The following is a 144,179-nucleotide window of genomic DNA, read 5'->3' as shown; positions in this document are numbered from 1 at the left end:
GCGGCCTTTAATGTCTCAGACAGCTCATTATGATGAGGATAACATAACGTCTGATGACGGGGAGATTTTTGACCTCTCAGACCAGGAGCTCCCTCGTACTAAGGAGGTGGAGTCCAAGTCTAAAATATATATACCTGGCCTTATACGGGCAGTCCGTGCGGCCTTGGTTATTACAGATGACGATCTCCCATGGCCAAGTCTAAATATGCCTTCTTTAAGAATATAAAGGCTGATGCCACTGTATTCCCTCTATCTAGTCAGTTAGTGGATCATTTACAGGAGGCGTGGAAAAATCCAGGTAGGCTGTACCAGCCTCAAAAACGTTTGGCTCTTGCATACCCCTTTGCAGATAATAATTTTTTCCAAATGGGAAACCCCTCCACAGGTGGATTCTCATGTCACACACCTAGTGAGGAGTGCTATATTGCCCATGCCCTCCTTAAAGGATGCTATGGATCGCAAGGTGGAAATATGCCTGAAATCCATATATTCCCTTGCGGAGGGGGGGGGCGTCCATACCGGCAATGGCCTTGTGCTGGGTTGCCAGAGCCATGGAGCATTGGGCTGATAGCTTGGAGATGTCTCTAGATGCTGACTCGTCACCTGAGCAGGTGGAGTTAGTGGGTAACCTCAGAGACTCCGCTACGTACATTAATGAGGCAGCCTTAGATATAGGGCTCCTCACTTCCAGAATCTCCTCAGCAGCAGTGACTGTGCGCCGCACTCTCTGGTTGCGTTCTTGGAAAGCAGACGCAGATTTCAAAAAGGTATTGGAATGCTTGCCCTTTAATGGACAGGTCCTGTTTACCCTGATCTGGACAAAATTTTGGCCACTCTGGCAGCAGCTAAGTCTGCGTGTCTGCCATCGGTGACAGTCCCATCAGGGTCTGGTACTTCGTCCTTTCGGCCCTATAGGGCACAGGGTAAGTTCAAAGTGCAGTCCTTTCCTAGACAGGCAGGGGCCAAGAAATCTGCCAAGCCAAAGAAGCAGGCTTGGAGTACAAGACGTCCAACTCCCAAGTTGGACGATAAGCTCTCACCTTGATGGGACGGGCATCCCCTTGGGGGACCCGAAAGAGGGTGGCCGGCTTCTTCAGTTCACCCAGTGCTGGGGTCTCACAACCGTAGACACTTGGGTAAGAGAAGTGGTCTCTCAGGGGTATGCCCTCCTTCCTGCAGAGGCCTCCCAGCCAGTTTTTCACCATGGGCCTTCAGTCAGACCAAAACAAGGCTAAGGAAATTCCGGAAGTTGATCCACTCTATGCTCCAGGCTGGAGTTATATTGCCAGTCCCATTCTCCCAGAGACGATCGGGGTATTACTCCAATATTTTTCTGGTACAGAAACCCAATGGGTCTTATAGACCCATCCTCAACCTCAAATCACTCAACAAATTCTTGAGGGTTCCTCGGTTCAGGATGGAGACCCTGCATTCCATCATTTTGGTGATGGAGTCGGGGGAATTTATGGTGTCGCTAGATATTCAGGATGCTCACCTGCATATTCCCATTGTCTTAGCACACCAGCATTTCCTCAGGTTTGCAGTAGGAGACCAACACTTCCAAATTCAGGCACTGCCCTTTGGTCTGGCCACAGCGCCTCGAGTGTTTACCAAAGTCATGGCAGCTCACCTGCGGATGCAGGGGGTCCGCTTGTTGCCCTATCTGGACAACCTTCTGCTGTTGGCATGGTCTCCAGAGATCCTTCAGCGCCATCTGCAATTGACAGTCTCTGTGTTGCAGGCTCATGGCTGGCTGATAAACTGGAGGAAGTCATCCCTGGTACCATCACAGAGGATGCTCCATCTCAGAGGAACATCAGAGGATCTTTGTAACAGAGGAAAAGATCTCTGCAATACAGGCAAAAGTACACAGTTGCCTGCAGAGTCGCCGGTATATTCACTCGGCGATGAGGTTACTGGGTTCCATGGTGTCGATGTTCGACATGGTGGAGTTTGCCCTGTTTCACTCCAGACCTCTGCAGAAGTTGATCCTCTCCAGATGGAATGGGTTGCCCCACCGGATAAAGACACAGACAATGGTGCTGTCACTGGAGGTACGTCTGTCGTTAGCCTGGTGGCTGCAGACTACTCACCTGAACAGGGGGTGCCCCTTTTGGACTGTGGACTGGGTCCTTCTGACGACGGACGCCAGTCTTCGAGGTTGTGGAGCAGTGTCGGATCCACACTTCTTCCAGGGAAGGTGGATGCCAGCAGAATCTGCGCTTCCAATCAACATCTTGGAACTAGGGGCAGTATTCAAAGCTCTCCAACAAGCAAGACATGTCCTCCACGGAAATCCCATGCAGGTGCAGTCGGACAATGCCACCACGGTGGCTTACATAAACCACCAAGGAGGAACCCGCTGTGTCCCGCATTCTAGCGTGGGCAGAAGGCAATCTCCCTGCCATCTCAGCAGTGTTCATACCAGGAGTCCTCAACTGGGAAGCAGACTTTCTCAGCAGTCAAGACGTGCATCCAGGAGAGTGGTCTCTTCACCAGGAGGTGTTTCAGCTACTGGTGAACAAGTGGGGCCTCATGGCCTCCCGACACAACAACAAGCTTCCTGTGTACGGGTCAAGAACAAAAGACACAGAGGCACTTCTGGTAGACGTTCTGTCGGTCCGGTGGACCTTCCAGTTTGCATACCTCTTCCCTCTGTTCTCCCTTCTTCCTCAAGTGCTTCACAAATTCAAGCAAGAAGGCGGCACGCTCCTGCTGATAGCTCCAGCGTGGCCCAGACGGCACTGGTACTCAGATCTCAGGAGCCTATCCATAGATGCTCCGATGCGTTTGCCCCTTAAGTCTGCACCTGTTGGCTCAAGGTCCTTGCCTGGACCTGGGCCATCTGTCTTTGACGGCATAGCTGTTGAGACTGCCCTCTTGAGTTCCAGGGGTTTTTCCAGCTCAGTTAACACCATGCTCAGAGCTCGGAAGCTGGCTTCTGCAATAATTTACCACCGAGTGTGGCATACTTTCTTTGAATGGTGTCAACCTAGAGGTTATGATCCTCAGGTTTTTAGGATGTCCAGGATTTTGGCTTTCATACAAGTGGGCTTAGATCATGGTCTTCGCCTTGCTTCACTGAAGGTGCAGGTTTCCGCCCTCTGTGTGGTTTCAGCGTAGGATTGCCACACTTCCTGATGTCCACACTTTTATGTAAGGTGTACTTCACATACAGCCTCCCTTTGTTCCACCTGTGGCTCCTTGGGACTTGGCTGTGGTCCTTAGGGCTCTCCAATGACCGCCATTTGAACCACTGGGCTCAGTGGATTTAAATTGGCTCACAGCTAAGACTGTATTTCTTCTGGTCATCGTCTCAGCCAGAAGAGTGTCAGATTTGGGGGCTCTTTCATGTCACTTCCCATTCCTAATGTTTCATAGGGACAGGGCAGTGCTGCGCACTCGCCCTGGGTTCCTACCTAAGGTGGTATCTGGTTTCCACATCAATGAGGAAATCATAGTACCGGCCTTTAATTCCCCAGACCTATCTGCTGGTGAGGCCTCCTTGGATGTGGTACCGGCTCTTAGGATTTATGTTGACCGTACCAGTTCCTTTAGGAAATCGGGCTCTTTGTCCTCTATGGTTTCCATAAGAAGGGTTGGCCTGCCACTAAGCAAACCTTGGCAGGATGGATTCACAAGGCAATTTCTCAGGCTTACATTCATGTGGCCCTTTCTGTACCATCCTCTCTCAATGCTCACTCTACTCGGTCTGTGGGTCCTTCATGGGCAGCTTGCCATGCTGCCGCTGCATTTCAGCTGTACAAGGCAGCCACATGGTCTTCTGTCCATACCTTTGTGATGTATTATGCATTTGATACCTTTGCCTCTCAGGATTCTCCTTCCATCACAGGAGCGTCCCCACCCTTAAAGGATACTGCTTTGGGACATCCCCAAGGTATCCTGTGGATACCCTATGGACCCTGATGTAGAAAATAAGAGATATAGTAAGAACTTACCTTTGTTATCTCTATTTCTACGAAGTCCATAGGGTTCCACAGGACTCCAGCCCTGTCGCACCTGTACTGCAGATGGGCTTTGATCTGGTCACCGGTTTTTCTGTCTCCTTCTGGTTACAATCTGATTCTTGTGTGTTCCAGACTTTCTTCTCTTTTTGTTCTCCTCCGGCCTATGGCTTGTTACGAAACTGAGATGCCTTGGCTCGGGGAAAGGTATAGGAGAGGGACCCCAGTGCATCCTGGGAGGATGAAAGTTTAACTCTGTGGTGTCCAATGCCTGACGTCATCACCAATACCCCAAGGTATCCTGTGGAACCCTATGGACTTCGTAGAAATAGAGATAACAAAGGTAAGTTCTTACCATATCTCTTTATTATCTTATTTTCTTTAGCTTATTATTACACTGTGTAACATTTTTTTGTCCTTGGGTAGTAAGTGCTGTTTCTTAATTGCTTATGTCTCAAAAGTATGGAAAATGGTAGTTATTCCCCTCAAACTTTTTGCTTTTGTGACCAGGACATTTTATACTTTGAAATTTAACTATTTGGATGAGAAAAGGAAGAAATTCCATTCTCTTTTACACAATGTGAGAAAAAATAAATAAAAGTATGTATGTAAATTAACATATAAAGTTGTGTAAACATGACCACAAAAGAATTAGAAGTGAGTAGCTTTTCAAGATTTACAATTATAATTTTTTTTTAGACAATTTTTTATTGAGACATCATAGAACAAATATTAACAAATATAATATAACAAAATATATATAGCAAATACAATAGTCTGAATAAATGAGGTCACATTAGAAAATTTCACACACAAAAATAGATAATATTGATAGTGTGAGAATAAGTCACGTGACATAAACATTGTAACATACAGACTGTCAACATATAAATAAAATAAACGAAAAGAGCAAAAAATATACAATAATCAGGAGCAACTGCAGTCGTCATTCTGAAACACTATAATAGGAGCCTTGGGAATTAATCTATTGAATTACTTATCGATTAAGTTAAGGAAATAGGTGGGTCTTGTTTCACTTACCTGGTAAGATACCACGTGGTATTAAAGCAATAATGGATCTGTTTCCTAGTTGTGAGTGGGAGACTATATACGACTCCCATTCCTAAAAAGAAAAGATCCACGTATTTTTCTTTATATAGAAGTGTTTCCACCCAGTCCATCCTGAATAGAAAAATAAAGTTTAAGGAATAGAGGTATTTGAGGAGGTGTACTGTGTATCCAGCCCTACAAAATTGTTTTCCTGCCAGCAGCACTGATTGCTAATAAGTTTCCTACTTGCCACAGTCATTCATATATTGGAATAAAATATACCTAAGACTGCCCATTCCGGGGTAAAAGGCATAACATTTGCAAGTTTTGCTTCTACATAGCGGCGAATAAGGTGCAAAAAATATTGGATTATGGGGCAGGTCCAGAGGCAATGATATGTATCAGCCCCCTCCTGATGACATTTTGGACAAGCATGACTTTCTGAGGTCCCCATTTGCAAACATCGGAGTGGAGATAGATAGATAGGTATTATGATACAAAAAATACTCCAAAAAGCATATATCAGGCGCACTCTACATAAAAATCATAAACAGCTAATATAGCAACTCTCAAGAGAGGTGTTTGGGAGCACCCCACATAACAAGATAGAACAATAAATATATAGGAACAGAGAGCGCTTGTATATATTTAATATTTAATACAACATTAATAATTGAAACAATATTCATCATTTATAAAAATTACAATACATATGGCCAATACAATATATATAAAAAAGTACTAAAAAGTATATATCATATACCAACTGTGGAGCACAAAAATTCAATAAAAAGGAGGGGGGGGGGATAGAAAATTGTCCAGAACCCCCAATATTCCGATCCAATGGACAAATATATAGTCTCTAATCCTTTTAATCACCAGTAATTATTACAAATGATGAATATTGTTTCAATTATTACATGTTGTATTAAATATTTAATATATACAAGCGCTCTCTGTTCCTATATATTTAAGGTATTATGATATATATATTGAGATTGTTCAGTGTACATGCTGGATGGTAGTGTTTTCCTAGAAAACAAAAAGGCCTTTTCCAGTGTTGACATAGTTAAAATAGGGAAGTGGGTCAACCAACCATCCAGCCAAGCCCCCAGTTATCTTAATATGGTCTAAAATGTCCCTCAAAAATGTATAATGGACAGATATTGCCTTGTGGTTAGGTGCAGGTTGCTTTAAAAAGCTATCCAAAGTACTATCCCAATCCCCATCCGAGAAATGAACAATAACGTGTTACGTTAAAAAGCGTTTGTAGGAAGCTAAAGGGCTAACCATGGCAAATTTTGAAGACATCTGTATAGCTTAGTAAGCATTTGTTTTCTGTGGGTATTGTATATCCCCGCTAGTCTTCACAAAGTGAAAGGGTGAGCAGCCATGCTATCCAGAGAATTAGGCTTTCGGAGTAAGGGTAAGTAAAGGGAGTGGAAAGCATTTAAGCCCGCCTTATGTCTGAGGATATGCCAGACTTTCCTGTTAGTCCACAAAAGAAGATTCAGTTTCAGATTATCTGGTATTTCCTGGTCATGTTGGTGGAGAAAACAAATGAGGTCCATTTCACCCACAAATTCTTGTTCCAATGAAGTGTTAGTGTAAACAGAAGTTTTATGAAGACAGTCACGCAAATGCCTTAAGAGGGCCACGTGATTGTAAGTTACTATGACTGGGAAATTAATGCCTACATTTGATATTGGCTGACAACGTTTTCGTAAGGCAATTCGTGAACTGCCCCCATTCCAAATAAATTTACGAAAACAAGGCATTTATCAATTGTACATCTGCTTTAGTCAAGATTATAGGGAGTGACTGTAGAGGATATAGTAGGCGAGGCACTCCCACCATTTTCAGTAAATTAGCTCTCCCTAGGAAATACAGTGGTAAGCGTTCCCAACCCTTTACATCATTTGTAAGGGTACGTAGAGCCCGACCTATGTTAAGCCTATATAAATCTGCGAGATTGTGGGCAGATCTATTCCTCGATATGGTATATGAGTTTTGGCCCATTGTAAAAAAAAAACCTAGTAGCCAAGGAAGGACATATATTCTTACCGTAGAGTATCATTTTGGTAGTTTTTTATTAACATTGAAACCTGAGATGGCGCCAAATAAATCTCTTATCAAATATTTGAGAGAGAGACTGATCAGGATTAGATATATATAGGATATCATTGGCAAATGCCTACATTTAAATTTCCTTGCGGCCTACCCCTATGCCCCAAAAGACTGCCCAGTTTTGGAATGTTCTCAGTAGGGGTTCTAAAGCTAGATTAAATAGTAAAGGAGAATAGAGGGCAGCCCTGGCTGGAACCCCTCTCCAGAAAAAAACGAGGTCCTATAATCCCATTAAGTAGTAAAGAGGTGGAGGGGTTGTTGTAAAAATAGCGTACCAAATCTATGAACCCCAAAGCAACGCCCTCCAATACCTTAAATAAATGTGGCCACAGCACCATGTCAAAAGCCTTGTGAGCAATCTAGGCTTAATAGCCTATTCAGCTGCGTGGGAGAAACATGACAAGCCATTATTGCTGCTACAGCTGTCCGTATGGTCTTTTTTGCGTGTCTACCTTGTATAAAGCCTAATTGGTGTTCACTTAAAATAGAAGGAAGTACGCCAGGATGCCGACTACATCCCCTCTTGAGGCATAGGCAATTAGGAAATAACACTTCAAACACAAGGACAAACATTAAAAAAAAATCACATTTATTACTTAGTGTTATTATCCTTTATATGGCACTACACTGGTTGGGTGGCACCTTACAAAGTACATGAACAAATGAGTGAACAAGAAAACAGTTACTTATAGTATGAAACCATGCAGGACATGGTTTATAAACATTGTTGCATTAGTGATCATAAAACTCAACAAGCAGCAGGGTGTAAGAAACTAAGTGTTATGTGCCCTTGTAGGGAGTTAGGAGTAGATGATAGTATGAGTAAGGAAAGGAGAAGCACATGATGGAAAAGGACACAACTCATGAGACCGTACATTCTAAAGGGGGGGGCAGACATGGTTGATACAGATGGGGTAGACCGTTAGGCAGGAGTATGGAGCAGCGGGTTAGCATGAGAGCTGGAAGGCTATGATGAAGTAGTGGGTCTTGAGAGCCCACTTGAAGATTTGTGAAGTGTCTGATAGGAAAAGGGAGTTCCAGAGGTAGGGAGCAGCACGGGCAAAATCTTGGAGGTGGGAGTGAGAGAAAGTAATCAGATGGCAGGAGAGGTGATGTGCATTTGTTGAGTTAAGTGGGTAGGTAAAAGTGTGAAAGGAGATGAGGTCTGAGATGTAAATGGGGGAGAATTGGGTGAGGGCTTTGTGAGTGGAAGAACCTTGAATTGAGTTCAGAAGGGGAGGCAGATATAGAACGTTTGGAGAGAGATATGAGCTAAACAGCAGCAGTGAGAATGGATTGGAGTTCGCGAGAGGTGATAATCAGGGAGGCCAGATAGGAGGGAGGTTACAGTGGATGAAGGTCTTAGTAGCATCCAAGGTGAGAGCAGGTCTGATCCTGGAAATATTTTTTAGATTGAAATGGCAGGACTGCGAGAGATACTGAATGTGTGGTTGAAGGAGAGGGTGGAGTCTAGGATAACTCCCAAGACAGCGCACTTGGGGGCTAGAAAAGATGGTTGTGCTGTCAATAGATAATGAAATTGTGGTTAGTGAGGTTATGTGGGAGGGCTGGAAGATGATCAGCTCAGACTTAAGCATGTTAACTTTAAATTAACTTTAGTTTAAGAAAATGCTGGGACATCCAGGAAGTGATAGCAGAAAGACAGTTGGAGATATGAGAGAGGAGGAGAGGTAGATCTGAATATCATGAGCATAGAGATGATAATGGAGGCCAAAAGAGCTGATTAGTTCACCTAAAGAACATGGATAGAGAAAGAATAGGAGATGTCCAAGAACAGAACCTTGGGGAACACCTACCTTTAGTGTAAGTGGAGGAGAAAGAGAAGGAACAGTAAGGGAGGTAGGAGGGCAGTATCACATAGACCAAGGGAGTGAAGGATTTGCAGGAGAGGGTGGTCCACAGTGTCAAAAGCAGCAAAGAGTAATGGCCCTTGGATTTGGCAGCAATGAGGTCATTGCTGACTTTTGTGAGGGCAGTTTCAGTGGAGTGGAGAGAATGGAAGCCAGACTAAAATGGATCAAGCAAGGAGTAGGAGGAGTCAGTAAAGCGGTTTCACACAATATGCTCAAGGAATTTAGAGGCAGAAGGGAGGAGGTGGGTCAGTAGTTGGAGAGAGTGTAAGGATCAAGGGTAGGATTTTTAAGATGGGGGAATATTGAAATCACCTAAGATACTGGAGAGAAGATCTGAAATTAGGAAGCTTAGAAGCAATATTGTCAAGGAATTTGGAGGAAGAGCCAGGGAGATGGTAAATGACAGTTACTTGAAAGTGAACAGGTTGGAAGTGCCGTATAGCATGAACCTCACATGTAGAGAATGTAAGGGATGGTTCAGAGGGAATTAGTTTTTTAGGAGTTACCGAAGGTTAGAAAACTCCCAACACCATTACCATGGCAACCCTTTGGGCCGTGTGTGAGAATATTGGGCCCCCAGAGGAGAGAGCAGTGAGAGAAGTGGTGTCAGAGGGGGAAATCCAGGTTTCAGATATGGCTAGGAGATTCACAGTTTTGAAGATGAAAAGGTCATGGGTGGGGACCAGTTTATTACAGACAGATTAGGCATTCCAGAGGACACAGGAGGGAGGGACAGTTAGTAGGAGAGATACGAATCAGATTATCAGTGATGCTGTAACATTGTAGTGAGATAAATTTAGGGGACAGAGATGAAGAGTGTAGTGATGGTGCGGGCTCCTGAGTTAGGAAGGGTGACTGAAGGAGGTAGACGGGAAGAGAGTTTTAGTGTGATGCGGAAGCTGGTAAGGTGACAGGAGGGAGGGAGCCAGGCTTAGTTGTGGAGTGGAGGACTGTGGTTGGGGAAAAATGAATGAAAGTGGACTAGCAGAATAAAGGATTAAATAGATACTGAGTGATGGGGGTGTTGAAAAACACATGGTCATGGTGTGGATGAAGTAAATTAGAGAAAACTGGAAGAAGGTATTGAGGGAGAGAGAGACAGTGTATGAGAGAGACAGCGTGGTAGATTTGTAGAAATGCAGGTGAAATACTGTGTTGGTAAATGAGTATGCACGTTGGCAAGATTTTATTATTAAGTGGAATAAATGTAGACCTTTTATAGGTGCAGAAATTGAATCTTAAAGTAGAGTGTGTTAGAATATGGAGGAGGTGAGGGGGGTGGGGGACACAATTCTGATTCAGACAGGAATTTCAAGTAGTGACATTGGTGCAGATATGCAGTCATTTGTTTGCGAAACCCATAAGGCCTACGCACAAAGTTGCAAGTGAAGTGGTAAGTTCATGCCTTCTCCCCTGTATCTGGAGAGGAAGTCATGTCCCTCATCCGATCCCCCTCTTTCATCTCCCCCTTGACCCTATCCCTTCCTGCCTCCTCTGCTACCTTTCTCTCCTTGCCTGTTGCCATCTTGCCCACCTCCTCAATCTCTCTCTGTCATCTGGCACTGTCCCTTCTGCATTCAACATGCCCTTGTCTCCCCCATTGTTAAAAAAAAATTACCCTCGATCCTAACACTCTCTCCAACTACCAACCCATCTCTCTCCTCCCCTTTGTCTACAAACTCCTAGAGCGTGTTGTCTACAACCACTTTACCACCTTTCTTTCCTCCCACTCCCTGCTTGACCCATTTCAGTCTGGCTTCCGTTCTCTCCAGTCCACTGAAACTGCCCTTACAAGAGTCAGCAATTACCTCCTTGCCACCAAATCTAAGGGCCACTACTCTCTGCTCATTCTCCTTGACCTCGCTGCTGCTTTTCACACTGTGGACCACCCTCTCCTCATGCAGATCCTTCACCTCTCTGACCGTTCCTTCCCTGTCTCTTCTCATGTCTCCTCTTCCCTCCTGTTTCCACTAATGGTAGGTGTTCCCCAATGTTCTGTTCTTGGCCCTCTCCTTTTCTCCCTCTATACATTTTCTTTAGGTGAACTAATCAGCTCTGTTGGACTACAATATCTCTATGCTGATGATACTCAGATCTGCCTTTCTTCCCCTGACCTCTCCCCCTCTCTCCTCACTCATATCTCCAACTGCCTCTCTGCTACCTCTTCATGGATGTCCCAGTGCTTTCTTAAACTTAACATGTCTAAGTCTCAGCTGATCATCTTCCCACCCTCCTGCATAAACTCACTTCCCACAATTTCATTATCTATTAACGGCACAAGTATCTCCTCTAGCCCCACAAGTGTGCAGTATTGGAGTTCTCCTTGACTCCTCTCTCTCCTTCAGACCACACATTCAGTATCTCTCACAGTCCTGCCACTTCCATCTCAAACTTTTTTCCAGGCTCAGACCGTTTCTCCACTGTAATCTGTTCTCAATGCTGCTGCTTGGCTCATCTTCCTCTCCAAACGTTCTACATCTGCCTCCCCTCTCCTACAAGCCCTACATTGGCTCCGCTAGAGAACCCAATTCAAGGTTCTTAAACTCACTTACAAAGCCCTCACCCAATCCTCTCCCATTTGCATCTCCTTTCACACTCCTGCCCGCCCACTTCGCTCAACAAATGCATGTTGTCTCTCTTGCCAACTGATTACTACTTCCCACTCCTACCTCCAAGATTCTGCCAGTGCTGCTCCCTTCCTCTGGAACTCTCTACCTATCAGACTATCCACCTCTCTACAAAGCTTCAAACGAGCTCTCAAGACTCACTACTTCATCAAAGTCTTCCAGCTCTCATCCTAACTTGCTGCTCCATGCTTCATCCGCACAGTCTACCCATTCTGTGATGACCTCTGTCTGTCTGCCTCTCCCTGTTAGAATGTAAACTATCACAAGCAGGGCCCTCTTCCTTCATGTGCTTTTCCTTCCCTTACTCATATGATAATTTATTCCAAACTCCCCACAAGGGCACCTAACACTTGGTTGCTGATGACCTGCTGCTTTTGAGTGGTATGATCGCTATTGCAGCAATGTTTATAAACTGTACTTGGGCTTGATTCAGCAGTGCACACAAGGGCACTGCTGAATGCAGATTCCCGATAATCGGGGATCTGCGCGTGCGCAGGACCCATTATGCGAGTGTGCAGAATGGGTCCTGCTCAATCGCATGCAAGCCCTTGAATGCCTCTGCCTGATAGGCAGAGGCATTTAAGGGGAGGCCGCTATTACCGGACACAGAGGCATGTCCGCTCCGTTTTCCGGAAGTGGCCAGCCCAGAGACTGCATGGATCTACGCAGTCTTCCGGGCTCACAAGCCAGCCAGCCTGAGTAAGCTAAGGCTTACTCAGCTGTCTGGCCGCCCAACATCACGACCATCGACCACCAATGGTCGTGATGGTGATCCTAGCTTGCGACCTCCATCGAAGTGCTGGGATCGCAAATGCAGCAGGGGGTGTCATACACCTCCTGCTGCGTTTGCATTTTCTTATTAGGGTTCCATAGGGTCCACAGGAATTGCCGTGGGATATATAGTTGGATGGCGTCCATTGCACCAAACTGCAAAGCTTTGGAGCTCCCAGCATGCACTGGTCCTCCTCCCTATATAGCCCGCCCCCAGCCACAGGCATTCAGTTTTTTTGTTTGGTGCATGGCAAGAGCACCTGTTATAACAGCATCACTGCTAGGCTTTTTTCTTTTATGTTTTACCTTAAGTTTATGAATCTTCAGAGTTTAGTGGTACTAGCGCTGGTAATGATGATCTACTGCGGTTCCATCTACCTCTGCCGACGACCGATACACCAGACCTCTTTGTTGCCCTGAGTGTTTTTGGCCGGCCTCAGCGTGGCTTAGCTGGCGGGCGGAAGACACTGGGGTCCGGAACTGCGGTCGGAAAAACGAAGATCTCAGATAAGTATTCCCTTTGGGGAATCATGCGTGAGCAGTCCCTAGCCTCTGGTGGTGAGATGCATCAGAGGCCGCTGCATGTGAAGGACGTTCTGAAAAAATTATTCCTCACTACGGCGGTCGGGGCCATATTGTCTGTTGCTGGGGATGGGTGGCAAGACACACTAGTCGGCGTCTTGCCACTTTGTAGTGCAGCATACCCGGCCGTCAATAGACTGTGCTCCCCTGGCCGCTCCTCCCCCAAGACGCTAACTTCCGGCTAAAGGATTCCAGCGTCTGGTATAAATGACCTCGTGCATGAGAAGCGCGCAGTTTAGCATTTGCTCAGCGGCTGCAACAGAGTTCTCAGAGGTTTGGGTCAGTCTCTCTGTATACCTCTCCCTTGGGTTTGGTATATAGCGTACTCTATATCATACCTTCCCCCTCCGGCGGTTGGTTTAGTTGATTGAGTACACATTGCTGGTGCAATTGTGCATTTTCTAACACACTATAGCCTATCAATCCTTCCGGTGCTGGTTAATTGATTCAGAGTCCATAATGCCGTAGCAAAAGTGCGTATCTATGCATTGTATGTGACTATAAATGCTAGCTACTGTATGTACACTGCCTGTTTGCAAAACTGTCAGGTTTATTATCACTGTGTGTCTCTTCATCATCTTGAAGGTGTGTGGGGTGTTTTCATGAAAGTCGCATTGCATTTATACTGTATACAGTACCTTATACCATTTATACATGTGTAAAGTAAGAAGCATGTAAGCCCTGTGTTGTAGGCTTGTCTGAGCAGGTGATTAACTAGGATGGATGGTGTAAGTACTGTTCTAACAGCTACTTTATGTCTCTGGTACACCTGCACCAGCACTAGAGCCACCTGTCTGGCGCCTTGCTTTCAGATGTTGTTGCACGTAGTGGACAAAAGCCGCAGGAGCACAGGCTCTGGCTGCAGTGCATCATGCCATGAGGTGTTCACGACACTTTTGTCCTGTGTATATGCCCCATATGGGGTTATTCTACTGCTCACTCTAAATCAGAATTATGCCGCTGTCTATAAGCCTCTCCGAAGGCAGTTAGATGGGGAGCAGGGGCATAGGATTCATTACCCAGGACTCTGCCTCCTCATCAGACTCCGGTACGGGGAGTAATAGGTCTGTCTCTGTTAAAGAAGACCGGTAGTCCTAGTGGATGTCTCCTCTCGGAAAGAGCTGAGACTGTCCTCAAATGAGGAGGAAGAGGAGGTTTCTTGGATGTCTAGGGAGCCAATCTTTAAACGTCAGGAGGTGAATAAGAATTATTGTTTTCAATCTGGGTGCTGACGAATCTCCGGTATAAACCTTTCGATACCCATGTTGTTTCACCAGGGTAACAAGTGAGAGTTCTCCAAAGATGCTCTTGTAACAGCAGGAGCACTATACTATCCATTCCTGCAGTATCCTCTTTAAGAGGTTACAGATAGAAGACTTAAGGGTGTTCTTTGGCTAGAGCCACTTCGAGGCCAGCTGCGGCGGTGGCCGGAGCTAGGGAGGATTGGATAGGGTATCTGGATTGGATAGAGTAACCAGAGAATAGCAGTTTATCTCAGTGGATGAGAGAATGACTGTGTATATGGGCCACTAGGGCTAGAGGATCTGACAGCAGACGAGCCCAAGATATCTGGGTTGTCTAGGCGCCCTTCTTTCAAGACAGATAGACTACTGTCCAGGGCCAGATTGGGACTAAAAATAGGCCCTGGCATTTAAAGAACACACAGGCCCACCTTGGCGTCAGCATCTGGCCCCAGGCGTAGACTCCTCTCCTTACTATATCTGACTCCTACTTCTTAGTCTATACTTTTATAAATAAATATAATTAATAACATCATTAATAATTAACAACATACAAGTATATATCATTCTCTGTGTTAAAATACATACAACAGAGCTCACCCTGCAGGGGATTTATACATGTGCCATAGTCAGACATTTGGTATTTGGTTCTGTTAGGTAAAGCTGGCACTTCATTGGTGTAGGTCACTCACAAGGATAAGGAAAGGCATTTTCCCAATTGACCAAGCCCTAGTTTAGCAGTTGTAGAGGATTAGATGGTGATCATTGTAGGATTTTTTTTAGGGCAGGGGAGCTAAACAAAGTAGAGCCGAAAGTACATATTTTGCTGATCTGTATACATAAAGAGCATTGGTACCCACCTCCACACCTCAAGGAGGAAAAGAGCGCGTCGTAGGCACACTTTGAAAAAAAAAAAAAAGGGGTGTAGTCTCGCTGGGAAAGGGCGTGACCTCACAATAGTACCCCAATTCAAATGATTCCACACAGTAATGCCCCTCAAGGCACACATCCACTAGACTATTAAATTGAGCGATTTAATGATAACGATATCATTATCGTTCAATAATCATTTGAAAATCGTTTGCACATCGTTTAAAATATGTCTAAAACGACCATCGATGTGCGCTAACGCTAGTCATTTAGACATCTATCATCTGCATATATGTTGTACAACCTGACAATAACGTCAGGTTCAACATGTTTGCAGATGATTGATGTGCCTACGCTGAACAATTGCTCGTTCGGAGTAGGCACATCACAGACTGACAAACGACTGCACGATTACAATGTCGTAATCGTGCAGTCGTTTTCATGTCTTTAAGTTAATGTGTGCTTTTAGTCATATTACACCGCACAGTAGTGTCCCATACACTAATATTATGCCACACACCGTAATGGCCCTTACACATTATGCCATACACCATAATGGCCATTACACACACAGGGTGGTCCCAGCAGGGCTGCCAAGACACTCAGCGGGCCCAGGTATGGTGGGAGTGCATGATTACATGGGAGGGCATGGCAACTCCCTTTCATTTACAGCATGATTATAGTGTGAGATGCTGTGAGGCAGAGGTGTGAGTTGTGTGTGGTTGCTGCATATTGGAGATATTGGTTACACCACTCCTGTACTCCCATGCCCCTAAAGAGACTTGGGTACTTTTACCCATCCTCCTGGGTCCCAGTACCAACCCATCGCCAGAACTTTTGTTACCTTGACAGTTTGCCACCTTGTCTCATGACCATTACGTAGGTAGGACGACTGAGGGTAAAATATCGACTGGTCGGGCATGCCAGATCGTCCAGCCTGCCCGTCCGATGCAATATTCTGTCATTTATTTATTGTATTATATCACATAGAGATAATCAGTGACTTCACATCAACATTTCAGTCCGGTACGTGGACATTTGTCAAGATAACAACATAAGTGGACCAAACACACTATATACCCCCATATAACCACTTATGTAATCAAGGAAAAAAAATCTCCAGGACACTTAGATAGGGTTGAGGTTTCAGGGCACAAGCCCTGAAAAACGTTGACCCTAATGTCCTGGAGATTTTTTTTTCCTTGAAGTTATTAGATCTAGAGTGCCATCCAATGCACAATAGATACATATCCATATAGGAGAGGCACCGGGTGCGTTGTATTGGAGAACAGGCAGGGCCAGATTGAGTACCACATGGGCCTGGAGCTGAAAATGAACAAGGGCCTATTATGAGAAGCAGAGGAGGTATGACCAGTGCTGTTTGGGTGTGGCCAGTGCCATGTGGGCATGTACACCCCTATACTCTCAGCGCCAATGTCTCCCTAAATATGTAAAAGAAAAAAATGCTTCATTTTGTGAGGTAAATAGAAATACAATTTTACTACTTATGATCTATGGCTGAGCGTGTGGAGAGTAGATGGCCAGTCAACATCATGTTGTCAGTACAATGGGCCTATTTTGTATGTGGAGGCCTGGAGCTGGAGCTCCATCCGCCCCATTGTTAATCTGGCCCTGAGAACAGGTGGATTGTATGGGCAGGAAACCACATTTGCACCTCACTGCACATCACTTCCAGGTACAGAAACAGAAGGGGATTTATACACAACCATTCCCTTAATGTCTCATGTCTTCCCTGCTCCTCTTTCTCCTTCCCTTACTTACCCCCTGCACCACTCAAACTTTATCTCTCTTTAACCCTGCACTTTTTTGGTGAGACACACAGGGGTGGACAGGTACATAGAGGTGGTGAGGCACACCGAGGTAATGTAGTACACAGAGGAGGTGAGGGAGACAGGGGTGATGGTGTACACACAGGGGGACAGCGAGGGAGGACAGCGCACACACGGGGTCAGTGAGGGAGGACAGCACACACGTGGACAGGGGGGGAAGGTCAGCACACACTTGGAGGCAGTGAGGATATACAGTGCATACAAGGGAACAGTGAAGGGGGACAGTGCACACAGGGGGACAGGGAGGGAGGTCAGCGAACACAGGTGGACAGGGAGGCAGGTCAGCACACACTCGGAGGCAGTGAGGATGGACAGTGCACACAAGGGAACAGGGAGGGAGGTCAGTGCACACAGGGGGGGCAGAGAGAGAGGACAACGCACACAGGGGGGCAGAGAGGAAGAACAGCACACCCAGGGGGACAGGGAGGGAGGTCAGTGCACGTACTGTAGGGGGCAGTGAGGGAGGACAGCGCACACAGGGGAATAGGGAGAGGGAGGTCAGCGCACACGGGTATAGGAAGGGAGGGCAGCACTCACAAGGGGACAGGGAGGGAGGACATTACACATAGGGAAACAGGGAGGGAGGACTGTATGTGATGTGTACAGTAAGCAATAGTTTATATGTATATATACAAGTCCAAATTCAGCCCGGCACTCCCCTCCAATATCCGCAGACAGCTTGCACCTGGTGCCCTCCACTGGGGTACGAATCCCCCACAATAAAGAAATAAAGAACTGGCGGCACTCAGGAGACTTTTGTAGAAATAGTGCAAAACTGATTAAAAGCACAAAGTTTTGCACTATTTCTACAAAAGTCTCCTGAGTGCCGCCAGTTCTTTATTTATATATATATATATATATATATATATATATATAAATAAATAAAAATAACTCACCTTTTTCCTCCTCGATATCGACCAGGTTAGCATGATTTCTATAGCGACCCGCGAGTCGTTTGGGAAATGCTGCATGTGCTAGATGTTCGATAACGATAATCCAGCACATGCTGGTCGATCAGACAACGATATCTGATCGTTGTTTGACCGACCCGTGTACGGGCCATAAGACATGAATAATCGAACAACTGCACTAAAGTTCAAACTCCAATAGACAGTCAGCTCTAATGCTGGTTCCTTTCCCTAAGCTCAATATAAATATTGGGGGGGGCTATTGTGAATGCCGGTGGAGGGGCGCTGTTTTGATCATGGGCGGGTACCCGTGGGAGGGGAGGCGCTGTTGTGATCATGGGGAGAAACCCGCGGGGGTGGGGAGGTGGCTGTTGTGATCGCAAGGGGGGGACCCACTGGGGGGGCTGTTATTGCTGGTGGGGGGAGGGTGTGGTTGTGAGTGTGTGCCCTCGGGGGTGGTTGTCGTGATTGTGGAGGAGGTGTTGGCACTCTAGTGATCGCGGGGGGGTGCACTGTGATGTGCAGCACCCAGGGAAGCAATAGCTCCGCCTCCAGATGAGAATGTGCTGCCCTAACGGACACTAGAGCCCACCTCTCCCTCAGGCCATTACATTGCGGCCAATTTGGTAGGGATTTTCGGCCGGGCATCTCAGCCGGACCGGCCCCTCTTGGCATCGGTCCATCTTGGCATTTGCCAGAACTGCCAGATGGCCAGTTCGGCCCTGCTACTGGCTGATGAGGTGTTAGTCCTGTGCTGCAGGTTGTTAAGTAGGGTGGAGTGTGTAGTACTATGGTAACAGTTACTTCATGTCTCCGGTGTACCTGCACCAGCACTAGAGCCACCTGTGTGACCGCTTGGTCTGAGATTTGTTGCACTTAGTGGACACAAGCCACAGAAGCACGGGCTCTGGCTGCAGTGCCTCATGCGAGGTGTTCACAGCATTGATGTCCTTCTATGTAGATGCCCTGCATGAACTCCTTGCAGTTCACTCAGGGCTCGTATCACAGATGCCTGGGTGTGAGAGCTGGCTCTCTGGGTTATGCCATCTTGTTCCAGAGGCATCCTCCATCAGAGGTTGGGGACATGACCTTCACTGCAGACCCGGTCAGAGCCTCGGCCTACCGGGAGTCTATTGGGGCCTTCTTGGGATACAGGAGTTATAGTCCCGGTGACGCAACAGGGAAGGGGTTATTTTCTGTATTTGTTTTGAAAAAAAAAAAAAAAAGGTCGCACCACCCTATACTGGATCTAAGGTGATGGATTCATCCAGGTGTCCAGATTCCACTTTATGGCAATTAGGCTGGCAATGGATCCTGGAGAATTCATAGTCTCATTGGATATACAGGATGCATATCGGCATCTCCTAATTGCAAAATCCCACCAAGCCTTTTTCAGGTTGGTAGTAGATCAGCATCATTACCAAGTTCAGGCTCTACCCTTCGGTCTAGCCACAGCCCTTCGGGTGTTTACCAAGCAATCGTGACTGCTCATCTCAGTGGAGTCAGGATACTGCCATATCTAGACAACCTCCTGATATTGGCAATCTCAAGAGAGGTTACAGTGGCATCTACGGATGACTGTTGCCTGTTTACAGGAGCACAGCTGGATAATCAATTGGAAAAATAGGTCGTCACTTTTCCCAACTCAGCAGAGGGTGCACTTGGGCGCACTGCGGGACTCTCTGGGACAGGGGTTTTGTCTACCAGAAGACAAGATTGTAACACTACAGACTTGTGGCCACAATCTAGTGTCAGTTCACTTAGTTATGCAGATGCTGGGCTCTATGGTAGCCACGTTGAACATGGTGACTTATGCCCAGTTCAACTCCAGGTCCCTGCAGCTGTTAATCTTGTATCAGTGGGATGGTCTGTATCATCAAACAAAATCCCAGATGGGTTGCATCTCACCAGAGGTTCACCTCTTCCTAGCCTGGTGGCTGGAGACAACTAATTTTTGAACAAGGGTTGTTCACTATGGGTCCCGGAGTGGATACTCTTCACAGTGACCTTTCAAGGAAGTGGGTCGATACCGGAAAGTCACCTACAAATAAATATATTGGAGCTTCGGGCAGTACTCGAGGTACTCATACTGGCACATGGCAGGCCTGTCCAGATTCAGTCCGACAGTGCGACAGCAGTGGCCTATATGATCAAGGAGGCACATGAAGTCCGGCAGCCATGGAAGAAGTGGCAAAGATTCTGCTATGGGCAGAATGCCATCGTCCAGCGGTCTCGGCAATAGTTTTTCCAGGAGTTCTCAACTGGGAAGCAGACTTCCTAGGTCGCCAGGACATACACACCGGAGAATGGGCTCTTCATCCGGAGGTGTTTTAACTCCAGGGGACGGGGGGGGGATGCCAGATAGACCTCATGGCATTACCTCACAACCACAGGGTCCCCAGGTATGGGTCCAGGGACCTCTCAGCCACCTTTGTGGACACTCTGGTGGTGAGATGGAACTTCAGGTTGACATACCTGTTTCCTCTAATCTCCCTCCTCTCAAGAGTTGTCACAAAATCCAAGCAGGAGGGGGGCAGGATCATACTAATGGCTCCTGCCTGGGCCAGGTGGCATTGGTTCTCAGATCCAACTTGTCTATCCGTAGACAGTCCATTTTCTCTGCCTCTATGACAGATTCTGTTAATCCAGGGTCCCTGCCTAGACCAGAGTTTACCTCGGCTGGCTTTGACGGCATGGCCTTTAAATCTTCTGTATTAAAGGTCAAGGGTTTTTTCCTTCAGTGATAAAGATGATGCTAAGAGCAAGGAAGCTGGCTTCTGATCACATCTATCACAGGGTTTGGCAGTAATTTTTTCTTTGGTGTTCCCTTAGGAAATAGGACCCTAAGAGGTTCAGGGTATCAAGGATACGCGTTTTTTTTTCCAGGTTGAATTAGACTTAGGTCTTTGCCTGGCTACCCTGAGAGTCCAAGTTTCGGCTTTAACGGGTTTGATTTCAGCGCAAGATGCTCCGCTGCCGGATGTTAGAACATTCTTACAGGGGGTTCTGCAACTGCAACCTCCATTTCTCCTAACGGTGGCACTGTGGGATTTGTCTTTGGTTCTTAGGGCACTACAGTCACATCCCTTTGAACCCTTGGATAAGGTGGACTGGTTCTGGTTCTCTCTCTGTTTATATGGTTCACAAAAGAGGTTGGCCAGCGAACCAACAGACTTGGTTCACAGGTTCTGTATGGCCATTTCTCAGGCCTATACACAGGCTGATCCCCCTGTTCCTAAACAAGGGGACAGCACATTCCACTCAGTACATGGGACCATTGTGGGCGGTAAGACGGAGCGCCTCGGCTGAATGGCTCTGCAAGGCAGCCACTTGGTCTTCCGTAAAAAATGTTATCAAATTTATGCTTTTGATATGTATGCCTCCCAGGATGCTTCCTTTGGGCGGTGGATTCTCTTTCAGGAGCCTCCCCACCCCTAAGGACTGCTTTAGGACGTCCCAAGGTAATTCCTGTGGACCCTATGGAACCCAAAGAAGAAATACAGAAAATTATGGTATGAACATACCTGTTGATAATTCTTTTTCTTCGAGGTCCACAGGGCACCCACCCTGACACAACTGACCTCAGAGGGCGGTTCCTAAGCTGTTTTTGTCACAGATTCCCTCTTGGCTTATTGAGTGTTTCCTGTGTACATGACACTTCCTTCTCTACTCTCTCTTGCCACAGGGCTTGGTTACGAACTGAATGCCTGTGGCTGGGGGTGGGCTATACAGGGAGGAGGACCAGTGCATGCTGGGAGCTCCAAAGCTTTGCTGTTTGGTGCAATGGATGCTGTCCAATTATATATCCCAAGGTAATTCCTGTGGACCCCATGGACCTCGAAGAAAAAGAATTATCAACAGGTGTGTTCATACCATAATTCTGTATATTGCAAGGATCGCAACTGCAAAGCTGCCTGCGTGCAGCTTTGCAATTGCGATCCTTGCTGAATCAGGCCCTAATTCCTGCAGTGTTTTGTGTTCTGTAAGGCACTGTTTCTTGTTTGCTCATTTGTCATGTACTTTGTGAGGCGCTGCAGAACCCTTGTGGCGCCATATAATAAAGGATAATAATGCAGTGTCCAAACATGAAGTTCAGGTTATGCAAACTGCTTCAGTTGTTGCCTCAAGGCTGCCCTTCTGTAGTAGGGTTTGATTGTTGTCTTTCAGTTTTCCGCCGGTATAACCCTGAAATTATGTTTAAAATGTAAATTGCACTTTTAAATTATGCACCTGCAGCCTAACAATGACCCTTAAGTAGTGATAGCTGACGTGTATGTAAAGAGTACAATCAACCCCCAATACAAAGCCCATAATGTTTTAGTGGTTTCCAAACGCAGTCCTCAATGCTCCCCAACAGTTCATGTTTTAGAGATATCCATGGTTTAGCTCAGGTGAAATTAGAACCTCAGTCAAAGTCCTATTTCTTTTTTTTTTAATATATATTTTTATTGAAACAATGCGCAATAAACAAAAACATAACTTTCAATGCAAATTTACATGTGCGAGGTCTAAGACAGTTGGACCGGGAAGCAATCGGGAAGCCGACTGTCTTATCCCGGCATGGGTGAAATTCTGGGCGTCTAGATGTAGACGCCCGCATTTCCCCGACGCCGGGAGACCGGCACCCGGCATCACGATCGTAGTGATGCCGGGCGCCGCGAGCGGACAGCCGCGGGGGGGAGGGTTAGGTTTAGGGCTCCCGGGGGGGACTTAGGGTTAGGCAACCCCCCCAGGAGGGTTAGGGTTAGGCAACCCCCCGGGAGGGTTAGGGTTAGGCAACCCCCCCGGGAGGGTTAGGGTTAGGCAACCCCCCCGGGGACTTAGGGTTAGGCACCCCCCCAGGGGACTTAGGTTTAGGCAGCGGGGAAGGGGGTGGTTAGGGTTAGGCACTTGGGGAGGAAGTTAGGGTTAGGCACCCCTAAGGAGGGTTAGGGGCGTTAGGTTAGGTTAGTAGATACTTACCTATCCACGATCGGGATTTCCAGCGCTGTCGGGCTTCCGCTGCTCCTAACTCTGCTCCTGTCGGGCTGCCGCTGGACCCAGTAAATAATTATAACATAAGACAATGATTAAGTCAGTACTGGTGACAATTAAACAATATCCTTTCATTTTCAAATTACATCTTACAACAAATAGGTTTGCTGAAATATTAAAGTACATACATAATACTTTGTTGATTTTTTTTTTAACTCAAAGTCTTATTTCTGACTTTCCATTCTATTCCCATTTAGTGAGATTGCAAAAATAAAAATCTAGATTGCTATTTAGATCATACTTGCCAACTTTCCCTCATTGTCAGAGAGACTCCCTGAAATAGCAGCAATCTCCCTCTCTCCTTGAGAAATCTAGTAATCTCCCTGATTGCACCTTACCCCCGTTATGTAGCTGTTATATAAATATAAAAGAACAAAAACAAACAGCATATACATTCAAACTGGATCATTAGTATCGTTTCCATGCATTGGTTATAAGGCACAATGATCCCTATGGCTACTGTACATGCATTTTCTGAAAAGTATCAGTGTGTTTTCATCAACAAATAGATCTTACTAACTGCTTTGGGGCTCATTTACATTTGGATATGTCAGTTTTATGACACGCCTCTCAGATGTAGTACACGCCCACTTTACCGCGTGCTCATAGGTGCTGCTTTCACAGTCTCCCTGAAATGCTTTTTCAGAAGTAGGCAAGTATGGTTTAGATTGAAGCATTAGCACAGCAGTAGCGGTCACTAGCTGAGCAAGTATATGCTATAAAGAGTATGAATTGGCAGTGTGGCTTAACAAGGTATAGGTTCCTGGGCTGTGTACTATGTAGTATTTCAGTCTCTGGCACAAAGAGGGTGGCCAGTGACCACTAGTAGCAACCAAAGTTGCATTATAATCTAGACAAATATTGATACCTGATTTAAACCTCTATGCAATCCTAGCTATACCTTCTAAAATCCTGCCTATACCTTCTAAAATTGTAGCAAATTAGCGTATTGAGTCGCACAGTAAATAAATGCCTTCAGACTTTGAATGTGGTTCCAAAGCACAAAGTTATTATTCACTATAAACAAACAGATAGTTACACGCTGTGATCTAAAGACAATTAGCGCAAATAAATAATACAGACCCAAGGTACAGTTGTTTTATACGCACGCGCTCTGGGCCCAGATACCGGCATCAGCACAGCAAGAAGACTCAAGACTGGGGTCACTATAGCGCACATATATACTCTTTCAGGAATTGGCAATACAATGGACATGAGCTGGTATTGTATCTTCTTTGGTCTTCTGTTACGACATAGTTCATTGGTCTGTTTGTACTTGAGAAGTTCAGCCTCCCAGTGGCTCTTTGTGTACTTTTTCCTACCGCATAACTAAGCAATGAACACTTCATACATTGTACATTCTATCACCTAATTCCCTATAGTTCATAACTTGCAGATGCTTGTAGCGATTTCCCCACCGATAGAACCGGAGATCTGCAAATACACAACGGATCAGAATGGCACCAAACATGATCTACTTATTATGTACTAAACCATAGATATCATATAACATGCACTTCACATCATTGCAAATATAAATAACACTTTGGGTAATAACCTTTATTACTGCGGAACCTTTTTATGTAATTTGTGTATGTGTAAGAGAATATTGCATAAAGTTGCTAATATGCGCGGTGCGTTTATTTGTAGAGTGCTTATGATAAACAGCGCAACTGTACGTAATGTGCGGTGTTTATGCATGTGAGTCTGTGTGTGTTTTATGCATGCAAGTCTATGTATGATGGATTTAATATATATATATATATATTATCCCTTACTAACATATTTTTAAAACTATAATGCAAGGTGTTACAAGCAGCTAGGTTCACTTTCAAGCAGGGTGGGGACCCCCAGCTGATTGTCATTGCCAATGCGTCTGGTAAGTGAAACCTCTGCCCATTGTTAATTCAGACAAATTCAATTGTGCATATTAATGTCTGGGTTATATTTCGATTGCCACAGCCACACTTGTCTATATGCGGGGCTTCCCAATTTATATGTAAAACACTCACAGTATCCTGGTATATTGTGTTTTAATTACTTTTCTCAGACATGTATACAGAAGCTGTTTCTTGTTACTAACTAAACCCTGCATGAATATTGTGTTTGTCAGTGTGAGAGTGTATATTATTCACTATTTAGTGTTGTGCGAATGTGTGGATGCGTGCGCATGCAATGTTACATCATGGATTGTACCAACATAAATCGGGCAGCGGACGACCAAATCGTGCGATAACAGTTGAATTGCGGTCGCATGCAATTATTCGACTTCGACACAGATGATGTTATATGCAGGTTTTTTGGTATATCTGTTAGTAGTAGGTTGAGAATTCCCTTGGCTCACCATTTGCAGCCATGGCACTATAACTATGGAGAACATTATGGGGATTCAATAACAAGCCCCAAATCGGAGTCAGAGCACCATCTAGTGGTCACACCCCAGGGTTGTGGAGGGAAAACTGAAAGGCCCAAGAGCCTGAAAGTCTCTTCTTGAACTGCGTATGATTGTCTATGCTGTAGAAGGAGGCCCTGAGCGTGTGGCCTGTAATCATGTCAACAATTGGTCTCTTCCTGCACAAATATGCATGGATGGAGTTAGGAGGTGCACCAAAACTCAGATGTTCATGTTCTCTCAGTCTAAAATTATAATAGGCTCACACGTCCTGCGATGGAGGCTTGGTCAGTGGCGTAACTACAGAGGGTGCAGGGGGTGTGCTTGCTATGGGGCCTGGCGGGTTAGGGGACCCACCAGCCCCTCTGTAGCTGGTGCACCCTCTGTAGCTGGTGCAACTGGGAACATTGGTCTCTGAAGCGATCAGAAACTAAAGACACCTCTGATCGCATTGATTGAGTACTGTCTTTTACAACCGGCTCCAAGCCACACCATCGGCTACCAAAGCCGCATCAATTGAGTATTGTCTTCTACAACCTCCAAGCCGCACCATCGGTTCATCAGCCACATCATCGGCTCTCAAAGCTACATCATCTGTACCTCCAGCTCTGCCATCAGTTCAGGTTGCACAATATGTTCCTAAACCACACCATCTGCACACCAAATTGTATCCTCGAGTCTCAAGTCTTCTTGATACCGGTTTCTGTTCCTGTCATTTCCTCTCTCCATTGAATCTCATTGTATTTCCGTGTGAACCTCTATTACCCCGAGTTATAAGACCAGGCAGCTGCCTAAGTACCGGTGAACGTCTCATAGTTCTAAGGGAGCAACGGGCGGTTGTTATTGGTGGAAGACCTCGCTAGCCTGGGTTTTAGGGGGTTCACACAGAGCAGGCTTTGGGACTCATAACATTGGCATTACTGGATGCACAACATAAGGGGCATTACAGGGGGAACTGCATTATGGGTATTGTAAAAGGGGCACTACATAAGGGGCTTTAATACAGGGGGCATTGTATAAGTGGCTCTAATACAGGGGGTATTGCATAATGGGCACAACTACAGGGGGTATTGCATAATGAGCAAAACTACAGGGGCACTGTATAGGTAGACCTATGGGGGCCCAAGGAAATTTTGCTATGGGGCCCCCTTCCCTATGGTTACACCCCTGGGCTTGGTTTTGGTAGTCTCATTCAATTGGAGAATGGTGGGCTCTTGTGAGTATTGGAGAGCAGTGACATATCTATAATGGGTGCAGGGTGTATCACACCACCCTATACCCTCATCTATTGACAACTCTTTTTGAGCATGGTAATGGGAATCAGACCAGTCAGTGTCACTAACCGCTTCTGAGAAGTGAGCCGGAAGCAATAAATAGCAAAGATTCTGGTACAATATCAGGCACTAGTGCCACAATTCTGTGAATGAGGTACACTGGCCCATCAATTCTTAATCTGCCATGCAAAGGACAGTACATCTCAAGCTTTTAAAAAGGCAAACAAATGCCTTTAATAACTTCTAGCATAGGGAAGCTTTGTGCAACTGCCATCTTCCTGTCTAGGGAATGAAAAGAGCTCAAATGCAAACTTCCCAACTGTCCTGTGGGTGTGGGGAAGTTGGGGAGGAGACCCTCACACCGCTGTGCATAGCTGAGCAGTGGTGACTGGCACGCATCATCCATCTATACTTTACGGGCTTTGGAAGAGGCTGGGAGACTGTCCAGCAGCTCCCAGAGTGCACAATGGGACATGTCTCGTGGGGTTGGCATCTCCCGTAAGGCATACTTGCCTACTCTCCTGGGAATCGCGGGAGGCTCCCGATTTTTCGGGTAACCCCCCGCACCCCTGGAATAGTAGGCAGATCTCCCGCCCACTTCCTAGTGAAGTGGGCAGGATGGGGAGATTCTCCATGAAATTTGCAGGTCCGTAGGGAGGGGGCGGGGCTAAGTGATGCGAATCGAGTCATTTAGCCCCACCCCCTCCACGCGGACCCGTGAATCGCGGGTGAATCACTCGACCCGGCAATCCAACCCTTTACCCTTTTACACCAAGGAGCTACCCGGGTTAACCCTGCAATAGTACTGGGTTTTACCTCTGGTGTAAAAGGGGTATAATTGTTTATGCAGTACTCACAGTATCAGTAATTGTTTATGCGGTACTCTCAATATCAGTAATTGTTTATGCAGTACTTTCAATATCTAATTGTTTATGCAGTACTCACAATATCAATATCAATAATTGTTTATGCAGTACTCACAATATCAGTATCAGTAATTGTTTATGCAGTACTCTCAATATCTGTAATTGTTTATGCAGTACTCTCAATATCAGTATCAGTAATTGTTTATGCAGTACTCGCAATATCAGTAATTGTTTATGCAGTACTCGCAATATCTGTAATTGTTTATGCAGTACTCACAATATCAGTATCAGTAATTGTTTATGCAGTACTCTCAATATCTGTAATTGTTTATGCAGTACTCTCAATATCAGTATCAGTAATTGTTTATGCAGTACTCGCAATATCAGTAATTGTTTATGCAGTACTCGCAATATCTGTAATTGTTTATGCAGTACTCACAATATCAATATCAGTAATTGTTTATGCAGTACTCGCAATATCTGTAATTGTTTATGCAGTACTCACAATATCAATATCAGTAATTGTTTATGCAGTACTCTCAATATCTGTAATTGTTTATGCAGTACTCTCAATATCTGTAATTGTTTATGCAGTACTCACAATATCAGTAATTGTTTATGCAGTACTCACAATATCAATATTAGTAATTGTTTATGCAGTACTCACAATATCTGTAATTGTTTATGCAGTACTCACAATATCAATATCAGTAATTGTTTATGAAGTACTCACAATATCATCAATATCAGTAATTGTTTATGAAGTACGCACAATATCAGTAATTGTTTATACAGTACTCTCAGTATCAGTAATTGTTTATGCAGTACTCGCAATATCTGTAATTGTTTATGCAGTACTCACAATATCAATATCAGTAATTGTTTATGCAGTACTCTCAATATCTGTAATTGTTTATGCAGTACTCGCAATATCTGTAATTGTTTATGCAGTACTCACAATATCAATATCAGTAATTGTTTATGCAGTACTCGCAATATCTGTAATTGTTTATGCAGTACTCACAATATCAATATCAGTAATTGTTTATGCAGTACTCTCAATATCTGTAATTGTTTATGCAATACTCACAATATCAGTAATTGTTTATGAAGTACTCACAATATCATCAATATCAGTAATTGTTTATGCAGTACTCTCAATATGTGTAATTGTTTATGCAGTACTCTCAATATCTGTAATTGTTTATGCAGTACTCACAATATCAGTAATTGTTTATGCAGTACTCACAATATCAATATTAGTAATTGTTTATGCAGTACTCACAATATCTGTAATTGTTTATGCAGTACTCGCAATATCTGTAATTGTTTATACAGTACTCTCAGTATCAGTAATTGTTTATGCAGTACTCGCAATATCTGTAATTGTTTATACAGTACTCTCAGTATCAGTAATTGTTTATGCAGTACTCGCAATATCTGTAATTGTTTATACAGTACTCTCAGTATCAGTAATTGTTTATAAAGTACTCTCAGTATCAGTAATTGTTTATGCAGTACTCACAATATCAATATCAGTAATTGTTTATGCAGTACTCACAATATCAATATCAGTAATTGTTTATGCAGTACTCACAATATCAGTAATTGTTTATGCAGTACTCTCAGTATCAGTAATTGTTTATGCAGTACTCTCAGTATCAGTAATTGTTTATACAGTACTCTCAGTATCAGTAATTGTTTATGCAGTACTCACAATATCAATATCAGTAATTGTTTATACAGTACTCTCAGTATCAGTAATTGTTTATGCAGTACTCACAATATCAGTAATTGTTTATGCAGTACTCTCAGTATCAGTAATTGTTTATGCAGTACTCACAATATCAGTAATTGTTTATGCAGTACTCTCAGTATCAGTAATTGTTTATACAGTACTCTCAGTATCAGTAATTGTTTATGCAGTACTCACAATATCAATATCAGTAATTGTTTATACAGTACTCTCAGTATCAGTAATTGTTTATGCAGTACTCGCAATATCTGTAATTGTTTATGCAGTACTCTCAGTATCAGTAATTGTTTATACAGTACTCGCAATATCTGTAATTGTTTATGCAGTACTCTCAATATCAGTAATTGTTTATGCAGTACTCGCAATATCTGTAATTGTTTATGCAGTACTCTCAGTATCAGTAATTGTTTATGCAGTACTCGCAATATCTGTAATTGTTTATGCAGTACTCTCAGTATCAGTAATTGTTTATACAGTACTCTCAATATCAGTAATTGTTTATGCAGTACTCGCAATATCTGTAATTGTTTATGCAGTACTCTCAATATCAGTAATTGTTTATACAGTACTCTCAGTATCAGTAATTGTTTATGCAGTACTCTCAATATCAGTAATTGTTTATGCAGTACTCTCAATATCAGTAATTGTTTATACAGTACTCTCAGTATCAGTAATTGTTTATGCAGTACTCACAATATCAATATCAGTAATTGTTTATACAGTACTCTCAGTATCAGTAATTGTTTATGCAGTACTCGCAATATCTGTAATTGTTTATGCAGTACTCTCAGTATCAGTAATTGTTTATGCAGTACTCTCAGTATCAGTAATTGTTTATGCAGTACTCTCAATATCAGTAATTGTTTATGCAGTACTCTCAGTATCAGTAATTGTTTATGCAGTACTCTCAATATCAGTAATTGTTTATGCAGTACTCTCAGTATCAGTAATTGTTTATGCAGTACTCGCAATATCAGTAATTGTTTATGCAGTACTCGCAATATCAGTAATTGTTTATGCAGTACTCTCAGTATCAGTAATTGTTTATGCAGTACTCTCAATATCAGTAATTGTTTATGCAGTACTCTCAGTATCAGTAATTGTTTATGCAGTACTCGCAATATCTGTAATTGTTTATGCAGTACTCTCAATATCAGTAATTGTTTATACAGTACTCTCAGTATCAGTAATTGTTTATGCAGTACTCTCAGTATCAGTAATTGTTTATGCAGTACTCACAGTATCAGTAATTGTTTATACAGTACTCTCAGTATCAGTAATTGTTTCCAGTTGTTCCCAAAATGTGCACCACGGGACACTTGCAGGGGTGCCTCAGATTGGTGGTCCAGCACCAAATTAAATTCTTTATGGTCAATGTAATGTAATATGTGGACAAACATAAGGGCAAACCTGTCCACCACCACTGAGCCTAAGGATGACAGGTAAGCACAATTTACTTCACTTTACTACTTCACTACATTTTTTTTCTGAATTTCTCAATAACAAACTTTTGGCTTAGGGGTGCTGTGAAAACAATACTGATACACTAGGCGCCGTGATTCAAAAAAGTTTGGGAACCTCTGGTTTATGCAGTACTCTCAGTATCAGTAATTGTTTATGCAGTACTCACAGTATCAGTAATTGTTTATGCAGTACTCACAGTATCAGTAATTGTTTATGCAGTACTCTCAATTAGAAATGAGCGGGTTCGGATCTCTGAGATCCGAACCCACCCGAATTTCGGGGATCCAGGGCGATCCGAGCCAAGCTCTGATCTCCCTGCCTGCCACAGATCCCTCACCCGAGGCAAAACCTTGCGATCCCACTGTCGGGTCGCAAGGGTTTGTATTGAGAGGGCTTAACGCTGATTGGCTGAGAGAGCCGTCTGTCACGGCTCTCAGCCAATCAGCGTTAAGCCCATTTAATACCGACACCGCCGGCACCCCCACTGGCAGCATCCCCCGCAGCCGACACCACCGCCACCCCTGCACTGCTACCCCATGTGCTGACGACACCATCAGCGACCCCTAACACTGCCGACACTCCCACACTGAGGACACCACCAGCACCCCTGCACTGCCGACACATGCACACATGCACTGGGGAAACACATGCACTGAGGAAACCGCTTGCACCCCAGCTCTGCCGACACCACCGGCACCCTGCACTGCCGACACATGCACTGGGGAAACACATGCACTGAGGAAACCGCTTGCACCCCAGCTCTGCCGACACCACTGGCACCCTGCATTGAGAACACCCCTGCACTGCCGACAGTCAGCAAACCTGCACTAAAGACACCACTGGCACTGCCGACATCGCTGGTACCCTTCACTGAGGACACTGCCAGCACTGCCATTCCATGTACTGATGTCACTGTCAGCAACCCATGCACTTGAAGACACTGCTGGCACCTCCGCTCTGCTGACACCGCCGATACCCTGCACTGAGGACACTGCCAGCACCGTAGCACTGCCATTCCATGTACTGAGGACACCGTCAGCAATCCCGCTCTGCCGACACTGCTGTCACAGTAAGTGCACTATTGGTGTATCCAACCCACACTGTATCTGTTGGAAATTGGAAGCTGAACTGCCCCATGTTAGTGCCGCCCACTGTCACTTAGCTTAGCCAGCCAGCTAGCTGGATGCAACCTTTTCGCCTTAACTAGATGAAAAAAATAATATTGTGAGGTGGTAAAAATTGATTGGAAATAAATGCTATTGAGGTTATTAATACTGTAGGAACTAAAAAAGGCCCATTTTATGTGATTGTAGCTGTTTTTTTTTATTTTTTTTAGAGAAAAATCCAGGTCCAAAAACAAAACATGGAGTTGAGGTTTTGGCAAAACCAATCCAGATCAAAAACCAGGTGAGATCCAGATCCAAAATCAAAACATGGGGGTCGGCATACATCCCTACTCTCAATATCAGTAATTGTTCATGCAGTACTCTCAATATCAGTAATTGTTTATGCAATACTCACAATATCAGTAATTTTGTATGCAGTACTCACACATATTATACCTTGGGGGTTTTTTTTCTCACAAGACTTCCAAAGGTTTTTTTTCTAACCACCACCATGAAATACATTGTGGTTCGTGCTTTGTCAATAAGCCAACATGCCAAAACACCAGAATTTCAGATTCTATGGGCTCGATACAATTAGATGCGAAGGAGGCAAACTGCATAGAAAAACGCCGGCAACCGCACAGCAATTCACTCCCCTTCCTTGCAGCCCAATCTCACCCCAGACTCAAACAAAAATATGCGAGTCTGAAGCCGCACTTGCGGGTGCAAGTAATTTGCACCTGATTAGATCGAGCCCTATATGTAGCTTCTCATAATAAAACAAGTCTACACTTAAAAAGGATAATGTATTTAGTTTTATGTTTTCATTTTTTTTTGTTTAATTGAAACATATAAAATGTATGAATGAATAGTATGATAGCCCAGCAAGGCATACCATGTTGGAGAATTGACACCCTACAGCAGTGGGCGTAGGGAGGGAGGTTCCACCAGAGAGCAAGCTCCGGGCGCAGAAGTTGCCAGAGGGCACTGAGGTTGGGGATAGATCCCCTTCAGTAAATGTACTCTGACATCAGATACTATCCACGTGGACATCGATCGGGAATAGTAACTTGTGGCAAGCGAGCCACCATGCCCAAAGCGTGGCGACGAAGCAAGCCTGCAAGGGTACAAGTTTCTAAAGTAACAGTGCTTTAAAGGCATGGGACTGCACTTCCGCCCTCACTCCACAGCAGGAGGTGACATTGGGCACCAGTCTAGTTGAATCTCTAAAAATCAAGATATGAGCGCTAATAATCATAAAAATAAGAGAGAGTATAAAAACATGCAAAAAATTATAAATGCAATAAGAATGTCTATAGCCCTTTTGGGCAACAATTGGGAGCTAGTGGGGATCGATGTTTAGTTCGTCTGCAGGTAATGCACACTATGGTCCATGAGGTGTGGGCTGGTTGCTAATGCTAGCCCTATTAAACCCTACCTCGAAGGACTGCAGTCCACCATAGATCCCCGTCAGCCGGTGACTGTGTTGCCGCGTCACCCGCCGCTGACGTCAGGTGTCCGGACCGTGTGTAGCAAACACGGATGGCTGGGTACAAGGCACTGCTCCCCTTAGCTCCATCTCTCCAACGCGTTTCACGCTGCTGCTGGCACTTTTTCAAGGATAAGTGGAATTACCTGCAGACGGACTAAACATTGATCCCCACTAGCTCCCAATTGTTGCCCAAAAGGGCTATAAACATTATTCTTATTGCATTTATAATTTTTTGCATGTTTTTATACTTTCTCTTATTGTTATGATTATTAGCACTCGTTTATCTTGATTTTTATTGTATTCTCTTTTTGAGCTGCTCCTCCTTCATACACACAGTGCAGAATACTGAAAAAAAAAATATTAGTTGAATCTCTGTTGTATGATGATGACATTAGTTACATTCCTACACATTCAGGCATCTTCCAGACCATGTGATTTCCTACATGAAGAGTGAGTACCGACTGAAGACACTGTCTGCACAGGGAGGATCAATTCCTTGAGGTCCCCTATTGCAGAAAACACACAACTGGATATTATTAGTGGAATTACTTAGTGGGTTGGAATATATCTAGCCATCTATGCCCCAGTTCAATGCTGCCCCTAATGTTTTCTTTTATATCCCTTTAATTTAACCCCACTAGCTGGACACGCCTTCTCCCTGGGGAATGCTTGCTTTCAAATGAGGGTGATCCAGAATGTGTAGATGTCAGGTAGAGAAAGGTTGTGCACGTTAAGCACCAATCCCCAGCTGCCGGCTCTTCTAGTACACTTGCAGTGCTGGTTGATAATGTCTGGTGATTAACAGACAATAACTAACTTACTGCATCATTTGAAAGGACTGCTCCCTTTGAAATAAGGGTGCCCATAAGTTTATTAAAGTCAGAATGGGGGATATATTCCCCCATCCATGGATTTCATAATGATTTCTGCAGTACAGGGGTATAGCCTGGTAGTTATGATAACCATAGAATAATTTCTCAGAGGTTACAACATTTGAAAGAGGGGACACCAGTCTACAAAGGGATGTACGCATGAGCCTGTGGGTGCCGGATCAGGAGCGGAACTACCGGCAGTGCAGCCGGTGCACTGCATCAGGGCCTGCCGCAATATAGGGGTCCATACTGCCTGTATGGCAGGTGCAGTGCAGCTGCTTGCCGGGCAGTCAACAAGGCTGCGACTGACCCGGCCGGCTGCTACACGCAGGGGACCAGAGCACAGTGCAGTCAGGCTCAGCACTGTAGTGCACTACTGGGTAATAAATTCCAGTAGTCTCTGCAGTGGGGTCAGAGGAGCATGTGCTGAGCTCTCATTGGAGGAGCCCATCACATGCTCCTCTGACCCAGCAGCAGCAGCGCAGCCTCATGGGTGTGACTTTGAGAGGCTGTGACTGCTGCTTTGCCGTCTGCCTTTGGATGCTGCTGAGAGCACACTGTGTGGGCACTACAGGTGGCATAATGTGTGGGGACTAGAGTGTAGCACAATGAGTGGGCACTACAGTGTGACATAATGTGGGGGGGTACTACAGTGTGGTATAATGTGTCGGGCACCCACTTCATCTGTCATCCACTGCCTCTCCCTCTCACCCACTGCTTTTCCCTGTCACCTCTACCTATCACTCTCTCCCTGTCACCCACTGCCTATTCCCTCTCCCTTTCACTCATTGCTCGTCAACTATCCCTGTCACCCTCTCCCCCTCCGTCACCCACTGCTTCTCCCTGTCACCTCTTCCCTCTCCCTGTCACCCACTGCTTCTCCCTGTAATCCTCGGCCTGTCACCTCTCCCTGTCACCCACTGCCTGTTATCTCTCCTTGGAGCCTATTCATTAACACACAAAATTCGATGGAGGTAATTAGGTTTAGAACTCGCATGGAGTTCTACCTAATTACAGGAGGAATTAATCATTCCTCCTCTCCATAACTATCTATTCCGAAAAGCTGCCATTTCTGCGATGACAGTTTTTCGGGAAATAAATAGTTTTCCCTCACTAAACTGCATTACCGCAGCTGGAATCCGTGCTGCGCATGCGCTGTTACATTCGTAAACACAGCGCATGCGCAGCACTACTTAGAACTGCGGTAATTTTGTGTACCCCCCTCCGCATACCTCCCACCCGTCCCGCACTTACCTGTCCGCACAGCAGCCTCCAGCTCCGTCCTGCTGGTCTGTCATGTGGTCACCCAGCAGACCACAGTACAGATTAGAAAAAAAAACAATCTTTATTGTGTTCTGCTGGGAGAACACAGTGTCCAACCAGCCTCCGGAGCCAGAGGACGCATCGGAGGGAGACGTCGGGGGGACCTGTCCAGCTGTAAGCAGGTAAGTTTCACCTGCTATTCGCCACCTCACAGTGGCGGATAGTACCTCCATCAAATTCCGAAAATACATAATTTTCGGAATTTGATGAATACCATAATTTCCATATCCCCATACTAATGTATGGGGAGTGTGGAAATTAACGCAGGGGAACTTAACCAGGAGATATCAGTGATTTCTCCTGCGTTAAGATACTTCATGAATATTAAAATAATGTTATTTAAGAAAAATGTCCTTAAAAATGTTAAGTTAGTGTTGATGAATAGGCCCCCTTGTCGCCTTCTTGCCTCTCTCTCACCCACTGCACTTTGAACTTGGAGGAGGGGAGCCCAAAGCAAATTTTTGCACCTGGGTCCACCACTCACAAGTTCCGCAACTGTGCCGGATGGGAGATATAAAGCACTTTAAATGCTCTCCCATTTTCTGGCTTTTACAAATCTCTGCAATTAACCCCCAACCCATTTGAACCCTTGCATGGCTTAGGACAAGCCAAAGTGAGATAAAGACCAGGTTTTCTTTATTATACAATATATGGCTGAACTGCTATACTTTTGGAATAAAATTTAAGACTGGACAGGTGAAAGTGAATGACTTGGGTTCACTTGACATGAGATGTAATGAAACTAGATTATCCATGGTAGGGAAAGAGGTCAATAGTGACAGGATAGCTCTTAAATCATCTTTTTATGTATCTTATGCTGGGCATACACTGTCAGATAAAATGTGTCAGACTCAAATATTGTGGCCAAACACAGATATTTCACAGTGTGTGGCCAACAATATCTGCTTTCCTCTCCTGAGGAAGAGACATTTCCCTGTTCCTACCCTTTGAAGGAGCAGGGGAAATGTTGGACGGTCGTCCACGCCGGTATTCTGAGTGCGAGCATCCCGACCGCCAGGATGCTAACTACATCCCCTTTAAAAAATCTGAAGTCTTCAATTATTATTATTATCCTTTATAAGGTGCCACAAGGGTTCAGCAGCGCCTTGCAAAGTACATAAATAAATGAGCAAACGAGAAAACAGCGACTTGCAGTACAAAACAATGCAGGAAAAGGACATCGTTTCTAAACATTGCTGCAATAGCCATTATAACACTCAAAAAAGCAGCAGGGTGTCAGCTACCAAGTGATAGGTGCCCTTGTGGGGAGTTTGGTGTAGACTATCGTATGAGTGAGGGAAGAGGACCCTGCTCATTAGAGTTTACATTCTAAAGGGGAAGGGCAGGCAGACAGCGGTGACACAGATAGGGTAGACAGTGAGGAAGAAGCATGGAGCATTAAAGAGCCATTACTGTTAAGGTTCTCTTAAGAATTCAGCAGTTGAATAAATAGTTTTTGTGTCAATGGTTCTGCATGTGGAAGTGAGGCTTAGACATATTCTGCCCCCTTGCCTCCTTGTATGATGGCAGCAATAAATACATCAACCACATTTTCGTTGTGAGCTGGGTTGATGGAAAGAAAGCTGGGCTGACATGGCAATGTTTTTGTAAAAGTATAGCAGAACAACAAAAACATTCTGGTAAAAATAAAAGCTGTAATAAAAAAATTGTAATTGAAACAACTTGATCCTAATCCCTCACAAGATATAAGAGAGCTTCTTTAAGCACGTTTTGTTTTCAGTACCAGTCAAAAATTTTGAACGCAGCTACTCCTACCAGGGTTTTTCTTTGTGTACAATTATCTACATTTTAGAATAATGTTATTTTCCTTAAATTGATGAAACAGCACAAATGGAGTTAAATCAAAACTTTCTTACACTTTAGGTTCTCTAAAGTATCCACCATTTGGCCTGATAACATATGTATTCTAGTATTTCCCTAAACCAACTATATAAGACAACCACCTGGGATCCTTCTCCAACGGTGTAGCACATCCTAAATCACCTCAATGGGGTTCAGCTCAGGTGGCTGTGGAGGCCTGATCACCTAAGGCAGCACTCCATCACTCTCCTCCTTTGCCAAACGGTTCCCACAAAGTCTGGGGATGGGTTTTGGCACACGGGCCATCAGTTTTTGAATAGGACAAACTAAGAGCAAACCAGATGGTATGTCGTTTCCCTGCAGAATGTTATGGTAGCCAGGCCAGTTAAGTGGCCTTCAATTCTAAATAAATCGTCAACAGTGTCACCAGCAAAGCACACCAACACAAGCCCCTCCTCCCCCATGCTTCACGAGGGAACCACACATTGATACTCCTTTCACACTGCCAGCAATAACCCAGGTTATTTCACGTGAACAAGCCGCAACCTGGGTTACTGTGCAGTGTGAAGGGGCCAGGTCGAAATTATCCGGGTCGAGCGACCAGGCATTTCAACCCTGGTCACAAGAAGGGTTGAGCACGGGTTTAACCTGGCTCACGGTGTAGTGTGAATGGATAAACCCGAGTCTATGTGACTCAGAACCCGTTCACAGCATAGGAAGAGCCAGTGCTTGGAGATGATCTCATTTCCAGACGCTGGCTCGGCACGTGCCTTTGGTGATGTCATCGACCTAGCAATAAGCCGGGTCAGGCCACCAGTCTGAAAGGGGTCGCACCCGGGATGGACCCGTGTACATAATCCCAGGTACGACCCGGCATTGCAGTGTGAAAGGGGTATAAGGCATCTTATGCTCCCCTTCTCTGCTTCTCACAAATAAATTCATACATATGCCTCAACTGCACTTTTATACTACAATTTATATTTGTCTGAGAAAATAATTTCAACCACTTAAGCATAAGCCTTTATAGCAAAACATCAATCTTGTATTAAGTTTATTTATAGCACACACACATTCCGCAGGGCTTTATAGTGATAATTTGCCCATTCACATCAGTCCCTGCCTCAGATGAGTTTACAATCTATATTCCCTAGCACATGTACACACAAATACACACTTGATTGAATTTTTTTACTGTAGTACCTAGTGAAAACCCACGCAAGTATGGTGAGAATATATAAACTCCCCACAGTTAGGGCTGTGGTGGGAATTAAATCCAAGACTTCAGTGATGTGAGGCAGTAATACTAACCATTACACCAACCATGCTGCCCATGATCATGAGAAACATACTTTCAATCAGGTGTTCCCAAACTTTTGATTGGAAGTGTACATCACATAATCAAACTAAAACGGACTGTGGTATGATACCCAATTATACTGGCAGGTAACTTATTCCACTTGATGGTTCTTTTCATAACCAGTGACAACATAATCCCTTTTAATAGGATGACAGTTTACAGTTTGGTAGGAAACAGTATTATCAACTTGATGAATGGATACCTTATAGCAGGGGTCTTCAACCCAGTGGTGTAAGTTCATCCCAGACGCCCGGAGGCAAGTTATAATGTGGTGCCCCCCCATCACAGCCGTTGACACTGTAATGTAGCAAGGGTGGCAGCTGATGGTCTGACATGGAGCTCTCCACTAGTGTATGGTGGCTTCTCAGATGCCAGGAAGGAGTGCCGAGTATTGGGTGGCCGTGACGGTACACTCCTGGTACATGGTTACAGCCATAAGTGGGGTGAATGTGTTGTGGACAATGGAGGAGGTGCCCCTTCAGTGCTGGAGCCCGGCGGCAGGCGCCTTCATTGTCTCCCATAATTCTGCCCCTGCTTCAACCTTTGGCCCGCCAGCTGCTGTGGAACTACACATCCCAGCATGCCCTGCCACCATTTTAATATAACAGCATACTAAAACTGTGGCAGGGCATCCTGGGATCTGTAGTTCCACAGCAGCTGGAGGGCCAAAGGTTGAAGACCCCTGCCTTAAAGGAACCACCTCTGTAGCAATGCTCTGACCACTTGCCTGGTGTTGTTGAATCAGATGCGACCATGCCAGGTTGGGCTTTCCCTGACATGGTCGCATCTAATGCAACCAGTCAGAAACGCCCACTGAGTGGCAGCCGTAAAATAATCTTCCAGCAGCCGTCAATCTTAGAGGGATCTCCTGGCCCCTCTGCACTTTTAGATTTTTCTTCTGTGTGTGTATGCCTGATCACTGTGGTCGGGCAGCCGGTCAGACGGGGGTGCATGTAAGCCAAGCAGCACACTGCCCCAAGTGTATTCCTGGAGGCTGCAGAGATGAGCTTCCGCCGGGTGTATGTACTCAGCAGCGTGCTGCCCACAGTGTGTACCCGGCGGCTGCAGAGGTGAGCAGCCGCCAGGTACATATAAACACAGCAGAGCCCCGGCCCCCCAAGTGTGTGCTGATAATCAGAGAGTATCTATTCTCCAATGTACTGGTGAAAATCAAAGTTATTTTTCCAATTAAAAAAAAAAAAAATATATATATATATATATATATATATATATATATATACAGTATTTATATTTTTTTATTTATTTCTGTACTACTGTACAAGCTAATTTAATGCATAATTTAGCTTTTTATTATCGCTGGCAGGCACTGATTCTGCACCATTGATAGCAGCCCCAAATGTTAAGTAAACATCGGCAGCTGTGGTCTGTGCAGAACTCGACCATCGGTTATCGATGGTATAGTCGTTGATAGCCATCAATCACTACAGTATGCCATAAAAATTGCTATTTTTATGATATACGTACTGTTAAAAATGTAAATATATATATATATATATATATATATATAGTATACAATCGTGTTGAATAAGTATTAAAATATGAGTTATGGTAAAACTTACCTTTGTTAACTTTCTTCAAAGTCCATAGGGTCCACAGGGATACCTTGGGGTGTAGGTGGTAGTTAGGACCGGACACCATACAGTTAAAGCTTTCAGCTTCCAGGATGCTCCGGTCCTCTACCCTATACCCCGAGCCTAAGGCAAATCAGTCTGTTAGCAAGCCCGAGGCTGGAGGAGGATAGGAGAGAAGGAAGCATGGCACACAGAAGAATCACACTCTCACAGATGGGAGACAGGAAACCGATGACCAGAAGCACAACCCATAGCAGCCAGGTGCGTCATGGTGGGCGCCCTGTGGATCATATGGACTTTGAAGAAAGAGCGTTAACATAGGTAAGTTTTACCATAACTCTCATTTCTTCTTCAGGGTCCATAAGGATCCACAGAGATACCATGGGGATGTCCCAAAGCAGTATTCAAGGGCGGGGACTCTCCTGAGCTGAGGAGAATCCTGCGCCCAAAGGAAGCATCCTGAGAGGCAAAGGTACTAAAGGCATAGAACCTGAGAAAGGTGTGGACAGAAGACCATGTGACCGCCCTACAAAGCTGTTCAACTGAGGCGCCTGTCACGGCTGCCGACACTTGAGACTCCTGGGAGGAGGCAGGCCTACTAGGCACAATAAACTGGCGTGGCTTTAGGAATGACCTTTTCATCAAGTCTCGATAGCACAGAATAAAAGTCAATAGAATTTATTCACAGGAGAAATATAATGGCAACGTCTCACATAAAGTCTCAACAACACTGAGGTTCACATAAGCAATAATGAGTATAGGAGAAAACCCCCATATAGTCTTTAACACAGAAAAGTTAATATGGTAGGAAACCCTGAGTCCAGTATGAGGCTAACACCTCAGGATGGTATAGAGGGGCTTCACCTGGGTGGAACCCTGTAGTGATGGAGATCCGGAGCAGAGTGAGCCCTGTGATGTGGTGAAAGACTGAGCAGGGTTGAGCCCTGTGATGCGGTGAGGTCGGAGCAGGGTTGAGCCCTGTGATGCGGTGAGGTCAGAGCAGGGTTGAGCCCTGTGATGCTGTAAGGTTGAAGCAGGGTTGAGCCCTGTGATGCGATGAAGTCGGAGCAGGGTTGGGCCCTGTGATGCAGTGAGGTGTAACTAGAATCTGGAGCAGGGATGAGCCCCGCGATGTGGTGATATCTGTAACGGTGCAGTTGACAACTGTAACGAAGATGGGTTCGATGTCCACAGGAGTGAGAGGCAACAGGCAAAGTAAATAGTTCAGCAAAAGGTGAAACCACAGCAGTGGAGCAAAAAGCAATACTTAGGCAATGGCTATGCTGAGCTCTGTAGTGCGGCTGGTAACTGGCATCAGAAGTTTAGCTGGAACATGAGTGGAGATATAGCAAAGTCCACAGCAACCCACAGGCACAGCAGGGATCTGGCAGGAGTCCAAGAAAGACCTGAAAGTAATGTTGCACAGACACTGATACACTGTTAGTAACAGACTTTATACTAGAGGTCTGTGATCCATAGGAAGTTGTGACCCAAATGGAATCAGGTTTGAAATAATGAGCAATCTAGGAATCCCACAACCTGACAACACCTTGGAAACAGATGATCACTTTAACTCTCTATTCCCTGTATGTGAAGAACGCCAGCAAGCAGGATAGCTCCTCCAATGACCACAAAAGAACTTTGGAAAAAGTAATCTATCTTTATGTACTGAAATAGTCGCAGTCCTGACAGGACCACATCGTGCTGCCCACGAGGGAACCACAGAGTGAGTGGAATGAGCAGTGACAGAGGTCAGCACAGGAAGGTCTGCCTGGGTATAGGCCTGTGAGATAGTCATGCAAATCCACCTGGCCAGAGTCTGTTTTTTGGCAGGCCAGCCCTTCTTGTGAAAACCATATAGGACAAAGAGAGAGTCCGATTTCCTGACAGAAGCAGTACGGGCTACATATATCTTTAGAGCACGGACCACATCCAAGGAGGCCTCACCTGCCGAAAGGTCAGGAAACTGGAAGGCCGGAACCACAATTCCCTCATTAAGATGGAAACTGGATATCACCTTGGGAAGAAATACAGGGTGAGTCCGAAGAACAGCCCTGTCCTGATGGAAAATCAGAAATGGGGAGCGTCAGGAAAGCGCCCCTAAATCTGACACCCTTCTGGCTGATGCTATAGCCAGAAGAAACAGAGTCTTAGCCGTGAGCCAGTTGAAGTCCACAGAATCCAAAAGCTCAAACGGAGGACCTTGAAGGGCCTGGAGAACCACTAACAAATCCCATGGAGCCACTGGAGGAACAAAGGGAGGTTGTATGCGGAGAACACCCTATAAGAAGGTGTGAACATCCATCATGGCAGCAATTTTTTGCTGAAACCATATGGACAAGGCAGAGACCTGCACTTTCAATGAACTAAGATGGTGTCCTTGGTCCAATCCGTCTTGAAGGAAGGCCAGGACTCTAGAGACCCTAAACGCCTGAGGGTCATAACTCTTAGTGGTGCACCATTGAAAATAGGTATGTCACACTCTGCGATAAATACGCACAGAGGTCGGCTTATTGGTCCTGACTATAGTCTGAGCCTCAGAGCGAGAGAAACCCTTGGATCTTAGGAGGTATGTCTCAAGAGCCACTCTGTCAAAGACAGTCGACCCAGGTCTTGGTGGAGGCAGGGACCCTGAGATAACAGGTCCGGCCACTGAGGAAGCAGATATGGTTCGTCTATGGAGAGGCTCAGAAGATCTTAGTACCAATGCTGTCTGGGCCAAGCTGGTGCCACCAGTAGGAGCATGCCTCCGTCTTGCTTGAACTTCCGAAGAACTTGTGGAAGCAGGGAGACCAGAGGAAAGTGATATGCCAGATGGACGGGCCACTGTACTGACAATGTGTCTACGAAGGCTGCTTCAGCATCCCTTGTTTTGGGCCCGTACACCAGTAGCTTGCGATTGGTGTCGGAAGGCAATGAGGTCCACCTCTGGTAGGCCCCATTTGTCCAGTAGAGTTGAAAGACTTCTGGGTAGAAAGACCATTGCCCTGCATGCACGTCTTGACAGCTGAGGAAGTGCACTTCCCAATTTAGTACTCCCAGAATGAACACCACAGAGATGGCCAGGATCTGTCTCTCAGCACATGCGAGAATGCGTGCCACTTCTGCCATAGCCGCCCAACTGCAAGTGCCTCCCTTGTGATTTAAGGAAGCCACCGCCATGGAGTTGTTGGACTGTACCTGTACAGGTTCGCCCTGGAGAATATCCTGAGCCTGAATGAGGGCTCTGTAGATGGCTCTGAGTTCCAATACATTGATTGGAAAGATGACTCCACTAACGACCCTGAAAGGAGTGTTGACCGGTCACTGCGCCCCATCCTCGTAGACTGTCATCTGTTGTGAGGAGAATCCAATCCGGAATCCAAAAGGGGCGCCCTTTGGCCAGGTGGGACGTCTGTAACCACCAAGAAAGGGACAGCAAAATCTCTGGAGAGAGAATCATTGACTGGGATCTGATCCTCTGAGGCAACCTGTTCCTTCTGGATAGAATCAGGCGTTGTAGTGGCCTGGAGTAGAACTGGGCATATTCCACCTTGTCGAAGGTGGATACCATGGATCCCAGAATCTGCATAGACGCATGAATAGACACTCGGCAGTTGTGGAGGAACCTGTGAAGGCGTGTTGGAAGTGTAGCAATCTTGTTCTCCGTCAGGAAGATTCTCTGTGTTTGAGAATACAGCACAGCTCCCAGATGAACCATCCACAGAGACTGATTTAGGGAGGACTTCTTCCAATTTATCAACCAACCGTGCTTTTGTAGACAGGTAATGGTTATCTGCAGATTTCATTGGGGAATCTCTGGAGACCTTGCCAGGAGCAGCAGGTCATCCAGGTGTGGTAGTAATCTGACTCCCTGACCCCGCAGGTGGGCAGCCATAATAGCCATAACTTTGATAAATACCTTGACAAAGTCCAGCTATTGGATGAAACGCATTGGGCCACGCCCCCTCAGTGATAGGAACCAGCAGGAGATTATATGTGCTAGCAGCACAATTTGGTACTTTTTTTAGACTATCTATATCCTGTAATAGGATGTTGTTTTAAACTACCCAGATTATTTTGAGTCATAGTGTTCAGTGCATTGCAGTAATAAAAGCTTATTAGACTACAATTGGAGTATATTCCATTTATGACACCGCAGCACCACCTTGCCACACATTCATCACCAAACCTTTCTCACCATCTGTACAAGCACCGGGACTGGGAGAACCAGCAGGATCTGCACACCGCATGGGGTAAGTAACAGTTTTCCTTACCTACCTGCAACATAGTGTTCACCAAGTCCCTGATACTGTGCCCATGTGTTGTATTTGAGGTGGAGAGGAGAGCAAGGAGGTGCGTATTACGGTCAAGTAACGCCATAAAGAACACCCATCCTACAGATAATATGGGGTTAACCCATTAGGACGATAAAAACTTTTGGGACCATTAACACGATTCTTTACATACAAGAAACGTATGCGTTTGTGGACATTGGACATTTAAGAACACCCGACCTACAGATTCAAAGTCGGGACATTTTTTATCCATTTGGAACATTAGGAACATATAGGTTTTTCATAATTATATGGTCACATCCCTTAGTTAGCACACACTAAGATTGCCCCAAAGCAGCAATCTTAGTGTGTGCTGACTAAGGGATGCCCCAAAGTGCACCACTACTATCTCTACTCATAACTTTGGTAAATACCTGTGGACCAGTAGCCAGTCCAAAGGGAAGAGCCTGGAACTGAAAATGTTTCTGTAGAACAGCAAAACGCAGGTATTTTTGATGAGATGGTGCTATAGGCACATGTAGGTATGCGTCCTGAATGTCCATGGAAACCATAAAATCCCCAGAACAATTGACCGTAAAGTTTCCATCCGAAACCTTCACAAACTTGTTCATGGACTTGAGATTCAGAATAGATTTATAAGACCCGTTTGGTTTCTTCACCAGGAACAGGGTAGAATAGTAACCGTTCCCCCGATGAGAGGGTGGAACTGGCACTATTACCCCCGCTCAGGGCCGTTTCTAGGGGCAGGTGACCCGTGCAATCGCACGGGGCGCTCAGCCCTGACCCATAGGCGAAACTAACGGGTGGTCTGGCGGTGCACCGGACCACTCATTAGCCAGTCTGCAGCACGTCTGGTAAGTAAAAGCCGGGAGGTCTAACGTACTACTTGTTAGAACCTCCCGAGCCACGCCTCCCCTGCTGCATCTAAGTTTTACTCCTACCCCGGCCTCGCGCGATGTGATGACATCACAGTGCGCGCTCAGTCTCGGCTCTGCGCAGAGGAAAGGACTGGCCTGGGGCTGGGAGCTAGCAGGCGCAGCAATGCAGAAGGAGACGCCGTCGCTGAGAAACAAGCAGCAGCAGGAAGGAGGTAAGTGTGCACTGCGCTAGGCTGGTGGCTGCGGACACATAAGAGAAACAGGAGGGGTCTGGCTGATTGACAAATGGGGGGAGGGTCTGGCTTATTGACAAATGGAGGGTGGAGGGTCTTGCTGATTGACAAATGGGGGGAGGGTCTGGCTTATTGACAAATGGAGGGGGGAGGGTCTTGCTGATTGACAAATGGGGGGAGGGTCTGGCTGATTGACAAAAAGGGGGAGGGTCTGGCTGAATGACACAGTGGGGGTCTGGCTGATTGACAAGCAGGGAAAGGTCTGGCTGATTGTCGAACGAGGTCTGTCTGATTGACACACGGGGTAGATTGAGGGACACAAGAGGAGTTGAAGCTGAAAGACACGGGCAGGAGGCTGTAAAGGCTGGAGAGATGGGGCAGGAGGCTGTAAAGGCTGGAGAGACGGGGCATGAGGCTGTAAAAAAGGAAGTTGGAGAGACCAACCCTCAAAAGTGACAAATTGGGGAAATGTCTCTGGGACACGCCCTCTCCTAGTTTGCCACACCCCCTTTCCAGGTGCACGCGGCTACGCCGCACGCAGCAATCCCCTTTCCACACCTCAGTGAGCTGCACGTAAAATATGATTTCATTATTAGTAATGTCACTGATTACATGGCTCAGAGAAGTAAATATTATAATGGGGGGGGCGCATTTTGAATTCTCGCACTGGGAGCCAGATTGGCTAGAAACTGCCCTGCCCCCGCTAGCAGCAAGGACTAAATGGCTTTTTGTAGAAGCCTTGCCTTGTCTGGGTCTGTTGGGGGCCCTTTGTAAAAGAATTGGAGGGGAGGCCGCCTTAGGAATGAGGGGACGTATGTCACAACCCCGGGTCTGTTTCCCTAGCCGCCAGATGACTTACCGATTTCTGCCAGCATTCTCGATCACATACCAGAGACAGGCTTCAGTGTTTCTCAGCCTGCTAGGCCTCCAGCAAGATCTAAGCCTGCTACAGAGTACTGCAGTGACAAGTTCCGATCACCTGTCTGCAACAGCCAATCAAGTGATAGCCTGAGCCTCACCTTACCACCTGTCTCTGCTGAGCCTATCCCAAGTAACCCAGGGGTAAATATCCCAGCTGCTGACTTTACCTAATTGCCAGTACAATGTCTAATCTCGATTCCTACTGAGTGAGCAATACTGAGCTCCTGTTGCTTACTTGTATACTGTTTGTGCAGTTTTGCTTCCTTCTGCTACACGGACTCCTGCAAGTGATCTACACCTGGTGCAGCTATTCCACTGGCTGCACGGAGAATCTCAGCCTGTTCCTGATATCCAAACCTGCCACTCGCTTGTGTATACCATTCTCATTGCATGGTGAGCGTACCTGGTTCCTGCACCATTGATGCCGTCCCTGGTATCATCATCCACTATCCATTCCAGTGTCCGGTCTGAATCCAGTTCTGTCTATGCCTAAGGCCGCTATCCCACTACTTGCACAGTGAATACCTACCTGATCCTGTTATCCGAACCTACAACTCGCCTGTGTATACCATTCTCACTACATGGTGAGTGTTCCTGGTTCCTGCTACATTTAATGCCGTTCCTGGTATCATCACCTACTACCCATTCCGGTGTTTTTCCTGCATCCGGTCCTGCTACCATCTGATTGCTCCTGGATCCTGAACTACAGCGACAACCCAGTATCAGCCTGCTCAATACGTTGCCAAGATCTACCACTCCAGCATTCCGGTTACAGTAAAAAGAATGTTTTTATTATCTACAGTACTAATCCAGTATCAGCCTGTTCAATCTACTGCCACACTCTCCTCTAATTGCACATAACAACTTGTCTTCAACACCGATGTCCCTGGTGGTCTAGTGAGTACGATCCGGCATCTCTCTGGCGAGACCCAGGTTCGATTCCCGGTCAGGGAAGTGTTCTCCATAACATGCCAGGAGGTCTCCTTAGGCCTGCCAGCTTTCTGTACATGCCTCCAGACACCAACACAGATGAATATCAGACACCGGGTTCACAAACAAATACTAGTGTGACAACGTACCAGTGAGGAAGCCGTATGAATAGGCAACATAGAGGATTTAACCAATTTGGTAATATGGGAGTCCACTGCTGGAGGGGTTTCCCACTTAGTACAATGAGCGGTAGGAAAAGGGGTAATACTTAAGCAACCGCTTATGTGGCTGAAACTTCTTACCCAGTGTTTGCCAAGCTGCCGCCATGTGTTCAGCTAACTGATCCGAGAGAGGGAACTCAGACACAACCACCTTTTGTCATTTAAACACTGGGTGTTTGGATTCAGGGGCAGGTTCGTCATCTTCATATTTGAAGAACAGACCTGACCGCCCACACCAAGGCTGGTATGTCCATATTGGATTGAAGCACATCCTTTCTAGTGAGGGACTCATCAGTAGAGCAGTCATCCTCATCTGCCTCTGAAGATACCTCTGTATCCTTGAGGTTGCGTAGACTGTGAGGATAACACAGGACGCTTGGCAGATCTACCAGATATGGGGATATCCCCTTGTAGCATAGTCTGAAAGGCCGTAGCCGTAACTGCCAGACTCCGCACAGAGGAGGATAAGGGTATCAACCCACGGAGGTGGAATAGGAGGTACCTGCAATGTCTGTACCTGCCGCGGCAATCCCATAGGGGGAATTACAGCAGGGACAGCTAGGCGTCTGCAATGGAGGCCAGCGTCTGTGAAAAGGAAGCCCAGGGTAGGCTTCTGTGCAGGGGTTAATGGAGCTGATTAACCTGGTGCTGAATAACAGCACAAAAGACATCCTGAACCAAATACTCCAGAGTCAAGCCAGCAGCACAAGATATGCATGTGAGCGCAATCGGTGCAGCTGATTTTGTACTCCTTGTTAGACATAACTGTAGAGTACAGAAACATACAATATGGTAATGAGCAATATTACAGTTCAAGTATGCAACAGTATACACCAATTATATGTAACACACGCTATGGCATTGGGCAATAGGCAACTGAATGCATGCACAGTGAACCAAATATGAGTGTGTGAGCAGTATAGAGATCCTGCCAGCATTTTTAGAAAAACTGCAGGATATGACAGCTCAGGTTAATGGCACAGCTTAGTGCACCTAAGCAGTATGTGACTGTCTTCACCGCTGATTACCTCAAAGTGAAGTACATAAAGCCCCAATACACCGGTATGCCAGTTAACGTTTGGGGGGCTGTCCCAAGGGTGCTGAGTGGTTTTCCCACCTTTGCACCCCAAAATAGCGATTTTGCACTTTTTTTCTCCATCTATTCAGAGGCAAATCTTTTTCGCCTATTACATTGTGTTTTCGCGTACGCGAAGTGTGTTCGCAATTGAATATGGAGATAAGTTTCCGTCTGGCGAAAAGTCACAGTCGGCTAAACTTTTTGCGGATTCTGACTTTTTGCTGCTAATTGAATAAGGGCCTGTGTTTGAAAAATAACAGGAGCTAATTGGTTGGTACTTTTTCACTGTCCAATTTATCACTTTCCAGAGCTTAGTACATCATGAGAGCTTCCAGCAGAGTCTTAAGTCGGCCGTACACTGAACAAATATCATTCAGATATGGCTGATGCACCACAGTTTTGAACGATTAATGTTCAGTGTATGTACATGAACTATAATCAGCAGGTCGGGGTCAACTGATTTGATTATCAAACATGTTCGACTGGATCATCGTTCTGCACTTCCATGCAGTGAAGATTGTGCTCATACATTGTGCAGTGTATGGAGGCATGGAGAGATGATAGCATTGTTCCCCTGTTGGTCGCATTGTGGCCCTGATTCAGCAGTGGAAGCTAATGCAATTGCAGCTGTGATTCTGCAAAGACTGCAGCTGCAAAAATATGCTTATGCTTTCAAAGCTTACTCAATCATAGGGACGCCCACTGCTGCCTTCTCATATCTGTCCGATGATGTGTAGCAGCACAAACATCGGTGCCACTGAAACACATCGGGCAGTCACGCAGCATAAGTCTGACCAGCCGCAGACACTGCAACTCTGTTGACACTCAGAGAGCTCTCATGCTGCGAAGGAGATCTCAATGGCTAATTTATGCACGCCCATGTAACAGCATTTAAACAGTCAGACATGCTTGCATTTTTCTAACCACCCCGTTACCACCCCTAAATGTTGGCTACCTCTCCCTCAGTTTGTGAATAGTTCCTCTCTGCGAACGTAATCTCAATGCAATCCTGCTCGGCGTTCGCAAACGATCAATCTGCAAAACTATCAGCATTGCATTCTGCTCCTGAATCAGGCCCTGTGTGCTTTTATTAGGTAATGTATGGCCAGCATTGCAGTTAGAGACAGGATACTTGGAAGACATTCATTTCAGAGTTCCAGGAGTAGGATGAGAGGGGTTGTAGTACAAAGGAAGGATGCATGAGCAGATAGTTTGGATGCAGTCAAATTACAAATTTAAAAAAATGTTAGAATCCAAAATAAAATGGATCAGAGAGCATTAAACACCTTTGTAATAGCATTATATATTGTGAAGACAATGAGACTTCAGTAGGAGTTATTGTAGCAGCTATTTTGAAGGGGACAAAGATTATAATAAAGCAGTCTGGACAGAATGTACTAAATCATTATTAGACAGAAAAAATGTGTGGTGTGGAAAAAAAAATACAAATGGGGCCTAAAATTCTTGTAAATTACTTTTAAGAATGAAAAAAACCAAAGTATTGCTATAATAGTCATTGTATTATTGTCCCCAGCATATCACTAGGGCTCTTCTCTTTCTAACAAGGATGACTGTTTATTTATTTTGAAGCCACAAAATGGTCGGGACTATGGCAGCAGGGGTGTGTGAGAGGAAAAACAGGTGGGCATGTGAGGGAAAGCGGTCATGCAAGACAGAGTGGTGGGTATATAAGGGACATCTAAGAGGCTTCTTCCCTACATAGCCGCTCCCCAGTACCCACCAATACCCTTGTGCTCACCAGATTCTCCCTTGCATGCTACCCCTGCCCTCCAGCCATTCCCTCGCAGGTTCAATGTCACATGCTCTTACTCTGCAGATTTTCTTATTCATGCCCGAGCTCTCCCTGTTTTCTCATACATGCTTTCTGCTCTGCAAGTATTCTCAAACATGCCTGCCTGCCCACCAGCTTTTGCTCCTGTACATACCAGCTCTTGTCAAATATGCAACCCTCCTCACTAGCTATTTTTACACATGCCAATGTACCTACTGGCTTCTATCAAACATGCTCCCCTTCAAAACACGTTCTTCGGGGTCCATAGGCTACACAGGGAGACCTTGGGGTGTAGAAGAAGGGAAACAATCTGGGCACCACACAGTTAAAGCTTGCATTGGGTCCACTCTCCCTATACGCCTCCCCTGAGCCAGAGGCACCTCAGTTTTGTTGGTGCCTGGCTGGAGTCGGGTCACCATTTTGCAGGGGGGCTGTTCAACAGCCCCATAAGCTTGTTTTGTTTATTGTACTTTTACAAAGACTAGAGCGCGCAGCAGCAGACTGTTTGTGGGATGCCTGCGCTGCCACTCAATCACCCCACTGGTGCATCAACGTCAGTACTGATCTGGGGATCTCGGCAGGCGTTCCAGGGGTCAGTGCTAGCCAGGGCCCTCGTAGAGGACCCATACTGCACCCGGACATCAGGGGACAGGTAAGGCGGGTTGCCGCTCATGGTGACCCACGTGTTATGGCAGTCGATACCGCCGGTCTCAAAGGAGTGTGGACGCAGGCTCCGGCCATCGCGCTCCACTGGACCACCAGGGACCAATTTGTGTGGGAAACCAGTGTCCCAGGGGTTAATAATCGGCCAGGGGAGACAGCTTCCCTGTTTAAGCGGCTTCTCCCCTCCTTCTCTGGACACGCCCCCTCTGAGGTCTCTGGCGGACATTTTCTCCAAGGCACAGTTGCAGTTCGCCAGGACAACGCGTCTTTCCTGCATTGTATGTGACTTGTGCTAGCGCTATCTCTGTCAGCTCATGGCTATACCCTTTCTCTCATTCTGCCCTAATACAGGTGTTGTTAGGGTGGTTCATACCTGACTATATATATATATATATATATATATATATATATATATATATACACATACATACATACATACATGTCCAAGGTGAAAGGCCACCGTATGTGGCAATGCACAGAGCGTCACTCCAGGATTAGCAAATAAAATAATTTATTTTCTTTGCTAATCCTGGAGTGACGCTCTGTGCATTGCCACATACAGTAGCCTTTCACTTTGGACTTGTACATTGAATATTTGAGCGTGCACCCAGGTATCTAATCGTTTGGAGAAGAGCGAGAGTGCCAGACCTATTGGACTATATATATATATATATAGATATAGATATATATATATATATATATATATATATATATATATATATGGGATGTGCAGGCTCGGATAGGTTCGAGTTTGCACGCCGAGTTCGGATTTTTCCCTCCAAAAAAACGGAACTCAGAAAGAGGCAAAACGTCCAGGAATGATGTTTGTCCCTGCAAGATGACGTTTTGCCTCTTTCTGAGTTAGTTTTTTTTATACAATATTAGTGAGGTCTGTTACATACTGTTGTGTACTGCACTGTGCCATATTTAGGCTAGGCAACAGGTTCCTGCAGCGTACCTAAGCATAAGAGAGGACCAGTATATTGCTCGCTGTTAGTGTGTGTTGCTTTGAACTCAGTAACATATTGTGTGTCATTTTACCCTGCAGACATATCTGACAAGGGTAAAGAACACATTGCTTTACCCATGCCGCAATTTTGTAGATTATGTATTACAGTTTTCAGTGAGGAGGATGTGGTTTGGGATAGGTTTTGTGTGAGGGGTTAAAAACCCACCAGGTTTTTCGAACCCCCCGACATTAGTACAGGAGCCACCTTGGGCGACTTTTTCGCAGATGCTGGTCTCCATTGTGGACTGCCTGGTGGTCCAGGCTGTTTTTCCTCCTATGGGGGTAACACAGCAGCTTGTCCCTCCCCCACAGGGACTACCACTGATTATGCAGACCCCTCCTGCACCACAGCAGACGGTCATTCTTTCAATGGGATTACCACAGGGTGGACCTCCTCCATGGGTGTATGTTTTCTCAATTTCAGTACAGAGTCTGGCAGCGACCTCTACTGTTCTTCAGACTATGTTGCAGAGTGAGAAGCCTGTTAGACCAGCTAAGCGTACTATGTTGTCATCTCAATCCACACAGCTATCAGAGACTGAGATGTCATCTGAAGGAGAGGTGGCCGATGCCTCTAACCCTGACTCCCCTCGGCAAGAGGCGGAGCCTAACTCAAGGATTAATATTTCTGCCTTGGTGCGTGCGCTCAGATCCATATTGGTTATAGAGGATGACGAGCCAGACCCTAAATCCAAACACCCCCTGTTTAAACAGTTGAAGGTAACTTCGGCAGTATTCCCTCTGTCAGATCAGCTGGTGGATCACATGGCTGATGCCTGGCAATCGCCTGGTAAGAGGTATCAACCTCAGAACGTCTGACCTCCCTGTTACCCGTTATCAGAGGCACATTGTAAGAAGTGGGAATCTCTCCCTGCAGTGGATTCACACGTTACACGGTTAATTAAAAGTGCAACGTTAACCTATGCCTTCCATTTCTTCCTTAAACGGTCCTATGAATAGGAAGGTGGAAACTTGCATTAGGTCTATATACTCTCTTTCGGGAGCTGTTGCCCGCCCACTCATGGCTATCTCCTGGGTAGCTAAGGCTATAGAAAGTTGGGCCAATACACTTGAGGATTCCTTGGAAGTTCCAGAGGATCAGGTGTCACTGGTCGGCCATATTAGGGATGCGGCTGTGTATATATGTATATGTGAGACCGCTCTGGATGCTAGTTTATTGACAACCAGGGTCTCGGCCGCGTCTGCTCACCGTTCTGTGGTTATGCTATTGGAGCGCGATGCCAATTATAAGAAAGGCCTTGAGGCCTTACCCTATAATGGGGATATTTTGTTTGGACCAGACCTGGACAAGATTGTTGACATGTCAGCCAAATCAAAATCTGCATTTCTGCCCTCAGCATTTACTCCTGCAAAGTCTAAAAACTCCTCCTTTAGGTCCTTTCGTCCTCAAGGAAAAGCCAAAGGGCAGTCCTTTCCTAGGCAGTCCGCTGCCAAGAAAACTATCAAGCCTAAAAAGCAGGCCTGGAGCACAAGACGCCTGGCCTCCAAACAAGATGATAAACCCGCAGCCTGATGGGGCGGGCCTCCATCTGGGGGACCCCAGAGTGGGAGGCCGACTTCTTCAGTTCGCCCAGTGCTCGTGTCAAACCACCAAGGATGCTTGGGTAAGAGAAGTGGTCTCTCAGAGGTATGCCCTCTCATTCCTGTACCAATGTTTTCATAAACTTCCAGGTGATTATGTGGGGCAGTGGGTGTCTCTGCATACGCTAAGGGGAGTCTGCATACACAAAGTGAATGCTCGTACAGGTATGATGGGCATGCTTATGCCTTGGCGAGCGATCGCTCCCCGCCACATCACTTTCAAATATTTGCATATGCATCATACAAGCGTACGCTGATAGCGACTGGGTCTGAATCAGGCCCTGAGTACGGAAATTGCTGCACCAGCTCACAGTTCAAGCAACCTATAAACACCAATGTAATTTATAACATCAGACTGCGCTGGCAACACAGCAAACAGGAACTTTGGAAAGAAGTTCCAGCTTGAGGTAAGCACCACAAAGTATACAGTCAGTGCTGAGAATAAGTGTGGCTCAAAAGGAGTACCTTGCTCTGAAGTATACAGCCATGGCCAAAAGTTTTGAGAATGACACAAGTATTGGTTTTCACAAAGTTTGCTGCTTCTGTGTTTTTAGACCTTTTTGTCAGATGTTACTAAGTGTCAAAGGCTTTTATTGACAAATACATTAAGTTTATGCAAAGTGCCAATATTTGCAGTGTTGACCCTTCTTTTTCAAGACCTCTGCAATTCGCCCTTGCATGCTGTCAATCAAATTCTGGGCCACATACTGACTGATAGCCGCCCATTCTTGCCTAATCAATGCTTGGAGTTTGTCAGAATTTGTGAGTTTTTGTTTGTCCACCCCCCTCTTGAGGATTGACCACAAATTCTCAATGGGATTAAGGTCTCTGGAGTTTTCTGGCCATGGATCCAAAATGTCAATATTTTGTTCCCCGAGCCACTTAGTTATCACTTTTGCCTTATGGCAAGGTGCTCCATCATGCTGGAAAAGGTATTGTTCGTCACCAAATTGTTCTTGGATGGTTGGAAGAAGTTGCTCTTGGAGGATGTTTTGGTACTATTCTTTATTCATGGCTGTGCAAAATTGTGAGTGACCCCACTCCCTTGGCTGAGAAGCAACCCCACACATGAATGGTCGCAGGATACTTTACTGTTGGCATGACACATGACTGATGGTAGCACTCACCTCTCCTCCGAACAAGCATTTTTCCAGATGCCTTAATTTGAAAGGGGATTCATCAGAGAAAATAACTTTACCCCAGTCCTCAGCAGTTCAATCCCTGTACCTTTTGCAGAATATCAGTCTGTCCCTGATGTTTTTCCTGGAGAGAAGTGGCTTCTTTGCTTCCCTTCTTGACACCAGGACATCCAAAAGTCTTCGCCTCACTATACGTGAAGATGCACTCACACCTGCCAGCTGCCATTCCTGAGCAAGCTCTGCACTGGTGGTGCCCTGATCCCGCAGCTGAATCAACTTTATGAGATGGTCCTGGCGCTTGCTGGACGTTCTTGGGCACCCTGAAGCCTTCTTCACAACTATTGAACCTCTCCTTGAAGTTCTTGATGATCCGATAAATGGTTGACTTAGGTGCAATCTTGCTAGCAGCAATATCCTTGCCTGTGAAGCCCTATTTCTGCAAAGATATGATGACTGCATGTGGTTCCTTGCAGGTAACCATGGTTGACAGAGGAAGAACAATGATTTCAAGCTCCACCCTCCTTTTAAAGCTTTCAGTGTCTTATTCTAACTCAATCAGCCTGACAAACTGATCTCCAGCCTTGTCCTCATCAACACACACCTCTGTGTTAACGAGAGCATCACTGACGTGTCAGCTGGTCCTTTTGTGGCAGGGCTGAAATGCAGTGGAAATGTTGTTTTTGGGATTCAGTTCATTGCCATGGCAAAGAGGGACTTTGCAATTAATTACAATTCATCTGATCATTCTTTATGACATTCTGGAGCATATGCAAATTGCCATCATAAAAACTGAAGCAGCAGACTTTGAACACCAATACTTGTGTCATTCTCAACTTTTGGATATGGCTGTATATGAGTATCTGCAGTCTGGACAAATTAACTTGATTACATGTTAATTTCTTAACCCAAACGCGGTCCTCAAGGCTCCCCAACAGTTCAGGTTTTAGATATATCCATTGATAAGTACAGGTGAAATAATTAGTGCCTCAGTCAATCTGATTTAACCACCTGTGCTTAATCATGGATGCATCTAAAACCTGAACTGCTGGGGAGCCTTGAGGACTGCGTTTGGGAACCTCTGTCTTAACCACCTCCCTGTGATGCTACCACGCCAAGCTGGGCTTTCTCTGACAAAGGCACATCAGTTGCGACGTGTTAGAAATGCGCACCATGATGTGCACACCTGGCCAGCCCCTCTGTTACTGCATCAACCTCCCCTCCAAGCCAGGATACAGAAAAGTCATCCTAAAGAGATCGCCCACCAGAGGCTGCAGAAAGACTGATCTTGATAGAATCGTCCAACAGTCTGGTCTGACTGCACTGCACCAGCCCCACCTCCCCCTAGTTTCTTCCTCTCTCCCAGGCAGCAGTGATGGACGACCCACAGGCCCACCCCCTGCTGCTGGCTGCTCTTCTTGCGGGACTGAAGAAGCGTAATGAAAATTGTTTCTTCTTCAGGGTCCATAGGGCCCCACAGGGGAGACAATGGGGTGTAGGTGGGACCTGGAGGACCAGACACCAACAGCAAAGCTTTTCAATCCCAGGATGCTCAGGTCTTTCCCCCTATTCCCTGCCCACAGCCTGAGGGCAACTCGGTTATGTTAACAAGCCAAAGACAGGATAGGAGAGAAGGTAGACTGATACACTGAAGAATCAGTCTCACACAGAGAAGGAAACAAGTGACCAAGAGGAGAAACCCACAGAAGCCAAGTGCGTCAGGGCGGGTGCCCTGTGGACCCTATGAACTTAGAAGAAGCAGTTAACTAGGGTAAGTTTTACCATAACTCCTTTTCTTCAGGGTCCATAGGGCTCCAAAAGGGAGAGGCAATGGGGAAGTCGAAAAGCAGTTGTTCAAGGGCAGGAACGCTCCTGAGCTGAGAGAACCCTAAGCCCGAAGGAAGCATCCTGAGAGGCAAATGTATCAAAGGCATAGGACCCCACAGTTGAGGCAATGGGGTGTAGGTGGGACCTGTAGGACCAGACACCAACAGCAAAGCTTTTCAATCCCAGGATGCTCAGGTCTTTCCCCCTATACCCCGCCCCCCACAGCCTGAAGGCAACTCAGTTTCGTTGGTGTCCGGCAGGAGCTGGATCACCAGTTTTAACAGTGGGGCTGCTTTAAGCAGCCAAAGCCTATTTTATTTATTTCTAGTATTTTTACTACTGAGCAGCTGCGTGAGACAGTCCCTTGGATGTCTGCACTGCTGCTCCATCGCTCCACCGGCGCTGTGGCACCAGCCCTCGGCTAGGTACTCCCGTCGGGGCTCTGTGAGGGACTAGCTTGCAGGCTCCCCAGACTGCAGCCCGGAATCCAGGGGACAGGTAAGGCGGATCCTAGCTTGCGGGGACCCGCGTCTTTGCGCATTCTTACCCTGGTCTCGGGAGTCAGACCAGAGGCACTGATGTGGACACTGGTCACCCACGACTCCACTAGACCACCAGTGCATATATATTACTGGCGTATGGCATATTTTACAGGCCAGGGGACCTGGTGGTTAATGTCAGCAAGGGGAGAAGGCGCTCTCCCTGCAGCCCCTCCCCCAGCTCAGGGTGCCATTCCACTGCAGTCTTGCTGTTCCTTGAGCTGGTCCTCCCTCACCCTCCGCCCCCTCAGAGACACGCAGCAGACATTTTCTGCAAGCAGGTCTCTGGGAACGCTGGGTCCAGTCTCCCTGTATACATCTCCCAAGGACCAGGTTATACAGCGCTATATCCTACCAGCCACTGCGGTTTATGTAGTTGCTTTTAGTGCCCACTGCAGCTATATAGTTTTTTTCTGTTTGTATGTGACTTGTGCTAGTGCTAATCTCTACTTTCTATACTGTCCAGCTTATACCTTTCCCTTTATTCTACTATACCCTGACATGCTAAGGTATGGGGGGTTCATTGTACCTCACATCTCCCATATATTTGAGGGCTATCACATACTATTTAGCGCGGTTGCACACTACACTGTGCCATATTAAACATACTTCTGGGTTGCTCACTGCACTGTGTCAGATTGTGTATTTTATTATTCTTGTGGCTATGTCTGGCAGAGGAAAGAATAACAAGCAGGCAGATGCCACTGCTCCTACTCTGGTGTCTTGTAAGTGCTGCTCAGCGGGCTTAGCTCCAGAGGACCTCAGTCAAGAAGGTCTTTGTACAAATTGTTATACCGCCCCGGGCCCATCAGCCCTGTTATCCTCTCCTCAGGACCCACCCTGGGCTACCGTTTCACAGGTGCTGGCAAAAATTGCGGACCATCCTGCGGTTCCCCATGGTAGCCTATGGTATGGCCAAAGCAGGTGCTCCCTGGAAATCCCTTGCCTCCCCCATGGGTAGACGTTCTTTCTACCTCAGTACAGAGTTTGGTGAATACCTCTACAGTTTTTCAGCAAATACTGCAAAAAGAGAAGCTTTTACCTAGTAAACCTACTAAGCATGCTGTGTTATCTTCCCAGTCCACCCAGTTATCAGATTCTGATGTATCCTCTGTGGAGGCAGAAGACGCAACCTCTCTCACTCTGACTCCTTGGGAGATGAGGAGCCACCCTCTAAATTAAATATTCCTGCACTGGTAAGAGCTGTAAAATCTATTCTACAAATAGAAAAGAGGCAGAACCCACTCCTAAGTCAAAACAGACACTTTTTAAATAGTAAAAGGTAGTTTTACCAGAGTTCCCTCACTCAGACCAGCTATCTGATCACATGAGTGAGGCATGGAATATGCCCAGTAAAAGGTTTCAGTTAAATCAACATTTAGATTCCCTTTACCCTCTTCCCTCTACTGATTGCACTAAATGGGAAGTTTCCCCAGCAGTAGATTCTCATGTAACATGTCTGGTCAAGAATGGATCCATACTGCAACCTCCTTGAAGGAAACTACAGATAGAAGGATAGACGCTTGTCATAAATCTAGGGCTATAGCCTGGGTAGCAAAAGCTATTGAGATTTGAGCAGAGGCCCTATAAGAGAAATTTCTCTCTGATGCTTCGAGGGAACAGCTGTCCTACATATCTCATATTAGAGATGCAGCCTCATATTTAGGTGAAGCAGCTATGGATACGGCTCTCCTAGCTTCCAGGGCATCTGTCACTTCGGTAGTGGCCCGCCGTATTGTTTGGCTCCGCTCCTGGAAGGCAGATTCGGACTCTGGAGTGTCTGCCTTATTCTGGAGATATCCAGTTTGACCCAGAATTGGATAAAATTGTGACTAAGTTGGCAGCTTCCAGGACGGCATTCCTGCCATCTGAATGTAATGCAAAGCCTCGGATGTCATCCTTTCGTCCTCAAGGAAAGCTAAAGGTCAGTCCTTTCCAAGGCATCAACTAACGCCTCCAAGCCTAGGACCAAGCAGACTTGGGCTACTAGACGTCCACCTACCAAATCTGAGGACAAGCCTGCAACCTGACGGGGCGGGTCTCTCCCTGGGGGCTCCCAGGGTGGGAAGCTGACTTCTTCAATTTGCCAAGTTTTGGCGTCAGACCACATCAGACTCCTGGGTAAGAGAAGTGGTCTCCCACAGATATGCCCTATCCTTCCTGAGGCGACCCCCCCAAACAGTTCTTTTTCACAGGACCTCCATTGCATCAAAGCAAGGCCCTGCTGCTCCAAAGAGCCATTCCATACTTACTGAATTCAGGAGTAATAATTCCAGTCCCCTCATCACAACGAGGCAAGGGTTGCTATTCTACCCTTTTCTTAGTTCAGAAGCCCGAGTCTCATCTGCCTATACTCAACCTCAAATCTCTGAACAAGTTTATCAGGGTGCCCACTTTTCGGATGGAAACCCTCTGCTCTATTATCCTAGCTATGGAGCCTGGAGATTTTATGGTGTCTCTGGACATTCAAGACGCTTACCTACATGTACCTATAGCGCCTTCTCATCAACAATATCTCTGGTTTGCTATACTACAGCAACATCAGTCTCTGCCGTTTGGCCACTCAACAGCCCCTCAGGTCTTTACCAAGATCATGGCAGTTATGGCGGCTTATCTTCGTCATCAAGGGATCAGACTACTCCCATACTTGGACAATCTCTTGCTGTTGGCCAGCTCCCCAGAGATTCTTCACTGCCATCTGCAGGTAACCATTGCCTTTCTACAAATGCACGATTGGCTGATCAACTGGAAAAGTCTTCCCTGACACCGTCTCAAAGAATGGTACATTTGGGAGCCCTCCTGGACACTCAGGTTCAGAGAATCTTCCTAACAGCAGACAAGATCTCAATAATACAGCCTGATTCAGAGCCGGACGCTATTTGCGCTCACTCATTTAGAAAAAGGGGCCGGCTATTTAAATTGCGCGCTCGCTCTTTGCGGTCTGTTGACGCCTCTATGTCTGAGCGAGCGAACGAAATATGCGCTCGCTATTTTGTAAAGACGCCCCCTGGCCGCTCGCATCCTACGTCATCTCCGCTATTTATTTGATTAATCGAGTACATCGAAAGGCATCTGAACTGCTCGCAGTGCTTGTGGTAGGATTTTCCTACCGCAATCATGCGACCAGTTCAGGCTAAGAAACAACCAAGTGACGTGGTCGATGACGCTGCTTTGTTAATTATGCACACCCTTAAAACGCCCGTTTTGACCTTTTGGCACGCCTGCGTTCAGATCTCCACTCCCCGTTTTCAAGCACCTTCCCCTGTTACCACCCACAAACGCCTCATCCTGTCACTCAAATTAGCAGACATTCGCTATTTTGCGAGCACACAATTTCCGACCGCAATGACTGGTTCGCGCATGCATATTACAACCCATACGCATGCGCAGTTGTGCGAACATCGCTCGGAGCGAACGAGCGGCCGCTTACGAGCGGCTCTGAATCAGGCCCTGAGTGCACAGATTGCTCTGCAGTCGCCGAGTGTCAATTCACTCTGCAATGCAGACCTTGAGATCAATGGTATCCACCTTCGACATGGCGAAGTTTGCTCAGTTTCAATCCATTCCCCTACAACACCTGATCCTCTCTAGGTGGAATGGGCTATCCCATCTACTCAGCTCCCCCCGGAGGTTCGCCTGTCTGTAGCCTGGTGGCTAAAGACATCCCATTTAGACAAGGGTCACCCCTTTTGGATCCCGGACTGGGCTCTCCTCACCATGAACACAAGCCTCCGAGGGTGGGGCGCAGTGACAGGTAAGCACTTTTTCCAGGGCCTCTGGACTCCGGTAGAGGCAGTGTTACCAATCAACGTCCTGGAACTTCAAGCAATCTACAGAGCTCTCACTCTGGCTCAGGATATTCTTCAGGGCAGACCAGTACAAGTATAGTCCGACAACACCTAAGTCGGGCAACTATGGCAGAAGTGTCCCACATTCTCACATGGACCGAACGCTATCTCCGCGGTATTCATCCCAGGAGTTCTCAATTGGGAAGAGGATTTCCTCAGCCAACACAACGTACATACAGGGGAGTGGTCTCTACATTTAGAAGTTTTTCAGCTCCTTGTAGACAAATGGGGTCTACCGGATGTGGATCTCATGGCCTCAAGACACAACAAGAAACTTCCAGTGTATGGAGCCAGAACAAGGGACGCTGATGTAGCCTTTGTGGATGCATTGACAGTGGACCTTCCATTTGGCATATCTCTTCTCCCCCCTAATATCTCCTTCCTCAAGTTCTTCCAAAATTTAAGCAGGAAGGGGACACAGTCCTGTTAATACCTCCGGCTTGGCTCAGACACCATTGGTACTCCATAGGTAATCCTCTTCAACTTCCTCTACGAGTAGACCTGTAGTCTCAGGGTCCATGTCTACATCTGGACCTAGCCCATCTGTCTTTAATGGCTTGGCTCTTGAGACTTGGATTTTCCAGCTCTGTGTTCCAAACCATGCTCAGAGCATGTAAACCGGCATTATCCAGAATTTATCACAGAATATGGCATACATATTTCCAATGGTGTACTCCGAGAAACTATGACCCTCAATTTTTTTAAGTTTCTAGAATTCTTGCCTTTCTTCAGGCTGGATTGGATCTAGGCCTCCGCCTAGCATCTCTCAAAGTGCAGGTCTCTGCTTCGTCCATCTTGTTCCAGCACAGAATGCTCCTATACCGGATGTACACACCTTCCTGCAAGGTGTTCTATGTAGACAACCTCCCTTTGTCCCTCCTGTGGCTCCATGGGATTTGTCAGTGGTGCTCCAACCACTTTAGGAACCTCCATTCAAACCCCTGGAATCAGTGGATATCAAGTGGCTCACTGCGAAGACTGTTTCTTCTGGCTATAGTATCTGCCTATAGGGTATCTGATTTAGGGGCGCTTTCATGTTGCTCCCCCTTTTCAATCTTTCATCAGGACAGGGCTGAACTTAGAACGCACCCGGGCTTACTTCAGAAGGTGGTTTATTGGTTCCACCTAAATGAGGAAATTGTGGTTCCAGCCTTTCAATCACCAGATCTCTTGGCAGGTGATGCCTCTTTGGATGTGGTCCGTACTCTGAAGATCTACGCGGACTATACTACTTCCATCAGGAAATTGGACTCCCTCTTTGGCCTATATGATTCCACAAGGGATGGCCAGCTAACACTCTGTCCAGATGGATTTGCATGACTATCTCACAGGCTTACACGCAGACTGGCCTTCCTGTGTCTCGTGGGCAACCCGGTGTGGTGCCTCAGCTGAACAGCTATGCAAGGCAGCCACATGGTCTTCTGTCCACACCTTTCTTAGGTTTTATGCCTTTGATACATTTGCCTCTCAGGATGCTTCCTTCGGGCTTAGGGTTCTCCTCTCAGCTCAGGAGCGTTCCTGCCCTTGAACAACTGCTTTGGGACATCCCCATTGCATCCCCTTTTTGGAGCCCTATGGACTCTTAAGAAAAGGAGTTATGGTAAAAATTACCCTAGTTAACTGTTTCTTCTAAGTAAATAGGGTCCACAGGACACTCGCCCTGACGCACCTAGTTTCTGTGGGTTTCTTCTCTTGGTCACTTGTTTCCTTCTCTGTGTGAGAGTGATTCTTCAGTGTATCAGTATTCCTTCTCTCCTATCCTGCCTTGGGCTTAACAAAACTGAGTTGCCCTCAGGCTGTGGGCAGGGTATAGGGGGAAGGACCAGAGCATCCTGGTATTGAAAAGCTTTGCTGTTGGTGTCCAGTCCTCCAGGTCCAACCCACACCCCATTGTCTTCCCTGTGGACTTTGAAGAAAAAGAGTTAACAAGGGTAAGTTTTACCATAACTCTCCTTTTCATATAATTAAAATTAAAGATGATATGGTGTGCGTGTGTATGTATATGTGTATATATATATATATATATATATATATATATATACACACACACACACACTACCAGTCAAAAGTTTGGACACCTTCTCATTCAATGGTTTTCGTTTACATTATATTCAACATAGTAGATTAATACTGAAGACATCAAAACTATGAAAGAACATTAATGGATTTATGTTGTAGACAAGAGTATTAAACAAATCAAAATATGTTTTATATTTTAGATTCCTCAAAGTAGCCCCCTTTTGCTTGGATGACAGCTTTGCACACTCTTGGCATTCTCTCAATCAGCTTCATGAGGTAGTCTCCTGGAATGGTTTTGAATTAACAGGTGTGCCTTGTCAAGAGTCGATCTGTATAATTATTTGCCTTCTTAATGTGTTTGAGACCACCAGTTGTGTATGGTTAGTACACAGTGGACACCACTATTTGACTACTGTTGTAATCCATATTATGGCACCAAACACTCAACTCAGTAAAGAGAAACGACAGCATCATTACTTTAAGACATGAACATCAGTTGATACGAAAAATTTCAAGAATTTTGAATGTATCCTCAAGTGCAGTTGCAAAAACCGTCAAACGCTATGATGAAACTGGCTCTCATGAGGACCGACCCAGGAAAGGAAGACTAAGAGTTACCTCTGCTGCAGAGGATAAGTTCATTAGAGTTACGAGCCTCAGAAACCGCTACTTAACAGCACCTTATGATTAGAGACCACATAAAGTCTTCACAGAGTTCAAGTAGCAAACAAATCTCAACATCAACTGTTCAGAGGAGACTGCGTGAATCAGGCCTTCATGGTGGTATTGCTGCGAAGAAGCCACTACTGAGGATGAACAAGAAGAAGAGAATTGTTTGGGCCAAGAAACACAAGGAATGGACATTAGACCAGTGGAAATCTTTACTTTGGTCTGATGAGTCCAAATTTGATATTTTTGGTTCCAACCGTTGTGTCATTGTGAGATGCAGAAAAGGTGTGCGGATAGTTTCTGCATGTGTGGTTCCCACTGTGAAGCATGGAGGAGGGGGAGGTGTGATGGTATGTGTGTGCTTTGCTGGTGACACTGTTGGTGATTTATTCAAAATTCAAGGCACACTTAACCAGCATGGATACCACAGCATTCTGCAGCGCCATGCCATCTGGTTTGCGCTTACTGGGACCATCATTTGTTTTTCAACAAGACAATGACCCCAAACACACCTCCAGGCTAGGTCAGGGCTACTTGACCAAGGAGGAAAGTGATGGAGTGCTGCGTCAGATGACCTGGCCTCCACAATCACCCAACTGGGAAGGAAAAGCAGCCAACAAGTGCTCAGCACCTCTGGGAACTCCTTCAAGACTGTTGGAAAACCATTCCAGGAAAACTACCTCCCGAAGCTGATTGAGAGAATGCCAAGAGTGTGCAAAGTTGCCATCAAAGCAAAAGTGGGCTACTTTGAGGAATATAAAACATATTTTGATTTGTTTAACACTTTTTTGTTCACAACATAATTCCATATATGTTCTTTCATAGTTTTGATGTTTTCAGTATTAATCTACTATGTTGAAAATCATTTAAATAAACAAAAACCATTGCATGAGGTGTCCAAACTTTTGACTGGTACTGTATATAACACTACCGTTGTTTTTTTTTTTTTTAACTGTATAAAATAAATTTTACCAAAAATGTCCCCAAACTTGTGGATTTTTTTAAATGATCAAAATATGAAAATAACTATTTAACCCTGATTCAGTATTCTTTTGCGAATTTTTTGGAAAATAGTGGTTAAACCAGATTTTAAGGACATTTTTTGCAGCGATTGAGTGCGTGTGTAATGCTGGAGATATTGTTCATATAGCCAACAAATGATATACTGCATCATTCAGTGCATCTCACACGATATATCTATGAATGACGTCTTTCACAGCTGTATCACATTAGCTATGCAGCACGGCCCATATGCTGGCCACAGGAACCAGCAACAATTACATCACAGTATATGCTTACCAGAATCGGTTGGTTGGTCTGGCCATCGGCCAAGTGTGTAGCCCTCATAAGATATAAGTTGTTTTATTAGTACTATTTTTAATAAGGTATTTACATGTACCCAGGGCCGTAGCTAGGGTAGTGCGGCCAGTGCCATCGCACAGGGCACCACAGTTCAGGGGGGTGCTGTGTGGGCCTGTCAAATTTCTGTTATCATTCTTGCTTGTAGGTTCCTCTTATTTCATCCCCAGCTTCTCCTGGCTTCCCCTATCTCTTCCCTGGCCCTTCCCCATGAGGCCATGGCCCTTTTTTGGGTGCATTATGTCCCTTTGAAAAATTAGGGGGGCGCCAATGTTCTTTCTGGCACAGGGCACCAAAAAGTCTAGTTACGGCTCTGCATATACCTACTTCAATTTGGTTTTATGGTTTCATCCTACTAAACTTTACTCAAGCTCAATTGTTTGGTTTTCTAAACAAGTACTGAAAGCATATTTTTACCTGTCAAACATTATTAATAATGTGTACTGAATGACTGTATATTTAAACTAGGGGTGAGTGGGTTCGGTTTTACTCGGTTCTTATCGCCACTTTACCGCAAATTCGGCTCGATTTTATTCGCTATCCAAAACACGTGTTTGGCGATAGCCAATAAAAAGATCCGAGTAAAACCGAACCCGCTCACCCCTAATTTAAACATAGAAGAGTAGAATATAATGACTAACGACAATTTAAAACATTACATCTTAAATATAAAATTCATTGGTCCGTTTGTCCGGTTATGCATTCGAACACCCCTGCACCAATTGGGGTGAAATCAATGTGAGGTGGTCCAGTTGGATCCTGGCCAGGTTTTAGGGGGGTTAGGGTCATGGTCGGACATCTCGTTGGTGTACGCTGGGCAGAACTTTGACCCGGTGATTCTGTTCTAGGCCTTCCACTGGATGGATTTGGACTACCTCTCATAATTTGGACGAAAACATCAGAGTGGTAACATTGGATCCCATACTAGGGGGTTGACGTCCTGGTTGGACTTCCCATTGGTGTACGCTGGGCTGAACTTTGACCTGGGGAGCCTATTCTGGGCCTTCCACTGGATGGATTTGGATGAAAACAGAGGGGATGGCAACTGGTCTGGGATGCCTAATGAAGTGGTTGGGGTCCTGGTTGGACCTACCGTTGGTGTACGCTGGGCCGAACTTTGACCTGGGTACGCTGGGCAGAACTTTGTCCTGGGGAGCCTATTTTGGGCCTTCCACTGGATGGATTTGGATGAAAACAACACAGAGGGGGTGGCAACTGGTCTGGGATGCCTAATGGAGTGGTTGGGGTCCCGGTTGGACCTCACGGCATAATGGGCCAGACAGAACTTTGACACAGGAATCCTGTTCTGGGCTGTCCACTGGATGGATTTGAACAATATCACATAATAAACCTTAACTTGAAGATTTAAACCCAAGCAAAGCTGGATACTTGAGCTAGTATGTACTAAATTAATCTGAGAGGGACTAGTCCACCTGGGTACAACAAACTAGGAGATGTATCAAACCTTCTAAAGAGTGAAGTTGCCCATGGCAACCAAATAATTAAGAGTTACGGTAAGAACTTATCTTTGTTAACTCTTTCTTCGAAGTCCATAGAGTCCACAGGGAGCCCTTGGGGGTGTAATTGATGAAATTGAATCCGGGCACCACGCAGTTAAAACTTTCAGCTCCCAGGATGCACTGGGTCCACTCTCCCTATACCCGCCAAAGGCCGGAGGAGGATAAGAGAGAAGGAAGTCTGGAACACTCAAGAATCAAATGCTCACAGGAGACGGAAAACCGGTGACCAGCAACAAAGCCCATATGAAGCCAGGTGCATCAGGGCGGTTGCCCTGTGGACCCTATGGACTTCAAAGAAAGAGCGTTACCATAACTCTCATTTTCTTCTTCAGGGTCCATAGGCTCCACAGGGAGACCTTGGATGTCCCAAAGCAGTCATTTTAAGGGTGGGGACGCTCCTGCACTGAGAGGAGAATTCAGCGCCCAAAGGAAGTATCCTGAGAGGCAAAGGTATCAAAGGCATAGAACCTTAGAAAGGTATGGACAGAAGACCACGCGGCCGCCTTACACAACTGAACTGCCGAGGCGCCATGGCGAGCTGCCCACGAAGGACCCACAGACCGAGTAGAATGAGCATTAACAGTAGCCAGAACAGGCAGGCCATCCTGCGTGTAAGCCTTTGAGAGTCATACGAAGCCATCTAGCCAATGTTTGTTTATTGGCTGGCCACCCTTCTTGTGAAATCCATAGAGCACGAACAAGGAGTCTGATTTCCAAAGGGAACTGGTACAGTCCACATAAATCCTGACAGTGCGTACCTCATCCAAGGAGGCCTCACCACCTGAGAGGTCTGGTGACTGAAAGGCCGGGACTATAATTTCCTCATTAATGTGGAAACTAAAAACAACTTTAGGAAGGAACTAAGAGCAAGTACGAAGCACAGCCTTGTCCTGGTGAAATATCAGGAAGGGGGAGTGACAGGAGAGCACTCCCAACTCTGACACTCTCCTGGCAAATGCTATGCTATTGCCAAAGAGAAGAGTTTTAGCTGTTAACCACCGAAGGTCTATTGAAGATAGTGGTTCAAATGGAGGGCCCTAAGAACTGCCAAATCCCAAGGAGTCACTGGGTGGACAAAGGGAGGTTGAATCCAGATGACACCCTGGAGGAATGTGCGAATATCCGGAACTGGCACAATTCTACTTTGGAACCATACAGTCAGTGCACACATATGCACTTTCAGTGAGGCCAAGTGAAGTCCGAGGTCCAATCCAGCTTGAAGGAAGTCCAGGACCTTGGAGATTTCAAACACCTGGGAGTCGTAATTCCTAGGATGATACCACTGGAAATACGTATGCCACACTCTGTGATAGATCCTAGCAGAAGCCGGCTTACGCACTCTAAGCATCGTGTTGACAACAGAGCGAGAAAATCCTTTGGCTCTTTGGAGGGATTTTGTCAAGAACCACGCCGTCAAAGACAGACGATCCAGGTCCTGGTAAAGGCAATGACCCTGAGACAACAGGTCCGGATTTTGAGGGATGGAATGGAGTGTCAATGGAGAGACTCCGAAGATCTGAGTACCAATGACATCTGGGCCAAGCTGGAGCTACCAGCAGGACAGTTCCTCGGTCTTGCTTGAACTTCCGAAGAACCCGAGAAAGAAGGCAGACTGGAGGAAACGGGTACGCAAACTGGAAGGACCACTTCACTGACAGAGCGTCCACCAAGGTTGCCTCGGCATCTCTTGTTCTGGACCCTTACACTGGTAAGTTGTGATTGTGTTGAGGCCATGAGGTCCACCTCTGGGAGGCCCCATTTATCCACTAGGAGTTGAAACACCTCTTGGTGAAGAGACCATTCCCCTGGATGCATGTCGTGACGGCTGAGGAAGTTCGCTTCCCAATTGAGAACTCCCGGAATGAACACTGCCGAAATGGCCAGGAGGTGACGCTCTGCCCATGTCAGAATGCGTGACACATCTGTCATTGCTGCCTGACTTCGAGTGCCTCCTTGATGGTTGATGTAAGCTTCTGTGGTGGCGTTGTTGGACTGAATCTGCACTGGTTTTACAAAAAACATGTGTTTGGCCATCTCGAGGGCCCTGTACACGGCCCGAAATTCCAATATGTTGATTGGAAGTGTTGCTTCGACTGCTGTCAAACGACCCTGAAAAGAGTGCGGATCGGTCACTGCATCCCAGCCCCAAAAACTGGCGTCCGTTGTTAGGAGTACCCAGTCCGGGATCCAAAAGAGGCAACTCTTTGTTAGATGAGACGTTCGTAGCCACAAGACAGACTCACCTCCGGGGAGAGCACTATTGTCTGAGCTTTGATCTGTTGGGGCAATCTATTCCATCTGGAGAGGATCAGCTCCTGCAGAGGTGTCACGGCTGCCGACACTTGAGACTCCTGGAGGGAGGCAGGCCTACTAGGCACAATAAACTGGGGTGGTCTTAGGAATGACCTCTCCATAAAACTCAGTAGCACAGGATAAAAGTAAAATAGAATTTATTCATAAAAGAATGATAATCAGCAAGGTCTCAAACAGCACAGAGGTTTACATATGCAATAATAAATATAGGAGAGAATTCCATATATATATATATGCAGTCTTTAACATATAAGAACTAATGTGGTAGGGAACCCCGAGTCCAGAATGAGGCCAACACCTCAGGATGACACAGAGGACCTTTGCCAGGGTAGAACCCTGTAGAAATGGAAATCCGGAGCAGAGCGGGCCCTGCAGAATAATATAGTTCCGGGACAGGGCCGAGACCAACGGTGCACTGAGATGAAGCAAACTTGAGCCTTGTGGTATAATGAACACGGAGCAGGGTTAAGCCCTGTAACATGGCTAGAGTATGGAGCGGGGTTGAGTCCCGTGATGCAGAGTTGAGCCCTGTGGTGTGGCTAGGGTTCGGAGAGGGATTGAGCCCCGTGATGCAGAGAAGATTGTAGCAGGTTTGAGCCCTGTGGTGTAGCTAGGGTTCGGAGCGGGGTTGAGCCCCGTGATGCGGAGAAGATTGTAGCAGGGTTGAGCCCTGTAATGTAGCTAGGGTTCAGAGCGGGGTTGAGCCCTGTAATGCAGAGATGACACTGTAACAGTGCAGTTGACAACTGTAACAAGGATGAGTTCAATATCCACAGGAACTGAAAAACACGCAAAGTAAATAGTGCAGCAAAATGGTGAAACTGCAGTGATGGAGCAATAAGTAATACTTAGGCAATAGGAATGATGGGCCCTGTAGTGCAGTGGATGACTTACATCAGAAGTTCATCTGGAATATAACAAAATCCACAGGCACAGCGGGGATCTGGCAGGAGTCCAAGAAAATACCTGAAAGCAACGTTGCACAGACACTGAGACACAGTTAGTAACAGGCTTTATACTAGAGGTCTGTCCATAGGAAGTTTAAGAACATGTGAGCCAAATGGAATCAGGTTTGAAATAATGAGCAATCTAGAAATCCCACAACCTGACAACACCTGGGAAACAGATCATCACTTTAACACTCTATCCCCTGAATGAGAAGCATGCCAGCAAGCAGGATAGCTCCTCCAACAACCACAATGGAACTTTGGCAAAAGTAGTCTCTCTTTATGTACTGAAACAATCGCAGTCCTGACAAGAGGCCTGGAGTGAAATTGAGCATATTCTACCATGATGAAGGTGGACACCATGGATCCTAGAGCCTGCATCGCTGAGTGTACTGACACTGACTGTGGAGGCATCTGCGTATCTGTAGTTGTCATGCTGAAATCTTGTCTGAAGTTAGAAAAATTCTCTGCAGTTGAGAATCCAGGAGGGCCCCAGATGAATCATCCTCGTCGAGGGACTCAGGGAAGACTTCTTCCAATTGATCAACCACCGATGCGCCTGTAGAAAGGCAATTGTCAGTTTCAGGTGGTAGCAAAGCACTTTTTAGAGATATTGCCAACAGGTGGAGGTTGTCCAGGTATGGTAGTAAGCGAACACCCTGATTCCACAAATGGGCCACCATGATGGCCATAATTTTGGTAAACACCCTTGGAGCAGTGGATAGGCCAAAGGGGGGTAGCGCCCTGAACTGAAAATGCTGCTGCAGTATAGCAAACCAGAGAAAACGCTGATGAGAAGGCGTTATAGGGACATGTAGGTATGCGTACTGAATATCCAGTGATACCATAAAATCCCCAGGTTCCATCGCCAGCATGATGGAGCGTAAGGTTTCCATCCTGTACCAGAAAGAGAGTAGAAAAGCAATCATTCCATCGCTGGGCTAGTGGAACTGGCACAATTACCCCTGCTGCAGCAAGGACTGTATAGCTTTCTGGATCTGTTAGGGCTTTTTCTTTTCTGAAGAAGGGCCTGTGCAGAAAAACTGGTGAGGAGGTCTTCGAAGGAATGAGAGGGTGTATCTGTGAGAGACCACTTCTCTTACCCAAACGTCCTTGGTGGTTTGACACCAGCACTGGGCGAACTGAAGAAGTCTGCCTCCCACTCTGGGGTCCGGGCTCGTCCTGTCAGGCTGAGGATCTATCCTCTGGCTTGGAGGCTGGACGTCTTGTGCTCCAGGACTTTTTCTGAGGTTTGGCAGCCTTCTTGGCAGTGGACTGTCTTGGAAAAGACTTCCCTTTAAAATTACCTTGGGGACGAGAGGACCTAAAGGAGGAGGTTCGAGACCTTGAAGGAGCAGATGCGGAAGGCAGAAATGCAGATACTGATTTTGCTAACGTGTCCACAATCTTGTGCAGGTCTGGACCAAACAAAATCTCCCCATTATAGAGTAAGGCCTCTCTTAGAATCGGCGTCCGCACTCCAAGAGCTCAGCCACAGGGAATGGCGAGCAGACGCGGTCGAGACCCTGGAGGTCAGTAGACTAGTATCTAGAGCGGCCTCACCGATATTTGCAGCCGCATCCCTGATGTGGCCGACCAGCGATACCTGATTCTCCGGAGCGTCCGAGGGGAAGGAATTCTCAAGTGCATCAGCCCAACACTCTATGGCCTTAGATACCCAGGAGATAGCCATGGACGGGTGGGCAACAGCTCCTGAAAGAGAGTATTTTGTACCGTGGGAATCCACTGCAGGGAATGTTTCCAACTTTTTAAAATGAGCCTCAGGAAATGGGTAACATAAGGCCAAAAGTTTTTGAGGTTGAAACCTCTTAGCTGGCGATTGTAAGGCAGCAGCCATGTGGGTCCACTAGCTGATCTGACAGAGGGAACACTGCCAAAGTCACCTTTGTTTAAATAGAGGGTGTTTGGATTTAGGGGCTGGCTCGTCATCCTTTATAACCAATATGGATCTGACCGCACGCACCAAGGCAGAGATATTAATCCAAGACTTAGTCTCCTCCTCTTGCAAAAGGAGAATTTGGGTTATGGTGCATACACACGGTCAGATTTTCCTTCAGATTTGTACAATAACTATTTTAAATATCGTTCAATCATTCATATCTAAAAGAAAATCTGACGTGTCCCTGCAAAGATGAACGATGCGCGTTCCCGTTTGTCAGATAACGATATCTGACATCTGATGTGTTTGCAGTCAGATTTGGACGATTTTCATTCATTTTAATACTGTCAAAAATCGTTTGTAGTTCATGAAATCGTTGGTAAAATCGTTCATAGGTCATCGTTCGTCTGACAGATCTGACCGTGTGTATGCACCATAAGAGGTGTCAGCTACTTCTCCATCATCAGATGACATCTCAGGTCTCTCATTCTGCAACATGGTCTGAATGGCTGTAGAGGAAGCTGCCAGACTCTGCATGGACGTAGAGAAAACATCCATCCATGGTTGAGGTATACCCTGTGGTAATCCCGGTGTGTTAATGACAGCCTGTTGTGACACAGGAGGGGTCTGCATAATGAGCGGTAGTCCCTGTGACGGATTTACAAGCTGCTGTGGTAGCCCCATAGGAGAAAAAGCAGACGGTCCCACTAAGCGTCTATTGCAGGCCAGCATCTGTGAAAAGAGAGCCTAAGGGTTTGCGCTACCCGGTGGGTTATAACACCTAACACATAACCCATCCCGAATCAAATCCTCCTCACTGAAAACTGAATTACATATTCTGCATTGCAAAATAGGTGCAGAAATGTGTTCATTACCCTTGTCGGACATCTTTGCAGGGTAAAACACACAATATGGCACTGGGTACAATGCAACCACGAGTATGTACAAATACGAGCAAGGAAGCAATATACTGGTCCTGTCTTATGCTTGGGCAGGCTGCAGGGACCTGCTGCCTAAATATGGCACAGTGCAGCACGCAACAGTATGTGCTCAACCTTACACATATTGTTTATATGATATATGAACCACCCTAACAACACCTGTATTTAGGGCATGAAATAGAAAAAGGATATAGCCATATGCTGACAGTAGAGAAAAGAGACACAGACAGCGCTAGCACAAGTCACATACCTTGTCTGGTAGGAAATAGTGCTACATACTGTATGCTGACCCTGGGAAAAGGTATGTAGGAGGGACCGGACCATACGTTGTCCTGGGAGAGCTGGTACTGCACAATGAAGAAAATGGCTGCCGCCGACCTCAGAGAGGGCTTGGCCAGAGGAGGAGAGCAGCTCAGAAAAGCCAGACCTCAGAAGAAGGCGTCCTGAGCTGAGGAGCCGCTTAAACAGGGAAGCTGTCTCCCCTGGCCGATTATTGACCCCTGGGACACTGGTTTCCAGCACCAAAATGTCCCTGGTAGTTTAGTAGATCACGATGGCTGGTGCCTGTCCACACTCAGCATCTCCGATCTGTCCCCTCAGAACGGAGGTATCAACTGACATAACACGCGGGTCACCGCAAGTGGTGACCCGCCTTACCTGTCCCCTAAAGTCCGGTTGCAGTCTGGGTCCTCTCCGGGAGCCCTGGCTAGCGTTGACCCCCAGGATGCCTGCCGAGATCCCCAGATCGGTACTGGCATCGTGGCCCGGAGGGGTGACGGAGCGACAGCGCAGACGTCCCTCGTACAGTCTGCTACTGCACGCTCAAGATTAAGTAAAATTAAACTAGAATAATAAGCTTAAGGGCTGCCTAAGCAGCCCCCAGCGTAAAAGGTGACCCAACACTGGCAGGGCACCAACGAAACTGAGGTGCCTCTGGCTCGGGGAAAAGGGAGAGTGGACCCAGTGCATCCTGGGAGCTGAAAGTTTTAACTATGTGGTGCCTGGATTCAGTTCCATCAACTACACTCTCAAGGTCTCCATGTGGAGCCTATGGACCCTGAAGAAGAAAGCTCATATGGCCATATTCAATTAGAGGCGAAAAGCCTCTTTTCCCTGTTTTATTGAGAAAATTTTGCCTAAAAAAAATTCGCCAAATTCAATTCCAGGACAATTTCGCCTAAGTGGAAACAATTCTCCAAAAAAGATTCTCCAATCAATAGCTGGTGGAAATGCTAAATCTTTATTTTTGGGTGCAAACATGGGGAAACGACTCGGAACCCTTAGGAGAGCCCCCAAAAGGACAAATCTGCAAAAAAAATAGAAACAAAAACCTAAGAACACCCCAAAAAAGACGTCATTTTTGGGGTGAAAATTTAAAAAGTGGGGGGATAAACAAAAAGTAGCGAAATAGACTTCTTGGGGGTCCCCAAGTATGGGTCAGGTGTTTTGGGAGATTGCAGGTGCATGTAGCAGGTGGATTTTTCACATTTTTTAAAAGTTCACTTTAGAGACATAAATATATGCTAGCACCCATTTTCAAGTACCCCAAATTTGACAGGACTACTTATTTTCACCAAAAAATACTGTTTTATGCCATTCTTCACTACTTTTACAAAGACGCTAATAGCAAGCAATTTACACAACTTAAGTACCCAAAATAGTGTTATCAGGGCTATTAGTACACACATATATTGATTCCCTATGTTAATGTATCTTTTTCTGGGGTACAGACTGATTTCCCCAATTCTTTCAGTACTTTTTGCCTGTTCCGCATTCGCCTGTTTTGCAATTGAATTAGGCGAAAAGCGGGGACGCGCATGGAATAAATTCGCCTCTGAGACAGGTGAATGAAGCGAAAGGTCAGACAGGCGAAAACTTCGCCTCTAATTGAATTCTCCTCATACTGTATAAATGCTGTATAAATGCTACCTCGAAGCTGATTGGTTGCTATTGGCAACTATTCCAGTTGTCCACTTTTACACACTTTAGGTGTAATACATTTCCTACAGTACCTCATACACATCCGACTGTTCCAGAGCTTTTCCCCCACATGATAGTCTATGCCCAGCAGTGTTGCCAAGCATGCCCTGGTGCTCACCAGTGTTTCTCACATGCCCATGTTTTATCAAACACTTCACACCAGTTTCTCATCCATGCCCCCTCCCCCTGCTGCTCTCACCCATGTCCTCTCCTGCACACACAGATTAGTGGCCACGTTACACCTGATTCCCTGCAATCAGAGCTGCCAGCTATACAGGAGGTGCAGAGAACACGTACAGCACTCAGCAGCAGCCAGACCTGCACTGTGCACCGTGTGACTGCAGCAGTCACCTGACCGGTGATGTCAGGAGGCAGGCTTTAGCGAAGGGGAACTAGCCCCTGCCCCTTTGCTTTGTGACAGAGCTGAGCCGCTGAGCTGCAGTGCTGCTCCCACAGAACAATCAGCCCTCACAGTGCCTGAGAGCGACGGGGACATGAGATTCCGGCAATCTGCAGCTCCCTCTGCTCTGACATCCTGCCTGCAGCTCCCTCTGTCCCATCCGTGTCACTGACTGCCCAGCCTCGCCTCCCAATGCACCAGCCATCCGCCTCACAGGCAGCAGCAGCCCCATTACCTATCTGCTCTCAAGGCTCTGCGCTCCCCCACACACTCCGCTCAGCCCGGACCGTCACCCACAGCAGCTGAAACATCCCCACCACCACCACCACCAGCTCTGCTCCCTCCTCCTCTGCCAGGGCTCTCCCTTCTGAAAGGAGAAAAACCAGATCACCGGGCAGATTGGGGATTACCGGACAGCACCGTACGAGAGAGCTCGCCTTACATAGTACGTATTGTGCATGGAGAGTGCTGCTCCCCCGGTGTGAGAGCTCCCGGGGAGAGGGGACTGTGAATGCCCGCTCTGGAATGCTGTCTCCCTCCTTCCGTCTCATCCCCCTTCTCCTTTCACGTATTGTACCTGGCATCACTGTATACGCGGATGGCAATGTGTGATATGTGTGTGTATATTATACGGAGGAGGTGGTCAGTGATTTAGAAGAGGACAGCTCGGGTTTTCCCTCTGCCCTTTAATCATGCAGCTCTCCTACTTCCTCTGTAATGGGCACATGCTGTGCTGCTGCTCGGTGACTTTGGGACATTTAAATGTTGTAATTCAGAGTTTAATGCTGCTCCTATGTGTCTAGAGAGCTCAGGGGCAGCCTTGGTTACTGGTGAGATGAACTGTACAAGGGGTTTGGAATAAGCTGTAAGCTGCTGCAGAACTTCTTCAGTGGCCCTGCTATTTTAGATGAATGGGGTGGGAATGGATCACATTAAAGGCTCTGCAGTGCCCATCTCTTACACATCATGGTGTGCCAAGTAATCAGAATGGCATTAGCCTGAGGAGTTGCTGCTACCATCTTTCCTCTGATTTAAGTATAGGTTCCACCCCCTACCTTTTTTATTATTGTTCAGTGTAAAGAGCTACATTACAGGCTGCGACCTGAGAATGTGTAACCACATTTCAGGATTATGTCTAGCACTGTGTGTGACCTGGATCACTAGGGGTAATGTTTAATTGTTGAACTGTCAGTGACGTACAGGATGTTGGGGGAGGGGGTGGCACTGAAGCTTCCTAGAAATGTCTAAAACTCCTTTATATTGTTGACACACCTAATGACTTAATGTATCTGCTCCTCATATAATTACCTGCTAAATGGTAGTGAGACAAATCCATTCTCGTTTTATGACACTTCAAGGAGCCTTGTAGCTTTATGTGAATATGACTTGAGTAGGCGATCCATACATATGGTTGAGCTATTATTTTCCTTGGGTATGAAAGTGTGCGGGTAGCTATCTCTTTTATCCACAAGGCCACAGTACAAATAAGCATTCGACATGGCGTGCAGTCTGTATTTTAATTTTAACCTTTGTGCTGTGCAGTATTGAATTTCTTCATGTGTTTGACAATGAGCTTTCACCATCCATTTCTGCTTGCTCTGGTGTAAGAATTCTGTTCATGTGTAAGGTGTGGTTTTGGGTCGAAATCTATATATGTATTTTTTATGTTAGAAAAAAAATCTATTTAAACCATTTCTATTGCGCATATAAACCTTTTTTGTAGCCCATAATTGGGAAATACTCCAATGAAAATATCTTTTCTTGTCCCCGAACATTGACTGTTATTTGAAGGATTTTTGCTTTGTAAGGGCAGGAGGCCTAGTATATCTGTTGCAAAATGGTTTCATTCGTGGCCCACACATAAAGCATTTAAAGAAAAAATAAATAAATAATTCTCTCTGTATCTGAATCTAGTTTCTGGACTGAACCTTGTTATAATCTTATTTCACTGTTAGTGTTACAGCACTTTTAGTCTATTTAAATCGCCTCTCCTTGTCCCCTTCAGTATTCATTGCAGCAATTGTTACCAGTGTATGCATGACCAGTGGCCCTTATAAAATGTGGCCTTAAATCATATTACTGTGGAATTTACGATATTTCTGGGATGCTTGCCAAGGCTTAAATCTATAGGATGTGAGAGGACATTTTCATTCATTGTCACTATGTAAAATGACTTGCAACACACAGCATATGTATTGTGCTAGAAGTCCTTCATTTTCTTCTCTGTACTTTTACATGCATATGGTTTAAGAGCAAATGGCTATTTTGCTTCTTTGCTCTGTCGTTATATTGTTTAATATACTATAACTATATAGTACACATTTTTAGGGTGGGGCAGAGGGGGGTATGGGCTATGTATGACCACTCTGCGCCTTTCCGAAAACAGCATAACTCTGCGGCCTGTGTGCTCCCTCCTCAATTCCGCAACAGCTTTACACTCCTGCTCATACCCCCCCCCCCCACTACTCCATAAACGCATAATGGCGCCCAGGCCTGTATGCCCAGCTACCCCCAAAGGCAAAAGCCACAGGCTTGTGTGCCATCAGAATTTACCTCACCCATATGCACCTGTCAGGAATCATTTTGAAATGGCTTCTGGCGTTAGTGCTTCAAGTTGGTGTTCATCATTGTTAACCGGCTATACCATAGTCTCTCACTCCTCAGAACTTGGAGTGCAGCTCTGACTGTGCTAATAGCATGTATCTCTGAATTCGCACGCACAGCACAGTCATTCAGAGCCCACCTCCAGCGCAGAAGAGGAAAGCGGGCAGAGTCGTGTTTTTTTTTTTTTTTATTATATAAATCCATTCAAAATCTTACAAAATGTAAGATCCAGGCCAAGGGTAGTGTGTAACTGGAGAGGGATGAAGAACATGGAAATAAATATATGTATATAAATTGGAAAATCAGTGTGAAGAAATCCCTAGTACACACAAACTACATTATTATTAATAATATCATTTATATGGCGCCACAAGTGTTCCGCAGCGCCTTACAAAGTATAGAGTCATTCATTATGGGAGAGGCCCAACTGCACTCAATGTGCAGTAGATTCTTCCTCTGAGCCCAGCGCCCCCTCACAATCTCCATCTATAGTTTTCACATGTCATTCTTTCTATAGGTTGTTTGTCAGATTGATATTACTGTACCCGCCAATGCACTACCGATATATAGTGTTCGCTGGTAGAACGATACATCGACAAGTATGTACCCAGCTGGGTAGCTTAATATTGCCCAGACTCCTTCCTTGGTCCATTGCCCATGGTTCTAGTGTGGGCATAACTTTAAGTAAGGAATATAAAAGAATTACATTTTGCTTTTCATTAACCGAAGGTCGTCAACTTCAATGTGCACTTACATAATTGACAGCTCCGTCCTCAGCCAACAGGATTTTGTAGCAGGGATTTAATAAGTGAATATGAGAGGGGGGGGGAGATGGGTTTCTTGTGAAGTGCCACCAGGAGACTCAACTATAGCCCAATATTCCTAATCAAAATCTCAGTTATTCCTCAAAGTTATTTTACATATCTCTAATCACAATAAATATGCTTCATTGAACTGATTTTCAAAAAACCCTTGAAGTACTAAGGGGAGGAGATTTCATGAATTATTTTTTTTCTGTTGCTATTTGAGGTGCTAATTCCCCACTCACCATCATTTTACTAAGTATAATGTGTAATAATATGCTTTATTTATAAAAAATAAAATATAGAGCAAATAATTATCTGTTGTGCAATCTGTGTATATAATAAGCAGATCTTACCCTACTCCACTGTCTGATGCACTGAGCATGTGTTAATATACTGAACATTGCAGCAAAAAGTGGGTATGAGCACTCTGCTGACTTCCTGCGGGAGGGAGATCGTCGCTGGAGGGCTAAGTAATAATGAATACCAGCGGCATAATCATTAGTATCACCACTCTACTTATCTAAATATGCTGCTGGTATTCAGATTTTTTGATAAATTGGGCCCTGTGTACTGTGCCTATGAACCAGTCAGATGTGAAGAGTGTTACTATATCTAGTGTTCATTCTAACACCCTTCACTTGTCACAACCTGTGCAATTTCCTTTTTCCTGCCTGGGGTGTCTTCCTGCTGTGGCGCTTCTAGCACACTCTGGTCTGTATCTCAGCAGTTTGTTGCATCATTTGAGTGTGCTAGAAGCACCAGAGTGACACTCCAGGCAGGAAAGAGCAACTGCACAGGTTGTGACAGGTGCAGGGTGCTAGAATGAACACTAAAATTATCCACAATCATGCTGAATCCCGCAGTCTGCATCTGTTTGTAACAATTTGAAGTGGAAGGTTTTTACTATGCAGTATGTAACCTTTGAATCAAATGAAGACCCCGCATCCTTTGAAATTACTGTAAGTGTAAAATCCAATGGTTGTGAAGCTCTCATCTTGTAAACGATAGGAACCAAAGCTAATGATGGCTCCAGAGCTTTAAATTAGTTTTTTGTTTTTACTTTATTTGAGGTTTACTAAATACTGTCCTTTCCCAAAACCAGCACCTTAGTACCCCCTATTATTTGCTGTATTTAATAGGGTCCCAGCACTCGCATTTAAGGGGTCCCCACACCTTCCACACTACACTCTTTATAGCAGGCAATGTCACCACACAGCAGCTCTAGGTGAGAGCCTTAAAGCCATTGCGTTGGATGACCATGTTACAGAGAGAGCTAAGCTGCACGGCAGATGATTGGTAGAGGTGCCTGCACTGAGTTCTAGAGCACTTCAGTGCCTTTGGAAAGCCAGACAGCACCATTATCCCCCAGCTTTCTACTCTGCTCCCTGCCTCACTGGCACTTATACTTTATAGTATGGCTCCTCTCACATGCTGTACCCCACCATGCCATGGAGCCTCCACACAGCCTTGTGGTTGGTGCCGGTAGTAACGGGCAGTTGTGCTTCCTCTCTGGCTTTGTATCCTGGGTGGCAGAATCTGTTGCTCTGCCCTCAGTATGATCCTCCTATAGTGAATGATTGGGCTCTCAAAGTGCTATTAATGGTAGTGGGGGATTGCGTAACCATATTAGAGTGAAAAACCCCTTACAATGAGCATCTGGTTTCCACACAGGGACAGAACGAGTCAAATGGTTTCTGGAATGTTTGTTTTTATTAGGGGATTTGTCACTACCGAGACACATCTTTTTAAGACTATATAACATTAATGATATATATAACCAGTATCTACTATATATTATCTTCAGAAAGCCATATACCAATGCCTATCTTTCATTTTGCCTGAAATACAGTGCTGGACATGATCACTGATTTCCTAATGTGTGTGGAGCGCATTGCTCTGTGAGCAGATATGCTGCGTATCCTATAGCAACCAGTGACATCCAAACTGTCATTTTTCCTTTGCATTTTTTAGAATATGAAAACAATATCTGGGTAATGTGGATTAAGCAGTTTTGGACACAGAGGGCGATTCAAATGTATTAGCTCATCCAATCGACCGTCACTTTAGACAGACGGAATTCAATTGTTTGTTCCGGCGCTGTGCGCCTATTGCTTCTCCCGCATGTCGCTCCCAAACAGACCAGGTTGATGGGTCTATGTACTAAGCCAGTGTTGGCTAACCTTGACACTCTAGCTGTTATGGAACTACATAACCCAGCATGCACTGCTACAGTTTTGCTATTAGGGCATGCTAAAACTGTGGCAGGGCATGCTGGGATATATAGTTCCACAACAGCTGGAGTGTCAAGGTTAGCCAACACTGTACTAAGCAGTGTTAGGAGACAGAGTGAAAAGTGATAAGGTGCCAGCCAATCAGCTCCCAACTGTCATTTTTCAAACACAGCATGTGAGATGGCAGTTAGGAGCTGATTAGCTGGCACCTTATCACTTTTCACTCTGTCTCCTAACACTGCTTAGTAAATAGACCCCCATGTCTGCTATGCTGCCGGGAGTCATTTCCCAGCAGTGTCGCGTACATGATGTAGTATGTCACTTAAAGCGGCTAAATGCATCTAAATTATTGGGCATGACAAGGAACATGTGCAAAAAGCGGTACTTTTCGGCAGGAGGCAAACCGAAAAAGAATGGGTGCCCGAGGTATTTGCGCCAAATGGAGCAAAAACAATTGATTCTCCACACCCCCCCCCATGGCACCATGTGAAAAATAAGCGCCAATAATCCGTTTTCCTAACTGAAATTAAGTATAGGTAAAATGCATGCGGGTTTGAGGTTCACCTTACATTAATATTTACAGCTATTTGGTGACTTAAATTTATTTGCGATTATCTCAACATCTAGGCCACAGGTTCTCAAACTCTGTCCTCAGGACCCCACTGTGCATGTTTTCCAGGTCTCCTTACAGAATCACAAGTGAAATAATTAACTTTACCAGTGGAACTTTTTAACATGTACTGAATACACCTGCACATGCTGGGTGACCTGGAAAATGTGAACTGTGTGGGGTCCTGAGGACCAAGTTTGAGAACCTCTGATCTAGGGGTGTAGTTGTGTCTAATATAACTTGCTCTCCATCTTTCTGCAGATGTCTATGATTGCATCTTCTGTATGACTCGGGAAATGCAAAACGCTGATTATGTGGGCAGAGTATAGGATTCGTGAGACAGGCGCAGACAGAACATACTGTACAGGGACTGCTTTTTCTTAAGGATGTGTGTGTGTGTGTGTGTGTGTGTGTTCAGTATATTTGTAATAGCAGAGTCCTAGGGAATTTCAGGGTTGTGGCTCCTCTGAGTCCTTGACACCTACACGTTTGCAGTCATCTAATGACTGATGCTCATGTATATGATCGTTTTAAGTCATTCTTTTTATATGTGTGTATATATCTATTAGAGAAGAAAGGCGGCACTCAGTAGACTTGATGATGACAATAAAACCGTCCTTTAATGATCCAACGTTGGATCTTTAAAGGACGGTTTTATTGTCATCATCAAGTCTACTGAGTGCCGCCTTTCTTCTCTATTGTATTTGGAGTGTCACATACGCTCCTGGATGGCACCTTAGCAAGTATAATATGATCCATGCGGTGAGAGCCGGGCTTTCTCTGGTGATATAAATATTTATGCAATGGGTTACAGGGCCGTAACTATGGGTGTGCCAGGATGCAATGTGTCTCATGTGGGCCCATCTCTAGCCCCGGTGGCACCTGTATTTGACTTGCATGGTGTGTATAAAGGGATGCTGAAGAGCTGCCTGACGCTCAGCTTCCTGATCCTCGCCCCCTCTTTGTGACATCACAGGTGCAACTGGGACGGCCCAGGGTGCATTAGTTCTGCTACCGCACTGGTAATATGGATGATGGGCAAGCACAGTTATATAAAACTTCCATTTAGTATTAATGAGCCAAATTCAATTCAATGCAATGTTGAATAGCCGTGGGAGGGAGCTACTGCAGCTATTCAATTCAACGCGCTGTTAGCGTTGTCGGGAATCGGTTAAGTCTGCGAATGCCGGTTATCACGACTTAACCTGGTTGTTAAGGCACGGTAACCAGCATTTTCTGTCTAAAGTGCCGGGCACGCGGCTCTTAGCGCCGCGCTAAGCTGGCAAACAGCTGCGCGCCCGACACGTTTGTCGGATTTCTCCTCGCATCCCTAGGGGGGGATACAAAGTGTTACTATGAAGAGGCTGCGGGTTTTTACACACCCAAGGTCTGTTGTGCTTTGTATACAGACTCGGTTGCACACCGATATATCAATTATAGCAGTGCAGTCTTATTGCTTTATCAATAGATCAACTGTTTATTAATAAAGCAATAATAATTTGATAAATATTAATAAAACTGGATAGTGGTAAACAAAGGATGGCCAGGAATCAGTCCAGCCCTTCAATGTAGCACTAAACACCAACAAACGTTCATTGCAGATGGAGACCCCTCCACCCTGGGTGCATTTATTAACTCAAACTAAGGTATCCAACTCCGCCTTCTAACATGACTAACCCACCAGGTAGGTTGGTGTTACTGCCCCCTTTAGATTGTGGAAGCCCGTAGATCCAGTCAACAAAGTGAGTGCTCCCCAAAGAACAACAAACTTCCACGTGGTTTAAACCACATCAGTCTTAAGAGTTTTCAGATTTTGAAAATGTAATAAATTTTATCTGCATATCGCAAAACAGCCTATTAGTAAAGATGCAATAAACAAATGTTTTTAATGAAAGTTCAACATGAGTGGGTTTAATTTTTTATTTAAATATGGAGCTGATGGTGAGTATATCAAGGCAGTCTAAGGTCCCCTGTACTTGCTCCTCACTGTGTCTGCATTATACAGGTGTTCCTTATACAGGTCTTCCAAAATACAGAATTTTTTGAGCATGACTCAGATAGTGACACCTTTGCTTACTGATGGATCAATGTACACAAACTTTGTTTAAAGCACAAAATTATCTTCTGACTGTGTGTATATGACACATAAATTAATTTCATGTATGTACGCAAACTTTGCACAAAATTATATAACAATATTGTATAAAATAACTTTCAGGCTATGTGTATATGAAACATGCATTCTGTGTTTAGACTAGGGTCCCATTCGCAAAATATCTTTATATGGTAATTATGATTATTATTTATATTTGCTATGCACATATTCCAAAGTACAGAAAAATCCGATATCCAAAATACCTCTGGCCCTAAGCATTTTGGATATGGGAGACTCAACCTCTATCTGTTTTGCCTACACACTTAAACGGTACCCCAAACCTTGAATAAGCTACAAAACTCTGCCATGGTACATTGGGAACATCATATGTTGTAAAATAAACACTGTACTACGTTATCGAATAAGTAAAAATAATTAAAAATCAACGGTTAACTAATTACAGTTCTTCAAAGTTGAGATCCATTTTCTCAAAATTGACTCTCATGGACTTGGTTCCCTCACTCTGAGCCCTGAATATGTAAAAGGTGACAGAACTTGAGCTGTTTCAAATAGTATTAACATGATCGTACACAGCCTGCGGCACAAGGCTGCATGCAGCCCTTTCCCTCATATGTGGCCCTCTGGTGGGAGCCCAAGATAGGGCCAGCACCTTGGTGGTGGTGGTGGTGGTTTTAGTTATTTTCTATTCCTATTTAAATTACCTGATAGCAACAAATGTCTGGTTTGTGCTGCATTTAGATATTTTTTTGTGGTAATTTGGTCTCATTGCCATAGTGAGAGCCAGACTGGGACTTTAAAGCAAACATTTGCATGCAAAGCACACAAGCTCACATTTATTATTTACATGTCTTAAGCAAAACAAAAATAAATTTTCCTAATGTTAATGTCACGGAGAGCACAATCCTTCTCTAAGAGCCTCAGGCTTGTATTTCTTTGATGTCACCACGACTGACCCTAAAGTAGTGGGAGCCACATGGAGAGTACAGTGGCTGTGCAGGGGGATGTATGGGGTAGTGCTAGTGTTCCTGCAGAGTGGAGGAAATTTGGTCAAAAAGGGAATTTGATGGTACATGGGATGGCCACACTCCTGGTGCCGGCACATACAGCATTGCACACACTTCTGTGTCCATAGGGACCTTTGAAGAATGCTGCAAGGCCTTTTCCACTTTTGTATGTATTTATTTTTAAGCAAGTACGTTTTTATTACGGCCCCTTTAATCAGTGCAATCTCCCAATGCGGCCCCCGGACTTGAAAAGGTTGTGCACCCTTGTACTAACATTTGCTGTGTAGCAGCTTGCAAGTTATTCTATGTTTCAGACATTTCATCTTAGAGCGGCCGGTTACCGTACCAACTTCTGTAAACTTTTGATTAGCTTCTGTAATGTTACAATTATACCACTTTTACACCAAAGTCCCGTATCTGACCCGGGATATGGACACTTTTCCAACTCGGGACTGACCCCTTTTACACCGCAGCACCGGGTCGGCACCATTCACACTGTAGCTGGGTCTGCAGTGACCCAGCTCTTCCTGCGCAGGTAAGCATCAGTTCTTCCTAGCGTCCCTCTCAAAGGCTGGGAGGGCTGGTGGGGAGCGCTGCTCCGTGCTGGTTGGGCTGGCCCTGGTTGCAGTGGACGCTTGGAGATGACCCCTGCAAGCGCCACTGAAGCCGGCCAATCGGGCAGCATGCGGCACGTTCCGGGTCATCGTTACCTGGTTTGCGCCATGTACACTGCAGGGTGACATGAGAAAGACTTGTGGCTAACCCTGCAAGCTTACCAGAGTTGGATCTCCTGGACCATTTACACTGACAAAAATCCCGGGCTGATGCGCTTCCGCATGCATCAGCCTGGGATTTTCAAGTCTGTGTAAAAGGGTTATTAGTCATGTGTGAAAGAACGTAAACCCTCTATCAAATCTGTGTCTCTATAATCCAGGGGTTCCCAACCACGGTCCTCAAGGCACACTAACAGTCCAGGTTTTAGGCATAGCCATACTTGAGCACAGGTGACTTTATTAGTACCACAGTTATATTGATTTAACCTTCTGTGCACAAGCCTGGTTATCACTAAAACCAGGACTGTTAGTGTGCCTTGAGGACCGAGGTTGGGAATCACTGCTATAATCGCTGCAATTGTCTTTTCTCCTTACCAGCAATCTGATTGCTGAAGACCTATTTGTCAAAGGCCCTGGTCTTGTACATTATATAGGTTGTAGCACTTCCTGTTGATCAGAAAATTAAGTGTTCTAGATTAGCTGAACTTGAATAAATTGTCTTTTTTTCCTATGGTAAAGATTAACTTATTTTTTTTTTTTTTACTGTCTTTCTGCTGCCGTTTTATAAAATATAAAATGTTATGTAACAATTTTTATTATTAATCAATTTATAGGACTTTGTGAGGACTGATTTATTTATTAGTATGGAGTTGGGCCACCACCTGCCTGTAATACAGCTTGTATCTTTCTTGGAATAGACTCAAATAAGCTTTGAATAGTATCTGGTGGAATGTTGTACCACTCGCCATGTGTAATATCTTCTACTCGCCATGTGTAATATCTTCTAATTGCTTGAGCGAAGATGGAGGGATTCTGCTTCTCACTCTGTTCTCTAAGATTGACCCCATTGCTTTGATGGTACTGACGTCTGATGATTGTGTCGGCCAGGGAAGATGCTGACGTTTCTTTATCTATCTGAAACAAGCCTGCACACTTCTGGCTGCCTGAATGAGGGGCATTTGTCCTCTTTATTTATGTAATAATTATTGTGAAACAACTTCTGGCCCAGGAGATTCATCTGGTTGCTTAAAATATCCATGTAGACACTGCCAGTAATCCAGCCTTTGGGAATACCAAGATATTGCTCACCAAACCATCACAATTATATCTCCATTTTTCACAATGGGAATCGAGCATTCAGGATTCTAGGCTTCTTTTGGTGTTCTCCACACACAAACCCAATGTGATGTAGGTTATAGCATCGGACCTGATCATCAGACCATATTATGTGTTTCCAAACATTATAATACGTCCATCTTTTATAATCCTGACACCTTTTAGCAGCATTGTCCCTAATCAACGTTTTGGCCATTTCAGCTCTACCATGGATGTTGTATTGGTGAAGCTCTCGTCAGAGTGTTTTTGTGGAAAAGGGTCTTCAAGAAGAATATAGAGTTCTGCTTTCATGTTTGAATATAGAGTTCTTTAATGCACAATCATTTTCACTGCTTGGCTCTCTTTGTAATTTTTTTAAGTTTTTGGTTTGCATTCGCTATTCATTTTAGCTGTCTATGCTCTGTGTATGCCGTCATAGCCTATGGCTCTCGTTACACCAACTGAAGAATCTGTTATGTCACAGATGTTCCTGCTAACCATGTACCCAGAGTCTGCTCTCTCTAAAACGAAAATGAAGACTCTGTATGAGTGACATTATGTCACTCATTCAATTTATTTATTTTTTTCTAAATACCCCCTAATATTCTGGCACCCTAGGCAACCGCCTGCACTGTATGCATCCTTTACTTACATATCGCTACCAATCTATATAGTAGAAATAGTATTTCCTGTCCAGGAGAGCTTATATCTCAAATGTTAAATTGATAGAATATTCAGACACTCTAGGTGGAATGAATGGTAGCATTTTATAGTTGTGCTTCTTTCTGGGGATAAGCCTACAGCCCAAACTGGAAGCAGGTAATGGAATTTGAGCACATGGTAGCAGCAGTACTAGATTAGAAAGCGAAAGACATTCTGTTAAGAAAATAACAAAAAAATTAAATACCAGCCACCAGGGGCGGATTGGGAATTTAAAATGGCCCTGGAAAATCCACCTAAGTGGCCCTATGTGCATGCGCCGAAAAAGGGGGCGTGGTTTTGTGACAAGGGGTGTGGCTTTGTGTTTGCGAGCCATTCTTCCCCCGTTTTGTCATGCTGGGGGCATGCCCACTGCACTGGGAGCTGATGGGCATGCCCCCAGTCCCCCTCTCCAGTGAAAAAATAGACCACGCATGTGAATGAGCATTTTCTTACCTGTATGATTTCTCTGCAATGGGGAACCTCTGAAAAAATTGATCCTTTCTGGACAGGCAGCATCTTAAGTCGGTATTCACTATTCATGCAGGAGATCACATGGTCTGGAAGCCGCCTGTTTATGTAGGAATAAAGCCAATGTCATCAACCTGTAGTGGCTATAAAGTCAATGTTGAATTAAGGAAGAGGCGGGTACCATGAGATGCTGGAGGTCTGGAAGGTGAGTATGGAGAGAGATGGGGAGAAAAGAAAGAGACAAGGGGTGGGGTGTATTAGCATTGCATCTGCGATGCGGCACATCCCGTACATACCTTGGTTGATTGCCGCAGTATGTACCTAGAGTATCGCAAAGGACAGCTCTCCTGATAAGAGCTGTCCTTTGAGATGGTTCCGGACAAAGGGACTTCCGGGTTTAACACCCAGAATTCCCTCTGCCTTCCTTCTGCGCATGTGCGGAAGGACGCGGACTGTGGGGGGTGATGGGAGGGATCAGATTGGATCCCTCCCAAGGTGAAACATCTCGATAAGAAGCCCCTAGGCTTCTATTGGGTAACGCCGCCTGAAGATGGCGTTACCCATCGGGACAAAGCTTTAGAATGCACCGCATTCCTATGCTTTGTACATATGGGGAATGCGGTAAAACTCCCGAAAACCGCATTTTCTGGGGTTTTACCAGATTTCCCCTTATAGTACATCAGTGTAGAGCAGTGTGAGAGAGAGAGAGACAGGGAGCAGTGTGTGTGTGTGAGAGAGAGAGACAGGGAGCAGTGTGTGTGTGTGAGAGAGAGAGACAGGGAGCAGTGTGTGTGTGAGAGAGAGAGACAGGGAGCAGTGTGTGTGTGAGAGAGAGAGACAGGGAGCAGTGTGTGAGAGAGAGAGAGACAGGGAGCAGTGTGTGAGAGAGAGAGAGACAGGGAGCAGTGTGTGAGAGAGAGAGAGACAGGGAGCAGTGTGTGAGAGAGAGAGAGACAGGGAGCAGTGTGTGAGAGAGAGAGAGACAGGGAGCAGTGTGTGAGAGAGAGAGAGACAGGGAGCAGTGTGTGAGAGAGAGAGAGAGACAGGGAGCAGTGTGTGAGAGAGAGAGAGAGACAGGGAGCAGTGTGTGAGAGAGAGAGAGAGACAGGGAGCAGTGTGTGAGAGAGAGAGAGAGACAGGGAGCAGTGTGTGAGAGAGAGAGAGAGACAGGGAGCAGTGTGTGAGAGAGAGAGAGAGACAGGGAGCAGTGTGTGAGAGAGAGAGAGAGACAGGGAGCAGTGTGTGAGAGAGAGAGAGAGACAGGGAGCAGTGTGTGTGAGAGAGAGAGAGACAGGGAGCAGTGTGTGTGTGTGAGAGAGAGAGAGACAGGGAGCAGTGTGTGTGTGAGAGAGAGAGAGAGACAGGGAGCAGTGTGTGTGTGAGAGAGAGAGACAGGGAGCAGTGTGTGTGTGAGAGAGAGAGACAGGGAGCAGTGTGTGAGAGAGAGAGACAGGGAGCAGTGTGTGAGAGAGAGAGACAGGGAGCAGTGTGTGAGAGAGAGAGACAGGGAGCAGTGTGTGAGAGAGAGAGAGAGAGACAGGGAGCAGTGTGTGTGTGAGAGAGAGAGACAGGGAGCAGTGTGTGAGAGAGAGAGAGAGACAGGGAGCAGTGTGTGAGAGAGAGAGAGAGACAGGGAGCAGTGTGAGAGAGAGAGAGAGAGAGAGACAGGGAGCAGTGTGTGTGAGAGAGAGAGAGAGAGAGAGACAGGGAGCAGTGTGTGTGTGAGAGAGAGAGAGAGACAGGGAGCAGTGTGTGAGAGAGAGAGAGAGACAGGGAGCAGTGTGTGAGAGAGAGAGAGAGACAGGGAGCAGTGTGTGAGAGAGAGAGAGAGACAGGGAGCAGTGTGTGAGAGAGAGAGAGAGACGGAGCAGTGTGTGAGAGAGAGAGAGAGACGGAGCAGTGTGTGAGAGAGAGAGAGAGAGAGACAGGGAGCAGTGTGAGAGAGAGAGAGAGAGAGAGACAGGGAGCAGTGTGAGAGAGAGAGAGAGACAGGGAGCAGTGTGTGTGAGAGAGAGAGAGAGAGAGTCAGGGAGCAGTGTGTGAGAGAGAGAGAGAGAGACAGGGAGCAGTGTGTGAGAGAGAGAGACAGGGAGCAGTGTGTGTGAGAGAGAGAGAGAGAGATAGGGAGCAGTGTGTGAGAGAGAGAGAGAGAGAGAGAGAGAGAGAGACAGGGAGCAGTGTGTGAGAGAGAGAGACAGGGAGCAGTGTGTGAGAGAGAGAGAGACAGGGAGCAGTGTGAGAGAGAGAGAGAGAGACAGGGAGCAGTGTGTGAGAGAGAGAGAGAGACAGGGAGCAGTGTGTGTGTGTGAGAGAGAGAGAGACAGGGAGCAGTGTGTGAGAGAGAGAGAGAGACAGGGAGCAGTGTGTGAGAGAGAGAGAGAGACAGGGAGCAGTGTGTGAGAGAGAGAGAGACAGGGAGCAGTGTGTGTGAGAGAGAGAGAGAGACAGGGAGCAGTGTGTGTGAGAGAGAGAGAGACAGGGAGCAGTGTGAGAGAGAGAGAGTCAGGGAGCAGTGTGTGAGAGAGAGAGACAGGGAGCAGTGTGTGAGAGAGAGAGAGAGAGAGAGACAGGGAGCAGTGTGTGAGAGAGAGAGAGAGAGACAGGGAGCAGTGTGTGAGAGAGAGAGAGAGAGAGAGAGAGAGAGAGAGACAGGGAGCAGTGTGTGAGAGAGAGAGAGAGAGACAGGGAGCAGTGTGTGAGAGAGAGAGAGAGACAGGGAGCAGTGTGTGAGAGAGAGAGAGAGACAGGGAGCAGTGTGTGAGAGAGAGAGAGAGACAGGGAGCAGTGTGTGAGAGAGAGAGAGAGACAGGGAGCAGTGTGTGAGAGAGAGAGAGAGACAGGGAGCAGTGTGTGTGTGAGAGAGAGAGAGAGAGAGAGAGAGAGACAGGGAGCAGTGTGTGTGAGAGAGAGAGAGACAGGGAGCAGTGTGTGTGAGAGAGAGAGAGACAGGGAGCAGTGTGTGTGAGAGAGAGAGAGACAGGGAGCAGTGTGTGTGAGAGAGAGAGAGACAGGGAGCAGTGTGTGTGAGAGAGAGAGAGACAGGGAGCAGTGTGTGTGAGAGAGAGAGAGACAGGGAGCAGTGTGAGAGAGAGAGAGACAGGGAGCAGTGTGAGAGAGAGAGAGACAGGGAGCAGTGTGAGAGAGAGAGAGACAGGGAGCAGTGTGAGAGAGAGAGAGACAGGGAGCAGTGTGAGAGAGACAGGGAGACAGGGAGCAGTGTGAGAGAGAGAGAGTCAGGGAGCAGTGTGTGTGAGAGAGAGAGAGAGAGAGACAGGGAACAGTGAGAGAGAGAGAGACAGGGAGCAGTGTGTGAGAGAGACAGGGAGCAGTGTGTGTGTGTGTGTGAGAGACAGGGAGCAGTGTGTGTGTGTGAGAGAGAGAGAGAGACAGGGAGCAGTGTGTGTGAGAGAGACAGGGAGCAGTGTGTGAGAGGGAATGCTGTGAGTGACTCACCCAGTCACTGATCCTGTTGTGATTGGTAACAGCACAGCAGGCCAGGTTCCTCCCATCTCTTCGGGTGTTCGCCGCCTTCTGGCTGGTCACTGGATTGTGACGTCAAAGCCCCGGCATCAAGCAGAGAGGAGGAGGTAAGGGAGGGAGAGAGGCGGGGCGGGGGCCAACCTAACCCTCCTTCTGTACTCTGGCCGGACCGCCTCCCCCTGCTCTGTTATGGCCAGCCCCGCGGCTGCCGGTGTACCCGGAAGTGCCAATCAGGGCCGGTGAAAAAAGGGTAATGTCTGAATCCCCTTCACGGAGAGGACCATGACATCATCAGCCAGTGTTCAGCGTCATTCCCTACCATCCAAGTGGGCATAGAGGGGGACGTGGCGAGCGCACAGCGAACTTGTTTAAGTGGGGACAAAGCACTTATTTAGCTGTCTGTCATGGGCAGGAACTGCACTTCCGCCCGCACTCACGTCACTTCCAGTTCCCTAGCACGAAGGGGAAATACAGCAAACCGCGAAAAAAGTTCAATATAGATATGTATAAAAAAAACTAAGGGGGTCATTCAGACCATCAGAGCAGAAAGCTCCCTGGGGCTTGCGAGTGCCCAGACCCAACCTTAGGGTCTGGTCGCAAGCCCTGATGGTCGCGATGGTGATCACCATCGCGACCATCACCCTGGTCGCTAGCCAAGCTATGGGTGGTAACCCACAGCTTAGCTTGCGACCAGGAGGCCGCACCAAAAAAAAAAAAGAAGCACCCGCCCTCATTCAGAGAGAGCGATCGCTTCTTGCGACCGCCTCTGAATGAGCTAAATGTGCAGCCAGCAGCCCCCTGAGCCGTCGGCCCACCGGGAAAGCTCCCGCTGAAGTTTACGGCCAATCCGCCCCTGCCAGCCACACATGCTGCAATTATATATAAATGCCCCATACTGTAACAGTGTTGTTTGTGTGCCTTCTTGCAGAGTGGAGCCACATCACCTGTTTGAGAGCGATTATTCTTAAAATGAATGCCCAGTCATTTACTATTTTCATATTTCAGCTTCTGCTAGATACAGTTTTTAGTTTCACCTTTTATAGATCCAAGAATATGGCAAGGTGCTGTCCTTATTTCCCAAATATCTGGGGAGGGAGTGTTGACAGCATTGGAGGGTTGTTTTGCTCCACTGTTACTTTTAGAAGACCACTCATTGCTATCATGTTTGTACTTGTCTTTTGACCTACAAACAGTGGGCACATTGCAGGCAAGGAGTTGGGAAAGCAGGAGAAAAGGACAAGTGATGTGTGCCATGGAGGCCGTTAAAGGGATGGAAAGACAGGATGTTATTAAGTCCGTAGTGAAACTAGATACTTGGCTGTTGAGTACAGGAGAATATTTCTAAAGGAGGTTATTGCGCACGTGTCCTTATTTAACCTTTCTTCCTTAAAGCTCCCTGTGCTCTAGTTGTACAATAGGTCACATAGGCAAGTGTGGGCTGCAGCCTGTAATGGCCGGTATGCCGACTGTCTAATCCCTGCAAGTGTCTAACGACAGGCGTCTGTCATTAGACCTACGCCAGGAGCCCGACACCCGGCTTACCGATCGAAGGTAATTAAGCCTGGGCGGACACCCGCGGGGGGGGGGGGGGGTTACCGGCTCCCGGGGGGGGACTTAAGGTTAGGCACCCCCCCAGGAGGTTAAGGTTAGGTACCCCCCTTTACGATTTAGTAAATTAACTATTTTAGTAAACTATTTTCGTTCATTTTTTCAAGGGAAACATTAACAAATATTTTACTAAAATCGTTCATTTACTAAATGTAATGAATGATTTTTTTGAACTAGAAATTATTTTTGCATATTCCCTTACTGAAAATCGTTGAGTTGGTCAGTCTGACTAAACTACAAACGTGAACGCGCATGAACGATAATCGTTCATCGTTTTAACTCAGAAAGTGAACGATAAATTATATCATCGATAATCCTTTCAAAAAATCGTTGTGTGTGTATGCACCTTTAGTGTTAGGCTGCGGGGAAGGGGGAGTTAGGTTTAGGCTCTTGGGGGGGGGGGGGGGGGAGGGAAGGGAAGGTGAGGGTTAGGGAGGGAGGTTAGGTTAGTACATAGAAAAAATACTCACCTGTCGGGATCTTCACTGCCGGGCTTCCGCTGTCGGGATTTAAACCGCCGGCCATATGGCCGGTGGTAAATCATACTGATTCCTAATGGCCTCAGTGCAGGTGTTGCACAGTCCGCCAAGTGTACAGATATGTCTGAGCAGGTAGTAACTAAGTTAATTTTGTTAAACATTCCATGTTCTTATACTGCAGTATTCCCAAAATCCTAACACAATGGGAACCTTTTGATGTGAGAATTTTATAAATGCAGCTTTTTTTGTGATTTTTATTCAAGAAAACTAATCAAATAATGCCCATATAATGCAGCAACCATGTGCTCCCATTAGTGATCAAAGTAGGAAACACTAAACCATAACGCTGGAAATCACAATCATCTGACATCTAAACTGTGTATGGTAGGTTGGGGCTACTGCTGACTGCCCATTGGCTATAAGGGAACAGTGCAGTCTTCTCCAAAAGCATGTGAGGAGAGAGTGTATTCTCCTAAATATCAGGTGAGGGCAGTACAGTAACATAAGTGCACACAATGAACATTGGACGAATAGGCAAGTGCCAATAAGTCATTTGTTATAACTCGCTGTGAAGAGTAGTCACCAGAGGATTTGTTAATGTTATCTTGCCATGCCATAGAGGGACACCGTAAAATTAGCACATTTTGCTCCTGTAATAGACTGTAATATGCACAGTGATATTCTGTGGCACATCGCATTGAAATATAATTACCCCCTTAATTTTAAGATGCATGGAAAAAAAAAAAATCTCAATAGAACAGTGCAGAGTATTTTCATTTATCTCTTGGTCCTGCCTGCTGATGTCATACTTTGCACTAGGGACAGATGAGCAGGTCAGACAGAAGCACACTCTCAGCACTGCAGAGTCATCTCTTTGGCAGAACATTTCCTGGTCACAATGGGTATCCCGATCAGAGTTAGATAGACTAGCTTTGAATAGTAGAGGAGATGGGTAATTAAATGAAAATTGTCAGAGAGGAAGCGGTTTGTCTTCACAAGCCAACACTATGCAAAGTAGTTAGTTTTTGAATGATACTCTGGACGTTTCATCAAGTTATCATTCTGTCTTGTTTGAATTTACAGTAATAGATACGTAGAAACCACATTTAGAGAAGTATTACAATAGTAACATAATTTTTTTTTTTCTTTTTCTAAAAACCAACAAATTGGAGCTGAGTTCTTTAGGAGTGACTAGAAGAGCTGCCTCCTATGGCCCTGGGTTTTCATGATAATTGGACAGCCCTGATATACACTTTTTTATGTAATATCAGGTAAGCTTTCTTCCTTCTGCCGTGCCTCTATTTTTGCAGCTGATATTGGCTTTTAGTTTCCTTTTTGTGCCATTTGTTTTCCCCTCCTTTTTAACCAGTCAGGTTTTTCACTGATTGCTACAAAATAAACTTTGTGTAGGGGTTCTGTTCTGGAACCCAGGTGGATGCAGCATGTCCTGCAAGGCTATAAATGTTGTTTTATTGATCATGGAATAATTGGTTTAGATAAATCTTAGATTAAATGTATCCAAAAACGGAATTACGGCGATTTAGCCTGTAGGTTTAAAGGGGCAATAATTTAAAAGAAGACTCCAACCTGGAGATTAGGTTGATCAATTTTTAATGCAAATTGATTTTTTTTTATTGATTAGTTTGCATAAAATAGATAAACAGAACATAGAAATTACATAAAAACAGTTTTCATATAAATAAAGTATAATACAAAAAAAAGAAAATAAAAATAAGAAAAAACAGAAACCTGGCATTACTTATAAATAAAATGAATAAATAATATTAATACAGCTCCGGGTCCAACAAAAGTAAACAGAAGGGAAATGGACTCCACTCTATCAAATACAAAAGGCCGTTCTAATTAAACAAAATCCCAATCGGTGACTTAACCAGGAGGCCATGGACCCCAAGGGTACTGGAGACCATTAAGAGGCTGCAGAGGTATGGGATGCAATAATATCCTTAAAAGTTGTCGAGTCCTTTTGAATTCCAACCAACAGAATCATGTATAGGTTGATCAACTTTTAAAAGTCAAAACGTGAGCGATCAGGCTAGACTGCAATAAAACTTTCACCTATGGTTTATTTTCTAGGTTTTCTGTACACATTTCCTTGGAAAGATGCAGTAGCATTGTGTAATCACTGTTGTAGCTAGTATAGCTAGAGCAAACTTTCACAGCATCATTATAGGGAATGTCTACCCTCATAGGCTTGGTTCACCCTGGGACTGCTTCACCCCCTTTCCCCCAAGTTTGAAGCTCATACACACCTGACCAACACAGCGCCTGACATACCGTCCCCCCGAGAGAGCGACCAATTTGGTAAGCATACACACTTAACAATTGGCTGCTCGCGATATGTCTAGCCAGACATCACAACTGGGAGGACATTTACATTTTCCACCCCAGTTGTGATGTCATTGTCACTTATTGCTGTAGCCAGCGTAATGGTTCGGTTGCCCAGACACACAGGCAGATGTGCACGATATCTTTCAGATATATTACATCTGCTGTGCTGCATGGCCAACACATAAGATCTGTGAACGACGTCCTTCAGATATATCTTGTGTGTATGTATACACCTGCAAATGCACTCGCTGAAGATCTATCGTACAGTGTGTACCCAGCATTGAAATATCGTGGTAAGGTGGTACACTAAATATTTGGAAAAGACTTTATAGTACGGAATTTGGAAGTCAGCCTTTTCTAGATTTATCTCTGAGAGTTGTTCTGATGACCTCTATTATTTCTTCTTTGGGCTATTGAGAGTAATATTTTCTGGTGGAAGTGTATATGATAAAGGTAAGTTGGTCTTCTCTGGTGAGGTTTAAGGGGTGCCCTCAACTTTTTGTAAATTTATATAGGTCCACAAAGAAATTGGCAAACTCGTCTGCTATTTTAGTGTGATTAGTTTGGATTCCAACCACAGATATGGAGATATATTGAGTACTGAATTTGTACTCCCCATGTAGAGTGATTTAAATGTAGTATATCTACTTCATTTTGCTATGAAGAGCCACTTGCTAGTTTATTTGGTAAGATCCCAGGGTATCATTTGGTAGGAAATGTCTCCTGTCTTGCTACAGTAGAAGCTTTAGGTTCCTTAAAAAAAATATTCACAAAGTTTTAGTGTTAGCTTTTGTTTGCTGGGCAAATTTAGTCCTACTGTATGTTGTGTCCTAGTCTAGGTAATTTAGGGGGACATGTATCAAAGGAAGCAGTATGATTAACCCGACACCAGCAGGCCGGCACCAGTGGAATTCCCGATCGTCCAAAGGTAAGTACTAACGTAATTCCCTCCCTTTGGGGTACCTAACCCCCCTCCCCTTCCCCGCTGCCTAAACCTAAGTTCCCCGGGGGGGTGCCTAACCCTAAGTCCCCCCCCCCCCCTGGGGTGCCTAACAATAACCCTCCCTCCCCCTAGCCTAACCCTAACCTCCCGGGGGGCTGCCTAACCCTAAGTTCCCCCCCCCCCCCCCGGGGAGCCCTAAACCTAACCCTCCCCCCCCATGCCGCGCACGGCATCACTTCGAGAGGGATGCTGGGCGCCGGTATCCCGGCATCGGTAAAATGACAGGCGTCTAGATTTAGGTGCCTGTCATTTAACCCTCACCGGGATAAAGCAGTCGGGATGCCGGCTGTGGGGATTCGGTCCGCCGGCTTCCCAACTGCATACCGTATCATATCTAACCTAAAGATTGGTTGCCGTAAGAAACTTCTCCAGTCAGATTTTATCTATCATTTTATACTTGCTTACAGTACTATGGGCAACATTGTCTACACTGTTTAGAAGGTTTAATATCATGCTTGCCTACCCTCCCGATTTCTGCGGGAGCCTCCCGAATTAAGATGGGAGCTCCCGCTACCCCGAAATGTATATGCAATCCCCCGCTTTCCCCACTGCCCTGCTGGAAATCCTACCTGCGCATGCGCGATGGGACCCAGGCTTGTATACAGGAAGACGCAGGGGCAGGGAGTCTGTCTCCTATGGAGCCCGGAGATGCCTCCCAGGTCCGCCCCCTGCACAGCTGACAGTCACATGGGCCACACACTGACTCCTGGGAGAGACTGATGCTCCCAGCATTCCCTGGCCAGCCCAGACTTCCCAGCCATAGCGGAGGACAGACAGCTGGGGGAGGAGCCTACGCTGAACTGACTGAGGAGCTGTGTGACTGATCAGAGCTCACTGTAGCTCGAGCAAGAACCATGAATGTCAGTGGTGCTGCAGGAGAGGACAGGTGAGGGGATGAGAGAGAGAGAGAGAGTGTGGGTGTCTATTACTGTGTGTGTGTGTCAGTGGGGGGACCATTAATGTGAGTCTGTGTGGGGGGGTCCTATTACTGTGTGTGTGTGGGGGGGGTTGTCCTATTACTGTGTGTGTGTCTGTGGGCGCGTGGTAATAGATACACCAATAGATGGATCTAGACATGCCTTTTGGGCAGTGCTGGCCACGCCCTCCAACACCGCGCGTGTCGTTTGCCACTTCCGTAAATGATCTCCCTCAAACTACTTTTCAAAAGTAGGCAAGTATGTTTAATATATTTCCTCTGAAGAAAGCTAAATATGCCCTTAATTTAATGTAGAGCGCATACTGCTTTTTGGGAAAATGCAATGAACACCAATTAGTCAAAATCACCAATATTTAAAGTAGCAGGATTTATTTGATATATAAGGAAGGTTTAAATCATTGCTTTAAATGCTGCAGCAAATATCAGCAAACATCAATGATTTGGACAAATTACTTTACATAGCTTTTCCCCCTCTGAGTTGTTCTGATGTTAAGCTGGTAACTATGGTAAGGGCAGGAGAGAAAACGGAAACTAGCCTAATTATCTATCCTCAATTGAGAGCTTATTAAACCCTTGGCATTACATCATTAGGTTTGAAGTAGTATGGTAAGTGTTAAGCTGGGCATACACGTCCAGATAAAATGCCTGTGAGACCGACAGACATTTTATCTGGCAGCCTGCCAGCCCGCAGATGTCCACGGCATACACTGTGAGATTTCTCTCACAGTGTATTAGCCCGACATCTGCGTTCCGCCCCCGGGGGAGGAGACATTTCCCTGTTCCTTCCATGGGAAGGAACACAGGAAATATCTGTCTGTTGGCCGCGGCTGGGCATACACAGCCCGATGCGGCTCACATTTTACCTGTTAAATATCGAATCGGACGGGCATGCTGGACAATCCGGTATGCCAGACCGTGCAATATTTAACCCTCGGTCGCCCACACACGCTACAATTATCGGGGCAATCCTCTGATATCGGGCGGATTGCCCCGATAATTGTAGCGTGTATGGCCAGCTTAAGAAATACAACTAAGATTTAGAAAGTGTTAAACACGCAGTGACATCTGGATCTACCAATGTGATGTCTGGGAGCAGTGGAAAGGCCCCCATACACGGGGCGATTTGTATCAGATACAATCTGTCATACGATTACCTTGAAAATTCTTCCCTTGACATTCTGTACGATTGGTATTTACAAAAGGTACGATTGTACAAACGACAATACGATCCGATGTATTTAAGATGTGTCACATCATACTGTTTGGTCGAAATCTTTCTGCAAAACCATTTGATCTACAATGCCGATACACGACAGCAGGGATGCATCGGCATCGTAATTGTCTAGAAAATGCAATTTTTTTACACGATTGGACGTTATGATCAGTCGAAAACGGCCATATCGTGTGAAAAATCGCCCTGTGTATGAGGACCTGAAGAATTGATGAGACTGGATTTGTTCACTATGAGATGTCTGCTGTACTTTATGGAATGACCTAATTGGACTGCGGTCCACTTGGTAAGGAGAAACCTTTTGGTGTTTGCCCAAAGAGAGAAAGCAGCACCAGGAAGTATAGCACTGTACAGGCTGCCTGCATTTCAAACCAGGGCCCTGTGCACTGGGTGACTGCTCCATTCGCACACTCCTAGTTACGGCCCCTGTGATGCGCAATGTTAGACTTGTGCCGAAAACACCACCAAAGCCATTACATTTAATCTGTATCTCATCAGACCATATAATCTTCGTCCACTTGGTATGTGGGTCTCCTAAAATCATTCTGGCAAATTCTAGGTGAGATTTCCACTAAAATTCTTGTTTCGACTTTCCCTTATGACGCAGATCTATGAAGGGCCTGGGTTTTTGTTGTTTGTTGTCCATTGGATACATTTGTCAGGATGCAGCGTGGGATCAGCCATTACTCACTTCTGCGATGGTGTCGTCGGCTCCTAAAGAGTCCAGACGTCAGCCGTAGAGACAAGTGATGGCTGAGTATTCTACCCAGGGTCTGCTAGAGCCTTCTGGTGTGCATCCTAGTTGCCGCATTGCGGTCCTGGGTGCTGCCATGTTTCTCGCCATCTGATCAGTATTCTCCTATGGTACTTCTGCGGTCGGTCAGCTGCTGTCTGTGGCCAATGACCAGTTACCAAGGGGGTATATCAGGGAACTTCCTGCAGCAAGAAGTTGCCTGTACAACTTCGCTCCTATAGTGGTTTTCTCCTGTTTTTGCATCCCAGGCCCCACAGTGTACCTCTCCTGTGTACTCTCTCGTATATACTGTTTTCATCGTTACTCAGCGTCTCACATCAAGTACTGGTTATTACCGCTACTCAGCATCTCACATCAAGTACTGGTTATCGTCACTACTAGCATATCAATTTCCAAAGTACCTTTCTCCGCTCATTGGTTTTGGGATCTATTATAACTATTCTTCCAACATTGTCAGTGCTTATATAGTCCTCCCATATCTATCTCCGTGCTTTCTCCAGGTACCTATCCCAGGGGCCACAACCTGTTCACCTGGTGCAGCGAAACCCACATTCCAATTGGAGGGGGTCAATGGTGAAGACCATCAAGTGGCCTAGACTCCGCGCCTTGGGTTAGGTCTCGCCAACCCCTGGGAGAGACGTATGAAGAGGACTTATATATTGCCTTCCCGTTTCCTATCACCCGCTGCCCTTGGTCCCCCCAGTCCGTGTTCCAACTACAGAAGACCTTCAACTCCAGGTCTACTGACCTCCAGGGTCTCGGCTGCGGCAGTGTCTGCTCGCCGTTTCCTGTGGCTGAGCTCTTGGTGCGCGGATGCCGATTCTAAGAAAGGCCTGGAGGCCTTACCCTATAATGGGGAGATTTTGTTTGGTCCAGACCTGGAGAAGATTGTGGACACGTTGGCAAACTCAAAATCTGTGTTTCTGCCTCAGCATCTGCTCCTTCAAAGTCTCAAACCTCCTCCTTTAGGTCCTTTCGTCCCCAAGGAAAATTCAAAGGGCAGTACTTTCCTAGACAGTCCACTGCCAAGAAGGCCACCAAGCCTAAGAAACAGGCCTGGAGCACAAGACGTCCTGCCTCCAAACCAGAGAATAAACCCTCAGCCTGACTGGGCAGGCCTCCCCCTGGGGGACCTCAGAGTGCGAGGCCGACTTCTTCAGTTCGCCCAGTGCTGGTGTCAAACCACCAAGGACGCTTTGGTAAGAGAAGTGGTCTCTCACGGGTTCGCCCTCTCATTTCTTTGAAGACCTCCCCACCAGTTTTTCTGCACAGGTCCTCCTTCGCAACAAGAGCAAGACCTTGCAGATACAGAAAGCCATACGGGTATTGCTGCAGGCAGGGGTAATTGTACCAGTTCCACTGTCTTAACGAGGGTCTAGTTATAATTCTACTCTTTCTGGTTCAGAAACCGAAATGGGTCTCCTCGGCCTATCCTCAACCTCAGATCTCTGAACAAATTCCTCAGGGTGCCCAGGTGCAGGATGGAAACCTTATGCTCCATCATACTGGCTATGGAACCTGGGGATTATATGGTCTCACTGGACATTCATGACACATACTTACAAGTTCCCATAACGAAAAAATACAGATGCACAGCTCCAAATTAACTGATTATATATAAATAAATACATTTTGCAGTAAATACAATAGAGGTTTTTGGCATAATCTTGGCCAAGCTTATGGGCCTGCCCACCATATCCGGGTAACCTCTTGTCGGGCAGGTCCCTAACATACTAAGGTTCAAATCCAGAGCGCAGGACACCCCGCTCTAATAAGAAAAGTGAAGTGTTAAGAGCAGCCACCGGCCGCATATAAAGCATAAAAATAAAAAAGTGAAATACATATATATATATATATAAAGGAAACAGACAGTGAAGTATTAAAATGTGTTAAAGGAAAATGTGTTATAGTGCGGTGCCCTGAAGCAGATCAGCAAAGCAATCTAGGGGGACCCACACCCCAAAAATGAACCAAAGCTGCACTACACAGTCTAAATATTAGCAGGACTTACCTATATTGTGCCTTGACTGGTGTGCATATTACATTGCCAGACTCCATGCTGTAACCAATGTAATAGAAGTGCTAGTCTGAGTGGGAAGTGGCTCAAGCTTCCCAGGTGTGCAAATCAATGCACTAATTGGTTTACAAAGAAAAGAGATCTCAGACTGCACAATCTGGACATATATATATAATTGGAGGTGCTACCTGTGGAGACCATTGATATATACACAAAGAAAAAATACAGATGCACAGCTCCAAATTAACTGATTATATATAAATAAATACATTTTGCAGTAAATACAATAGAGGTTTTTGGCATAATCTTGGCCAAGCTTATGGGCCTGCCCACCATATCCGGGTAACCTCTTGTCGGGCAGGTCCCTAACATACTAAGGTTCAAATCCAGAGCGCAGGACACCCCCAAACTAGCCCAGCCAATCCACCCCAAAGCACCGCTCTAATAAGAAAAGTGAAGTGTTAAGAGCAGCCACCGGCCGCATATGTCTCACTGGACATTCATGACACATACTTACAAGTTCCCATAACGCCTTCTCACCAGTGTTATCTATGGTTTGCTATACTGCAGCAACACTTCCAGTTTTGGGTGCTGCCCTTTGGCCTATCCACGGCTCCAAGGGTATTTACCAAAATTATGGCTGTCATGGCGGCCCATCTGCGGAGTCAGGGTATCCGGCTACTACCATATCTGGACGACCTCCTCTTGTTGGTGAGTTCTCCAGAAGTACTTCGCCACCACTTGCAAAATACGATTGATTTTCTACTGGTTAATCAATTGGAAAAAGTCCTCCCTAATTCCCTCACAGCAGAGGATGGTTCATTTTGGGGGCCCTTCTGGATTCTCACCAGCAGAGAATCTGACTCCAGAAAAGATCTCCACGCTACAGCAACGAGTACGCAGATGCCTCCGCGGTTGCCGGGTGTCAGTCCACTCGGAAATGCAGGTTCTAGGATTCATGCTGTCCATCTTCGACATGGTGGAATATGCTCAGTTCCATTCCAGGCCCCTGCAGGGGCTGATCCTCTCCAGGTGGAACGGATGACCCCACCAGATCAGGGCTCAGACGATGGTGCTCTCTCCAGAGGTGCGCCTGTCTTTGTCCTGGTGGCTACTGACATATCATCTAACCAAGGGTCGCCCCTTTTGGATCCCAGACTGGACACTCCTAACAACGGACGCCAGTCTCCGGGGCTGGGGCGCAGTGACTGGTTCACACTCCTTTCAGGGCCAGTGGGCAATGGTCGAGGCATCCCTGCCTATCAACATATTGGAACTTCGGCTGTGTACAGGGCACTCATGATGGCAATGCACAAAGCATTCTTAACAGAAAACCCGTGCAGGTTCAGTCAATGCCACCACAATGGCTTATATCAACCATCAAAGAGGCACTCGAAGTCGGGCAGCAATGACAGAAGTGTCACGCACTCTGACATGGGCAGAATCTCATCTCCCGGCCATTTCGGCAGTGTTCATTTCGGGAGTTCTCAATGGTGAAGCGGACTTTCACGATGTGTATCCTGCCTGTTCTAACTTCTGTTAATGCTCATTCTACTCGGTCTGTGGGTCCCTCGTGGGCAGCTCGCCATTGCGCCTCAGCTGTTCAGCTTTGTAAGGCGGCCATGTAGTCTTCTGTTCAGACCTTTCTAAGGTTCCATGCCGTTGATACCTTTGCCTCTCAGGATGCTTCCTTTGGGCGCCGGATTCTCCTCTCCGCGCAGGAGCGTCCCCACCCTTAAAAGGACTGCTTTGGGACATCTCCAAGGACTCCCTGTGGAACCTATGGACCCTGAAGAAGAAAATTAGTTATGGTAAAAACGTACCTTTTTGTTAACTTCGAAGTCCATAGGGTCCACAGGGCACCCGCCCTGACACACCTGGCTTCATATGGGGTATCTTGCTGGTCACCAGTGTCCCCTCTCCTTCTCTGTGAGAGTGTTTCTTGAGTGTACCAGTCTTCCTTCTCTCTTATCCTCCTCTGGACTTTGGCTTTTTACCAACTGAGGTGCCTCTGGCTCGGGGGCGGGGTATAGGGAGAGTGGACCATTGCATCATGGGAGCTGAAAGCTTTTAACTGCGTGGTGCCTGGATTCAGTTCCGTCAGCTACACCCCAAGGTCTCCCTGTGGACCCTATGGACTTCGAAGGAAGAGAGTTAACAAAGGTAAGTTCTTACCATAACTCTCATTTGTTTGCATTTTCTTTCTAGAACCTCCACAGTTGGTTCTCTTGGACCTGCAGCAAATGGAATATTGATTTTATTTATCGTGCTATTTCATTAAGGTTTGAAAGCGCCTTATTTATTGGTATTGTGTTTTGCCAAGATGAAATGAGGCTGCTGCCTGGGTGCAGGTCAGAATAGGAGCAACAAAAATGTGCAAGAACATAATGGAAATTGAATATCAAATTATGTGAAAAATGGATGTCACCCCCAAAAGTCTGTGGAGGCAGATTGATGTATGGGTTCACACCGTTTTTTGAGTCGCTGCAGCAATACAGATTGAACCCAGTGGGGCCCTTTCTCAAAATGATTTCTCTGTAATAGGTGCAAATGCTGATTAAATTTCATTGGAGTGCGGTCAATATCTCGACCTTCGGGATCCCGAAGGTAAGTACTGGGGTTAAAGGGAGGGTTAGTGTTAGGCGCTAAGGGGTAGAGTTAGGTTTAAGGTGCGGGGAGGGGCATTTAGGTTAGGTTCAGGCACTAGGGGGGAGGTTAGGTTCAGGCACTGGGGAGGGTTAGGGTAGGGACAAGGGGGGGGTTAGGATACCGACCAACAAAGTGTCGGTATTCTAACCCTGTTGGGATGCCGGCGTCGGAATTCTGACCGTTCCCATTTCAGGAGAGAGTACTTTCTTTTGGTAAAATTGGGTTACAGGTTAATAAAGAAATGATATCTTACATTGTGTGCTGGCATATTACCTTGTCAGCAGTTTCATGTTTGATATTAATTCCTTGCCGTGCACCAGGAGTGCTGCGGTCTTTGTATATTAGCTGTATTATATTTATAGACATATAGGGGGGAATTACATTTTTTGTTAGTCATGGGCACCTGACGGAACAGTTAAATTGTTGCTCCGATCGGCGCAAGTGCCTCGGGCATCCAGATTGCTGCTTGCAACCTGCTGGGGTGGCGAGCAGAAATCTGCAAAAAGTCGGTTGTTTGGGCACCCAAACTGCATTTATGTAAGCGTTCTCATTAGTTTAGTCGCTTTTCCCCTCTAAGGGGCATATTCAATTAGACGCGAAAAGTCGGGCGCTTTCTACTGCAGGGTCCATAGGGGGTCCACAGGGTTGACCTTGGGATATAGCTGGATCTGGATCCATGGGCACCATGCAGTTAAGGCTTTGCTGCTTCCAGGATGCACTGGGTCCATCATCCTATATACCCCGCCCCAGCCACAGGCACCTCAGTTTTAGTTGGTGCCCGGGTGGAGTCGGGTCACCTTTAGCGCAGTTTTTTTTAAATAAAATTTTTTTGTTTTTAAATGACTCTTCAGAGCGGCAGCATCAGACTGTCCATTGGACATCCAAGCTGCCACTCCCACACCCCGCTGGCACTGCGACGCCAGTACAGATCTGGGGATCGCGGCGGGACCCCAGAGTCTGTACTAGCACGGGCTCTTGGCACTCCCACGACTGCTGCTGGAGCACCGGGGATAAGGTAAGACGCAGGTCACTGCTTGCGGTGACCCGCGTGTCTATGCAGTAGCATGCCTCCGGTCTCTGGGGACAGACCGGAGGCGGCGGGCTCCCCCCTCCAGAGGAATTCCCCTGCGGGACCGCTAGACCACCAGGGAATTATGCGGCAGCGATAGCCAGCGTCCCTGGGGTTAATTGCTAGCCAGGGGAAGCAGCCTTCCCTGTCTAGCGGCTCCTCCCCTCAGCTCAGCGCGCCTTTCCGCTCTGGTCTGGCGACGCTGAGCTGCATTCCTCCTGCGGCTACGCCTCCTCTGAGGTCTCCCTGTCAGCATCGCAGATCTCCCAGGCAGCGCGTGGACCGGTCCCCCTGTGTACACCTCTCCCCTGCTAAAGGACAGCGTACACAGCACTATAGCCCTCCTAGACACTGAATCTGGGCGGTTGATTGTAGTGAGTTTTAACTTTCTGCATTGTATGTAACTTTTGCTAGTGCTGACTGTCTGTGCTTTATTTCTACTTATTGTCAGTCTATAACTATCCCTTTCCTTTTCCTACAGCCCTGACAACAGGTGTGTGTGGGTAGGGCTTTTGTTAGATCTCACTTACATAAATTAATGTATTTGTGAGGTCGGTCACATACAATTGTGTGCTACACGGTGCCATATTTGTGGGCTTGTGTGCTGCATACTTGTGGGTGCGCCAAGAGTAAACACTGAGCTTCCCTGTTGTGTTGCGCTATATGTGTGTGTGTGTGTGTGTGTGTGTGTGTGTATGTATGTAATATTTCATCATGTCTGATGAGGAAGTTGAGCGCTCTGCGGCTCCCACTCTGCTCTCCTGCAGATGCTGCGCTGTAAATATGGAGGATTTATCACAGGATAGGCTGTGTGTGAGGTGCCGTCAGTAACCTGGCCCCTTTAACCCCCAAACTTTGGGACAGGATCCTCCTTGGGCGGTGTTTTCTCAGGTGCTGGCTTCCATAGCGGACCATCTGGCTGTCCCGACTGCTCTCCCCCATAGGGGGTTACCCCAAACAGCCATCCCCCCTTCTCCGGGTATACCGCAATTATTGCAGTCTTCCCCTGGGGCTCAGACTGTTAATCCATATACGGGGTTCCCTATGTATATTCAGTCTCCTCCGGTGACTGAATATACATAGGGAGTCCCTTCCAGGGTCTCCCGCAGGCGGGTCAACCGCCATGGGTGGATGCGTTCTCCAGTTCAGTCCAGAGTTTGGCGGCCTCATCTTCAGGCTTTCAAACTATGTTGCATAGAGACAAGCCTCAGAAGGCGTCACAACGCACTGTGATGTCATCCAAGTCTGCGCAGCTATCAGACTCAGATGCGTCCTCGGATGAGGGGGAATTGCCTGAGGACTCTGATTCCCCTGCCCGGGAAGTGGAGACAAAATCTTCCATTAATGTGCCGGCATTGGTGCGGGCGGTGCGGTCCATTCTGGATATAGAGGATGACGCGCCGGCCCCCAAAGTCCAAGTATCCAAATTTTAAGCAGGCAAAGGTGACTTCGGCTGTTTTTCCTCTATCTGACCAGCTGACTGACCATATGGCTGAGGCCTGGCAGTCGCCTAGTAAGAGGTTCCTGCCACAGAAACGGTTAGCATCTAGTTAGCTGTTTCCTGCAAGTCATTGCAAATAGTGGGAAACCCAGCTTGCGGTGGATTCTCATGTTACTCGCTTAATCAAGAGTGCTACCTTGCCTATGCCGTCCATTTCATCCCTAAAGGATCCCACAGACAGGAAAGTATAGACTTGTTTAAAATCCATTTATTCTCTCTCTGGGGCGGTGACCCGTCCGTCCATGGCCATCTCTTGGATGGCTAAAGCCATTGAGAGCTAGGACAATGTACTGGAAGATACTTTTCTTGAGGAAGCTCCGGAGGTTCAGAGAGCTTTAGTTGGACAGATGAGGGATGCCGCTTCCTATATTGGAGAAGCGTATTTGGATGCCAGTCTTCTGACTTACGGAGTTTCGGCGGCAGCGGCCTCTGCTCGCAGGTCTTTGTGGCTTCATTCTTGGAGAGCGGATGCGGATTCCAAGAAGGGCCTGGATGGGGAGATTTTGTTCAGTCCTGAACTGGACCAAAATTGTTGATACCCTGGCAAAGTCTAAGTCGGCGTTTCTACCATCAGCAGCTGCGCCTTCTAAGGCTAGGACCTCAGCCTTTCGGACTCAGGGTAAGTCCAAGGGTCAGTCATCAACCAAGGCTGCCCCTAAACCAAAGAAGCAGGCCAGGAGCACTAGATGCCCTGCTTCCAAGCCAGAGGATAAGCCTTCAGCCTGATGAGACGGGCCTCTCTCTGGGGGATCTCAGAGTGGGAAGCCGACTTCTTCAATTCACCAAGTGCTGGTGCAATACCACCACGGATGCTTGGGTACGAGAAGTGGTCTCTCAGGGGTATGCCCTTTCCTTCCGTCACAGACCCCCCCCGAACAGTTCTTCTGCATGAGTTTTTCTCAAGACAAGACCAAGGCCTTGCAGATTCAGGGAGCCATAGAGTCCTTGCTGAAGGCATGGGTCATTGTTCCCGTTCCGCCTTCTCAACGAGGGTCGGGTTACTACTCTTCTCTGTTTCTGGTTCCGAAACCGAGCGGGTCTCATTGGCCTATCCTCAACCTGATATCGTTGAACAAGTTCCTCAGAGTGCCCACATTCAGGATGGAAACTTTGCCTTCCATCATTCTGGCTATGGAACCGGGGGATTATATGGTCTCCCTGGACATCTAGGACTCCTACCTCCCATGTTCCTATAGCACCTTCACAACAGCGGTATCTGAGGTTTGCTATACGTCAGCTTCACTTCCAATTTCAGGCTCTGCCTTTTGGCCTTTCCACAGTCCAAGGGTGTTCACCAAAATAATGACTGTCATGGCTGCCCATCTGCGCAGCCAGGCTATACGGCTTCTGCCTTATCTTGACGACCTCCTATTGCTGGAAGGCTCTCCGGAGGTACTTTTGCAACATCTGCACCTGACGATCGCTTGTCTGCAAGTACACGGGTGGCTGATAAACTGAAAGAAGTCCTTCCTCATTCCGTCACAGAGCATGGTTTTATTTGGGAGCGCTTCTGGACTCTCGTCAGCAAAGGATCTTTCTGACTCCAGAAAAGATTTCCTCCCTACAACTACGAGTGAGCAGTTGTCTGAAGCGTTCCCAGGTGTCTGTTCACTCGGCAATGAGAGTACTGGGGTTCATCGTGTCGACATTCGACATGGTGGAGTATGCCCAGTTTCATTCTCTGCCATTGCAGGGGCTGATTCTATTCAAATGGAACAGGTTACTACACTGGATCATGACTCAGATGCTGGTGTTGTCTCCGGAGGTGTGCCTGTCGCTGGCTTGGTGGCCTCGGATATCTCATCTCACCAAGGGTTGCCCCTTTTGGATCCCGGACTGGGTTCTGCTCATGACAGATGCCAGTCTCCGGGGTTGGGGGGCAGTGACAGGTCCACTTTCACTTCAGGCACATGGATGGCGGAAGAAGCGGTTCTTCCCATCAACATTCTGGAACTTCGGGCCATGTACAGGGCCTTCCAGTTGTCTGGTCACGCTCTTCAAGGAAGGGCAGTGCAAGTTCAGTCCGACAACGCCACCATGGTGGCATACATCAACCGTCAAGGGGGGGACTCGCAGTCGAGCAGCAATGCCGGAGGTGTTACTCATCCTGTCTTGGGCGGAGTGCCACCTTCCGGCCATCTCGGCAGTCTTCATTCCAGGAGTTCTCAATTGGGAAGCAGACTTCCTCAGCAGTCATGACGTGCATCCTGGGGAATGGTCCCTGCACCCAGAGGTATTTCAACTACTCGTGGACAGGTGGGGACTACCGGAGGTGGATCTCGTGGCCTCCCGTCACAATCGCAAGCTGCCTGTGTACGGGTCCAGGACAAGAGACACCGGCGCAAGCCTGGTCAACGCGCTGTCAGTGAAATGGACGTTTGAACTGGCATATCTATTCCCTCCGATATCACTGTTGCCTCGGGTCCTCCGGAAATTCAAACAGAACGGCGGGACGCTTTTGCTGGTGGCTCCGGCTTGGCCCAGACGTCCTTGGTACTCCAATCTTCGGGGCCTATCCATTGACGTTCCATTTCTTCTGCCTCAACGTCGGGACCTGTTGTCTTTGGGCCCTGCCTTTACCCAGATCTGGGACGTCTGTCTTTGACGGCGTGGCTCTTGAGACATCCGTCTAAGGTTTCGGGGTTTTTCCAGCTCAGTCATCAGCACAATGCTACAGGCGCACAAGCTTGCTTCCGCCAGGATTTATCACAGTGTGTGACATACTTATTTTCAATGGTGTGAGTCCAGAAACTACGATTGCCAGGCGTTTTCGTGTTTCTAGAGTTTTGGCGTTTCTTCAGTCTGGTTTGGACCTAGGCTTACGCCTAGCTTCTTTGAAAGTTCATGTGTCTGCAATATCTGTGTGCTTCCAGCGTAGGATAGCTACTCTGCCAGATGTCCGCACCTTTTTCCAGGGTGTTCTCAGGATTCAGCCTCCCTTTGTTTCCCCAGTGGCTCCTTCGGATTTGGCGGTGGTGCTTCGTGCCTTACAGGATCCTCCATTTGAACCTCTTGAGTCAGTGGAACTCAAATGGTTGACGATTAAGACTGCTTTTCTACTGGCGATTGCTTCAGCCAGAAGGGTATCAGAATTGGGGGTGCTCTCCTGTCGTCCTCTTTTTCTGATTTTTCACCAGGGCAGTGCTTCGCACTCGCTCGGGTTTTCTACCTAAAGTGGTTTCTAAGTGCCACATTAATCAGTAAATTGTTGTGCCGGCATTTGTCACCTGATCTCTCGGCTGGTGAGGCTTCCTTGGATGTGGTCCGTGCTCTTAAAGTTTATGTAGACCGGACTAGTTCCATTCAGAAGTCTGATTACTTGTTCGTCCTCTTTGGTTTTCACAAGAGGGGTTGGCCTGCCGGCAAACAAACTTTGGCCCGTTGGCTTCGTTTGGTTATTTGTGAGGCTTATGCACAGGAGGGTTTAACTGTTCCGGTCTCTGTTAAGGCTCATTCTACTCGGTCTGTGGGTCCCTCGTGGGCTGCTAACCGTGGCGCCTCGGCTGTTCAGCTGTGTAAGGCGGCCACGTGGTCTTCCATCCAGACCTTTCTAAGGTTCTATGCTTTTGACACCTCCGCTTCTCAGGATGCATCCTTCGGGCGCCGGATTCTCCTTTCAGCACAGGAGGGTCCCCGCCCTTAGCTGTACTGCTTTGGGACATCCCCCAAGGTCAACCCTCTGAATCCCCTATGGACCCTGAAGTAGAAAACAAGAGATATGGTAAGAACTTACCATTATCTGTTTCTACGAAGTCCATAGGGTCCACAGCGCCTGCCCTGACGCACCTGGCTTCATATGGGCTATGTGGCTGGTCACCGGTTTTCCGTCTCCCTTTTCTGTGAGTATGGTTCTTGTGTGTTCCAGTCTTCCTTCTCTCTTTTTTTTCCTCCTCCGCCCTTGGCTACTTACCAACTGAGGTGCCTGTGGCTGGGGCGGAGTATAGAGGAGGATGGACCAGTGCATCCTGGGAGCAGCAAAAGCTTTAACTGTGTGGTGCCCGTGGATCCAGATCCAGCTATAGCCCAAGGTCAACGATGTGGACCCTATGGACTTTGTAAAAACAGAGGTAACAAAGGTAAGTTCTTACCATATCTCTTGTTTTTCACATGCTGTACTTTTCGTCGTCATGTGGAAAAGTATTGCGTGTCCCCGCTTATCGCCCTATTCAATTCCCAAGGATGTGAAAACGGGACCCGGCGAAACGCAAACAGGCGAAAAGTCCTGTCAGATTTGGGGAAATCAGCCTGACACCCCCCCAAAAGATGCATTGACATTGGGGATCACTGTAGATTTCCACCCCCCCCCCTCTGAATAGCACTGCTTTGGGGTACTTAAATGCTCTCAATAGCTGCTAATTTGCGTATTTGCGCAAGTGGTGAAGAATAGCATTTAGCAGTTGTTTTTGGAGAAAATAATTAGTCCCAGCAATTTGGGGTACATGAAAATGAGTGCAAGCATGGTTAAAAATGTCAAAAGTGTGTTTTTAAAAAATGTGAAAAACACACCTCCAGCAAGCACCTGCTATCAAAAATAAAAACCTCCCCCATACTTACAGACCCCCCCCCCCCCCAAAAAAAAAGTCTATTTCGCTACTTTTTAAGTTTGTACCCCAACTTTGTACTTTTTTGCCCCCTTTTTCAAAGTCATTTTTTGTGGTGTCCTTTTAATTTTTTTAGGACTTTTTTTAAACGCAGTTTACCTTTGGGGACCTGTCGTAAGGATGCAGGGTGGTTTCCCCACCTTTGCACCCCAAAACCGCGTTCTGCACTTTTTCTCAACAGCTGTTCATAGGCAAAACTTTTTCGCTGGGTACATTGCATTGCGTTTCCGCACCGGCGAAAAGTCGCCACAATTGAATGCGGGGATTTTTCCGCTGGCGAAATTATATCACCGGCGAAAGTTTTTCGCCGAAAACTGCTTTTCGCCGCTAATTGAATACAGCCCTAAGCCCAGTGCATTTGGGCGTGACGTGCAAAAAGTTATGGGCGACCAAAACAATTGAATATTGCCTCCCATTCTCCTGTCACTTTAGATGGGATATCAGAAGCAAAAAAAACTTGAATTCCCATCATGCACTCTACGATCACAAATTCTTGAGGCCACCTGCTCTTTCTTTCTTGCCCACTTTTCTTCTTTCCCCTTTCTACAAATCATGACATCACACAGAGAGGAGGTGGCTAAAACTGCGCAAATCACTAGGAAGTGGGTGGTTCGCTCTGTGGGACTCCCCAAAAAATTCAGGAGCCTCCCAGATGTTCCGGGCAGAACAGACGTATGGTGTACATTCTGTAAATGGGAACTACCAATCTATAGGCAGACTAGGAATTGCGGCCACAGCTGTAATATGTTTATAGGTAATAATGATGGCCTCTACAGGTCCTTGTCTGTACTATAAAGATTCTGTTATATGTGCATCTGCAGGAAGATTACCCATTGTAAATCAGATGGTGTTAGCTCATTTGCATGTTTAAAGTAGTAGAAACATAATGTTAATATCTGATCTGTAAATATAGGTCCTGGAATTTATAACCTGTTACCCTGTACATACTAAAATCACATAGAAATAAAGTCTTTTCAGGGCTAGACCCTTGCTAAAAACCTTTAATATATAACCAAATGCACTCACGTGCATGCACAGGGTCATACCCTGCTCTAACAACCCAATATTATACTTCTCATGATGGGATCTGCTCAGGCGATAACAGGCCTAGGCTGGAAGCAAAGCAGCATGGTGTGGTATACTGTATACCTCTCATTTAATGTGTTTCTGTGGGGGTTTCTAGCACAAATTCCTGTTAAACCAAATATCAAGTGTCCCTCTTCAGCCATCGGATATGTCAATATATGAAGTTGGCACACATGAAAGCTTGTTTAGGAGCATATATAGCAAATCTGCTGCATTCCCAAATGGATGTATTACTAATGCAAATAGAAAACCTAAGAGCTTTTACAATGTCTTCCTAGAATTTTCTCTGGGCAGTCATTTGAGTTCACTGGAAAACAACAAGATATATATTTAAAGTAAAAGTTATACAGAGTTTTTGCTGTGAATGAATGTTCCTCTTTGTGAATGGATGGGCTCAGGCTGGCTACTTGTTAAGCCCCTACATCTGTTTATTTGGAGAAGACTGGAACACTTTACTTTAGTTTACTAAAAGTCGATTTTGTGTTTCAGGGACTAACATTTAAAAATCGATATAAAAAACGTCTGTTAGTAGATGTGTGATTTAGCCCCAGAAACACATTATCGATGTTGATGGATTTTTAATCGATTTTAAAATCGTCCTTTAGTAAATTTACCCCTATAAATTGTGTAAGCTACAGTACCAGTTTGAAATAGGTGATTCTATATTGAATAGTGAAGCCAGTTACAAATTAAAATTGCCAACATTCATTCATTGCTAAATTATTATTTTACATTTTTTTTTACCCCCCTACTACCATTGAGGAGCCACTTCACATCTCCCACCATGAGCCGTATTCAATTAGAGCAGATCCACAATACTTTTTCGCCTCGCAGACTTTTCGCCTACATCGTGTCTTTTGTAGGTGGAAAAGTATTGCGGCCGTCCCCGCTATACCCCGTTTTCAATATGGAAGTACGCAAGAGTGGTACCCGGCGAAACTTGAACAGGCGGAAAGTAGTGTCAGATTTGGGGAAATCAGCCTGACACCCCCCAAAAGATGCTCTGACATGGGGGTTCCCTATGGTTACCCCTGATTTGGCTTGCTGAAGGTATTTGGTGTTTTTAAACGGGCTCAATAGCTGCTAAATAGCGTTTTTCTATACGTGGTGCAGAATAGTATTCAGGAGTATTTTTTCCAGAAAATAACTTATCCTAGCAAATTTGGGGTACTTGAAAATGGGGGTCAGCATATTTAAAAGTTGCTAAAGTTAAGTTGAAAAACTCCAACTGCCGCAAACACCTGCAATCAAAAAAACACTTGGGGCATACTTGGGGACCCCCAAGAGTCAAGTTCGCTAGTTTTTAACTTTGTCCCCCAACATTTTTTTTTTCACCCCCAAATTCAGTCATTTTTTGGGGTGTCCGTAAGTGGGGTTTTTTTTTTTTGTTTTTTTTTGACAGTTTACCTTTTGGAGGACTGTCTGAAGGCTGCAGGGGGGTTCCCGCAACGTTTCACCCCAAAACCCCAATTCTGCACTTTTTTCCGCCTCCCACTATTACATTGCATTGACTTTCCGCCTACTCAAACAGGCGAAAATTACGTCATCGGTGAAAAGTTTTCGCCTCAAATTGAATATGGCCCCATATATGTGTCAGGAGAATGAAAAAAATCTTTCACACAGAATGAGATTGCTCTTGAAAGCACAGTAAAAGAGAAAATGAGGCACCGTTCTCTGTAACCTTCCCTGATTCAGACTTTCAGAGCGGCTTGTCGGCAGATGGTTTTATTGGCGTGTCAGGGCAGGCCTGCCTATGCACCTCTGTTCGGCCTTTACAAGCGGAAGACTGTTGTTGTGGCAACCGAATGACTGGATGGGGGAGGCGAGAGCCAGTCACCCAGCTGTGAAGCAGAGAATAAAAAGGCACAGTCATAGGATATAAGATCTAAGCGTATGAGAAGAGGATAAACAGTTACTGCTACAAACAATATAGCTGGTAAACAAAATATATAGATCAGCATTCTAAAAGTACACAATTTATATGTCAGATGATCTTTCCTAATAAAAAAGAAAAGGTAAAAATGTCAACTGTATTAAAGCAGCACACAGTTCTTGGTTTAAGCTAATTTGGAAAGAATTGTGGTATGGCCAATGATGAGTGTAAATGTTGCCCCTAAATGGGTACTGGTTTGTTCATCTTCGTTCATTTTTAAGACACAAGGGCCATATTTACACAGACATTGGGTGCACGAAAATAAACCTGGAGATTCACCCGTATGCAGGGATGTAAGAATCTATGCAGATCCAGGGGGAGAGCAATCATGACCCCCCTCCCCATCACACCTCTTACTTGCTATCTACCACGGTATATGCAGGGAGAGAGAATAGACTACTGCAGCTCTCCCCGTATGATATGCCGCTGCGCTGCTATCCAGCGGTAGTGGGCAGGTGAGAAGTTTTACGAAGGGGGCGATCACACTGATCAGCCCATGTGCATCGCCCCCACCCATGCAGTGTGAGGTTTGTTTTTTTCGCATATGGCTCAGCATCACCCATAGATGCATAGGCTCCGCTTCAGAGCATGCATGGTGCGAAAAGACGCAAGACCCGTCCGCAAAACCGAATTGCGTGAAACTCTGCATTGGCCCCACAGTGTTATTAGACAGGGAAAAAGATCAAACACTTATGCTGGAGCCAAACGCTAGGATACCTGCAGCAATGTTTTCTGGTGGCCCAATATCATAGCATATGGAGTCTGAAAATGACCTATATACCCTATAAGATTCCAAAATCAGTTGGATAAGTTTGGGACCAGCTGATAAATGTGGTCAGGAGATGACAATAGTTGAGCTCTATCAGCCTGTGTTGTTCAGTGATCTTCTGACTGCAGTAATGGTCCCGGTTATGCCAAAAGAGATGCAGATGCTCAGTAATTATGTATGCAGTGAAACTGAACTTTGAGAGACTGCCTAGAACCTGTATGACCAGCACTAAGCTATCTCTGACTTCTTATCTGTGTTAGTAAGTTTTGGACCCAAGGAACAGAGGACCCCTGTGTAGGAATAGTGTTTTGCTGTCCATAACATTATTCCTCTGTTCTCCCTGTGATGTGCTGCAGCAGCATTGAGTACACCAGCCAATGGGAGGAATTGTTAACCATCATACTGTGACTTTATTGTTCTATCAAGTTATAGTCAAACCCCATCCCCTAATGGGCAATTTATGTCTAATTACTATGTATTTGTCTTTGCTCTGGCACGAAGTACGAGGGTGGTTCAATAAAAAAGGTAACAAGCTCTCTCATTGCGTAAATGTATCCAACTCGTACATAAATGTATAATAAATAGTATGACCTTGGTACAGATTATTTTTCCACAGAGTCCCCACACTTGTCTAAGCATTTGTTCCAACAGTACACCAAGGCATCTATCACGGCATAGAAGAAATCCGTGTCAAGCGCCTGAAGCCAGGACATGAGGGTTTGCTGAACTTCACCCTCAGTTGCAAATTGCGTTCCACCCAGTTGCTTCTTTAATGGTCCAAAGAGATGTTCAGTTTGTCAGCAATATCACTTAAACGAATGCGTCTGTCCTCCTGAAACAGACCTTCAATGCGCCATAAATTGCTATCTGTGGCGGATGTGCTTGGTCTGCCGGATCGCTGCTCATCTTGAACGTCTTTCCTGCCATTATCAAAGGCAGCGCACCAAACCCAAGCCTGTTAACTTGATATGATGTTATCACCATACACCCCTACAAGTTGGCAATGAATTTCAGCTTGTGATGCGCCCTGCAGACTCAAAAATCTGATCACACTACGCACCTCAGTGGTTGACTATGTTTCCGCTACCTTACAACTGAAGTTGAGACAGTGGGGTAGATGTATTATAGCGACACTTATCGTGCCCCCCCCTCCGCCCATCCCCTCTGGCATCCCTGCTAGAACCCACAGCGCATCAGCCTAGTGCTGATGCGCTGTTTCTGGCCGGCTCCACTGAGCATGTGCGGGATCTCGCAAGTATCACAAGATACCGCCTGCATTCGTCGCAGCAGGCACAGCGCTGTCCCTGCTGTGGGGATAGGGCGTCACCAGGCTGCAGCTGTCGATATCGGGCGGAACGATCAGGCGACCTGACTGTTCATACATTGCCCTGCCTAGATAGCAGTGCCAATAATGACAGGGGTACATGGGGGAGAAGCGGTATCAGCGCACATAACGTGCACTGATGTCGCTTCGGCAGTTCCTACATCTACCCCAGTGACTGATATGAGGCCCAGTCTAATGGCCATGAGGGGAAGCGGTGGTCTACCTGCTCTAGCCTGGAGGGAAATTAGAATGAAATAGAGAACCGTACACACGTGAGAGGTCTTGTTACCTTACTTATTGAACCAGCCTCATAGTTTCAGACTGGGGTGTCTAGGACCTACCCAGGGAAATTATAACCATGGCTGCTTCTTTCATAATAAATACCACTTAACCGAGATTGAAAGATACATGAATAAACTACAGCCCCACATTAAATGTGTAATGCTGTTGGTACAGTATCATGTTAAAACGTAAATGCAAAACTCAGGTATTTGCACACAACGGCCAAATAATATTCCTAGCAATAGTAAAATGACCAGTAATATCCTGCTCTGCTGTAGCATACGCCCTATAATTGCCCAGCAACAATTAACTTGACTTTAGCCAGATGTTGTTTGTATGGTTATAATACCCTGCAAGATGTAAGCCAGTAATATTGCCCAACAATAAGTAATATGTCACTTTAAATTTACCCCAGCAGACAATTGCGATACAAGTTATTGGGGTATGTGTGAATATAGGAACGCAGTGTATTGGTGCCAGTCTAACTAAATAATATTAGTGTTCAAGTCTGGCTACAATGATTCTTCCTGGGCATCCAGGTTTAAGTACTGTGTGCTGCCAGCTTCTACTTGCCCACTGCCCACTACTGAAAGCCAGTATGAAATCAGTGGTGTGCTGTACACTTTGTAATATGTGTTGCTAATTGCTGCCGGCGTTACACTGGGTCTGGACTGCTTGGTTGTTGTCTTTTATCCTGTTCATTGAATAAATGTTCTACAGGCTGTTTCAGTACCTATAATAGGAATTCATAATGCATCTACGATTTCCTGGCATTATGTGCACCTGCCGCTAATTGCAATTTACCAGCAAGCGTGATAAGAATGCTTTGCTTTAAGCTGATGCTTTAAGTGCGACTTTGATATAGAAAAAGCACTCTGTGATGGTGCCTGGCAACGCTGCCCAGTGAATCGGGCGTCAGCTGGGTAACATTAGAAAAAGAGACTCTCTGCCTTTCTTTCTGTTTAAAGAAGAGATGTTGCTGAAATGCTCCAAATCTTGGATTGAAAGTGATCTTTTCGCTGTTTTATCCTGTAGTAAAATAACATTCACGTTCTATTTTTATTTATTTTAGTGTAAGCTGTTTTTTTTTTTTTTTTTTTTGCTTTATTTTAAACAGCGTACAAACAAATATAGAATACATTGCATCTTTATTATGAGCAAAACTGATGATAATACTATCTGCTGGAGTCTTGTATGTCTATATATTCCCTTTCTTCACATATGGGTACATTCTGACACGCTGCTGTTTCAACCACATACTCCCATAAGAAAGGAGCCAGATTGTAAGTGTTATATACTTTATTGTCCATCTAAGAAAAAATAAATACATTGTGAATGGATGGTATAAGGGGTAGCACTGCCTGAGTGTCCACTGATGGTCTGGAGGTTGGCGTGTCTCCAGCTGATTTTACTATAGTGGGACAATAATATATTTGCAGAGAAATATACGCATAGCAATACACTTTTATATAAGCCATTTCCATATACTCACTCTTATTAAGCTATATAGGAAGTATCCAGGCAGCTAACAATGGACCATGGCCCTGATTCAGAGCCGGACGCTCTGACAGAGCGCTCGCTCTGAATCAGGGCCGGGCTATTTTTTTATTTTTTTTTTGAACGGCCTCCTGGCCACTCGCATAGCTGTGGGTGACCACCCACAGCTAGAGCGAGCAGCCAGGAAGATGGTCGCTATGGTCAAGACCATCGCGACCATTTGGCTTGCGTCGAGACCCTTGTGGTAGGGTCTCGTTGCTGCAAGCCCCAGAGAGATTTCGGCTCAGACCGAGCCGAAATCTCTCCTACTGACATCACTCGTGATGTCAGTGGGGCCGGCCCCACACTGAGGCGTTCACATGGGAACACCTTTGTTTGGGCAGCCACTCCCCCGGCCCGCCCACCCACCAAAGGGGGTGTGCTGTCACTCAACATCGAATGCACGCCCCCTTTGGTACGAGATCCGGAGCGATGGTTTGCTTTGCCCGTCGCTATCTGGGTCTCGGGCATGCGCACGACTGAGCCGGCTCCGTCGTGCGCATGCGCACTGGGCCACCATCGACCCGCTTGCGAGTGCATAGCGCTCGCGAGCGGGTCTGAATCAGGCCCCATATTCCGTTCTCTGCAATGCTCAGCTGTGCACATTGCAGTATTATGTAGTACCCCAACATCACCAATTTTCCTGTGAACCTCTATGTGGTTCAGGGTTATCCTGTTAATATTGGTGATAGCAAATTGCTGCCATTCTGATAATTGAATTGCCCAGTGTTTTTTTTTTTTTTTTGCTTTTGTCTTTTCTCCCAAACTGGTGAAGATTCAGGTTAGTATTTCCCAGGCTATATAGTTGCTGGAATGAAGTAGTCTGGTGACACAAGTTCTAGGAAGAAGTGCAGAAATATACTAGCAATGACAGAAGGAGAACTTCCTGTTTCCAGGAAAAAAGAAAGAAAGTTACCAGTACAGGTTGAGGCTCCCATGTCCAAATATTCCGAAATACAAAATATTTTTAGCATGACAGATAGTGAAACCTTTGCTTTTTGATGGTTCAATGTAACAAACTTTGTTTAAGGCATACAATTATTCAAAATATTGTATAAATTGCCTTCAGGCTGTGTGTATAAGGTGTATATGAAACATAAATACATTTCATGTATGTACACAAACTTTGTTTGAGCCACAAAATTATTGAAAATATTGTATACAATTATCTGCAGGCTGTGTGTATAAGGTGTATATAAAACATAAATGCATTCTGTGTTTAGATTTTGGCCTCTTCCTAAGACATTTCAAAATGATATGCAAATATTCCAAAATACAGAATATTCCGATATCCAAAATACCCCTGGTCCCAAGCATTTTGGATATGGGAGACTCAACCTGTACTGGAAATTGAAAACAAGGCTGTGGACAGAATTTTATTTATTTATTAGTTATTACAAGTTATTTATATAGCGCGCATATATATGGTGCGAGCTTTGAATGTCTCTAACAGTAGAAATTGGTTAATAAAGGCTGCTTTCCGTGTCCGTCAGTGGGAGTACTGACAGGAAGACAGCCATGTGTAGTAAATCATCTCCCATTTTCACACCCATTTCATTTATCTCCTGTACTGAAACTCTGTGGAAAACGCAGAGTTTCTAGAGGGGGGTTTCCAAATGCTAAGGGCATAATTAGCACTTAACCAGCTTTTAATATGCATCATACTAAGTGTATTGTGTGTAATAATTCCAGCATATACAAGACCAGCGATCACAGTATGCCATTAGATGAAGCAGTAGGGATATGCTGCCTGAGCTGAATGTTTTCTGGGCACATTACACGGCATTTAGGGGTGGAGCTGGGGACGTGGCCATTCAATTGCGTCATCTTGTCCCCACCCCAACTGCACAATGACGATCTTTCCGGCATTGTGAAGCAGGGTCATGATGGCGCGATTCAGCACGAATCGCGTCATCTGCCCCCCCCGCTGCGGGTGTTTGTGGCTGCATTTCCGGGGAAGGGGGGTAGGAGGGGCTGGGAGGATTGCCTACTTTTCCGAGGGGGTGGGAGCGGTACACTATTTTAGGGAGGCTCCTGGACATATGTACATATTGGTCTCCTTATGCACTGTGGGTAGTGTATTGTTATTATACAGTATTAATAATTAACCCTATTGATCTATAGCAGTGCACCCCTAACAGTGCATGTTTTCCAGATCTCATAGTTGGTGCACAGGTGTATTTATTACTTGCTGACATGTTAAAACATCCAGAGGTGGTGCTAATTATTTCATTTGTAATACTGAGAAGAATATGCAGCACTAGTAAGATTCTATTATATTACTATTTTTATTGTGGGCGGGGGTGGGGGGGTTTCTAGGTAACGGGAACCCACTCCTGCGTTTTCCTATGGAAACTTACACACACACGTCCTGGAGGCAGTTCCCAACAAGAAGATAATGGGGCACCATTATAGTAGCACCCCGGAACAGCAATAGGTGCTGCTATATAACCAAAGAAAAATACATAAGGGTCTTCATCACAAGACAGTAAACAAATTGTTTTGATAAGATCCAATGCTGATATTCCTTTTGGAAAACTGCTCCCGGTAGAATAGGCTACCCTCCCAAATCATTATCCTCTTTCTAGTGAAGTGGGCGGGACGGCCTTATAGACTGGTTCTGCTGCTCCAGGATGCAATTTTTATTAATTAATTTTTACCTATATAGCGCCAGCATATTCTGTTGAGCTTTACCGTTGGGAACAATTGATAATAAAACAGTAACCAAATAAGACTGGGTAATAACAGACACAAAAGGAAGAGGGCCTTCTCTTGCCTTTACCTTCTTTTTGTTTGTTTTTTAATACTTCCAGTATTTTTTTATAACCTTCTGCATACCCCTGCCTCATTCCGAAAAATCGGCCATCCCTGTACCATGGAGCTGTTTGTCACAACGCGTTTCGTCCGTATCCTGGACTTCTTCAAGGAATAATATCCTTGAAGTCCAGGATACGGACGAAACGCATTGGAGGCTCCTATTCTCTTTCCATTCATGAACTTGCCATTTTTTATCAGATAAGCTACGATTTTTATCCCTATTCTGATAAATTTACAGATATATATATATATTTATACATATGCACACACACATATTTTGTCCATGGTTTTATGTCTTTTATCCTTCATGTGGGAGGATATTATTGTTGTATCTGGTTAAAATTAATTTATGTAATTTTAAATGAACTTTTTGCACTTTCATTAATTTGCACTTTAAATTATTTATGCACTGTTGCACATTTTTATGGAATATTATTGCCATAATTTAGTCACTGATTCTTGAAGGATCTTTGCAGTAGCCTTTAGTTGTACAGACCGTTCTCATTCTAAAGGTTATATATTATATACTAATAAGTTCATATGTATTTTGAGGATGATGGTAATTTAATATTGCTATCCTTGCATTAGCACTTTAGTTGCACAAAACCACTTTACATTTTTAGGTTTATATGAATACTAAGTTCGTTAGTATTTTACATTGTTATATAAGCACGGGAGGCGCTCTATGCCAGCTCTTGCATTTTTTATTTGTTTGTATATGTAACAGATCACCACTGGTACATTATTTTGCTGGTTGAGCTGACACTTATATGTTTTTGGGGGTGCATGATAACTGTTTCACATTATTATAATTTTTTTTAGTGTGAGATAAAAGACACACATTTGAGAAAACATTACATAGAGGGACTGGTACCCAATTGGTGCTGCAATCTTCTGTTATATATATATATATATATATATATATATATATATATATTTATATATTTTTGTATAGCAAAGCCGCACTCCCCTCAAACAATATCCATGAACAGCTGCTGGGGTGTCCACCCAGGTTGGTGTCCAAACGAACTCCACAAGTATTATATGTAAATAATAGGGGCACTCGCCAGAACTTCAAAAAAAAAGTTAAAAGAATCCAAGCATTTTTTTCGTCACATCACCTCAAATAAACTCGACGTTTCGGTCAAAATAAGACCTTTTCAAGAGGCACGGCATTTCAACAGGAACAAGATACATACAGCCAACACCCAGTGTGTGTCCATACATATACTCTGTGTGTGTGTGTATGTGTGTGTGTGTATATATATATATATATATATATATATATAGTTACACATGCACCTACTGTATATGTAATGCATTGACTTTGGTGCTTTTATCGCTCAGTATCTTAAACCTTTTAATAAAATATTGTGAACAATGTTATTCTGATGTAAAATAATATCGGTGTACGTCCTTCTCCAATTTATTTTTTGGCAGGCCACCCTGAAACAAATGGATGCTGTGACGAGCAGAAGCCTGAAAAGAAGATTTGAAGAGGTGGACGTGGGCTCACCAATTTCTACATCCAAAGATTCTGATGATGAGATCTCAAATAGCGACAGTGCAGATAGCTGTGACAGCATTAATGCTCCCACCACCACTGAGCTCATCCGTAAGTTACCCTAGTGAACTTAGTATAAAAGGCCTTGTCATATTGCTATCATCATTTACCAAATGAGTGAAAATGTTCCCTACAACTTGTGTAATAAAATCCCTATAGTTCCTAAAGTCCAGCAGTCTCCATGATGGACATTACTGGTGTAACCTTATGTCCTCATCTGGATCATCTGGATCCATCCAATTGTATGATAAAGACGAAGGAAAAAAAGTACATATTTGGCTGCGGTTCCTAGACCCAACCAGCAGGTTGCACGCAGTTGCATAAGATGCTAATTGTTGGTAACTTTGTTGAGGAACCAAGGGGCTGTCATTAAGGTGTTAGTTTAAGTTGAATTTATTTAAATTGTCAGCTAAAGTTATTTGCAGACAAAAGTGGGAGACCAGCATTTACTGTCCTCCCCTCACCCCCCAAATTTGTGGGTACCGCTACATTTTTTCTGATGGCCTTCGATATCGGCGATACAGCTGAGATGATATAGCTGAAAACCAACTTGTTTTGCTTTCAAAACTAATTGCCATTTTAAATCTAACGGCTATCTTGTCAAAAACGCTCCGTGCCCACAAATTGCAGGCTATTACATTTGGGCCATTGGGTCGGTACTGACTGGTATACGTGGTTGCTTGGTAACTAAGCAACAAGACTGAAGAGTGATGAATATGCTAAACACCATGTATCCGATGTAGCAAAGGCTTTGTAACTGTCAGGGGAACATTGAGTTTTGTATTCTAAAATGCACTTTGTTTAGAAAGTCCTTCATCAGGAATTCACGGTACGTTAAATTTTGTGCATCCGCTATAGACACACACTCTAGTGACCACAGTCTGGGTCAGTGTCTTTGTGCTCTCCTGCTCTGGAGTGAAGTACCCTGTTGGTTCTAAAGTTAATCTGTCACTGCCATAATATGTTTACAGATACTGACAGAACGCAGGTGAGGGCTCCAAAACAATGAGGCTTGCTTATGTGGGCGCATTATAATTTTGCCTAGCAGACATGGACCATAGTTTAATTTTTTCCTTCGGTTGATCCCACAACTGTGTTGGCTAGTAATAGTAGAATAAATAGTATTTATGATTAACATTGGTGCTTAAGAATCCCAAGTATTATTATTATTAATTCTATGTGTAATGATTTGCCAGGTGGGTTTTGGTTGAGTATTTCTCCATTAAGACGATCTGTCTGGTAATCTTTTGTCAGCCGTCCAGCTAAGCATCTCCCCTCAGCCTCGTGGGGGGAAACTACAAACCTGTGTCTCTGCACATATAAAGAAAAACGGCAGTGTTCGTAAAGTGCAAGTGTACTCGTGTACAGTTACCAGTGTGTAGCTGAGTGTACCGCAGGCCATCTCCTTTTCCTGAATAATGAGTTTATTTGCACGTCACTTAGGTACATGTGGCAGTTGTTTTACTTGGCTTAAGAGCTGACACTCTTGCATTGTGGGATTGTTAATCTTTCTCACTTCTCTGCCTCTATACAGTTACACCAGCGTACTCACACCCCTTCAGGTAACTTTTTACCTCAGTTTGTCCTTAGCTACATTTGAGGTACTATCAATTCCAATCTTGAACCTCCTGGGTGCCTCTCAGAGTAAGCACCTATGATCACAACACTTCATTCGTATGCAGGACAGGTTAGCAGCACTTGGTTTTGACAATCCTGGCTCTCGCAACATCACAGCAGTTCTCTCTGAGTTCCGGAACCTCCCTCTCAGATAATGAACACACTCGAATGTTAGCAGCAAGCACCACTGACCGAACTCTGACCTATATGACAGTCTGGTTCACTCGATCAGGTGAGAGTTATAGGGGGTGTAGCTTACACTGTGAGGTATCACTCTGAATTCAAATTCCCATGGGACGTATCAGTCACCCTGTTAAATATTCGGGTCTTACACTGTCTACACAATTGCCTTAAGGCTGCACACCCGACACCCCACACGTGTAACATAGGTTTTGTTATTAACTTGATTATGCCTCGGTGGAGTTATACATGTAATTGCCAATTTGCTATTGTGTAAAATTTTCTCTTGGGTTTCTGGGCTGTACGTTTTAAAGCGCTTGCTTGTTTTGTTTTTTGTTACTGATTTTGCATTTTCTGAGAACATTCACCATTGAGTCTTAATTTCTTTTTTGGCAATGTAGTCAACCTTAATTAGTCTTTCTTAATGTGTAATTTAGGGCTAGGGTTTGATTAAGTAGAATATTTCTGGTAAATTAATTCAGTGTTCACAAATAATTAGTATTCCTAATATTGCTTTGACTTCTCTTTTATTTAGCAACATCGATCCTGAAGCGACAAAAACTCTTGAGACAAAAGAATGTGCGCTTCGACCAGGTGACTGTGTATTACTTCTCCCGCCGCCAAGGTTTCACCAGTGTGCCAAGCCAAGGGGGCAGCTCCTTGGGAATGGCCCAACACCACAACTCTGTTCGGAAGTACACACTTTGTGAGTTCGCCCAAGAGCAAGAGGTGACTCATCGAGAAATCTTACGCGAGCATTTGAAGGAAGAGAAGCTCCACACACGGAAAATGAAGGTGAATCCTTATTTGTCCCAGGGCTTACGTCAACAGCACCAAGGTTGCTATTTTGTGGGCTTGAACTAGGGATCCAGATAATTTAATTCACTAAAAACATGACTGGACACAAAATAAACTGTAACTTGTGGTGTTATTTTTGGGCTGTATTCTCGTGGATAAGAATCCAGCACTAAAAATGGCAGCATCACTGTGTAGGCGATTTGTTTAATTTTGCATTATTTCATTAAAAAGGCATACATCATATGTTTAGCTTATGGTTATTTACACATGGAGAAACCACTTATTGGTATGAGTAGAAGCCCTTAAGCTATAGGCTATGCCAAGACCAGTCTGATTTTTATTTTTTTTTTTCTCTTCAGTTTTACTCTTTTGAAAACACTGATGGTTTTGCTTTACCTGATGAAGTGTGAAAAATGACACAGTCCTTGTTTCCCATGGCTGTATGTTGTATTTTCTAAGTAAATGGAGAGATGTTTTAGGAAAGTTGGTGAATAAGTGGCATTAGGGCCGACTCCAGTAGAGCGGCCGCACAGGGGGCACCACCCCATAAGGGGCACAGTGCAACTGCTGAACTTCTGGCCTGGGCCGCGCTGGGCTCATTTTCCGGATCAGAATTGGCCCAGCCAGGCCGTGACCCATCTTTAACGCGTCTGCCAGACTCGTGGAGGTAACGCAGCCGTGCAGTGCACTGTGGACGAGGGGAAAGGAAGGCGGGCAGCAGCACAGCACAGTATAGGCAGCCAGTTGCTGACACCCTGCAGGATTTTTTGTTGCTCCAGTATGTTCCCCTCATCAAGGGAACGTTTTAAGTAGCTGTACTTGCAGTCTTCATAAGCCCGCCCCCATCAGATCTTTGAGTGAGGCAGCTCAACACTGCATGAAGCAGCCTTGTGTCCTTAGTTGGCTCATGTGAGGTAAGTATAGTAGTTTTTTGTGTCAACCGAAATGTGTGTGTGTTTTGTTTTTTTTCTGTGGGGGGGCCAATGTGCTTTTTTTTTTTTCCCTATGGGGGGGGGGGGGGCATATTTTCTTTATTTGAAGCCAGAAAGGAAGTTGTTGGGTCCCCATTGCCGGTAATGGCGAGAGCGATACGGTTCCCATCTACAGATGGCATAAGCGATAGTGACAAACATCGATAATCTTATTTTTGCACTGTTAAATATTGAAAGGAGGTGAGTGCTAAAGGGGTTAGGTCTAGTGGTTAAATGGGGCCCATACTTGGATTGGGGGGGGGGCTCCAAAAATAATTTCACAGGGTGCGAGTAGACCTGGGGCCAGCCCTGAGTGGCACCGAGTCCAACATGTCATCTGGGACATTTGTCAACACATTGACAAACAGAAAAAACAATTGTGGGAGCGCTAATTGGTTGATAACTACAGTACACATAAAAATTAAAAAGAGATTTTAACACACATTTATTGTCTCTATAACATAAAATACCTTAGTAGGTTAAATAAAATATGTATGAAAGGATGTACATCTAGTATGAATCAGCACATATAATCAAATACATAACATAAATTAATAAAAACAACAGCAGTATGTATAAAGATATATATAAATGTATGGGATACTAAAATATAAGAGTCCCTGAGTATGAAGGTATCAAACAGAGTAAATCTTCGTAGCTTGTGAGGTAACGAAAGAGTCTTAAGTGGAACTGTACATATATCATCCAACAATTGGAGACAATAGCGACTTGATTTGGATCATAAATGTCACAAATGTCTCATATGATGTGTAAAAAAAGGGGGAGCTTTCACAACCAAATAATGAAAGGTTGTGCTAGCTTACTCACTGGTTGAAGAAAAAATCTTTGGTAGCTGGTGGTGGGGAGCAGTAAGCTGTGTATCATTTGTGATATCCCGGCCGGGATTGACCACTTTGGTGGGTAGACGGGCAGTGCAGCTCGTGGTAATGCCGTAGCTTGTAGGTGGAGCGGCTGGGAAGAAAGTGTGCCGCTCTGAGAATAAGCAGTGTCCAACTGAATGGCAGAGCTCACTGGGGGTTACCTAAGTTCAGGTAAATATGCAGCCGTAGTGTTGAATCAGCATGTAGCTGTGCTGGATCGTGCGTGTGGGGAACGCCTCCGGAGACGGTCTCTCACTTGCCTGGCTGCCGTGGGATTGTGAAACATAGTACGTCTTGTTCATCAGATAGCAATAGGGAGCATCTAACGCGTTTCTCGGCTCTGGTATACTAGCCGTTTCCTCAGAGGTAACGGCCAGTATACCAGAGCCGAGAAACGCATCAGCAACCATGACTACAGTGTTCTAATGGTACATTGTGTTTGCTAAGTGCGTTAGAAGACTAATGGATGATTAGAAAACCCTTGTGCAATTATGTTAGCACAGCTGAAAATGGGTTCACTCGTTAGAGAAACTATAAAACTGGCCTTCCTTTGAGCTAGTTGAGTATTTGGAGCATCACATTTGTGGGTTTGATTATACTCTCGAAATGGCCAGAAAAAGAGAACTTTAATGTGAAACTCGACAGTCTATTCTTGTTCTTCGAAATGAAGGCTATTCCATGCGAGAAGTTGCCAAGAAACTTAATATTTCCTACAACAGTGTGTACTACTCCCTTCAGAGAACAGCACAGGCTCTAACCAGAGTAAAGAGAGAAGTGGGAGGCCCCGGTGCACAACTGTGCGAGAAGACAAGTACATTAGAGTCTATAGTTTCAGAAATAGGCGTTTCACAAGTCCTCAACTGGCATCTTCATTAAATAGTACCCACAAAATACCAGTGTCAACGTCTACAGTGAAGAGATGACCCTGGGATGCTGGCTTTCAAGGCAGAGTGGCCAAGAAAAAGCCATATCTGAGACTGGCCAATAAAAGGAAAAGATTAATATGGGCAAAAGAACACAGACATTGGACAGAGGAAGATTGGAAAAAAGCGTTATGGACAGATGAATCGAAGTTTGAGGTGTTTGGATCACACAGAAGAACATTTTGTGAGACGCAGAACAAGTGAGAAGATGCTGGAAGAGTGCCTGACGCCATCTATCAAGCATGGTGGAGGTAATGTGATGGTCTGGGGCTGCTTTGGTGCTGGTAAAGTGGGAGATTTGTACAAGGTAAAAGGGATTTTGAATAAGGAAGGCTATCACTCCATTTTGCAACGCCATGCCATACCCTGTGGACAGCGCTTGATTGGAGCCAATTTCCACCTCCAACAGGACAATGACCCTAGTGATCGCGTTGAGTGAAAAAAATTGGGGTCCTACTCCACTGTTTTTGGGTCCCATCACATATTATGGGGGTTGAGGGCAGGAAGCAGTTGGGATAGAGCTGGGGCAAGAGGGGAGTTAGGGCAGGCAGTGCTGGGGGTAGGGAGGGGTAAGCACAACCAGCAGTTGCGACAGTGGTGGGGGCAAGGAGGGGGCTAGGGTCAGGTAGGAAGGGGTAAAAGGTGGATAGCAGCTGTGGCAGTACTGGGGGCAAAGAAGAAGTTAGGGGCAGGCAGTACTAAGGGTAGAGAGGGGACAAGGGTAGATGGCTGGGATAGCGTTGGGGGCAAAGGGGAGGTTAGGGACAGGCAGTGCTAGGGGCAGGGTGTTTATGCTGTGGAACTGCAAAGTAATTTTCAGTATCCGTCCCGACAGCTGCACACTACCACTAAGGTGATTTACAGTAAGGAAAATCCAGTATCTCTGCCTATAGTGATGTGTATTTAGTATTGAAATAAACACAGTATGGGGGTAACCTATGGCCTGTGGGCGATTTCAAAGATTGTCTGGGGTTTTGATTAGTATTAGATGGCCACTATGGACCAGGACATCTGTGTAGTGAGCACTGACTAAGGACACTAAATACAGTGGCAGCTGGATGATGGAGTGCTAGCTCTGTAGCTCACAGCAGGTATAGGTGTCTCAGAGGAATGATCGCATAATATTTATTGCTCTGAAAAAAATGCTTTATATGAATAATACAGATGCCCTGTGGTGGGATTATTACCCTGCGATAAATATATTCCATATAATCTTTAATCCTCTGGGGAGGAGGGGGAGCCACTGAGCAGAGGTGGGAGATTCAGTAGAGAAGAGGCACAGGGAGAGTCCGAGGGAGCGGGGAGTGGAAGCTGCAGAAGGTGCCAGCGGATGCGGGGATTCTGGGAGCTGTAGTTCTCACGTCCTCCAGCCAGCTGGACTGTGTCCAACAGGGGAGGAGACTTTTCCAGCAGCGGTGATGATTGGCTGCTGCGGCACTGCACACCCGCTGAGTTTTAAAAACTGGGTCCCCAACTTCCTGTAGCGTGTAAAAACGCGCTATAGCGCGTATTTTGCGGACCCTGGACCCAAAGCACACCTCCAAATTATGCAGGAACTATTTAGGGAAGAAGCAGGCAGCTGGTATTCTGTCTGTAATGGAATGGCCAGCGCAGTCACCAGATCTCAACCCCATTGAGCTGTTGTGGGAGCAGCTTGACCGTATGGTACGCAAGAAGTGCCCATCAAGCCAATCCAACTTGTAGGAGGTGCTTCAGGAAGCGTGGGGTGAGATTTCTTCAGATTACCTCAACAAATTAACAGCTAGAATGCCAAAGGTCTGCAATTCTGTAATTGCTGCAAAAGGAGCATTCTTTGACGAAAGCAAAGTTTCAAGGACAAAATTATTTCAAATAAAAATCATCATTATGTCTAACCTTGCCAATGTCTTGACTATATGTTCTATTAATTTTGCAACTCATTTGATAAATACAAGTCAGTTTTCATGTAAAATGAAACTTTTGAACAGTAGAGTGTGTGTGTGTGTGTGTGTGTGTGTGTGCATGTGCATATATATATATAAATGTATGTGTGTGTGCGCATATATGCATATAGAATCTTCTCAAGCTATGGAAAGATTTTTTTTTTTTTTGTCTTTCTCTCTTCCTGGACAGTTACTTCTACCCCACCCCATTGTGTCCCCCCTCCATGCTGGCATCTACATTTCAGTGCCGCAGGTTGCCAAGCCAGATGTGTATCCATACACTTGCATCATGCACCTTCACAGCCTCCCTTGTTTCCCCAAGGAGTGCATGATGAAACCTCCCTATGGAGATTCATATAAACATCCTAGTACATTATAATGGCCTATTATTTCGAATAATGAATGCATTGATTGAGCTTTAGTTCTGCCTGAAGATCAGTAGCTATCTCCACACTTGCTCAAGAACAATTTTAATTAATAAAGTAAGTCTGTTTAAATCCAGGCATCTGTACAACCTGTGGCTCTCCAGGTGTTTGAAACTACAAGTCCCAGCATACCCAGGGATAAAGCAACCAAAGAGTTTTTTTAAGGCTAAAAAGTGGAATGTTATGCAATGGCCAAGTCAATCCCCTGACCTGAATCCGATTGCATTTCACTTGATGAAAACATAACTGAAGGGAAAATGCCCCAAGAACAAGCAGGAACTGAAGACATTTGCAGTAGAGGCCTGGCAGAGCATCACCAGGGATAAAACCCAGTGTCTGGTGATGTCTATGCGTTCCAGACTTCAGGCTGTAATTGCCTGCAAAGGATTTGCAACAAAGTATTAAAAAGTGAAAGTTAGATTTAGGATTGTTTAGTTTGTCCCATTACTTTTGGCCCCTTAAACAGTGGGAGGCACATATAGAAACCGTTGTAATTCCTACACCGTTCACCTGGTTTGGTAATTACGCTCAAATTAAATCTGAAAGTCTTCAGTTAAAGCACATCTTGTTTGTTTCATTTCAAAGCCATTGTGGTGGTGAATAGAAGCCAAAATATGAAAATTCTGTCAATGTCCCAATATTTATGCACCTGACTGTATATTAAAATATGGCATTTGACAGCAGTTTCTGTAAGAGAAGAGGTGTAACAATTGTGTTCATAGAAACATCTTACAATGAGCCACAATAGAGAAGAGATGTGTAACTCATTGAGAGAGCCATGGGTAGACCAAGCCATACAATGTGTAGTACCGATTAGTCTGTACTCTGCAGGGAATATGTACTGATCCAAGCACCAGCTCTGTCCCTTTCATGCTATTTATAATGATCAAACTGTGATCATTATAGGTCTCCAAGAATTGGTTTAAAATGAACTGTGGAGCTATTATAATATATATTATAAATATATTATATTATAAATATTGATTATTGAAAATATTTAATGAACCTATTGTAATGTTCAAACAAGGGCTAGCAACCTTTGGCCCAGGAGGGCAAGAATATATTAGTGGCCCTTAGTGCTGCAAACAATCTCAATATTAATAATAATAATATTATTATTATGATTTTTGTTACAAAGAAAATGACAGTAGCTACCAGTGATGCTTTGTTATCCGGGTCCTCCTGTGTAGTAGTAATGGCTATAGCAGTTTGTTTAGCTTTGTTGCAGAATCTGAAATCTTTCTTTGTATATAACGGTCATATCCTAGAAGTATCTTCATGTAGCCACATAACTGTACTTTCTGCATTCTAGTGCTGGTCATTGTAATATAAACAGTGTTCCCCTGCCCCCTTTGTCTGTTATTCCCTGATTGCACTTCAGTTCAAGTCTGTAAGTATTGTTTTTCTTTTCTCCTTGGACAGCTGACTAAAAACGGTACCGTAGAGTCTGAAGAAGCTGACGGCCTCACCTTGGAGGATGTATCAGATGAAGACATAGATGTAGACAATGTAGAAGTGGATGATTACTTCTTCCTTCAGCCATTGCCAACAAAGAGGCGCCGAGCTCTGCTTCGTGCAGCTGGTGTCCACCGTATAGATGCAGATGAGAAGCAGGAACTCCGAGCCATCCGTCTTTCCAGGGAGGAATGTGGGTGTGACTGTCGCCTCTTCTGTGATCCAGAAGCTTGTCCATGCAGTCAGGCTGGGATCAAGTGTCAGGTTGGTGATTGAAGAGGGTTTGTGTCTGTCCCTCTGGAATGTTAACTAGAAATAGTCCTAATAAATTGCTTCTATTTCACAATTCTCTTGATATGTTTTGTAAATAACCTAAGTGGATGATTCCTATCCCAGAAGTGCAGTTGAGAGCCCAGCATGCTTTATTTATGATCAGTGAGGTTTTAGTATAAGTGAGCATCTGGCATGTTCTTAGTATGTGTTTTAGAGGGGTTAGACTTTAGCCTTTTGTAGAACAATACTGGTATTTTAGTAAAGCAGATTATTTTGTTTCATTGATTGCTATTTGCTGCAAACAATCCTCTTTTTATACTTGTGTAGTCTCTTACTCACACTGTTCCTTCCTTTCTCTTATCTTTATTTTGACTTATAGGTGGATCGTATGTCTTTTCCATGTGGGTGTTCCCGAGATGGCTGCAGTAACATAGCAGGTCGCATAGAATTTAACCCTATCCGTGTAAGAACTCATTACCTCCATACTATCATGAAACTTGAGCTGGAAAATAAGCACCAGCAGCCACGCCCCCAAGCCCTTGAAGAGAAGCTCCCTCATGCCTCCCTTACCGCTCATCCACACCAGGAGACACAGGACTTCCATGAATTCATTGCTGAGAATTATCACTTGGAGAACGAGGCTGCTGTCCGACATCTGCAGAGTGCAGAGGAACGCCAAAGGCTACTTGATGAAGGCGATGAGGCCTCTAGTGGCTCTAGTCTCAGTCTGGACTCCAGTGTTGAAAGTCTAGAGGTCTGCCTTCTGGAGACGCCTATCTCTCTGCCGCCGTCCACCTGCCATTCATCCATCAGTCCTGGCTTGTTGTCTTCCGGCTCCTCTGTCCTCTGTTACACTGATGAGGATTCAGGAAGACCAGCTACGCCACCGGATTACACAGATGTAAATGTCTTTATTTATGATCACAACTCAACAGGCTTAGACACAGGGTCCGTAATGACCAAATCTGTTCACTCTAAGACCACAGAGCTGAGCGGTTCTATGAAGGTAGATGCAGACGGTTGCACAATGACCCCCTGTTCCAAAGAGGTTAACCCAGTGCCAGGGTCTGCTGGGAATTCCTCAGACTTGGCAATGCAGACTAAGCGGCCACTAGAAACCTCTGTAAGTGATGAGGGGAAGCTGCAGGAAAATCCTGCCAGCCAAACCTCCTGGCCAGGCCAGCATTTCTCTGCAGAGAGTTCATTGACCGTGTAATGTTATTGGCAAGTATTTTGCACAAGCCACTCCAACTTCCCCCTCCACTTATACAACTTCCTGTCCCTTCCTTCTATTACTGCCCTGTGCTCACCAGTGAGAGATATCTATTTATACATGCTTTGTCTTCATTCCCCAATGTCAAGTTTTGTTAGAGGGGCAAGAAAAAAAAAAAAAAAAGATCCTGGGTGTGAAAGAGGAAAAAAAACTAAGATGGTCCCTTTCTAGGTTTGTTATGGAAGAACAGTGATAACTTGAAATTTGTTTTGCAATTGACAGTTTGTACAAACCAATATAATCCTCCTGCTAACTTGTATTGGAGCACACTTGGCTTAGTAGGGAGTATGTTTACTATTTTGCTGGGTTTTGTTGCAATATTTTCCCCGTTTCTTACCGGGTGACCACTATGACGTAAAAAACACACCATTCAAACACTATAACTTTACTGACAACGACACAGCAGATGTAGATCTATGCTCAAATTCAAATGAATTTAAAGAGAAAAATGTTTGACAAGACCAATGTCTCACTAGGTGGCGATCTACCCTCTTTCCTGTGCATGATTTCTGACCTCCTTCAGATGGTTCCTGGCTGTCTGCTGCCCTGTGACATTGACAACCAATAGGAGCATAATTGGTATATTAGGGAAACATGCCAGGTAGTATGGTGCTATTAGGATTAGACGAATATTTCAAGTGTTTGGAGAGCGGAGCTGCCTTTATGTTTCTTTTTATAGTTTTAAATGACAGTGCAAAAGCACTTTAACTTCAAGACCTACAGGACTCTCCTCTACTGTAAAGCTGCTAATCTTTCAACCTGGACAATTGAAGGGGATAGGTGTAATTTTTTTCTGTGCTCTCACATGTGCTAGTCTTTCCCCCCTGATGGATTACGGCATCAATCTCAAGCACTGAGCCCATTTCATTAAGGGGATTGTGCACGTGTATAAACAAACAATATGTATAAGATTCATTTTTTAAGTAGGTTTTTAATTTGCATTATTGTGTTTTTTAAATTATGAAATCATCAGAGAGATGGGATAGAAGATATATTTATTTCCGAGTATAGATGATCATCCTGTTCGATTGTTATTTTAGCAAACTTTTTTAATAGCAGGTCGGCACTGCAGAGGTTTTTTTTTACTGTACTGCAGCTTAGGTTACTGTCTGGAGCCAATAGTTGGCAATATAAGATTGATCTGATCTGACAAGTCAATTCGTTTTTATTTGGCTAAAAAGGTGGTTGCCACCTACAGCTGAGATGGTGCAGAGCTTTGATCTTTGTTCAATTTATTTTAATTTTAATGCACAAAGATTATATTTGGTTATTTTTAGTTTATTGCAAATCCATAATTTCAATGCAGCCAGTGGTTTGATGCAAGGAGGAGTCTGTATATTGAAAATAAATAACTGCACTGGAGCAGTGTTGGAGGTGGGAGATTAAGTCATGCTAGGTTATCATACATGTAAGAGACTCTGAAGAACATATGAAAAATGCTCGTTCCAACGTAGATTGACTAGACCATCACTACAATAAGTTCTGCTTAGATGTTATTTCCCCCTGATTTGTAACTGCTTTTCATGCTTAGTGAAAATGATAGTTGTCTGTCTGTGACACATGTAAGAATCAACCCATGTAATTTACTGTGAATAGCCTAAGAGCCATGATGTTCTTAAGGTTCTTTAGACATGCCTAAGTTTGCATATTTTCCAATTCTACCCAGAATACAATTGGTGACCAACACATTTTAAAAGATTCCCATGTGTTATTTGTTTTTTATTTCATCAACATGGCGATCTGGAAAACATGCACTTTTGGGGTGATAGAGGGCACAATTAAGACCATTGGTACTAGACCCAGGTCCTCAAATATATTCGGCAATTATTGTGTTGAAAGATTTCTAATCATGCCCAGGAAAATCCTCTGCTTTTGGCAGTTAGTTGAGGACCGTGTTTAGAGGACCTGTTCCCTATCATTGCTGTCCATGTTTTTCATGGGTAGTGGCACATAAATACATGTTCATAAGATGGGTCACCACATCAGGGCCATAGCTAGGGTTGTGCGGCCGGTTGCCATCGCACAGGGCACCACAGGTCAGGGGGCGCTGTTTGGGCCTGTCAAATTTCTGTTTATTATCATTCTTGCTTGTAGCCTCCTCTTATTTCAATCCCAGCATCTCCTGGCCTCTCCTATCTATTCCCTGGCCCTTCCCCATGAAGCCATGGCCCTTTTTTGGGTGCATTATGTCCCTTTGAAAAATGAGGGGGGACCAATGCTCTTTCTGGCACAGGGCACCAAAAAGTCTAGTTACGGCTCTGCACCACATGCAAAGGTCTGTAGAGGTTTGGAGGGTGGTTGGGGCCACAAAAGAATACAATGTCCGTTGATTGAATATGGAACTACTTTTGTACTAGAATATTAGTAGAAAAGCAGAAAAAAAAATGGTGGAATTCTTGAACCTTTTGGTCTAAATTTGGCTAAAGCTGCATACACACGGGACTATCTGTTCAGCGATCTCCCTTGAATTTCCCGGTGTGTGGGATGAACGATATAGTTCATCCACACACCACCAATATCACCCGCGACCAACGACGATTCCCTCCTGCAGGCACTGATGGATATCGTCCAGGTTGGCCTGCATGCATGGACGATTATCAATATCATTATCGACCATGTGGGAACGCGCATCGTTGGTCGATAGTTGGCAGCATAAAAATGAACGATTTAACGATGAACGATATAGTTATCGTTCATATCATTCATTTAAATCGTACCGTGTGTTCGCTCCATAACTACAACCTACGAGAATTGTTGGGGTCCAATCCAGGACCGCCACATAGCTATCCGTCACAGCTCCCTTGCATTTAGTATAATGTTCCAATTCCCAAGTCATTCAAACATCTGTCAAAGCAGTTGCTGCCTGGTTCGTAGCAGCCGTATGTAATCCAATGGCTGACAAACAGCCAAAAATACTTCCTTTTTTTGCTATGGTGTAAAGTAGACCAGAAAAAAAATCTTTGAGCAAGACCTTTGAGTATCTTTTTGTGTGTCCAAGGAACATATTATAAGCTTCATTAGGTCATGTACCCACTTGGCATTTTACTAGTACATCAGAGATTCATGTTGGAATGCAAACGTGATTTCATGCGATTTAAACTGGAAACTGGTTTCCATTGTCCTATCTATTTATGAGTTAAAAGCATATAAAATTCTAGTGGGTATGAGCCATTGCAGTTTTTGTAGAATGCCATTTTCATTTTATTCTGAGTAGGGAAGGCAATAGAAATGAAACGTGAGAGACCACATGATGCAGACTGCATGATCTTCTCTGATCTCCGATGTGCTGCTGCTGCTAGTACTGCGTGACTGCCTTGCGTTGTGTGGTGAGGTCACATGATGTGGTATTGCGCTGCTCTGGGCAATGATACAATGAAGTTTAGTCTTCTATACTACGGCCTGCCTAGGTGGGGGGGGCCACATGCGGCGCTAGTGCCAGCTGCCTTCCGACTTTGGTGTTCAGGTTCGCAAATAAGCACTACAGACATGCCACCATCAATATATTTGTAGTATTCCTCATTTTTCACAGTTGTGGCCATTAAAATGCTTACTACACTGACGCACAGAAAAAAAAAAGGACCTTTAGTTGACCTCCCCTGATGAAGTCGGTAACCTAATATACATAATCTGTAGTTTCTTCTAATATCAATTGCTTGATTAATTTAGTGTATTTACATAAGTGGGGCAATTTAATATCATTGGCTACAATGCCTTCCATTCAGTGCAGCGAGCAGCTTCCTGGCCCTGTGTGATTATAGAGAATGGTATTGTGGAGATTACACTCTTAAGAACATTTACGCATTTTTATTTTTTTTTACATTTCGTAAATTTTAAAGTTCCCTAATGCACTTGTGCACTAATATAGATGACCGTTTTTTCACATGAATGAAATGACAACAACCTCTATATTTCATGCAACAGATTGGCATTAGGAAGTCTACTTTTGTCCAAGCAGTCACTTCTCTTGTATACTTTATAGGATGGGAGATTTACATTATGATATGTCTTATGTGCTAATGTTTCCACAATTGTTGGTTATTGATGAAGCTTGTGACTAAAAATGCATCTTGTATCCCCTCATAAAAATGAAATTAATGTTGATGAAATATAGAAAAAGAGTAAATTGTGTGTGTAAAAATAAAGAACTGATGTAATCACATTGGGCTGGATTCGGAAGTGAGCGCTAATGCATATGCGCACCTGCGATTTCTGATTCGCTGCTGCTGAAATGGCAAAGGAAAAGAAATGTAAAAACTATTTGCATGATATGTCCTGAATAGTGCTGCTCTAGGCATCGTCCTTATTGGCCTATATGGGGAACCGCTCTGTCTGTCTGTGGAGGCCATTTATTTTCTGTATTTCAGTTATGTCTCCCATATTGTACCAAATGGATAACTTTCAATACCAACTCAAAACTACACCTCATAAATACTAATTAGATCTGTTTAGAGCACTTTAGGGTATATAAAGGAGTATTGTATTGAAGTATTTTAAAACAACACTTTTTGCATTTGTAGTTCATTGTGTATTTAATCAGTGCTGTTTGACTTTAGTAAGAGAGACTCTGGAAACCGGTCACCAATGCCTACTGTACTCAAATTTATAGGTATAGTAGTCCAATGGTATTAATGCACCTTTTTGCTCATGTTTAATAAAACATGGGTACTCCCTGCCCAGATGTTTGCTCCAAAGTTATTACATGGTAAAGTCAGTGATTTGGTCATTGTGGCACTGTTCCATTAGGACTGTTCAATTTATTTATTATACATTTCATAAACGGTACTTGGTAGGCAGAGCTTAGTTAGTGTGGTGTTTTTGTAGATTGCACAGTAAATACTCATTTTCTATAATGATAAAATTACACGGTCCAGAGAATAAGATAAATACTGATATTTGCATTTCACATACAGATTAAGAGTATTTGTGTTGAACATTTGGTCAATATGAAAAACTAGGGACCGTTCCAGGGACTAAACCTCCATGAACTAAATCTAAACATGGAAGTGTCTCAGGTCTTCTAACTGTCCTATATAGTAAGTTAATATCCTAACAGAAACAATGTATGTTCACATTTATGGCCCGATGTCTGGAAAGTGATATAGTGGAGACTGATAAAGTACCAACCAATCAGCTCCTAACTGTAATTTTTCAAGCACAGTCTGTAACATGACAGGCGCTGATTGGTCGTTTACCACTCTCCACTTTATCACTTTCCAGCGCTTAATACGTCTGCCTCTTAGTGTTCTATTTACTAGCCAGCAGTCTGTCAAAGCCACTAATTATGGGCGTCTTTGACCAATTGACTTCTATTGCTATTTTAAATCTATCGGTCAAAGACGCTGATGATCAGCAGCTTTGACAACCCACTAGTTAGTAAATGTACCCCTTAGTGCACTGTTTCCCAAACCTGGTCCTCATGGCCTACTCACAGTCCAGGTACTAAGGATATCCATGCATAACACAGGTTGCTTAATTATTACCTCAATTTGATTTACCCACCTGTGCTGAAGCACAGCTATCCCTAATGCCTGGACTGTGAGGGGGCCTCAAAGTTTGGGAAACGCTATCTTTGCCATAGTCAGTAGTGGGGTGCTCATCCTGTATATCAGAGGTTCCCAAATGCCGTCCTCAGTTCAGGTTTTTGAGAGATCCATGGTTGAGCACAGGTGACTTAATTAGTACCTCAGTCAATTTGATTTGACCACCTGTGTTCAATGAATATCTCTAAAACCTGAGCTGTTGGGGAGTCTTGAGGACCGCGTTTGGGAACCTCTACTGTATATTAATTTGCTCAATTGGTAAACCCAAGCAACACTGAAGTACTTATGTACAAAATGCCTTTTGTTCTAAAAATTTGAAAACTATGGTAGATGGGTATTAATAAATGCAGAAGCAGATTGTCAGAGCATGCTACCACCTTCTGCCCCGACTTCATCATAGATGTCAACTTAGAATGATTTCCCAGCACACTTTGCAGCTGTACCAGTGCATATGAGCATAGTACTATCTCGCTGAGCCTAGGATCCCTTTTTCCATCCACCACCCCCTGAATTTTATTAGAACATTCTATAATTGCATTTTAAATACTGCTCTTTAATAAATATTACCTTAGAGACCCTAAAGAATAGAAATTCCATCTATGATGGCACAAAATAAAGTTATGGTAATCAGCAAATTAGTAATGCACTTTACCTTACCAACTAACCTAGTCCCTTTGTATTGATATGGTGTTATGAAAAACAAAATGCTGCTTTTATTTACCATTTCTCTGGGTGTTTCTTTTTTTTTTCTCTGACCATTAGCAAGTGGTGCTCGCTGAGGAGACTTTAGTAGCTTGGTCCACTACAGGACAGCGTCCATGTTCGAAAGAGCTGTTAAATATTTGTTTATTGCTAGATAAAAAGGTGAGAGAATTGCCAGGACATGTTATATGAATGTCCAGACATCAGACAAACTATGGAAATGTTTTCCTATAGTTATGCAAATTTAGACTTGTACATAAGGAACAATGTTTTCCCTAATGTGAATGTTTAGTCTGAAGTGAGAATTTCTCAACAATTACCCAGCAGCTGTAGAACACCGGCAGTCGTGGTTCTCTTGCTTTTTCATAGGCTACTGTGAATGTCTAATGGAGCCCTGTTAGTTTTTGCTCTAGATGTTACTTGCAGTTACCAAGACTAGCATTTGCATGAGTGGGGTTTAAAGTTGTAAATTACCCCCTCACACAAAGTCCGTGAATATGCCACTCAAAGCCAGCAATGAAAATATCGGAGCTCCTGTTTTATAGATCTGATAAATGTAACCAAACCATTTGGCTCTCTTTATAAGATTTGGTAAGTTGGACATTAGTAGAACTCCTTTTTGGGTGTACTGTAATATCTGCTTTGAACCAAGTGTGATAAGTAACATTTTTGCTATAAGTCCGCCAAATTGGTAACATGAGTTGGTACATTAGTTTTCTTAATATGGCCTATTGTAACCCCCTAGAACTGACACTTAAACCAGCTTATTTTATAATAGAAAAAAAATATATAAAGTGTGGTGACCTATAGCAATCAGTTGTCTCAACAGTAGAGTGCTAAAAGCCGATATCTGGTTGCCATGGGTTACAGCATATATTGCTCATTTCTCCATATTAATAATCTGGAAACAATAGTGCTTGGTTAACGCTACCCATTACCTCTCAGCTGCAGAAATACCCTTGATACTTATTTGGCAGGCTTGAGTGGATCCATTTTGTGCATTGTTTCTAAATGGGAAGAAGTAGCAGGTAGAAATATGTATCAGCTAGTAGTAATATCAGTAGTCTGACGTAGTTGATATGAAATAGTTTCAAAGAAAACAAATAATGTCATACCTCTGGCAGGGACCCTTAAAGCAGGTGAGACCCTTATTCCAGATCAGAGGTTAGGGACTATGTTTGTGGAGCTACAAGTTCTCAGTGTTTGAACGGGTGACATATTTATTTCCACCAACTTCCATACCTGCCCTCTTGTTACGGGCACAAAATATGTCCAACATCCAAACCTGGCCAAACACTTATTCCCGAATCCTCCTCACTTTGTTGGCTGGCGCCTCCTTCTCCAGGTTCTCGGTGGTCTGTGATGCACTATGTGCCCAAACTATACTTGAAATAGCTGTTACTAAAATAAAGTGTTTCTATATTTAAAACTATGGGGTGTACTTGTTTTGTTAAAATTATTTTTTAAAGTGCCCACCTGGATCATTAGAATTTCCAGTGTTGCATCGTCAAAGGGGTTGTGCAAGAAACTTAAACTGTATAGACTTATGTATTGCTAGAACAAGGTGCAATATTTATTTGTGCATTATTCGTGAGACAGCAATGCTTTGTTTGTGCTATATGACCACACTATGCTGATAGAAATGGTGCTGTATGCTCCGAGCTTGGAGAAGAATGGAAAGACAGGGTGGTCTGATGTGTATAAATTATGTCCATAGAATTTCAAAAATCCATACTTACCTGCTTATCTGATTTCTATATTTTAGTGTTTTTGCATTTTCTTTTTTAATTCCTTGTTCATTACCGAGCGGGTGTTTGCATTCTGCTGACTCTGGATGGAGTGACATGCTTAATGATGTGTTCCATCAGCTGGAGAACCTCAGAACACCCGTGTTTCACACGTATACCATGTAGCCACCTTGTGGGCAATTGTAATTAAATGCATCTTGCATAAACCTTCATTAAGTTTACATGTCACAGCGCTTTCCTTTTGTAGTGTTCGCTTAATCTTATTCCCCAGCTCTCGTTTACCAATGTAACTCATTAATCACCTCTCTAACCTGCTTCCTTTATGATACTGTACAAAAATGTCTAATTTCAGTGTAAAATCCAAGCTTGACATTTTTCTTTTCTTAACCCCAGCATTCTTGTTTTGCGTTTCTAGAATTTCTGAATTGTGACAATTCTGTATTTAAGAGAATATTTAAATGTAAAAATAAATGAAACTATGCTCAAACTACAGCATATCTGACTATTGTTCTTTCACTGGGACTGGAGTGTGAACTGGGGGACCTTCGGATTAGCACAATAAATACTTCAGGCTGTTGTGAAACTGGTTTAGGAGGTTTGTGTGCCATAGAGGTATGTGTCAAACCACGTAGACCATCCACTGAGCTTGTACCCATCGATGTACCTCCATGAGCTTAAACCTTTATTGGAAAATGTACAGCCAGTGTGACATTGTACATTATTTCCATAAGAAAAATGACCAGATGTATTCAATTGTGTTGCAGAATTTTTTATTTCACTTTTGATTGTAAACATTGCATTTGTGTAGGTAGACTGTAAATTCAGGGGTGGATCTAAAAGTATCCCCATTTTAAGATTTAATTTATAAAAAAAAAAAAAAAAAAACAAGGTACAAACGACAGTACTGGTTACCGTATATACTCGAGTATAAGTCGACCCGAATATAAGCTGAGGTACCTAATTTTACCACAAAAAAATGGGAAAACTTATTGACTAGAGTATAAGCCTAGGGTGGCAAATGCAGCAGCTGGTAGTGCCCCCAGTAGTAATCCCCCCTGGTAGTGCCCCCAGACGTAATCCCCCCCCCTGGTAGTGCCCCCAGACGTAATCCCCCCCCCTGGTAGTGCCCCCAGACGTAATCCCCCCCCCTGGTAGTGCCCCCAGACGTAATCCCCCCCCCTGGTAGTGCCCCAGACGTAATCCCCCCCCTGGTAATGCCCCCAGACGTAATCCCCCCCCTGGTAATGCCCCCAGAAGTAATCCCCCCCCTGGTAGTGCCCCCAGAAGTAATCCCCCCCTGGTAGTGCCCCCAGACGTAATCTTCCCCCTGGTAGTGCCCCCAGAAGTAATCCCCCCTGGTAGTGCCCCCAGAAGTAATCCCTCCTGGTAGTGCCCCCAGAAGTAATTCCCCCCCCCCCCCCCGGTACTGCCCCCAGTAGTAGCCCTCCAACCCCCCCCAGTAGAGAGAGACGTAATAAAAAAAAAAAAAAACACCTGAAACCCCGCTCCTGGTCCTGACGCTGCTACCGGCTCCCCCGGCCGCTTTGCATTATGGGAGAGACGTCGTCATGACGTCTCTCCCATTACCCACTGCGGGAGCCGGAAGATGGCTCCCTCAGTGGGAGCAGCAGCAGCCAATGAGAGTCTGACAGACTCTCATCGGCTGCTGATTACAACAAACACACAGCTGCTGGCTCCAAAAAATGTGCTGAAAATCTCGGCTTATACTCGAGTATATACGGTAATTTAATACTGTTTCTGGGCAGTGATTTTTTATTTTATTTATTTATTTCTAACTTTGGTAGCCAACAAATGTAATTAAAAGTTACACATTAACGCTATAACACTGAGAGGACATAATCTGTGATCCAGGACTTGTTACAGTGTATCCCTTTTAATGGCTGCAGTTCACAATCTCCATTTCCGAGCCATAAGCGATATTTACCATTTGCACTTGTCCCCAAATGGTCAATGTCATTTGTGCTAAAACATAATTACTGTATAAAATGTTAAACAATATGTTACCCAAATAGCCTCATGTTTTAAATGCATTCTGTATGAGCTGTGAAATATATTCATATGTCTTTGGATTGGCACAATTTTTGTTTAACATGAGCCGACATTGCTGATGAGCTGTATGGCTCTGTGATTAAGGTTGGAAACATATTATAGGGATTTTTAACATATCTAAACACTTTTAAGCCTCATATTTCTTAACACACTTTATATATCTGTACCTAAATGTATCTACATTTATCAGAAAATCTAAACTTACCGAGGTATGTGACAATAGGCCAAATATTGCTGGAGCTAGGATCAGAGTCCTTACCTCTCTATACTCCTAATACAGTATATTGGCCGCGCCATTAAACGGCAGATTATATCTATAGTACATTGGCAGGTGTGTACATGGCCGGCAGTTCAAATCCCGACAGCGGAAGCTTGACAGTGAAGATCTCGACAGGTAAGTGTTTTTTCTATTTACTAACCTAACCTCCCCCCCCCCCCCCTAACCCTCTCTTAAGGGTACCTAGCCCCCCTCTAAGTGCCTAAGCCTAACACCCCCTTCTCCGCAGCCTAACCCTAACTCTCCCGGCTTACCTTCGATCGGTAAGCTGGGTGTCAGCTCCTGGCACAGGTCTAATGACAGGCGTCGGGATTTCGCCGCCTGTCGTTAGACACTTGCTGGGATTAGACATTCGGGATGCCGATGGTCGGCATTTAGACCATCGGCATTCCGACTGCATACCTCGATATGTCTGTGAACTTCATAGTTTAGACATATCGGATCGGCCCTGCAGCACAGCAGATCTCCTGTACATATGCAGAGACCAGTCCATGAATGACATCTCAATTG

The 144,179-nt window shown here is 45.2% G+C and overlaps 1 protein-coding gene across 1 annotated transcript; it reads left to right on the top strand.

The window, feature by feature from the left end:
* Positions 1-75,389: 75,389 nt before the first annotated feature.
* Positions 75,390-141,804, top strand: CSRNP2 (cysteine and serine rich nuclear protein 2). Its single transcript, XM_088465939.1, has 5 exons — positions 75,390-75,661; positions 122,491-122,665; positions 124,947-125,206; positions 131,754-132,050; positions 132,439-141,804. Exons 2-5 carry the CDS (start codon positions 122,506-122,508, stop codon positions 133,273-133,275), a joined length of 1,554 nt encoding a protein of 517 aa, XP_088322065.1. The 5' UTR covers positions 75,390-75,661; positions 122,491-122,505; the 3' UTR covers positions 133,276-141,804.
* Positions 141,805-144,179: the final 2,375 nt, after the last annotated feature.

This window comes from Taudactylus pleione, unplaced genomic scaffold, assembly GCF_031769625.1.
Source record: "Taudactylus pleione unplaced genomic scaffold, aTauple2 ptg000065l, whole genome shotgun sequence".
NCBI lineage: Eukaryota > Metazoa > Chordata > Amphibia > Anura > Myobatrachidae > Taudactylus > Taudactylus pleione.
Note: the sequence above shows the minus strand (reverse complement) of the source record. Positions and strands in the feature narration are given on the sequence as shown.

Excerpts from the sequence above, each read along its gene's own strand:
- CSRNP2 (XM_088465939.1), top strand. The coding sequence starts at position 122,506 with ATGGATGCTGTGACGAGCAGAAGCCTGAAAAGAAGATTTGAAGAGGTG. Across the intron at positions 122,666-124,946 it reads CACCACCACTGAGCTCATCC|CAACATCGATCCTGAAGCGA; the intron begins GTAAGTTACCCT and ends TCTTTTATTTAG. Across the intron at positions 125,207-131,753 it reads TCCACACACGGAAAATGAAG|CTGACTAAAAACGGTACCGT; the intron begins GTGAATCCTTAT and ends CTCCTTGGACAG.